We start from the raw sequence: 144,179 nt of genomic DNA, 5'->3' as shown, positions 1-144,179 counted from the left end.
GGTGATATTTGGTGAATTAGTGGAAGGCTCATTGAACTGGTCAATGAAGGAACTGCCCTCTCTAATTCAGCTCGGCCCAGCTAGTTCAAGCATCAGCTCCAGACCCAGAGCAAACAACAGGCTAAGATCTGAAATTGCTCCTTTTATGCCTCTCCCAACATGCCCAACCTCACAGGGTGCAGGGGAGGGATCTTGCACAACATCTCCGCCTGATCCTGCCCTCTATGGCTCATGAAATGTGTTTCTTTTTCCCCTGCTCATTCCCAAGCCTCTCTCGTATACCATCATCTGTCACAGGGATGTTGACAGCTCAGAATAAACCAGCTTTAATTCTATGGGTTATTTTCCTCTGTCAGCTTGAAAAAAGAAAAAAAGGAAAAGAAGTCTGCTCTCCTTGAAGGAAGGTAAAGAACCAGAAGCATAAAGAGACAATGTCAGAGATCTTGGGGCAGTCAGCTTGTCTGAAGGGTTCTGTAAGCTCAGGTTCACATTAGTGTCCAAATGTTAAACAAACAGATGGCTTGTCTCGTGGATGTTTATTAGTTTCACGGCTCTGCACTGGCCGTGTTTTAAAAGCACTGCTGCTGAGAACAGAGTATACATCATGCTTCTACCCTGCAGATGTCTGGAGTCAGTCCATCTAGGTCAGGGACTCCAACCTGGTTCTTCAGAAAGGGGAGTGGGAGTAGGTAGCCTGTTTTCAGTATTTCCAAAGCCTAACAGATACTGCCTATGTATCCACAATAAGACAGAACAAGCCGCCAAAGCATCCAACCTCTTCAGTTCTGGCTGGGATGGTGTTAGCTCAGGCTGGTTGTGTTTGTCACTTCCCACTAACATGACTTGGCCATCAGGGGCCTCTCTGCTTCATACCAAATAGGCAATAAACTCAGTTGTTTGATTAAATAAAGATAATTTGTTGCATAGGTGAAAATCTTTCAAATACTGGATGGAGATGATGAAAGGTGAGGTTGGCAGGGAGACAGATGGGAATAATCTCCCAAGACTTTATTGCTAGAGCATTTCAGCTTTTCTGCATTCAGGCCGTGAAAAGTACCCTCAAGGGGTTCCTGCAGTGGAAACACTCAGACTTTCCTGTAGGGGAAGAGTGAGGTTAATGGTTCATACTCTTACCCTCCGGCCTGTTTTAAAAGGTCAAATCGTAACACCATCGAGGCCGGGCTGGGTCCCAATCAGATTGCTGAAAGGCTGAATCTTTTAAAAGAGGAAAGAGGGTGAAGAATGGAATATTGTCAGTAGGGAAATGTATTCCTGGCAGGCCACGAAGTGTTAAATCCGCTGTTGGATTCTCTGCCTCATATTTGTTTAATGCATCTTGCTGATGGAGCCATCAGGAACCAGGCAGCAACGGCACACAATTACCAGCTGGTCCTGAGGTGGAGGGAGCCTTCCCAACAGTAGATGGCAGCACAAGCCTGTGTTTGAAGCAGAAGCTCCGCTCTAGGGCAGCGGCATCCCACACGCCCCAAGGGGTTTTTATTCCCCTTGAATTTTAACCAATTGTGTTGCATCTTTTGTCTCCAAAAGGACATAAATAGGTTTCCTCTCTCTCTCTCTCTCTAATTGATTTTAAGTTTCCTTTTGTTCTAGCTCTGCTAAAAAGAGGAAAGAGCCCTATTTCAAGGGTTGACCTGCTTGAAACTTCTATTAAGTGGGCCAAATAATTATGCCCCAAAGACAAACCTGTTCTGCGCAAACTACTCAGGAGCAACACCTGTGCTAGTTAACCCACTGACATGCCTCTGGGGAGCAGTCATCTGCCCTGGGGGTGTTTTGGCCTTCTATTCCAAACCCCAATTATTTGTTAAACAAGAATCATCTGCTGTTACCAACCCCCCCCCAAAAGACTGCTTAGCACATTTTAAAAGGGGATAAATTTGCCCTTTGGCTTCAAGGCCCCATTCCTGGATTCTCAATTGCCTATTTTCAAGTGATAATATCACCTATTGAGGACAAATATCCTCAAGTGTGCATTCAGTTATTTGTTCAATAAATAAACAATATTACCATTCTCACAGTCTTCCTTCCATGACTGCCTGTTGCTCATGACAGCAGCCCCCAAAAGCAATGATAAGTCCCCAGCCATGGCTCTCTCCAGCTTCCGGAGAGGATGTGTGCCTGTGACTACACTCTGCTTAAAGCACTCTTCCCCATCCCTTCACTTGGCTAATGTCACTATGTTCTCCACTTCTCAATCTATCACTTTCTTTGGTAGCTCTGTCAATCGTCAAGGTCAAGTCCAGATAAGATACCTTCCATAACACCCTGAACTGGCATCATTATCATCTTTTTAACATCATATAGTAGCTACATGTTGATGAATCAGTATCTATTCCCCTCCCCAAAGAATATAAGCTTCTCAAGTGCAATCAATGGCTTACTTTACCCTATAGTCCGTAGCATGAAGGCACTTAATCAATACTTCTTGTATTAGATAATCGTAGAACTAAAAACATAGTGAAACTTGTAAACTTACTTTTTCTTTCTGCATATATTTTAAGAAATATTTTTATTTTCGTTACCGATTTTCAGCCTTTACATTTATTCTCTTACCTCCTAATTTTGTATTCTTTTATGTAAATTTAATTATATATGCAATGCAATGTGAAGTCTAGCTTGCCTACAATTACTTTAGGAGAATCTGCTGTGACCTTTATCCTTCTGTGGTGAATTAAGAACAATTGTGTTGTGGCACTTGCTTTAAAAGATCCAGTCTCCACGGACATCTAGCTAGGGGGCAGATCTAGATGGTATCACCTAATTTTGCCAGTTTAAAATTACAGTCAGAGTCATCAGACCATTTAAAAAGCAGCAAACTTTAAAATTGATAATAATAAAGTGGCCAACATCTAATTTGGGGACTTAAAAAGTCTCAGCGTCTGTATTTTTTACCCTGCTTTGTCACAAGGGAGGGTCAATAGTTCACCTTCCTAAAATGAGTGCCGTTAAAAAAAAAAAAAAGGCATACATCTTAGGCGAAGCTCTCAGCCTTGGGCTCTGGGCCCTACAAGTCGAGGTGGGATAGATTACTTTGGCCTGGATCCTGAGGCTGTGGACATTAGGATGGGAATGTTCTCCTAGAGCTTTGATGCTTCTGGCCAATACATTGGAGGTAAGAAGATAAATGGGCCTTGAGAATCGAGCAATTAAGGATAAAGGTCCTGACTGCTAGATTTGGTAACTCGGTTTAGCAGATACAGTGTGAACTGGCAAGGGCCAGGGAGGTGGGCGTGGGGGTGAGAGGTGGGGAGGTGATCCTCAGGGTGTTTATGGCTCAGGCCCCTAGTGCCTTGGGCTCCACACTGCAACTCCACACTCAGCAGCTGCCTGCTGAGTGACTCTGAGGAACGAAAGGTGGGTTCTGTTCGTTGTTTGGTGTTTTCTTATTTAAGCTAAGGTCTCCACTGCACGCTGGCCTGAGATACAGAATACCCTCTTGTACGAAGGACCACACGGCGGTGCTGCCAGCTTGCCTTCGGTTGAGTTTGAGTTGTGCTCAGTTTCAAACGCCCCCCTCCCCGCCCCCCCCCCCGGGGCTGTCATGGGAGCCATGAGAATAGAGCCCCAGTTTCCCTGCCCTTGGAATGCAGCTTGAGTGAGCAGGGAGAGGGGAGAAAAAAGATTATTTTGCTAGCTCTGGTGTGCTGCAAGGCATTGTATTTTTCAATTTTAAAATGACGTGGTGAACTCTGAGGTATCTGAGAATCAGTGGGGTGCGGTGGCAGTGTTTGAACCACAGAGGCAGGGACTTAGGTTTGAATATTTCTCTGCCAACTTTGTGAGACCTGGGGCAAAGCATTTAGCCTTTCAATTTCCTTATCAGCAAAACTGATAAATATGCCTCGCTTACAAGATTAGAGGAGGGTTTTAAAAATAATAAACGTCCACCTCCAACATTGGATGAATCTCAAAAGCACCATGTCAAGTCAGTCAACAAAAGGTCACATTTTGTGGCTCTACTAGGTGGCTGAGTCAGTTAAGCCTCCGACTTCAGCTCAGGTCACTATCTCGCGGTTTGTGAGTTCAAGCCCTGAGTCCACAGCTCAGAGCCTGGAGCCTGCTTTGGATTCTGTGTCTCCCTCTCTCTCTGCCCCTCCCCCGCTCACACTGTCTCTCTGTCAAAAATAAATAAACGTTTAAAAAAAAAATTTATAGTGTATATCCAGAATAGGCTATGGCATGGAGACAGAAAGGAGGTGAGTGGCCACCAGAGGTTGAGCAGATGGAGCCAGTGGGAAGGGACTGCTAATGCGTAGGGGTTTCTTTTGGAGGTAATGAAAATGTTCTAAAATGAGATAGTGATGCAGGTTGCACAGTTCTGTGAATATACAAAGTGAATTGTGCACTTCTAAAAAAATCAGCTCTCTTGTATGTGAATTGTATCTCAATAAAACTTTTTATTTTGTTTTTTAATGTTTTATTTATTTTTGAGAGAGAGAGAGCATGAGCAGCGTAGGGGCAGAGAGAGATCAGGGTGGGGGTGGAGGGACAGAGGATCCAAAGCCGGCTCCGTGCTGTCAGCACAGAGCCCAATGTAGGACTCGAACTCATGAACTGAGAGATCATGACCTGAGCCTGTCTGTGTTCAACCAACCGAGCCACCCAGGGGCCCCACAATAAAACTTTAAGAACATTAAGAAAAACTATGTCGAGTATGTGTATGTGGCACATAATAGGTGCCAGTAAATATCCTTAATTCCTCTTTTTTCACTGGGTTTTTCAATTTTTTAATTTTTTTTAATTGAAGTGTAATTGACCTATCACATCATGTGGGTTTCAGGTGTGCAACATAGTGATTCAATACTTGCACGTATTGTAAAATGACTAGTCAAAGCCACCTCCTTGCGTAGTTATAATTCTGTATCCTGAAACTTGACTGAATTTGTTTATTAGTTCTAGCCATTTTGGAGTGGCATCTTTATGGTTTTCTCTGTATGATAACATGTCAGCAAATGGTGGCATTTTTACATTTTCATATCAAATTCAGATGCCTTTCTTTTTTTTTTTTTTTTAACTTCTTTCCTGACTAACTGCTCTGGCTAGGACTTTCACTAGGGTGACTAAAATTGTCGAGAGTGGGTATCCTTGTCATGTTCCTGATTTTATTTAATTTTTTTAATGTTTGTTTCTTTTTGAGAAAGAGACAGAGTGCAAGTGGGGGAGGGGCAGAGAGAGAGGGAGACTTAGAGTCCAAAGCAGGCTCCAGGCTCTGAGCTGTCAGCAGAGCCTGATGAATGGCTCGAACTCATGAACCGCTGGATCATGACCTGAGCCAAAGTCAGACACTCAACCAACCCAGCCACCCAGGTGCCCCCTTGTGTTCCTGATTTTAAAGGAAAAGTTTTCAGCTTTTCACCATTGAGTGTGATGTTAGCTGTGGGTTTGTCATATATGGTCCTTATTATGCCGAGGTATGTTCCCTCTATACCCACCTTGTTGAGTTTTTATCATAAATGGATTTTGAACTGTTATGGAAACAGGCTGGAACGCTGGAGGAAAAACCGAGCAGCACTCAGAGATCTTGGTGGATCGGAGATTTATTTAACACTGGCGGGCTCAGAGGAGACCATTTCTCCAAAGATCTGAGCCCTGAGCACAAGCGTGGGAGGCAATTTATAGTCTGTTACCTCCGCATTCCGCATTAGTAGTAATTTGGCTCACTCAGCAAGCAGGGCAGGAAGAAGAACCTGGAAGAGGGGTCTCTAAGCTAGAAACTAGAGCTTGTTTTAGTCCCATCGGCCATCTAATGGTGCAGAACTTTACTTACTTTCCCAAGAGAACAACTTACTTTTCCATATAATTGTGGATCCAATCTATTATTTTTTGAGAACTCTCATTCACTTGAATTTCAATATATTGTTTTGTTTTCAACGGGAGGATTATAATTAGAAAATATGGAGAATTGTGTAAATCACTAAGTCATTGGAATGTGTCACAGTATCATCTTTATTATGGTTTTCTGTAGGGGAAAATTGCCTGAGTATCACCGCTTACAGGGTCAAGTTTAAATACCCTTGTTGGCATTTGAGTTATTCTAAAACCTGGGCTTATTTTACCTACCACCTGTCCTACCCAGTTAGTACTCTGCTCCCCCATCAGGTATGTCACTCACTTTTCCAGATTTGTGCCAGTCTCCTCTCACTTTTGTGACTTATTCTGACCACCTGACTTAGGATGATGACCCTGGTATCTCTATTCATGCAGTTCCTGCTTAGCCACACAAATGCGCTCAAGTCCCCTCTCTGTTAAGAAGTTTCTCCCCACCATTGAAACCCATGCTGATTCCCCAATTCCAAAATTCTTTTTAATGTTTATTCAGTTTTGAGAGAAAGAGAGAGACTGAGAGAGAAAGAAAGGGAAACAGAGAGTGGGGGGAGAGAAAGAGACAGAAGGGGACACAGAATCTAAAGCAGGCTCCAGGCTCTGAACTTTCAGCTCTCACCACAGAGACCAATGCAGGGCTGGAACCCATGAACTGTGAGATCATGACCTGAGCTGAAGTCGGACGCTTAACAGACTGAGCCACCCAGGAGCCCTCGATTCCCCCATCTCTAAAAGCCTACCCTTGAGCGGATCTGTATCCAGAGACCATGACTTCTGAAATCAAGATCACAACGAGGTTAAAGTGGGCAATGCTAGGAAAACAGGCTTTATGCTAACTGACAGTATAAACTTTACATTCTGTTTTTTCTCTAATTATTTCTAATTTATAAGTATATTCCTTCCAACCAAAACATAAGCTACTCAAAGAAAACTTTATGTTATATGTCTCTGATATCTTGCAAAGTTCCTGATGTGATCCTAGGAATACAGTTAACACTGCATAAATTGGTTTGTATAGAGTGGGTCACTCCATAAGCTACTGATTAATAATACAAAATTAATAATAAAAAATCTATTTCACCTATTCCAAGTCTCAGCCTTATCATAAGAGTTGGACCTAAGAATCCAAGAGATCCCAGGCCGCTGTCACTTCCTAATACGGGGAGGACTTTAGGCTAGACCTTTAACAGGGATTCGGTGTTTCCCTGAGGGCAACACTCAAAGCAGGACTTTATTTTTATGTTTTAATGTTTATTTATTTTTAAGAGAGAGAGAGTGAGCTGGGGAGGGACAGAGGATCTGAAGCAGGCTCTGTGCTGACAGCAGAGAGCCTGACATGAGGCTCAAATTCACCAACCATGAGATCACGACCTGAGCAGAAGTTGGACACTTAACTGACTGAGCCGCCCAGGCGCCCAGAAAGCAGGACTTTAAAAGCAAGGAATGAAACTGCACTGGATTCTGGGGATCCAGACCAGACAGCCACTGAGAATAATTTTCCCCATCCCTGCCCCACATCGTATATACTGCAAAACCGTGTCTGATCTAGGCATTGGCCAAATAACCCTGCCTGTTAGTGGGATAGTCACTTAATTCTGCTCCATTTCCTGAGCATTCAGCCAGAGGAAGATGTAAGTGCTATGCCTGTGTTTCTAGATAGCTCACAAATTAAAAACCAGAAGGTTTTCTGCAGTTTCCAAAGCAAAACCAGAAAAACTGAAAGATGACTGATAGGATTAATACATTTATTGGCATTAGGACATTGTTATTTTATTGCCAGTATCAGAGTGACATCGTTTTTCATAAAGGCACCATAATTGCCTTTGAATGTCATAAAAGGTGAAATTCATTCTCATGGAAATTGAAGAGAACGTCGCGAAGCTTTAGTCAAAAGGAGACTAAATGATACAGATGATAAAATGTACTGGCTTTAAATTTCTGTCCATAAACTGGGAGTGAAACTACAGAGAATTAGGCTTGAGATGAAGACTGTAATATCCCCAAATTAGTTTAGGCATCCCTCTAATCTCATTTTTTCATGGTGTAAAACTATTCATTGGGAAATCTGTTTTCCTTCATTGGCCAGTATTTCAGCTGTCTACTGCCCGCGTGAAAATACTGAAGTGGGGGGGGGGGGGGGGAGATGTTAATGGAAGTAAATCTTATTGGGAATGGCAGAAGCAACCACTTCTCACTAAGGCACAGAAGACCAAAGATATAAAGCAGCCAGTGTGTAAAAGTCCTTGGCTCAAAATATTTAGGCTCCCCTGTCAGAAATTCTTAAAGACAAATCCTAGAATCCATCACATACAAATTCCTTTTCCAACCAGCCGAAGTGATAAAGTCTGAACAAGGCTTTTAAAATGCCTTGCTACTATGTTATACATCAAAGTGTTTTCCTTCCCCGACCCCTCCTCAACGTGAGCCCCACCAGAAATTCCTCCTGCTGCCAAGAGCCTTGGAAAAGCTTTACATTATTAATTTCTCTATGGATTCATCGTGTTTTGGAAACCTCACCAGAAGCTGGGTGCAGAGTTTGAGGGCAATAAAACAGTCAGGACAAATGGCAAACCTTTCAGTTTGGCACCATGGAATGTAGTGTGCATCTGTGCCTTCCTCTCTGTGTGGCTGGAAACTTCTCAAATCTGGTCCTCAGTTTACATTACTCAGGCAAATGGTCCTTTAGTTACTCTATAGGAGAACACCTTTAAGGAGAAAGGCAACATTACAGGCCAGTGATTCTCAATTTTCTTGTGCAGAGATAGTACTTGGGAATCCTGCCAAATGAATATTCTTATTCAGCAGGTCTGTGTCCAGGGCCTAAGACTCTGCATTTCTAATAAGCTCCCGGATACTGCTGATGATGCTGGTTCGTAGACCATACTTTGAAATGAAAGGTGTTAGCTCACCTTCTAAACCAGACCGGGCTTCCTGCAATGTAGCCAGTGTTTGCATTTGGCTTTATTAAAACAAATTTTAAATTAGTCCAGTTCACAATGTTTGTAAAAATAAAATCCAGTCCATTTCCATGGGGGCCGGTATTGACAAGGCACTAAAATAGGTATTAATTAACCCAGGGAATGAGGTGGGTGGGCAAGGAAGAATCCTTTTATCTTTTACTTAAGCATTTTTCATGTTCACTTTCCAACTGTATATTTCGCTTCCTTGTTTAAAGTAGCCGGTGCCAATTTTATCTTGCAGTTTTATTAAAAAGCACATCTTCGCTAAGTAAAAATCAGTCCCAGAGATGTCACTGTAGCCCCATGTGCATCAGGTACAAGGATTAGACTGAGCAAAGCTTTGCATGGCCTGTTTTATTTTGCTCACCCAGAAAGAATCTCATGTTCAGTTCCAACGCAGATGTCATTTGGGGTGATATTTTATAGAAATTCCAGTAATTAAACTCACTAAACTATGACCAGCTGGTGTTAACCCTCCTGTCAGGTCACAAATTGCTTCCTTCTCTTGTATGAGAAGAAATGTAAGAGCCCCTGTGTTCTGAATTAGTTACAAGTGCTCAGGAAAATGACCTCAGAAGGCACAGCTCCACATGCAGAGTGACCAGAGAGGGATTTGTGTGTGTCTGTGTGTGTACTGTCTGTGGGCATATGCATACACCGGCTACATGAGATAGAAAAAACAGTAAAGCCTGAACTTCAGAAATATTAGTATCATTACCTAAGGGAAGCATCTTCCCCCACTCCCCCCAGGGGGCAGGTCAGGGAGGGGAGGGATAACCAAGTAGTTTAACAAAACACTTAGAGAGGTTCAGAGAAGGTCAGAAGAAATCCAGAGTCCATTTTAAAAGGCATTGTAGGGGCACCTCAGTGGCTCAGTCACTTAAGCATCTGACTCTTGATTTCAGCCCAGCTTATGATCTCATGGTTTGTTAGATCAAGCCCCATGTCAGGCTCTGTGCTGACAGTGCAAAGCCTGCCTGGGATTCTCTCTCTCCCTGTCTCTCTGCCCCTCCCCTGCTCACACACTCTCTTTCTCTCTCTCTCTCTCTCTCTCTCTCTCTCAGAATAAACTTAAAAAAAACAACTGGCATTGTAGACACTGCCCTCTGCATCCCAGACAACATTTAAAAATTCTGTTTACTGAGCTCCACCATATATGCATACTAGTCATACACATAAGGAAGAGCCAACAGCTTAGTGAAATGAATGTATTCATTCAGCTACTATTTACTGATGCCTTCCACTAGGAATACCATTACCATCAAGGGACCTCGTGGGTAGGAAAGAAACATTGTTCAAAGCCTCAACAATGTCTTCTTCTGTCCTCAGAGATTAAAGCTTAGAGGATACATGAGTTACAGACCGTTGTATTACAGGTCTGTATGAGACAGTGGTAGACCTTAATGTGACATCAGGCGTCAAAAAAATTCGTGAATACGTTGGAACTTGCATTCCATAGAATGTGTAAAAGAAAGAAGTAGCAGAGTTGATAAATATTTTCCCATTGGGATGTTTTTATTTAATAAAGACAAAAATAAAAATGCATATACATGATATATATATGTATATATATATACATATATATATGTGTGATATATATATATCATATATATATATATCACACACATATACATATATATGTATGAGATACACACACACACACACACACACATATATATATATGTTTCTCACATATTTATTCTTTATTTTTATCTTCACTAGTGGTTTGAGGTCAGGTCAGAGGTGAGATTCTCCATGAGTATTGTATCACTCCCCCAGATCTCTACCACCTTTGCACTTCTGGCATGCCTGTCTGCTATTTAGCTGGCATAATCTTCCCCTTTTCAGTGGCAGTTTCATACTCGACAACCACACATGAAGGTCCTAAAGGCCAGGGATGATGTTTAACCCTTCCTCAGAGACCCCTACAAGCCACCAGGGCAAAGTGCTTGTGGAGTGCTTGCAGTGACCACATACAGTCATCTTTTTAGTGTTATGGGGAAATTGTATCCAAACATACAGAAAATGGGAAAAGAAAATAATTCAGGTCACTTGAGACACAGTAGCTTAAGGTTGGCAAGAGCATCAGGCATTCCCCAAAATGAAGGATCACATAACCTCACCTTTCTGCAATGCAGTCTTAGGAGACTCATTGCAAGTTCATATACCTTTTAATACTTCCACTTCTAGGAATGTTTTATACTTATGGCCGTGTATGCAATGACCTATGGACAAGGATATTCATTGCAGCATTGTTTTGGGTAGCATAATACTGAAAATTTGCATTAGTGTAGGAATGATTAAATGAGTTCTGGCATGTTCATCCAATAAAAGACCATGCAATCAAAAAAAAAAAAAAAGGAAATGAGTTCCAAGACGCACTGTTAAATTGAAAAGAAATCAAGGTACATTGCAGTGGACATCATTGATACATTTCAAAAGGAATGTATATGCACATAACTAGAAGTGCATAGAATCTCTTGTAAAAGATGTACAATAAACTAGAAACAATAATTGCCTCTCAGAAGGGAAACTTAGGAATTAGAGAGCTTTAAATTATTGTGTGGACCTTTCTGAATAGTTTGCATGGTGTTGCCCTTAAAACATGGGTTTTAAGATAAGTTTTATAGAATTATTACTCAGGAGAATAGAACATCCTTAGGGTATTTTGGACACCACAAAAGGAGCCACATCGGTCTGCAAATAGTCCTGCAACACCCTGGTCGCCATTTCTTTGTTCTGCCTCAGGATGGCAGTCTAGTTCTTCCATACTTTCATTACTCCAGTGAAAATTTAATTTGGATTGCCTCTGAATGTTCTCCGACTTCATCTGCAATGTCTGAGTCCACAGCGAATTCAATTATTAAGGAGCTACTTCCCCAGAAGGAAGACTTTGATTTTATTATATTTAATCCACCTGATCGTTTTCTTTTCTTTCTCTCTCTTTTCAACTCTTGCCAGCACAGTTCTGCCTCCCCCACCACAGAATGCACAGCGAAAGTGGGGTTTTCCCCTTCCCAGCTGAATGGGTGGTCAGTTTCCAGAATCTTTCCATGGCTAAGGAATACCATTTAGACACCTACCTTAGATGTATGTGCCTTATTTTCTCATTATTCTAAGTGGTGTTTTTATTTTTATTCTCTTCTTGACCATATTCCTTCAGTTCTGAATATTCTATACCCATTATGGTATTTTTCCCCCAATAGAATACTTTCTTCCAACAAAATTTTGTGTGAATATCCATAGGGTCAGCAAGGGCTTCTCTGGGTTAAGGGACTGGGGGGAGATGCTGACCCACACGTATGGTTTTCTCCCCACTCCACACATGCCCCTTACTCTCCACTCTTTCCCCCACCCTATGGAAAATTTTGAAGTGTCACTAATGGATGCCTAAGTTTCCACTGTAGAATTTGAAAGCCTCTGTCTAGAGCAAGGAAACCCAGCAATAAGGGAAACTCAAGCTCAAGATTTAAAAAAAAAAAAAAAAAAAAAAGGCAAAGAAAGAGAGGCAAAGTATTATGGTGAGCTAGAAAAAAATACAGCTCCAGGATTCAAGTCTTCTTGTCTGAGCTACAGAGAACACTAAAAACATTTTGTGCACCAGCCTTCCAGGAAAACAGCAGCACATTAGTTGAAGGGCAGCTGAACATGTTACTACCTGCCAAAAAAACCTGTTATGTTTTTTAAGTAAAAATAAAAAGGAGTTTTAATTTTTTTATGATTCCAAGAAAATATATTATCAAAGAATTGTTGTCTTGACAGTAAAAAAAATTTTTCTTTCAACTGTGGTACTAGAAGTCTCTGTAACTCTCGACAGGCTGTCCATCTCCAGTCCTAGGCAGGGTTAAGACAGCTATGGGGTTCTATCCTTTCAATGGACAGCCCCTGTCTGAGGTAGAAATATTTAACAAAAAGCACCAGGGCCTTGGGACCTACCTAAACTCATGTGCCCATGAACTTAGCCACATTCAGCCTCAGTTTCCCCCTTACAAAATGAGGCTAATGTTTGCAGGCAGCTTGGTATAATAGGAGGAGAGGGTCTGAAACCCAAATATGTTGTGTAAGTCATAACCACCCTGTGGCTCAATTTCCCCATCTACAAAGTAAGGCAAATACTAGTACCTCCCTCAAAGAGTTGTTAAAAAAATTCAATGAGTTATTTTTGTAAAGGACTTAAATACTACATAAGGATTTGTTAGATATCACTGTATAGTAGCATTATATAGTGATATTTAAGTTATACCAAAAAATAACTAGAAGAGGAAGTGGTAAGTGCTATCAATCAGGTCTGGAGTTAAGATGTATTACAAATGTATGGGTCTCATAATAAGTCCTTCTATCCTCTGTGATATGATAATTTTAGTATTATTCATGTACCTACATTACTTCAATATCTTTGAAATACTTAAAAAAAAATTAATTTCTCAGTACCAGGTACGAGATACTGGTTAAGTTGCTTAATCCTACGGAATGTGTTCTCCCATAAAGTTAGGACAATAACCTCTTTCATTGTTTGCTCCCTTCCTAGCTTTTTATTTCTGGAAGGAAGCACTGTTTCGGAAGCATATAGGACAGCTAGCCATGTGCCCTTGGAAAGTAATGTAATCTTTCTCACCCTATTTTCATCAGGATTGTACTAGATCTCCTGAAGTTCTTTTTCAGCAGCAAAGCCAGAGTCTGATATTTTGTTACCTTTTTTAGCTTAGAAAAATACAATGTATTATCTTACAGGTCGGTGGATTTGAAGTCCAACACAGGTCTCATCAGGCTAAAGCCAAGGTGATGGCAGAGCTGTGTTCATTTCTGGAAGCGCTGGGGGAGAATTCGTTTCTTGCCTTTTCCTGCTTCCAGACGCTGGCCCTCATTTCTTGCTTCTGACCTTCCCACCTCTTCAAAGCCAGCGTCAGCTGACGCAGCGCTTTCACATCATCTCAGTCTGACCTCATCTTCTACTTTCTCTTTTCTTTTTCTTTTTTTTTTCTCTTTTTGTCTTTAAACTCCCCCATCCACCCACTATTTAACGGTGGTGAAATCATACAATAGAAAAATAACCACTTTAAAATGAGCTGTGTAGTGGCATTTGGTGCAATCACAGTTTTGCCATGGCCACTACTGTCTATTACCAGACGTTTCATCCTCCCAAAAGGAAATCCCATGCTAAATAAACAGTTGCTCCCCATATGCTGTTCTCTCTACCCTGTGACAACCATCAGTCTGGTTTCTGTCTCTGTGGATTTACCTATTCTGGATATTTCATATAATCATACAGTATGTGACTGGCTGGCTTTTTGTGTCTGGCTTCTTTGACTTCATGATTTTGAGGTTCATCCATGCTTTCGCATGTATCTGCACTTAATTCCTTTTTATGGTTGAGTAATATTCCATTGCGTGATATACCACAATTTGTTCATTCGTTGGTAGACATTTGGGCTGTTTCACCTTTCAGCTACTGTAAATAGTGCTATTCTGAACATGTTTGTACATATATTTGAATACCTGTTTTTATTTTTATTTTTTTTTTTTGATAGACATCAAGGAGTAGAATTGTTGGGTTGCATGGCAATACTACACTTAATTTTTTTTTTAATTTTTTTAACGTTTTATTTATTTTTGCAACAGGGAGAGACAGAGCATGATCAGGGGAGGGTCAGAGAGAGGGAGACACAGAATCTGAAACAGGCTCCAGGCTCTGAGCTGTCAGCACAGAGCCCGACGCGGGGTTCGAACTCACGGACCGCGAGATAATGACCAGAGCCGAAGTCGGCCGCTTAACCGACTGAGCCACTCAGGCGCCCCTTAATTTTTTAAGGAACCACTAAACCATTTTCCACAGCAGCTGAGCCAAGTTACCCCTGATTTTAATACATCTTCAGAGACCAAGAGTCCCTCCCTTTTGCATAGCCAGCTTCTGATCCTACCTCCCACAATCACAGGAGTTCTTTTGACATGTACTAACACAGAAAGCAATATCCTACATGTGCAAAACTGCCAAAAATTCCTAGGAGATTGACAAGGCTTTCTAAGGAGATTTGGACCTTTAGAAACTTTGATAGAGCTGCTCTACAACAGACACATGCTCAAAATATGTTAGGTGTTTTGAAAGTGTGAGAAATAGTGTAAGGTCAAATGAGCCAGCTGGCTTGTAGAAGTTGAAAAACAAAACAGTGACAATTTCAGTCTTCATAAAGTATTTCTTCACATCAGCCCTTTTATTCATTTAGCAAAAACATATTAACTGCCTGCTATTTACATAGCATTGTGCAGTGATTAAATAGCATGATCCCTGTTACCAGGGAACTCATGATGTAGATAGGAAAACAGATGGTAAGCAGATAATTGTGTGACACTGTGACATGTGCTAAGAACAGAGTGTAGACGAAGTGTTACCAGGGTGCAGAGGGAGGAGTTTATCATGCCAAGAAGCTGAAAAAAAGGCTTGATGGGAAAAGAGATTTTCAGCTTGATCAAAAAAAGCAGGTATAGGAATGTGGTCTTCAGACATAGGCTGAGGTGTAGGTGCTAAGCTCAAAGTTACAGAATTGCCGGACTTAGGGGATCCTTAAATAATCAAGTGGATCTAGAAATAATGGGTGTGTGAAGGGGAGTATGACAGGATGAAAGTGAAAAGTAAATGTTTTTCTTAGTACCAGGCAACAATGAAGTGCCTACCACCAGCATGTGGTTATCCCCTTGGAAAGCAGCCCCCTCCTGACAGTGGGAGTCCTCTGGGCTATCAGTAGCCCACACCGACTTATCACTGCACCTGTGGGAACATATGATCTACTTCTGGGGGCATCATTTAGAAGGTTTCAAGGCCTCGCAATGGTATTTTCTCTGAATTTCTAAATGCATTTGTCCAAATCATAGAAAACTCCATAGTAGAATATAAAAACATATACGTTTTGGAATTAAAGGGGCTGAGGTGACTGCTTTCCTTATCTGTAAAATGGGCCTCATGAAAATATTTGCCTTATAGAGTTTTGACAGGATTCAATGACCACAATGTGCATACAGTTACTCATACAGTACTAAGCACATAGTAGCATTTATAAATGTAGTCTAATATTATTCTTAATAAGCTTTAGGGATTCAAACTGGTTTGTTACCTGGGAAAAACTATATAATTCAACTTTCTCTGGGTCAGTTAGGGCCTCAAAAACTTTATCATTGAAATCCTGAGAAGATCTAGGTTTTTTTTTTTCCTTAGGAAGCTTAAGGAGAAAAATCTATGATTTCTGGGTCTTTGTGGAGCCCGAAATAGATTGCTTCTCTTGAGAGTTCTCTAAGAAGTATTCTCAGCTGAGAAAGCACACATCACTGTGATGATATTTCCTATGTCTCTTGGGCATTTCCCTAAAAAAAAAAAAAAAAAAAAAAGGTCAAGAATGACGAGGGAGAGAACTCAAGCTTTTAATAAGGATACTTTCCTATGTGTTAACAGAATTTCAAATATATTACACTAGTGTTTGCTGTTCAAGGCCTCACAACTTTTTAGACTTTTACATTGCAGGTTACTTAAACAACTTAGCAAAAGTGAAACCTGCCTTCACGGCACCTTATCCTCAGGTGAATTTAAATTTTAAAAAATGGAGATTATCCTGACACGGCTTAAAGGCTTTTCTTCGAAATCGGTCACACGTAACAACTGTGTCCAGGCAGAAGTTTATTCCTTCCAGTATGACAAAGAGGACAGTCCAAAGAGATAGAGTTCACACACTGAGCATGCCTTGGCTTTACTCAAAAAAGACCTGGTAAGAACGGTGGAAATATTACTAAATTTACATGAAGAGAGATATGAGAGGCAACATAAACAGGTCACGGGAGCCATACCTGGGATGTAGGAAATATGCTTGATCGATAATTAACAATCAATTTAGGAAAGCAGAAACTACTGTATGTATTTTTGACACAAAGAACATCTTTTCCTAATGAAAGATTTTTTTTAACAAATCAAGAAATGCCCACCATAATGGCTAATTTGCCCCAAATCTGACAACTTATTAGCCATTAGCTATCTATTGATGTATAACTGCATTTCCTCTGATAAACCAATGAACAACTCAGGATCATTTCTTCATTTGCTCCGTGGCTGTTTCTTAAGACTATAATCTGCAGAAAATGTGCTCTGAAAATGTCTATGGCCTGCCCTTACTGAATGCTACATTTTCATCACACCTACAAATGAGGCATAAGGTCTTTAGTTTAAAAACCAAACAAACCTTGCAACCTTTTGGAACTTCCATACTTTCAATCTTGCCATTATATTTGGAAAATCATCCCTTCCATCGTTTTAATAATTGGTTTCCAAGTGACTGCTCCAAGAATGAATTTTTCTTCAATGTCAAATGCTCTGACATTGGCCCGGGTCATTTTGAATCTGTTCACAGTGTTAGATGACTCCAAACAAACAAGAAAACTTTGTACAGAAGAAAAATTGTGTCTTAAAATTGGCTTTCTGTTCAATTCCAATAATTTGCTTGTTTATAATTATCTTTCTATTGCACTAGCTGTTTGTCTTTATGTGAGAGACACTGATCTTCATTAGCCATCACGGCAAGCAAAGGGAATATTAGAACTATTGATCCACTAGCAAAGCAACTGGGGGATGTGGGGGTGTTATAATTATGGGTTGATGAATTAAAAAGCTTTCGCTTTAGTTTTCAAAGCAAGTCAAAGTGCTCCAAACAAAATAGTTTCTGTGGTTGTCTGTCTTTTTTTTTTTTTTTTTTTTGAGATTTGCTCTGATGTCCTAACCTTGAAGGTTTATCCCTGAAACAAAATTTCTTATTATACTGCAATTCTCTTTTTTAAAAAATAAATAAATCAAACCCTGGGGCACCTGGGTGGCTCCGTCGGTTAAGTGTCCAACTCTTGATTTTGGCTCAGGTCATGATATCACAGTTCATGAGTTCAAGCCCCATGTCAGGCTCTGTGCTGACAGCGCGGAGCCTGCTTGGGCTTTTCTCTCTCCCTCTCTTTCTCTGCCCCTCCCCTGCTGGTGTTCTCTCTCCCCCATCTCTCTCTCAAAATAAACATTAAAAAAAAATAGTTTATTTGCCAGAAGCCACTGAAATCTCACAAGAAGAAGGTGAATAGGTTACCAGAATAGAGTGAGAGAATTTCCAATGGCAATTTCAAGGGCCTGAGTATCAAAAGTTGGTGATATGTGTGCCCTCTGACCAATAGAAAGTTTCACAATTAAGGTAAGTAAATCATTGGAATAGCACTATCTGTGAATAAATGGAGAAAACACTGAGTAATCTTGGCAGAGCCAAAGCACCATACCTTAGGAAATGGAAAATTTCAGCTCTGTGGCCAAAGGACACCAAGCCCATTTATAAAATGTTGGAAGTAGCAATTTTGCCCTTACTTGGCCTTCCTGTGTGTTATCTCTAAATTAATGCATTTTCCACAGCACTTGGGTGGCTCAAGCCCCATGCCAGGCTCTGTGCTAACAGCTCAGAGCCTGGAGCCTGCTTCAGATTCTGTCTCTCTCTCTCTCTCTCTCTCTCTCTCTCTCTCTCTCTGCCCCTCCCCCACTCATGCTCTGTCTCTCAAAAATAAACATTAAAAAAATTTTTTTAATCAGTGCATTTTCCCACCCAATGTTGATTTCTTTTGCAGTAGGTTATGTGGGATAAGATAAAATAATAATGACATTATTTGCTCACTAGAAAGTAATATGTCACTAGCACAAATGAAAACTCGTCCTGATTATCTTTCTGTTAAGTTGAGACTAGCTCAACTTGTCCTTAACAGTGTCCTTCACTGTTATTTTAGACCAAGTTATCAATAATTGGATAACCTCTATGAATTATATTTTTCTATATTATTTACAAACATATATATCATATACAGTTTTCTTTTTTTTTTTTAATTTTTTAATGTTTATTTATTTTGGAGAGAGAGAGAGACAGGGCATGAGTGGGGGAGGGAGACACAGAATCTAAAGCAGGCTCCAGGCTCTGAGCTGTCAGCACAGAACCTGACAAGGGGCTTGAACGCACAAACTGTGAGATCATGACCTGAGCCAAAGTTGGACACTTAACTGACTGAGCCACCCAGGCACCCCTACAGTTTTCTTTATATATGTCTATGACTATACATACTTATATGTACATATTGATCATATTTATATCCTAGGTAATCCTTCTACCTGATGATTTAAGCTAAAAAGAAAGGATGAAGGGGCTCAGTGACTTTAGGTTATTCATAGGTTCAATTTTGGATGAATTGGGTTTTTTGTTGTTTTTTTTTTACTTCAAAAAAAGGACATCTCTCCTTATAATAGTCTTCCTAACTTAGTACTAGTTACAAAAATAAGAAACTGAATGTGTTAGGAAGATGCAGAGATCCATACATGTCAGAAAATCCTAGGAAAGCATTAAAGCTGCTTCCTTTTTTCCTGGTTTTTAGCTTTATCGAGTAATAATTGATATACAAAAGAAAATGCACACATTTCTTACATACATCTTGATGAGGTTGGACATATGCACATACCCATTATTCCCAATTTCAAGGTTCCCAGTACCAGCAACCTTTTGGGATCCAGGGTGGGGGGGATTAGTGTCATGTTTGTACTTCTCAAGGTTTTTCTGAACCAGTTCATCACATTTTTGTTATGTTCAGAGACTTCCAGGCAGTGGCAGAAGTGGTTTCTTACGTAAAAGATGTGAAATTTTCTGAAGTCTTCTTTTTGTATCACTATCTAAACTTTTCATCTTAACTTGTATTTTTGTGCCTACTAATAGTTAAGGAAGTATTAGTGATTGTGATATGAGATCAGATAAAAATCCTTGCCCTCCAGTGGATAACCATCTCCTCTGAAATTAATCTGCTTCCTCTGAGGCACCTTGGTGGCTCAGTTGGTTAAACATCCGACTCTTGATTTCAGCTCAAGTCATGATCTCAGTCATGAGATTGAGTGTGGAGCCTGCCTGGGATTCTCTCTCTCCATCTCCCTCTCCATCTCCCTCTCTCTCTCAAAAATAAATAAGTAAACATTTTTTAAAGTAAAAAATAAGATTAAATTAATCTTCTTCCTCTTTCTTTGCCTTTCTTTTCCTCCAACACCAACATATCAAATGATAGCCAACTCACAGCATCCTTCAAGACCAAAATTTCTTTCTAAGGAAGTTAAATTCCTTGGGGAAAAGGAAAAAAAAACACAACAATTTGCTGGATACTGTTTTAAATTTTTTGTAAATGTCTTATTTAAGCATGGCTAATCCTATCAAGTATTTCATACATGAGCAAACAGGCTCAGAGATCTTGAGTGCCATACCAAAGGCCACACTGTAAAAGGCTCATTCAGGATTTGACCCGTTCTTTGTTAACTCCAAACACCTTACTCTTTCCCATAAATTACCCCTTCTCCAAAGACAGTGGTAAAAGTGGGGTGAAATGGAAGGAGAAACCTATTCAGAAATGAAGTGAGAATTTTATTCTCTTGTTCCTAAACTAGAAATGATTGGTAGAAATCAGTGACATGGAGGAGTGTGATGCAGGACCCTGCCAGGCTTCAGCTGGTCCTCTAAAGTGCTGTCATTGATTTCTTCACTGAAGACTAATTTATTGGGCACCTAGTGAGAGCCCAGCTCTGTGACAGTCACCAATATAGCACAATGAACAAGAGGGCTACTCAGGAAAACCAAACAAGTAACAAACAAAAATATAGACAGAAATTAACAAAAATAGAAACAAAATAGTTGAGTGATCTGGGTTTCTCTGAGATGTTGACACTAAAGAATAGGAAGCAGAAAGCTGTAGGAAGAATTTCCTAGGCAGGGAGAACAGCAAATGCAAAGGCCCTAACACAAGAAAGAGCTTGATTTGGAAGAAATCAAATAGCAGGCGCTAAACCTTACGAGCAGTCATCCTGGTGCTGGAGTGGCAGATAGAGGCTGACCGAGCGGGGTCTTTCAGCAAGTATGAGTGTCATTCCTGTCCCTACATTCTACTTTCTTCCCTCTGTTACTAGCCAAGTACAAAGCTTTTTTTTTTTTTTTTTTTTTTTTTTTTTTTGGACAATGCCCTCAGTCAGGAAACACTGTGCTTTCATTCAACACCTTCTGCAGAACAGAATCCTGAGTAACAATTGTGAGTGCTACTCAGGGATAACGTTGACACACTTTGGGGCATCTTCTCTTTTCCTCACAACCAGAATATTAGTGTAGTCTAGTGGCTAAGTGCCTGGGCCGTGGTACCAATTGTACCTGGGCACAAATCAAAGTTCAGCGGCCTCACTTGGTGTGTGACCTCAGACGACAAGTCGTCTCATCTCTCTAGACCCCAGTTTCTTCATTTCAAAAAAAAGGAACACCTCTCTCGCTGCACTCATGCTGTGAAAATTAAGCAAGGTTTAAGTGTGCAGATTGCGCAGCAGAGGGCCTCACAGGTAATAAGCCCGTAGTGCGGCACATCCTGTAACTGCCCCTGTCCCCACCCCTGCTGAGTCTGCATACAGGGGAAGGGAGAATCGGAGAGATAAAGCAACATGTCTAAGATCACCTATTTAGGAGAGGCTAAACCTCAAATTTTGGATACTTCATCTAAGTGCTTTTATCCCCTCTACCACAGTGGATCAGTGCAAAGAGAAAGGAGGTTAATAAACCTGTTTCTGCCCTACGGGAGATGGTATCCTGTACAGCGAGAGGAAGGTCAATTTCTGGGAGCGTGGGATTAGTTTGGGCATTGATCTAAAAAGTCTTACACAAAAATGTCTTAAGGGCATACTTGCTTTCCATTAAGCATTTCTCTTAGCTGTTTCTGCTGAGCAAAGGAAGGGGGAAAAAAAAACATCCTGCCCCATGCTTTCTTAAAAGGAAAAAAACAAATGGAAGTTTGATGAAATTGTGTGGGTGCTCTTGACTTATCTTTATCCATCACCCTAAAATGTGCCCGTATGGAAGATAAATAGTGTTATTCCATGGAATGCTTAGTACTGAGTTCCAAAAATGCTGACAAGTACTAATCCCAGTAAAATATATGGAAGTTAATTATAACTGAACCACACAGAAGTCAGCCAGGAGATCACAATCAAGAAGATTCACTGAATGAACACTTTGTTCTTCCTGTGAAGGAGACACAGTTATCTCTCCTTGTGCCCTTCTGTGTCTTCCTTCTGCCTTGCCTACGTACCTCCTAAAATGTAACTCCATGCTGTGAACAAGCGTGCTGCAACCCTGAGAAGGCAAGGGAACGTTCTCAGTGGCTCATGCCAGGGGACATTCTGAAAGCCCAGAGGCTGCAGATAGCCTGGTGCTATCTCTGTAACCTTAAGCCTGAGGCCATTCGCTGCCATTTCTTCTCCTAAGAAGAGTATCCATCAGGCATTTGGCATCAAAGCATCTTTCCCTGAAATGTGATTAGCTTACAAGGTCACCAGAAGTTCAGGCAGGTACCCTTGCAAGTAAAACCTTATTAGTCAGATTCTAAGAGCTGTGGTTCTTGTAAAAAGGCAACTTAATTTTCTGCCCTAGAGAGATTGGATCAATCAGCCCTGAAGCAAAGAAAAGTACAGGCGAAGAGAATGTAAACGGAACTGGAAGTAGGTATTTGGGCTTCTGCTGCCCATTCCCTTTGGCTATCTGGGGAGAGAATAGTGATGTCACTGGCCCTAACTCACCATCAATTCATTTGTTCACTCACTCAAAATATATTTTATTATATGATTTTATTATATGATTGAGAGGGACTGTGGAGTCTCTCTCCCTACCTCTGAGCCATGCCAGAACAAGCCATTCTGCAAGATGAGTCTTCTATGTGCAATGGCCCCTCAGCAAATGTTTAGTGCTCTCAGCGTACGCTTACTAGATGTATTTGGGGTCATGAAATTGAACACACTCCCATGGATCCTTCCCTCAGAGAGGTCACAGTCTAGCATGGAGATAATACGTGCACAATAAGGATTATGTTGCGGGATGGCAAATGTAACTGCCATAAGGAAGGGGCAGGTGAAGAGCAATGAGTGATCTGAGGACAAAATTACACCTAACTTGGATAGGAAAGAGATCATAGAAAACCTTGTGAGAAAAAAAAGAAAAAAGTATTTAAGACAAGACCTTGGAAGGTAGGTAAGCATATTTCAAATTCAGAAGGCTTTTGATTTATAAGAGATCAAAGAATTACCTGAAAACTCCAAAAGAAAAATCAAATATATCAGAATAAAAAATGTGTAAAAATATTGTTTCCCAAAGTTAAAAAATTAAAGACATTTAAAAAATTAAGTTAAGAAACATTTTTGTGTTTGCAGACTATTAAGGGAGATGACATGATGTAAAGGTCTTTCTCTTCCAAATAACTAAGCAGTCTTATTGGATGAATAATACCTACCCAATAGCAGAGCAGCTCATTATTTTAAAAACATTAATATAGGGCATCTGACCATGAGGAAAGATTTTGTGCTTGCATTATTAGATAATTGCATGTTTTACTGATAAGTGTACTTTTACCTGATGTTAAGCATAGATGGAAAATGAGAGGCAATCATTTTTTAAATATGCCAGCAGTTGGACCAAACTAGTAGTCTCTATCAAAAAAAAAAAAAAAACTCAAAGCCACCTGGAAGCACTTTGCAAAATTTCCAAGTTAGCCAGAATGAGAATGTTTCTGTTTTCTGTGATAGTAAATGAAACCAGCTCCTTTGGTTAACCGTACAATCCAATAGGGTTCTCTCGTTTAGAAGAGGGACATTAAAAGCTATCTGTTCTAACCGTCTTCTTCCCCTGTGCTGATGTTTGAATCTTGCCTATAACATTCCTTGCACTGCGGCTGATTGCCAATTGAGTTTGGGTCATCTTGTGCCCAGCCTGTCTTCTTATCTGCCTGGCCCTGTTAGTGCTTGAAATCTTAGCCTTCTGAGTAAGACCTGAAAGCGCGGGTATGTCTGGAAGTCCTTTGAAGACATGTACTAGACCTACCCTAAGGACCGCACCTCCTTTATTCGCCCCTGCCAGTCATCTCATAGGCTTTAGCATTTTCTCAAACAATCTACTCAACGTAGAGCATTTTTATATAAATCAATTCAATTTTAAAAGAATATGTTGAGCTTCAACCATTTCCAGGCATTGTGCTGATTATTAGGAAAATAAAATGGAGTAAGATGGATTCTGTCTTCTGGGGCCTCAGAGTCTTTATGGTAATTGTTGTATTTGTCTAGATCAAGGATCTGAAAACTTTTTCTTAAAGGACCAGAAGGAAAATATTTTAAAACAAAACCAATGCTAATATGTAGGTTCTTATATGACCATTTAAAGCTTAACCATGTTAAAATGTAAACACAATGCTTACCTGGTAAGCCATAAAACAAACAAACAAAAAAACAAGTGGCTTTCCAGATTTGGCCCAAAGGCCAAAGTTCCTGAACCTATGGTCTTGACCCGTGCTGCCCAAGACAGTGACCACTAGCCACCTGTGGCTGCTGAGTATTTGAGAAGTGGTAAATCCAAACTTAGTTGTGCTGGAAGGGTTAAATACACACAGGATTTTGATAACTTTGCATGAAAAACAAGAATGTAAAATATCTCCATACTTTTTCATATAATTATGAATTAATGTATATTCAAAAAAATTAACTCAAAAAATAGGTTTTTGGATATATTGTGTTAAAACATATAATTAAAATTAATTTCACCTATTTCTTTTCACTTTTCACAATACGGCTACCAGAAATCTTATAATCATACAAGTGGCTGCTCACATTATGTTTCTATTGGACAGCGCTGATCTAGATAATGTCTCTGTTGGGTGGGAAGCCATAGTCCAAAATGAATTCATTTAAAACAACGACAAAACAAAACAAGCACTTCCTCTCTTCTGTATTCCACCATGCAACCAAGAATGTTTTAGCAAAGTCTTCCTTGGGAAGCCAATCGGATTTAGATTTCTCTCCGTCACTCAGTCACTCATGTATCATGTTGCTTTATTTTCTTCACAAGTATTTCTGAAATTGTAATATTTGTTTATTTCCTTCCTCACTCTCTGCCTCCCTGAGCTAGATGTCATTTCCACCAGAGAAGAGCCTTTTCTCACCCTTTTCACCACAGTCTTGAGTCAAGTTAGCATTAACCTTTGCCTGGTATCTCTTGGGTCTGAAACCACGTCAGGCACAGAGTAGGTGCTAAGTGAATATTTTTTTGAATGAAAGAACTATAAACATGGAAAATTTAAAACAGGAGATGCTTTGAGGAAACTGAGAGAAAAACTAAGTGCCGGGGTGAGGAAGCATTCTAGTGTTTTTGTTTATTCAAGTATAAGTAACATGCAGTGCTCTGTTAGTTTCAGGTGCACAATGTAGTGATTCAACAATTCTATACATGACTCAGTGCTCCTCATAAGTGTACTCTTTAATCCCCATCACCTATTTCACCCATCCCCCTACCCACCTCCCTTCTGGTAACTGCCAGTTTGTTCTCTATAGTAAAGAGCCTTTTTCTGTTTGTCTCCTTTTATCTTTGTTCATTTGTTTTGTTTCTTAAGTTCCACATATGAGTGAAATCATGTGGTATTTTCCTTCTCTTATTTCACTTAGCATTGTGCTCTCTAGATCCATCCATGTTGTTGCAAATGGCAAGATCTCGTTCTATTTTGTGGCTGAGTAATATTCCAGTGTGTGTGTGTGTGTGTGTGTGTGTGTGTGTGTTCTGAATATTCATAATTCACAACAGCCAGCACGTTCGGTTTCATGGAGGAAAACTTTATTAATTATAAGGAAAAGGGAATATAAGGAATTAAACAATTATAGTAAACATAAAGAAGAGAAGTATAGAGAAGGACAAAGAAGACTTAATACATCAAATCGGGTGCTTACATCATCTAGCCTTCTGGCTGGGGAAGCCCCGTGGGGAGCAGCCAGGTTGGAGTCCTAATTCAGGGTCCTGGGTGGATTGTCCACCCCACAGGTGAGATTTCCAACTAGCTATTCTCGCCAAAACAGTATATATGCTACCCACGTATGATTTATTAAGTTTGCCTAAGTGCAGTCCCAAGCAAGCTGTTTTTTCTCTGTTTCTCTTGTCATATGTCACAATCTTGTGGGCCTGGACATCTGGCCCATATTTCTCTTCCCTCCCTGATCCATTCCAGGGGGGCAGATTGGTCTGGTTCAAGGAGGTGAGGCAAGTTAATCCCTCTTGTCATCAGGAGCAGAAGGGGGCAGTTCTGATCCCGAGGCCAGATACAGAGTACAAGCTAACTAAGCCCCCCATGCTTGTGTATGTGCAGCTCTGGGTAGAAATGCATGAACAGCTTCTATAGAGAACAGTGTGTACCACATCTTCTTCATCCATCCATCTATCGATAGATACTTGGGTTCCTTCCATATTTTGGCTATTGTGAATAATGCTGTAATAAACATAGTGCATGCATATAGCTTTTCAAATCAGTGTTTTCATTCTAGTATTATTTAGTAGCTTCAGACACTGAAGCAAAGAGCTTATAAGCAGCTTGATAATAGAACACAAGATAAATCTAGCCCAAGGCACTGGCCCCTATTACTATGTTCTTTAACAACAACAACAATAATAATAATAATAATAATAATAGCATTCTGTTGCATTTACTTCATGCCAGGCAGAATTCTAAGTGCTTTTTGTATATTAACTAATCTCTAAACAACCCTATGAGAGAGACATTATTATTACCTTCATTTTGTTGTAAGTAATGACTCTAATAAATAATTTAACAAAACTAAATAATTGAGGCATAGAAAGTGAAGTGACTTACCCAAGGTCACTCAGTACGTTTCAGAGCCAGAGTATCAACTGAGGCATTCTGATTCTCTTTGTCATGTGACTGTACATTAAACCTCACATTTTTTTCCTGATTTTATTAGTTATTCTATCCTGAACATACTTGAAGAGTATTACATGGCATAGATTAGAAATACCTTTTTAAAATCTATTTTAAAAGTTGATGGGAGTATTATTATAACAATGAGCTATAAAACTTCAGAACAAATGGAGAAAAAAGCCTGTTTCTTATTGTCTTAAGCATCTTTCTTCTTTCTCAGGAAGAAAATGAGACAAATATTTTCTGTTCAGCCTTAAGTGCATGGATACATTTTAATCTCTTGCCTTGTATACTCATCAGAGCAACTTTACCATTGGTTGTAAACTTTCTATGTAAATATATGTGCAACTTGTACTGTCTACATATATTCCCTATTAAAATGATGTATATATCTGTTTTCAGTGACAAAACAGGCCACCAAAAGTGAAAACTAAACTGGCACATTTGAACAGTAGAAACCAGAAACTTGAGAGTCATTCATTTGCACACACCTCAGCCTCAACATTCAGCTGAGAAGGGCCTTGCCCCCTGCCCCTCTCTTCCCCCATTCAGTTGAGATAACCTGATTTTCCTCCCTCTGTGTGGCCCAGCACATCCGCAGTCTGATATCATGTCTGATGGTCAGAAGAAAGCATGTGTGAAACCCCTTAATTCAAAAAGCCTTTGGTTAACTGTCAATTTCCATTTGCTGTTGGTATCCATTCATTCAATGAATACTGACTGAACATTTTGATGTGCATTACACTAGATCAGTTTCCTAGATTCTTATTCCCCAAACTATTTCTTGGGAACCTACCCCTTTTTTTTTCCTTCAATATCCCAGATTGGATTTCTGGGTTCTTCTGCCTGGTCTAGACAGACAGCCTTGTATGGCTTCTCCAGGATTAGTCTGCCTCATTTAAGATGGTCTACACTCCCTTCTCTTGCTAATGTCTGCTCCTGATGCTTCTTATTCAAGTGCATTCATTGCCACTTCTCCTTCTTCTTCTCCAAAATCATTACATAACTAAGCACTTGTACCAGAGGTTGACCTACTAAACAAATACTTCTGCCAACTGATTCAATTAAATGACCCCATGGCTACCCCAAATGTATCTGTTTCTACAACACCAGTGAAATAACATGTAATGCCAATTAGAATCATTTGAAGAGAAGAAAAGAATGAGGCTTAAAGTTATCTTCTTTGTTTATTGTATTTAATGTTCATTTATTTATTGTTGGGGGGGGGAGGGAAGGAGAGCATGAGTGGGGGAGGGACAGAGAGAGAGGGAGAGAGAGAATCCCAAGCAGGCTCCGCAGGGTTCAACTCATGAACCGTGAGATTATGACCTGAGCCAAAGTCAGATGTTTAACCAACTGAGCCACCCAGGTGCCCCTCATCTTCTGTATTTAATACTTCCTACTTAATTCAAATTATTCTACTTTAAGCATGTGTCCCAAGAAACAGTAACCTTAAGAGAGGTACCACAAGAAAAAATGTTCTGCACAGGAAACCCCATAACCCACATTTCCTTCTGGTTTCGCAAACTGGTTTGACACAGGGCCCTTACTTTTTTTTTTTTTATAATACCCATTAATGTCCCACTGAACCCACTTTGGGAAATGAAGCTTTCCCAAAAGGAGACAGAGATGAACCAGGTATATTTTCCACCTTCAAAGGAACTTGACCATGTCATGGAGCGTAAAGATGCACAGCACAAAACAAGCGAAAAAAAAAAGCACAGATGTGTGTATCTGTGTGTCTGTGCAGAGGGAAAGAAATACATACGGGCTTCATTGTGAGTTTCATTGTGAGGTAATTGGCCTTTGTTGGAATGATGATGTTAGAGTCTGTGTCCTGAATCCATACCCGGTCTAGGACATATAAAGTTTGGGGGTGGGAGTTTGTAAGAAATGTTATGGTTGGTAGATCCTCAGTTCTCCTGTTTATGCTCCACCTCACACCTCCTCATTAGCTCTCGTCACTCACTTCTGGTCCCTTCCATCTCCCCTAAGAAGAAGTTCCAGCTTTATCCCAAAATCTAGCTCTACCTCAGGATCTATATGGTCATAATACTAAACATTTATTTTGTAACCCATCCTCTTCTAGACATTCATTTCACATTAAGCCTTAAAGGAACCTAAAAGACCATCTCATACTCATATTTTATAGGTTCAGCATAGTTATGCGACTTGGTCATATGTAAACAGCTAAGTCATGGCAGGTGAGGGAGTAAGACCAAGTACACAAACTCCCAGCCATAGAGCTGTGTTGGTTGCTGGGGGCCCATAAAATGTCCTCTCCCAGTATTTCCCCCCACAAACAGAGTTCCCTCAACAAAGGGAAACGCCTCCCCCAGGGTTATGCCCCCTTGATAAAAGATACCAAGATCCAATCACCTTGCCTTAACTTGGGAGAATGCAAAGAACTGCCCATGGCATTTTCTGACGCTTCTGTTGCAACTGCATCACATTTAAACTTCACACTTTGCCTAATTCCACTTCCCCCACTTCTGTACATGTGTTGTTCCCAAGCACACCCCTGAGAAAACTCATATACGCAACACTCCATCTCAGCTTCTGTTTTCAGAGAAGCGATGTGAAACAAGTTGAAAGCCCGTGCTATTGACCTTTATCGTAAACTACCTCTTCAAGTCAAGTCTGTTGACTTTGCCCTCTTAAGGCCAAAGAGATACTGTGAAATGTATCATGGAGTCTTGAAAAGGGGTAACTTCCAAACAGGGGATGAAAAAAATGTTCCCATGACATCCTCAAAAAGGTAACATAATTTTGCGTGAATTGTGGGCCCTGCCATCAATTTTTCAAGGTAAATATTTTATGTTCTCTATTACAAAGCTGAGCAGAAAGCCTTCATCATGTCGGTTTACTCTTTCCAGCCTTCCTGGCAAATTAAACTGTGTGATGAACAGCCAGTACTTAGCAGCTTCTTCTTTATGGAGTTTTACAACATCCAGTTTGCCTGCACATCAGAAACTATTTAGATACAAATTGTTTCCCTGAAGAGTAACCGTGGAGTCCTGCACTCTCAGGGCACTGGGACTCTGTTAATATTCATTGAATCCTATTATGATAAATAGGCACAAAGTTGCCATTCCCTAACCTTATAAAATCTGAACTGCAACAGAAATCACATAATAAAGACAGGAAAAAAGAGCACTCTGTCCATCTAGCCCTTGAAGGCTACTTCAAGTACATCTACTCTTTCTAAAATTTTCAGAAAATAATCATTTATTTTTTTCCTTCTCTTAGTATTTTTCAATAGGAAAGATTGATGATTTCTGGATTCCAGAAAGAGTCCCATGATCTTCCAAACATCTCCCTCATTGACTTGAGTATATTTGCTGTTTCACCATTAAAAATTATTTTCTCGTGTCAGTCAAAGGTGGCCAAGGCAAGAGCGACCCTTTATACCATCTTACTCCATTGCAGCTCATGATAACTGTGAGTGAGTTTACCAGCAGCTTTTAAACAGGGGATTTTGATTACTTGGGGTAAAGGAAAGGGGTAGGGAACCGGCATTGGTTACAGCAGTTGTTTGTTAAAGATACTTTACAGACATGATCTCATTTGATCCTCAGCTAACCCTGTAGTATCCCTATATTATTCTTTCTTTATTGGTGAGGAAACTAAGTTCTAAAGAAGCAGTAAATTGTCTAATGTTGCATAACAAGAAAGTATCAGACATGGGCTCCAGATGTGGGCCTGCCTAACTTAACTGCACCATCCTCTAAAAACATTTGGCTTATTTATAAGGAGAGAAGGAAAAAATAAGAATCAAAAAAATATATAAGGACAGAAGGACATGTCATCAAAGTAGAAAAGTGAAGAACAAATAGGAACTGAGACATAAACAAACATTTGGCCTCCTAAGCATCATGGTACTAGGCTCTGGGGCTATTACACAATGTATGTCATGAAGTTGAAGGGGTCCTGGGGTAAAGGACTCCTTCCCAACAAACAGATAATTAGTCCCCATGAAGTAGAAAGGCCAGAAACAGCTATAAATTCATTGAAACCTCTGGGTCAGAGCTAGTCTACCCTGGATTATAGGTTCTTGGCCTTCTGATACGTTGGTCTTACCAGTAGTTTCCACAGCCTACACTCAGAGTTGGGCTGCCCTGTTGGGACTTTGGAGACAGGTGCAGAAGGGAGTAATCTAAACATATCTGACATAAGTGCTCCTCTCAGTAGGTCTCAGGATGTGGCTATAGCTTCATTACCAAATATAATAGCATTTTGAGATTATTTACTGCTATAGCTATCCATAGTACCTCTTTCTACAACACCAACAACATTTAAGAGTTTGAAGTAGGAAATTTATTTCAAGGGTCAACTTTAATTCTCCAAGTTCGATAGGGTCTTTATTAGTACTGTTGGATTTAGACAAAGTTGACCCAAGATCAGAAAAAATTTATACAAGGATATATATTCATTAATCACAATTCAAGTACTAACCTTTTCTCACCTTGGAATGACAGACATGGAGCTCACATAGTATCATGCTGATTAAGAACATGGGTTTTGCAATCAGATACCCCTTGATTCAAGTCTCAGTTCTACGATTTACTAGTGTATGGCCTTAGACAAGTTACTTAATCTCTCTATGCCCTTAGTTTTTATAAGGATAAATGGAGATCACTGGGTGGCCACAGGGCTTCCTTGAGAGTCAGGTGTGTAAAATTTAGTGTTTTCTCTTTAATTCTCCCAACAAAACCATGAATTTGAAGGAAGGAATTGAAAGACATTTACCATGAGGTTTTGCTCATCTGCCAAGTAAGCACGTGGCTATTCAGAAGGCAAATACCTTAGTTTGGCTAAAGGAATACTAAAATCACTTGGTTCACCTGCCTTCCAGCAAAAATCCAGGATGTTTAATTAAATGGCATGTTTCCAACTCTGAAATCTCAGTTTACATCTTCCCAAAATAATCTACTTTAAAAAAAAAAAAGGTGAGAGGAATATAGATTTTAACTTTTATGAAGCTAAAAAAATACATGTATAATTTATCAGGAAACAAATGCCTCCAAAACCTATTTCACAACATAAACACAAATCATCTCGTATTCTAGAACATAAAGGGTTTTTAATGGTCTATTTCTCTCTTACTTGTAGCAACATGAGAAGCAAGAATTTATCTACCCCATGAGACATACTGCCTCTGAGACCATGCACTCTAGCATAGACTTTAGAATTCAAATTACTTAACTCAAATCTCAGCTTTACCACTAACTAGCTGTGTGATGTTCCTTAACATCTCTGAGCTCTAAGGTTCTCATCGTTAATCTGGGGATATTAACTCCCAATTACAACAGACATGGCAAACTGTTGAGTCAGCAGACATTCTTCTACACTTCTTCTAAGGCAGAAGTGCCCTCCACCAAATAAAGAGGCCAAATGTGGCAGATGCTGGTTTTGCTGGCTTTTCTCATAATTAAAAGGAAACATGTCTCCTAAAATGTAAGAGGAAGTTCTGAAAATGTCTTCTGAAGAATAGGTTTCCCCTTCACTAAAATGAGAGAAATACACAAGCAGAAAGAAACATCTTCCCTCTCTCCCTATTTTTGGAATAGCAAGGTGAGGGCATGGTGCTTGGAGATGCTGCAGCCATCTTGCAACCACGAGGGAGAAGTGAATAGAATCGCAGTGAGGTAGACTCAGAAGCCCTAGCAATGTTGAACTGCTAAACCAACTCTGGAACTGCCTTCCCTAGGACTTTGAATTAAAAAAAAAAAATTGTAATAATAAGCCACAATGGCTTAAGCCACCTGTGGTTATATTTTCTTTTAATTGCAGCACAAACATCCTAACTTCTATACTACTTTCTTAGAATTCCTGGGGGAAATAAGTAAGGTAGCCTAAGTGGAAGGTCTAAGATTAGTAGCACCTCTTGGTAACACTATCTTTGAAACTATTACTTTTCTTATAAAGCCAATTCCATTCTTCACAATAGTTCACCTAGTGATTCAACTACCTACTAGCTAATTATTTAACTCGCCTGAATCTGTTTGTTCACCCTTAAGTTGCAGTTGATAACGCTCACTTCATAGAGCTGCTTCCAGAAATATGCAAATTGGATGCAGCGTCTATCACTACAAAGTGAAATGGTAAATCCTGATAAAGGCTCAGAATTTCATGAAGTTGGTGACATTATATTGGAAAACTGCTCAGGTTCTTTGCCAGACTATCCATAAATGAGGATTTGGGTGAGTTAGACAAGTTAGCAGTTGAAGAAGAAAAAAAAAATGCTTTTGTTAATAAGTGTTTCAAAAGAGAATGCCTCTAGGTAGAAATGTAAAATGTTGTAGCTGCTTTGGAAACCAGTCTAGGCATTCCTCAAAAGGTTAAACGTAGAATTACCATATGACCCAGCAATTCCACATCTAGGTACATACTCAGGAAACAGGTATTCAAACAAATACTTGTACACGTATATTCATAGCTGCCCTATTCACAATAGCCAAAGGTGGAAACAATATAAATTATCATGAATTGATAAATGGATAAACAACATGTGATATATACATACAACAGAATTTCAAACAATGGCATCAGGTGCTAATGCCTGTTATAATATGGATGAACCTTGAAAATATTATGCTAAGTGAAAGAAGTCAGTCACAAAATACCATATTGTATGATTCTATTTATATGAAATGTCCAGAATAGGCAAATCTATAGAAACAGAATGTAGGTTAATGGTTCCCTGGGGCCAGGGGTCACGGGTAGAATGGGGCATGACAGCTAATGAGTATGGGGTTTACTTTCAAATAATAAAAATGTTCTAAAATTGATTGCAGTAATGGTTACACAGCTACTCTGTGAACATATAAACCTTGAATTGTATGCTTTAAATGGATGAATTGTATGACATGGGAGTGATATATTAATAACAGTTATTTGTACAAAGTGAGGGAGGGTGGCTCACAATACCAGAGGATTGGGAGGCCCTCAGAAGAATAGATCAACCCTGAATATTTTTACAAAAATGCCCATTTATAACCAAGTTGCTAAAGGCAAACGGTTTTTGTGTTATTAACACAATTTACCCAGTAAAATTACAGCAAAAAGAAAACTAAAAACATTTGGTACGTTCTTCATTCTAATTAGGGCAGATTCATAACCTTTACCATATTAAATGCAAAATGGAGCACCCTTATTCACATCAGTTTTGGCTCTCTGTTGAAAGATAACATTCCAACCAAACCTTTTGATGATTGAATGATTAACTATTCTCCATGAAATGCTGGTACCTTGTGAAGGGGATTTGCTTTCAAAGCTCCTTTTCTGGTGCCAATAATCCTTGGATATGAAGGACTTCTGTCCACTGAGATGGGGAATTGCTTGTGGGTGTCGTCCAAAGCCCCTTTACATTTGATGACTCATGTCAGAGAACTCAAAGATCCCAAGAGGAATGACTTTCTAACAAGTGTTATATACCCTCAGCTTAGTATATATTTCTCAGGACTTTCTCAAAGACTAGATATTATAGCAGAGCTATTTTGAAGAGGACTGAAAAAGATCCCCTGAAAATGTATCCTCCAGCCCCTTGTCTAGACAGGCTTATTCGACAATACCTATGTGACATTTTAAATAACATATCCCTTCACTGTGATAGGAATTTCAGCATGAAATCTCTGGAAAACACCACAGAGAACCTGTGCGCAGATTGTAAAGGCAATTTCAAGGGCCACTGTGACCATGCCCTTGAACCGGATACGGGTGTATACACCCAAGATGTATACACCCAAGATGGGAATGGGAATGAAACCCTGCTGAGTTTTGCTGCAGTTTAAATCCCACAAGTCATTTTTAATTTCCAATATTGCCCACCATGTGTCTGACTTAACGTTTATTTATTTCTGAGACAGAGAGAGACAGAGCATGAATGGGGGAGGGTCAGAGAGAGAGGGAGACACAGAATCGGAAGCAGGCTCCAGGCTCTGAGCCATCAGCCCAGAGCCCGACGCGGGGCTCGAACTCATGGACCGCGAGATCGTGACCTGAGCGGAAGTCGGACACTTAACCGACTGAGCCACCCAGGCGCCCCCATGTGTCTGACTTAAACAAGATATCTAGTTGTCTCTTTACACATATCTGTGTAAAACCATGTCGGATAAAGTGGATCTTTTCACATGCAAATTCCAAAACTTTGACTTTAATGGAGGCATTCTTCTAAAATGACCAAAAATTAAGAAAGGAAAGAAAAGACTTGCAGAAAATGGCAAGAAAAGGCAGAGATGCCAAAATTCTTCCATTTGGCCTACTTGAAAGACATCACTCATCAATTGCAGCACGCTGCCATGAATTATTTTAAATAAATTCATGGGGACCTTTTGAGAATTAATAGTTCTCATCACTGCTTATGCTACCAAGATTCTAAAGAGACTGGAGGACAAGTAAAATGCTGGTTATTTTCACTTATCAAAATGCTACTCTTTAAGATGCAGATCAAATGTCATCCTTCCCATGAAGCTCTGAATATCCACTCAGAATGGGTTTTCCCCTGTTCCCAAGTCCCATAGTGCCAACTTTCTCTACAGTACATTTTAAAATCAGCAGAATATAAAGTATATCTCAATAGACCATCCATCAGTGTTTGAGTCCTGGCTCTGCCACTCGTAGCTAACTGACCTAATTTTTCCTTTCAAATTAAATAATGACAACAATAATGACACATATTGAAACCTTAGAAAATACAAAGCCTCCTATGTAATATAGATTTATTAATCCTCACAACACCCTACAAGGTAGTTATGATTATGCTCCATTGTAAAGCTGAGGAAAATGGGTAGTTAAATAATCCATGGTAGCACATTTAATAAGCTAGTCTTCAAGCTTCAGCAAGTATACATATTCCAATTCATTATCCTACCTTTTTCACTTCACTCGCCACTTAAGAGGTATTCAATAAATAGGGGCGCCTGGGAGGCGCAGTCAGTTAAGCCTCCGACTCTTGATTTCAGCTCAGATCATGATCTCACAGTTGATGGGTTTGAGCCCAGCATCAGACTCTGCACTGACAGCACAGAGTCTGCTTGCGATTCTCTCCCTCTCTCTCTCTCTGCCCCTCCCCTCTCGTGCATTGTCTCTCTCTCTCTCTCTCTCTCTCAAAATAAATAAAAATAAACCATTAAAAAAAAGATGTACTCAATAAATAATAGTTCTTATTACCTTTGTGCTGACAATACCGATCTGTTTACTGATTAACCATATAGGCCCTGGTGAGAAATTTCAAAGACGATATTAAACACTGTGATCTTGGAGGGCCTGGGATTTACATATATTTTAGGCAGTCTGGACCTTGAAATTCAGACTCAGCAGCAAAAGAGCTGCAGCACAAAGTATCAAAGGCTATAAAATTCAGTTAAGATTACATATTCGTCATTTCTCTTCTTGATGAAAATAAGTCCACTCTTCACAGACATGAGACACTTTTGATTATCACTTACTGTACGAGATCAAAGTTGATTAAAATGAGCATGACAAAACGTTTCAAAATATTGCAATTTCACCATGCTAAAAAAAATAACATGTGTCAAGGGCAACATTTACTGAAACCTCATTGTAAGTCCCATATTTTTATTCTAAATATTTTTTTTTAATTTAAAGACAAATTGAAAGAACTTCAGTTTTATGGGCATTTCAAAGCTGGTCAAGAATTCCAGAACTTTATTTTGAATAACCACTTAGATCTGGAATACAACTTTTCAGCTCTCTTTTAAAGTCCTTGGGGTAAGGTTTGGATGTCAACTCAGGGCATGTAATTTGTAGCAGAAAGAATTCCTTTGAGGGCTGCAAACCACTTGAGCTTGGCAACCTGGAGTTTATATATCTTATCTTGCTCTTGGCAATGGTCTAAGAAGACTAGCTTCCAAAAAAATAGTAAATGTGATCAAATTAGGAATTGACTCAGATGAAGCTAAACTTTCTCAATTGACAGCGACTTGCCTTAGATAATAATCCAGTAAATTAGACCAGTGGACAGCCTTTTACTAATAATGGGATGGAACATTTGATGCATGGAAGGAATGTAGTATAGTGACAGGAGCCCAGACGTTAGAAGAAAGCAGACAGGAGTCTGTACCCTGGTTTTGTATGTATTTGGGCAGCTAATTAACATGCAACAATTATTTATTGAGAGCTCAGCTAGTCGGGGCACTGTTTTGGGTACAAGGCCCTAAGAAACTACTCTCTAAGCTTCTGTTTCCTCATATAAAATAATTAAAGGAAAATGTAAGCAAAGCGCCTAGCAGAGATCCTGGAATACAGCAAGTGACAGAAAGTAGCTGATATGCTGTTATTGTTTCTATGGCAATAGAGGAATCTGACCTTCACAATTTGATTTTATTGCTTCTCCATCTCCCAAGCAATGTGGCTAATGCTCAATTTTATTATTTCAGAAATATGATCTTAGTCCAATTTTAAAATATAAATGTTCACATGAAAAAGGAAAAATTGATTTAGCTACCTGAATATATTTCACAATGCCATTAATTACCATCCTTTTAGAATGAGGCAGCTATTTGATGTGTTGCAACAATATTGTATCAAGATACTTTTAGTTGCAATTAAGAGAAAAACTTTGTTCATATAGCCTAAGCAAAAAGGAAAATTTATGAGCTCATATAACTAAGAAGTAGAGAGATAGTTCAGGCTTCAGGCACAACTGGATCCAGTTGCTTGATGATTTTACCAATGACTCCGTTTCTTTCCATTTCTACAGTCTGCTTTGAATGAACCTCATGAAACATGCCGCTTTTCATCTCAATATGGTTATCAGCCACACAAAGCTACACACGCCTTCTCCTTCACCCAATGAGCAAAGAGGAAGCTCCTTTACAGAAAGGTCCCAGCAAAATTTCCTCCTACCCTACTGGTTTAAATTGGGTCATCGGTCTAGCCCTAAAATGACACTTGTAACCAAGAATGTGGGAGAACCAGCTGATTGTCTTAGGCCAGTCAGAGACCACATCTGACACAGAAGAGGTGAAATTGCCCTCACACAGATTACATAGCTGAGATACTGAAGATTAAGAAATCTAATAAATTGAAAACGATGAAGGGAAAAATGAATTCTGGAGAAGGAATCCACAAGTGTTCCCACAGTAGCTAAGATTAAATGCTTATTCTATGCCAGGAACAGTATACTAAGCACCATATGTTATCACATATCATTCTCATATTGAGCCTAAAGCCTTACCATGTTCACACAGTGACTGTGGTGGAGTCAGCCACCCAACTCTAAAGTCCATTATACTTTTAAACCACTTGGAACAATTTCTGGCACAGAGCCCCCAACCAATATCAGCTTTGAGCAATAATCACTTGACTATTTCACTTTCTAAAACAATACAGTGATTTTCCCCCATTTTTTCACCTTCAATTGTAACATTAGAGTGTTGTGTAAATAGAGCCAAAGAATTTGGATTAATATGCTACATTATAAATATTGTCATTTCTCAAGTCAACAGATGTTGAGATCTAGGCACAACGCTAAGAGCACTGGAGGAGATAAATATTTGTCCTTCATTTTAAATTTACAGTGTATACATTTCTATAACTCCTCATAATTGACAATGGAGTAATGCGGGGATTAGCTTGATTTGGTCCTTACAACAAACCTGGTCAGAATCCCTATATGCCTGAACCAGACTGTCAAGGGTCAGGGCCCAAGTATGAGTGGACCGGCTAAAAATCTTTACAGGGTTTGAACGTGTGCTCAGCCCGGGTCTACACCACTGGGTCATGGTAGTTTGTGCAGCTTCCCCCACTAATGTGCACCCCACCTCACCGGCTCTACTCCTGACTCTAAGACCAGTGCTAATTTTAAGAAATGACAACTGTTGGGGCACCTGGGTGGCTCAGTCAGTTAAGCATCCGACTTCAGCTCAGGTCACGATCCCACGGTTCGTGAGTTCAAGCCCCGCATCAGGCTCTGTGCTGACAGCTCAGAGCCTGGAGCCTGCTTCAGATTCTGTGTCTGCCTCTCTCTCTTTCCCTCCCCTGCTCATGCCCTGTTTGTCTCTGATCTCTCAAAAATGAATAAAAATGTTGAAAAATAAAAAATAATAATTTTTTTAAAAAAGAAAGAAATGACAACTGCTGTGCATAACACAAACGTCAGAGCCAGCACTGCTTGGGTCTGAGTCATAGTATTTAAAATAGAGCAACAAGTTCAAGCAGCTTGAAATGAATGGAAGGAGATATTCTTGGTGCTTTACTGCTTCTTTCTTCAGTAGGTATAAGCATGCCCCGCAAAGGACCACATTTTCCAAGGATCTTCCAGAGACCAAAGCATCCAGGGCCATCTTAGCTCATAGAGCAGAAATCTTCCCATGAATTACTCTTTCATGGACAGAAAACTTTTGGGAAAATACTTCTGTTGGTATATTCTCTCTGCAGCTAAGAAAGTTCTCTGTAATGATTTTCATATCCATCTATTATTTTTTCATTTCTGCTTGCTTTGTTTCATAATTTATTTTCCTTTTTATGGATATGAAACCTTAATTTATCTCTGAGCATCCTAAACATGCTAATTTTAAAGCCTATATCAATATAAACTATCATAGGATTCATGGTGTAAAATGTGGGAAATTTCATTTATTAATGAGATAAATAAGCGAGGCCTGTATCAGGCACTGCTGTAGAATTAATTGCATCTGAACCAAATTTATGTCCCCATAGTTGATTTTGTTGGCTGTTTCTCATAAAGCTAGTTTTCTTCATATGCTTCTGAATTCATGTTTTCAGGCTTATTTTGAAAGCAAGTCTTTTGGTCTGAGTTTGGATTTGGGGTCTCTTTCTCTATGATCTGCATGTAAACACACTCTCAACTGAGCTTCTGTGTATGTCTCTCTTGCTCTTGCTTTCTGTACTCGTCTCTCTATATGCCCCTACGTACCTCCCTCCATGGTTGTCTCAACATGCCCCCGGTCCAGAACCAGATCTTTCAAGGGTTGGGAGGTTTGGAACGTATCTTAGTTTCCTAGGGCTTCTGTAATAATTACCACAGGCACAGTCCTTCAAACAACAGAAGTTTATTCTCTCACAGTTCTGGACACAAACGCCTGAAGTCAAGGTGTTAGCAGGTCCTTCCTCTTTCTGAATGCTTTAGGAGTGAATCCTTCCTTGCCTCTTGCTAGCGTCTGGTGGCTTTGCTTACTGCCAGTTGAATCACTCCAATTTCTGTCCCTCTCCTCACATGGCCTTCTCTTCTGTGTGTCTCTGTGTGTTCTCCTCTTCTTATAAAACATCTTGGTCGTTGGGGTTAGAAACTACCCTAAATCCGGGATGATTTCATCTCAACATCCTTACCTAATTACATCTGCAAAGACCTTAATTCCCAATAAGGTCATATCCTGAGGTTCTGGATGGTCATATATTTGGAGGAAGAGGGATCTTATTCAACCCACTACAGGTCATGGGCCCTATGACTACATTGAAAAGAACAAAGACACCAAGCTACCAAACTATTGGATGGTTTCATTCAGCTCCCAGTCACAAGGCTGTTTCTAGGTATCATGACCCAGACAGTAATGAACAGCATTTTTTCCAGCCCTTTTTTTTTAATGCTCTGAAAGCAATGTCTGTGTCATGGAGAGGATCCTCAGAGAGAACCCTCTCCCTTAAAGAAGCCAAATTCCTGACCATCACTGCCAGTTAAGAGCACAGTATACATTTACTCAAGTCTTACCACCTGTTCATGTTTCTGTTCCATTTTCAGTTCTTGAAGATGTTAGCCTTGTTTTTGAACCTAGCTATGTTTGTTAAGCTTTCCTTGTTTACATTTTATCTCTCATTGCTATATGTTTGGGTACCTCAAAGCATCAGTTTACTACATCATCTTGATGGGTTTCCCCTTCAACTTTTTTTAGACAACTGTGTAAATCAAACAAAATAAGCATCTCACTTTGCAACCTCTGCTTAGCTCAGGTGTCCCAACTTTGACAAGTCTTCTCAGATACCATGGTCAGACAAAGTGGACCTCTTTGCTGTATATTCAGCTCCTTTGCAGCAGTGGCCTACAGATAGCATCATTTCCAGCTGCTTATCTCATGTTTAGACTATGAACCACTTGAGAGCAGACACCCTATTTTTCATAGTTATATCCCTAATATCTAGCACAATAGTGCCTCTTACATACTCACTGATTGAATGAATGAGCAGAGAGCCACATCAATAATTTCATAAGTCTTGGGTCCCATTTCATTACATTTCTACCTTTTCCTCATTCCAAAGAAATCCCTCCAGTAAATATTCCTCACTTTCAAACCACCACCTGGGGTGTTTTGCTATGTACCCTGACTAAAATAAAATTTCAAAGTCCTATTTTTAGATCAATTTCACTTGGCAATTATGTTTTGGTAAATAAATTTCATTCCCCTGTTCTGGTTTTAATTTGATGTAAAAACAGCTCAGAAACAATTTACCTTTTTTAAACTGCTTTAATTTTCTAATGGCTAAACATTATAACTGTTCATCATGCCCCCTGTAAATAATCTAGCAGCTGTGAACATTCTATACGCCCAACAAAGAAATATTTTTAATAGAGGACAGGGAAAATGTTGTAAATAATGAGAGTTGTTGTAAAAATTAATGTTTTTTGCATTTTATGGTTCATCTGCAATGAACTATAGATTACATTGTAAAGCATGCTCTGGGATCCCATCTCATAAAAACTATCACCGGAATAACAGGCAAATTGTTCAGTTCCTCATCTTGTAACCCACTGTCCTCTGGTTGGTCACACTTCTGGAAGTGGATGGAAGTGTAGGAAGGAACCTTATGAAGCCAATTTCATACCTGTAGACTTCTGTTTCTGGCAGTTCAGTGTGCAAACAGGTTTTCAGAAACTGGGCTCACATATCATTCTGGTCATGAGCACCTTTTGAGACGCAAACACTGTACATATTTTCTTTACTAAATTGGATTTTGAAGGGTGAACTGATGCTTGAGCACACTTCCACCTTGAAGCACTCCAGGCTTTTCTGTTAGATCACTTCCTATTTAGGAAATAGCACAGATACTGGAGTTTTGGAGTTGGGCTGTGTTTCCATTTGTTTTGCACTTTTCTGCTGATGATAATGTGCCTTTCCAGATACCCTTGAGTAGGGGCCATGGTACAGGCAAACTTTCAAGGCTCCATGGCTACCGAATAAACGTACAGCTGCATGGTGTCTCACAAGCCTGTGTCTCATGGAACAGCATGCATGGTGGGGGGGGGGGGTTGCCTGTGCACTCATGTGTAAGGGTGGTGGCCTAAGACCTCCTCAGGGTAAAGGTGCGGTTGCCCTCTCTGACCGAGGAGAGAGAAGAGAGAGAGAAACGGAGAGAGAGACAGAGGGAGTTGGAAGTAGACAGGATCACCATGGCAAGATGTCCAGGACTAAAAGTCTGAGGCATTAAATTCTCACCCAGCTCACTGTCTGAGCCTGTTTCCTCCATGAAATGAGAGCTTTAGACAAGAGAGTTTCGAAGATCCCTTTCAGAACTAACATTTTGTGAGTCTATAAAGTATTTACAATCCATTTTACTTATTAGAAACTATTGTGTTTTGAAGATGTGAAGCCTTGGACACAGTGATGCGCCCCCCCCCCCCGCCCCGCCCCACCACATACCTCCGGTGTTCCCAGTGAGCAGTGTATCAGCCTTCCGTAACCCTAGGCTCTAGTCACAGTGTGAGTCTTAGCCAGAGGAGCACATAACAGTCGCCAGGAAAGGTTTCTAGAGAGACATATTCCATGGCCTGCACTTCCAGATTTAAATTCCATAGCCAGGGAAGAAGAGAGGGCTTTGATATTATTGTGAGTGTGAGTTTGCTATATACTGCCAGTGGACAGTCACATCTAAGTGAAATGAAGTCTTTGCACCTTTGAGATGTCACAATGAATTGATTAAATAGAGGTAGAAATTTGGCCCTTAGTGGCCTATTTGGATACTTATCTGGCTCAAGAGCCCTTCATGTCTAAAACCCATGCTCTTTCTAATGAATTCTTGGCATTTCAGAAGCTCACCATAACCAAGCATCTCCCAACACTTTATAAACATCTATTAAACCTCACGCTGGGGCAGAAAAATTCATCACAGCCATCGCAGAGTAAGGCAGAATCAGTTTAGAGGCCGAGGTTTCTCTCCCAGGCAGCTCTGTGTCTGGTACACTCCTGGGTGTTTTGTCACTAGCATCTGAAGAGGCATTAGCCTGACTTTCCAAGGACTTACTAATTACAGATGGGAGCACACATCCACAAATGAAAGAAAGGAGAGAAAGAGAAAACAATCAGTAGCTTAACATTAGTTGTACTACATTTTTGCAATCTTGCTCCATGATCAGGTTTGTAATTCATTTAAAGAAACCCCTTCTTATAGAAGCTAAGACATATACATGTTATTTTCCATGGTCTCAAATAGGGATTATTCATGTTAAATTTTGAGGATCTACTTTGCTTTGGGGACGGATGGTAAGGGACTTCTTATTGAAGTATGGTATACAAACAAAAGAATTTATAAATCATAAATTTGTCATGTGATTCATTCTTAAAAACTGATCCATCTGTGTAATTAATTCTTATAAAGTGATCCTAGATCAAGGAACAGAATATTTCCAGGAGCCTGGAAGCCTCTCTCTTCATGCTTCCTGGAATCACCCTTCCACATAGCATTAGTTTTTTGCCCGTGTTAACATGAACAAATAGAATCCTGTAGAATTTTAGGCTGTTCTGTGCCTTTCTTTCAGCTGACAATATGTTTATGAGATTCATCCATGTTGAAATGTGTACCTGTGTAGCTGTCATTTCTTTTTCATTGCTGTATAGTATTCCATCATGTGACTAGATCACAATATATCCATTTGACTCTGCCTCAACATCTGGGTTGTTTCTATCCTGAACAATGAGGCTATGAGCATTCCTCTTCATTCCTTTGGATGCACGTATGTACTCATATTTGTTGAGTCTATATCTAAATGTGGTATAAAATGGTCTTGGCACCTACATACGTTCAGACTTGGTAGATAGTACCAACAGTTTCCCAAAGTGGTTACACAAATCAATTTAAATTCCTACAAGCAATTTATGAGAGGGCCTCCTGCTCCACACTCTCTCTGTTTTTTTACCCTTGAATCATTTCTGTGAATTTAGTTATATATATTTTTTTTCTTTAAAAGTTTGGAAAGGGGCGCCTGGGTGGCTCGGTCGGTTGAGCGTCCGACTTCGGCTCAGGTCATGATCTCACGGTCCGTGAGTTCAAGCCCCACGTCAGGCTCTGTGCTGACAGCTCAGAGCCTGGAGCCTGTTTCGGATTCTGTGTCTCCCTCTCTCTCTGCCCCTCCCCTGTTCATGCTCTGTCTCTCTCTGTCTCAAAAATAAATAAACGTTAAAAAAAAAAAAAAAAAAAAGTTTGGAAAATTCACCAGTGAAGCTATCTGGGCCTGAAGTTTGTTTGTTTGCTTGTTTGTTGTTTGTTTGTTTAAGATTTTTTATTACAGATTCCGTTTCTTTAATAGATATAGGAATGTTAAGATTTTCTATTTCTTTTATCAGGTTTGAAAAATGATGACTTTCAAAAAATTTTTCCATTAAGTCTAAAAATTTTAAATTCATTGTTACTATACTTTTATAATATCTTCTTATTATCTTGATATCTTCTGTAGGCCCTCTACTAATGCCTCTTCTTATTCCTGCTATTCTAGTTTTCATTATTTTTAAAATATATATTGTTTTATTGAGATATAATTGACATACGATATTATATTCATTTCAGGTATACAACATAATGATTTGATATTTGTATATATTACAAAGTGCCCATCACAGTACATATAGTTAACATCTGTCACCATACATAGTTACAATTTTTTTCTTATGATAAGAAATTTTAAGATCTACTCTCTTAGCAACTTTCAAATACACAATACAGTGTTGTTAACTATACTTACCATGCTGTGCGTTATATACTATGACTTATTTATTTTATAACTGGAAGTTTCTACCTTTGGACTATCTTCACCCATTTTCCCCAACCCCCACCCTTGCCCCATCTGGGTTCTCTGTATCTATTAGTTCTGGGGTTTTTTAGAGGGTTGGGAAGTTTAGTTTCCACATATAATCGAGATCATATTGTGCTTGTCTTTCTCTGTCTAACTTATTTCCCTTAGCATAATGCCCTCAACAATCCATGTTATCACAAATAAAAAGACTTCATTATTTTTTATGGCTGGATAATATTCCATTATTTATCCATTCATCCATGGATGGACATTTAGGTTGTTTCCATATGTTGGCTATTGTAAATAAAGCTGCGATGAACATGAGTGTACATATATTTTTTTCAAGTTAGTGTTTATGTTTTCTTGGTATAAATACCTAAGAGTGGAATTACTGGACCATAGATTAGTTCCAGTTTTAATTGTTCTAGAAACCTTCAGACTTTTCCACAGTGGCTGGACCAGTTTGCATTCCTACCACCAGTGTACAACAGCTTCCTTTTCTGCACATCCTCCCACTTGTAATTTTTTCTCTTTTTTGACAGTAGCCATTTTGACAGGTGATCTCTCATTGTGATTTTGATTTACATTCCCCTGATGATTAGGCTAATTAATTTTTTCTCATCAGTCAATTATTAACTTAATAAGATTTTCTGATAACTAAATTTTGACTTTGTTTCCTCAGTTGTGTGCCTGTTTTCTATTTCATTTATTTCTGCTCTAATTTATTATATCCCATACTTAATTGTATCTTATTTGTCCTTTGTTTTCTTTCAAAAATTTTTTTTGAAATATTTATTTTTGGGAGACAGAGAGACAGATGCAAGCAGGGGAGGGGCAGAGAGAGAGACAGAGAGAGAGAGAGAGAGAGAGAATCTGAATCAGGCTCCAAGCTCTGAACTGTCAGCACAGAGCCTGACGTGGGGCTCAAACCCACGAAGCACGGGATCATGACCTGGGCTGAAGTCAGACGCTCAACTGACTGAGCCACCCAGGCACCCCTGTTTTCTAATTTCTTGAGTTAGATAATGTATCACTAGTTTTAATCTTTTATCTTTTCTTCTTGTATACATTGAAAGCTATTAATTTCTCTCCATCACTGCTATAGCTGCATTCTACAAGTTTTGATACATTAGTGTGCAAATTATTCAGTTCAAACTATTTTATAATTTTCATTCTGTTGATCCATGAATGGTTTAAAAGTGTGTTTCTTAATTTCTCAACATTTGGATATTTTTATACTTCCTAGTTTTAAAATATAACTTAATTCCAAACTTGACAGAGAACATATGCTGCTGACTTAAATTATTTGAAATATGATGAGGCTTGCTCTATGTCCCAGAATATGATGTTTTTCTAAATAACCCATGTGCACTTGAAAACAATGTATGTACTGAAGTTTTAGCTATAGCGTTGGTTATACCATTTTATGTATTTTGATTTGATCAAGTCTATTAATTATATTGCCCATATCTTCTATATCCTTACTGATTTTCTGTCTGTATATTCCATCAGTGAGAGAGAAACGTATTAAAAACCTGCAACTACAATTATAGAGTTACCTCTCTTTTGGGTAATTCTTTATAGATTTTGAAGCTATGTTATTAGGTGCATTTACACTTAACATTGTTCCACTTTCCTGTTGAGTCAACCCTTTATCACCATGAAATATATTTCATTATCTCCTATATTGCTCTGCCTTAAAGGCTACTTTGATATAGATATAAACATACCAGATTTCTTCTGGTTAGTGTGGTATATGTTTTTCCATGCTTTTAAACTCAACCTATGTCTTGATTTCATATGTGGTTCTTGTAAACTAAATGTTTTTTTTCTTTTCTGTTCCTTTCTTTTACTCAAATAGGATAATTTTCATTTTTAATTGGTGTGTTTTAGTTCATATGCATTTAGCTTTGTTCCTAATATAGTTGAGGTTACTGTCGGTTATTTTGACATTTTCCCTCTGTTCCATCTGCTCTTTGTTTCTTTAGTCCTCCTTTCTGCATTCTCTGTATTAATCACGTCTTTTTAATATTCTGTTGTGTCTCATGTCTCACTTATTAGCCACTTTGTCATACTTTGTAATGTCATTCTCATAGGGGTCACACTAAAAATTATAATACGCCTCCTTAACCTATTATAACATACTTTAAGTTGTTACCTTACCTACTGCCCAAACAACACAAGAAATGTACAGAGCTTACATCCATTTTTCTCTTATGTTCTTTGTGCCATTGCTGTCAAATATTTTACTTGTATTGATGTTATAAATTGCAAAAGACTTTATTGTTTCAGTCAGTCAATATTCATTATAATTACTCACATATTACCTTTTATCATATACTTCATTCCTTCCTATGCTCCCATGATTCCATCTGGGATCATTTTCCTTGAGTAGGAAGAATTCTGTTTCTGGAACTGTGGGTCTGCTGCTGACAGTCTTCCAGCTTCAATTTGTCTGAAATTGTGTGTATTTTGCTTTCATTTTTTCAGTAATATTTTGCTAGGTATGGCAGTGGAGGTTGATTTTTCTAGCACTTACAGATGTCATTCTATTGTTTTCTGGTTTCCATTATTTCCATTAGGAATTCAGCTATTAATTCTATTGTATTTTTTTTCTCTCTGGCTGCTTTTAAGGTTTTCTTTTCAGATACATCATTTGCAAATTTCTTCATTCAATAGATTACCTTTTTGTTTTGTTGATAGTGTCCTTTAGTGTGCAAACCTTTTTTATTTGGTGTAATCCCAGTAGTTTAATTTTGCTTTTGTTTTTCTTGTCAAAGGAAACATATCTAGAAAAACATTTCTACAGTCAATGTCAAAGAAATTACTGCCTGTGTTTTCTCCTAGGAATTTTATGTTTTCAGGTCTCACATTTAGGCCTTTAATCCATTTTGAGTTAATTTTTGTACATGGTGTGAGAAAGTAGTCCAGTTTTATTCTTTTGCAAATAATATATCTGATAAGGAGTTAATATCCAAAATATGTAATGAAATTATACAACTCAACACACAAAAAAACAAATAATCCAATTAGAAATGGGCAGAGGACATCAATAGACATTTTGCCAAAGAAGACATACAAATGGCCAATAGACACATGAAAAATGCTCACCATCACTAATCATCAGGGAAAGATGCTCACCATCACTAATCATCAGGGAAATGCAAATCAAAACCACAATGAAATATCACCTCACATCTGTCAGCGTGGCCTAAAAAGGAAGGAAGGAAGGGAGGGAGGGAGGGAGGGAAAAAAAGAAAGAAGGAAGGAAGGAAGGAAGGAAGGAAGGAAGGAAGGAAGGAAGGAAGGACGAAAGAAAAAGAAATAACAAGTGTCGACAAGGATGTGGAGAAAAAGGAACCCTCATGCACTGTTGGTGGAAATGCAAGCTGGTGCAGCCACCATGAAAAACAGTATAGAGGTTTCTCAAAAAATTAAAAATAGAATTACCATATGATCTAGTAATTCTACTATGGATATTTACCCAAAGAAAATGAAAGTACTAATTCAAAAAGATATATACACCTCTATGTTTATTTACATTATTTACAATAGCCAAGGTTAGAAACAACATAAGTTTTCATCAATAGATGAATGCATGAAGAAAAAGTGATACACATACACATACATGTACACAGTGAAGTATTACTCTGCCATAAAAGGGAATAAGATTTTGCCATTTGCAACAACACATATAGATCTAGAAATTATAATGCTAAATGGAATAAGTTAGACAAAGATAAATGCCATATATTATCTCACTCATATATGGGATTTAAGAAACAAAACAAATGGGGGTGCCTGGGTGGCTCAGTCGGTTGAGCGTCCGACTTCGGCTAGGTCATGATCTCACAGCTCGTGAGTTCGAGCCCCGCATTGGGCTCTGTGCTGACAGCTCAGAGCCTGGAGCCTGCTTCTGCTTCTGTGTCTCCCTCTCTCTCTGCCCCTAACCCACTCACATTCTGTCTCTGTCTTTCTCAAAAATAAATAAACATTAAAGAAGTTTTTTTTAAAAAGAAACGAAACAAATGAACAAAGAAAAACGAGACAAAAAAACAGACTCCTAAATACAGAGAACAAACTGGTAGTTCCTGGGTGGGTGGGTAGCATGAACTAGGTGAAGGGGATTAAAAGTACACTTATCATCATGAGCACTGAGAAATGTATAGGATTGTTGAATCATATTGTACACCTGAAACTAATATAACACCTATATGTTAATTATACTTGGATTAAAAAAAAAGATTTTTCTCTTTGTCTTTGAATTTTAGCAGTTTGACTCTAGTTTGCCAGGTGTGGTTTTCTTTGTTGTTTGTTGTTGTTTGTTTGTTTGTTTTTCTTGGCATTTACTCAGGTTCTTGAATTAGTGGAGTAAAATCTTCTTAATCAGATTTGGGAAGTTCTTGGTCAATATCTCTTCAAGTATTGTTTCCGTTCCATTTTGTCTCCCTCCTCTTTGGGGAACTATCAATTGCTGTGTAGGCCTTTTGATTGTGTTCTCTCATTTCATGTTCTATTTTATTATTATTTCTTACATTGTCTTGCAAACTGAATATTTCCTCTTGGCATGTCTTTGAGTCTACGAGTCTTGTCTTATGTTATATCCAGTCTACTTTAAACTCATTTGATCAGTTCTGATTTCAGATACTGTGCTTTGCAGTTCTGAAAGGTCCATTTGACTCTTTTTTTATAGATGATGAATATCTGTTAATATTCTCCATATTTTCATGTATTTTTCATCTTCTATGTTTTAATATAATAATTGTGGTTATTCTAACATATTTAAATGTGAACTCCAACGTCTGGTTTATCTCTGGGGTCTGACTCTATCTTTTCTCCAAATTATTGATCACCTTGCATGCTTTTTTGCATGTCAGCAATTTGTTTAGGCATGGTACATACTTGAATTACATTTTCTCCATCTCAAGAATGTTAAATTTGTTCTGGTGGACAGTAAAATTACAAATAAATCACCTTGACCTCTTTTAGGTTGTGTAAGTGTGGGTCTTAGGTTTTAGTTTTGCCCACATTCATTGGGCATTGTCCTTACTCCTAACATGTGGCCTTTGTGTTGTGTCAACTGAAGTCCAAGGTGTTTCCAGGATTTCTCCACTCTTCCTGGATTTCGACTCCAAACTGTCTCTCCAGCCCTGTGCAGCCTCTGAAATATTTGCTCAGACCTAAGCCTCACAACTATTCTCTGCTAAGCCTCTAGGAGCAGCACACTGTGCCCGTAGTTTAGGAGTAGGCCAAGGTTTCAAGAGAATTATTTACTCAGATTTGGGGGACTTTTCTCCCTAATAATTTGGTTGCCTTTTCTCTGGGACCATGCTCCCAAGTCCCAGACACCTCGGCTGCCTAAAATTTCTATCTCTGTCTCCATCATGTAGCAAGACCACAATTCTTTGCTTAGGCTCCATTTTCTTGCTCTGAAAATGGGAAACTTGCCATCAGAGAGAAAGCACCAGGAATGTGGGGATCACATCTTATGCTTTCCTTCTCTCAAGGATTAAAGCTCTGTGTGCTGGTTGCTGTCCAATAGCCGCAAATTGTTATTCTAGGTATTTTGTGCATCTCTTACATATGTTTGTAACAATAGGGTAAATCCAATACCAGCTAAGAGAAGTCTCTTCTCCTTAGGTGTATGACTCTTAGCCTCTGCTTGGTTTCTAAGCTTCCGGTCCCACACATGCAGCCCTTTGTAACTAATAGATGCCTCATGGGGAAACTGCATACAAACTCTCAGGCTCACTTTTTTGGGACTGCCTTGGTCATCCTGCTCTCCCAGTTTTGTCTCCCCCATCCATAAGACTGCCCCAGCTCTAGGATACCACCCTTTCTTAGCTTCTAAGCCTCATATTGCATAGAGGCAAATGCTCTGAGGGGTTAAAATCATGACAAATTGAGGGCTTATGATATATGTTCTTTCTCCATTGAATCTTGGCCCCATACTTCTGGTCACAGTCTGGCCACTTCTAGACGTCAACATTTCCTTTGTTTTGTGCTTTAATTCAACTCTGATAGTTGTTCTCAGTGGAAGGCTTAGCCTGATACAAGTGCCTCTGTCGTTGCAAAAATCCTCCGTTTGGATTTTCATTTTAACTTTCTACCAGAACCATTTTTTAGTTCTGGCCCTAGAGTGAAACTAAGCTAAAATCAAATCAAGGGAAGAGATGGCGTGACTGGTTTTTCTAAGTTTTGTCGCCTTGTTATTTTTGAATCCCCTCCTACATAATTTATACCGTGCTTCACCTATAATATAGTTCATTGATGCAAGTAATTTCAATGCATTTTAGTCAAATAAATCTCCCCAGTGAAATATTCTTAGTTAATAACTAACACATAAAAAGCCAGAAGTATTTGCCAGAACTATAAATTTTAAGTTAATTTTACAGCTGTTGAAGAGCAAAATGTCCTCCCAGGTTGTAGACCCCGTACTGCCAGTCTTCAGGGCCACAGGACACTTAACTATGGAATGAAACGGACCTTGATAAGCATCATCAAATGTGGCTCTCATGTTATCCTTTTTTTCACATTAGCAGTAGACCCTCGCATGATTCCCTCTGACTATAAATCAGAGGGAATATATTGTTCTAGTCAGGAAAAGTAATTTAAACTTCAATATTATGAATGTGTACTGACTAATATCAGCAAGAAAATAAAAGATAAACGGGCTGAATTTACATATCTATTGTTAAGCCAAATCTTTTATTTGGTTTAAAGATTAAGATTCACAACTGATGTCATGAATGATAAACGTGTGTCTGAGTTCTGCGAGTAAATTGGAAGAAAACAGAAAGTAAAGTAGTCCGAAATAGCACATGAAAATGCAGGAAGACATCAAAAAGGATAGATTCTTGATAGAAGATAGTGGAATTAGTATTTGAAAGTAGAGGAAGTACGAGGAAAATACTGACTCTTCTGGTACTTCATTTATAAAGAGAAAAAGAGGAAGAAAAATTCTAACTACTGTGAGGTAAGGAAGACTCAAAAGTAGAATGATAAATATTAACTAAACAGGTCACCAGTGGCATCCACCTGAACATTTCCCCTCAGGTGAAATATTCTGAAGGCTAGATTTCAGATCTATAGTATTTGAACAAATTTTTAGTGCACACGCACATAGGCACATACACCATAAAAGAATACACACAGCTCATTAACAAATTTTGTGTAGTTGTTTGGGTTTTAATAAAATTTTTATTGTAGAATGATTATAGATTCATAGCAAAGTTGCAAAGATAACAAAAAGTTCCTCACTTGGGGTATCTGTCACCAAGCTTGCCATATTGTTAACATCTTACATTGTCACAGTACATTTTCCAAAGCCAAGAAGCCAACGTAGTACATTGCTATTAACTAAACTTCAGGCTTTATTTTATTTCCCTGGTTTTCCTGTGACATTCTTTTTCTCTTTCAGGATGCCACACTGCATTTAATTGTGGTGTCACCTTAGGCTCATCTTGGTGTGGACAGTTTCTCAGTCTTTCCTTGTTTTGTGTGACTTTGACAGTTTTGAGAAGTATTGGTCAGATAAGTTGTAGAATGTCCCCTTAATTTGGGTTTGGCTGATGGTTTCTCATGATTAAACTCGGAGTTTTAGGATTCATGGAGGAATACCACAGACACAAAGTGTCCTTATCATGTATCAAAGAGTACATGCCATCAATATGATTTATCATGGGGGACGTTGACCCTGAGCAGTTGGTTAGGAAGGGCTTGCCAGTTTCCTCCACTGGAGAGTTATATATATATTTCCCTCTGTGTATGCTATTCTTTGGAAGCCATCCTCAAGGGCAATGGGAGAAATTAGGCTCTATCTATTTAAAGGGGCAACAAATGACTTCAAAACGTAGATCTTAGGAATAAGCATGAAAGAACAAAAAAAAAAAAAAACAAAAAACAAAAAACAACAACAACAACAAAAAAAAACCCTACCTCGTTCACTCAGGTTTTGTAACAACTCCAAAACGAGTTTATAGTATATCTTATTGCAGAACCCAAGTGAACAAAATCCTAAATGCCATAGTCTTAACTGCAGGAATTAGAAATTAATTTTCAGTTCTTGCTATTCAACTGACTGGGTAGATGGCATAGTCCTAAAATGGTAAATGCATGGGCATGCCATCCCCACTCTCATGGCAGACATCACTGACCAATGAAGGAATCTTTTCCAATTCTATCCAATGTAGCTTTGGAGCTCTTTCATTATTAACTGCGCTGGTAGTAGATGTGTAGGTAGAAGCCTAACATCATTTCTTTTGTTTCCTGCACTGAAGAACATTGCTACAAACTCTACCATCATGTTTTCAGCAAATGTTTTAGTATTATTCAATGGTCTTTCTTGAGGAGCTAGAATTGCATAGGACATTCAGAGTTACTTGAGTATCTTTATTCATCCCCTCTTCTGTGTTTAATTCAGCAAAAATATACAGTAATTCTAGGAAATCAACCAAGGTGATCCTGCTTGTTACCTACTTTTTATGCGTTCAAAAAATTTTTTTTGAATAGCTACTTTCTTCAGTGACTTGTATTAGGCTCTGGAGAAGACACAAAGTTTCCCTCAAAGAATTATATTCTGCAGAAGGAGACATCTGCATAAATCAGGGAATGCAATGAAAATTCTGTATAAATGGCGGAGAGTATTACAAGCACTAGGAAGAAGGGGATCACTTCCCTCTAAGATAATCCAAAGGAAGCAGCACAAAAGGCAAGTATAGTTCCCAGTGCGAGTCTGGGTTTATCCATTCATTCTACAAATATTTATCAAATTCCAAGTATATGCCAGGGGCTTTATTGGAGACTGGGGATTGTAGTGTGATAATAACAATAATATCAATAATTGCTTTTCATCAGAGGTTTCTCTGTGCTGGATGAACAAAATTACAGGCATGGTCTTTGACAAGTGTTCTGAGAGGAGCATGCATAAGATGCTAAGGAAGCAAAGAGGAAAATCATCTAAAAAATTTACGGGCAATGAAGGCAAAAACTCTAGCAGGTTTCCTAGAGGAGTGACTCTTTGGCCAAGTTTTAAAGGATGAATAGGAGGTAACTCTATGAATAGGACCAGAACACCACTTCAGAGAGGGAAGAGCTTGGGGGAAGCCTCCAAAGCCAGAGGCTGCATGGTATACCCTGAAAGAGATTTGGTGTGATAAGAGGAAAGGATGCTGCCCATGCAAAATGGCACTGGAGAGCCAGGCAGTGTATGGAAGGAAGAATGAAGATGAAGACCCACGCTTCATAGTACTTAACCCACCAGCTGACTGTGTAGCATAATGTAACAGTATTAAAAATGGAGGTTACACTCAAATATCTTCTAGTCACCTGTCATGAGTTCCTTTGGATCATGATATTGCCTCCGGAATGCCCCTTGACTATGTTGCCCATCGAGATCACATCTGCATGGATGAGTTTGTCAGAGTAAGAGTATGCAAGGCAGAAAGCTGGTGGGGCCAGACAGGACAGAAAGATCCCAATGATGCAGAACATGGTCCTAGGGTGTAAATCTAAAACATGGACCTCAGCCCTAACTTAATAAAGTACCAAATGGGGGCAGCTCAGTTTAAGTGTGCAGAAACAGAGCACCCACCAAAAAAACAAGGTTTTTTTAAAATTTAAATAAATAAAAATATAGATCAAACTTTATGTAACTCACAGGAAATGTATTTCTTTCTATTTTATTTTATTTTATTTTAATTAATTAATATAATTTATTTATTTATTTATTTATTTATTTATTTATTTATTTATTTTGGTAGATGGTGGTGAGATGCCTGGATATGATGCTAATGAAATAGCTAACGGAACTTCTTATTGGTAATGACTTGAAAGAGGAATTCAAAGATTTCATAGGTGTGGGGTTTAATTTTTCTAAGTCCAGACTAGTAAATGTTTCTTTTAATCCTCTATTATTCACAGAACCCCCTGCCCATTATTAAAAAGACGCATTTCAGAAAGATATTCTACTGAAGAAGTTCTATACCATGACATGAATAGAAACTGGATCCTCTAACTTGGGCAATACTTATCCCATTTCTAACTCTAAGAGTTGATTTTGCTCCTACACCAATGTGCTATTGTTGGTGGGATATCATATTATGTCTTTTACTTAGAGACGTGTTTTCACATACAAGGACCGAACAGTGATAATATAAATCTGTAAAAGACTGGGTAATATATCGCTTTATCATCCTCCTTAGAAAATGTAAGGTGGTGAGGTAAGAGGAATAAAGATATATGGAGTAGAGCAGTTTGATTTTTTCAAGTCTACACTTAGGCTTCATTATAACCAGTCTTTTTAAAACTAGAAAATGCGGGGCGCCTGGGTGGCTCAGTCGGTTGGGCGTCCGACTTCGGCTCAGGTCACGATCTCGTGGTCCGTGAGTTCGAGCCCCGCGTCGGCTCTGGGCTGATGGCTCAGAGCCTGGAGCCTGCTTCTGATTCTGTGTCTCCCTCTCTCTCTGCCCCTCCCCGATTCTGTGTCTCCCTCTCTCTCTGCCCCTCCCCCATTCATGCTCTGTCTCAAAAATAAATAAAACGTTAAAAAAAATTTTTTTTTAAATAAAACTAGAAAATGCTTATTTATAAGGACCTTCCTTACAAATTGTAGTGAAAATCCACCTCACACTATCTGTCTGCTTATAAAATCCCCGTCCACCTGCCTTCCCCCCCCCCCCCCACCCCTCACCCCCGCCAGCTTGCACTGTGTTTGCTGATGGCTGAGTAGGTGATCATTGCTTGTTAGGCAACTTTCTTGACTGGGGTATGACTGATTAATTCTCTTTGAACACCATACAAGATGAGCTGCTAATTTTGTTTGTTTTTAGGCCTATCTTCTGACGTAGTGATTGATTCCCACCACAGATCATCAATGGAAATTGTTTTGATTCAGCTCTTAATTTGAATTTTAATTAAGTTTTCGATCCAGCTTCTGAAGTGTTCAATAAGTAGAATTGCCCTTTGTATCTAATCATCTGCTCATCAGGATGGGGTTTAAGCATGTCCTCCTCTGTCTTGGCCTGACTTCCTGTCCAGGAGTCTTTGGAGGCTCTTCCTGGATGGCAAGGCTTTGTTTACTCTTTTCCCTCCCCACCCACATTTCAGATTGTGGGTCAGTAGACACAGTCCTCCTATCCCTGGTGCCCTAGGCTTATGCCAGTTAGATGGTAAATAAATAGTAGTTAAGCAAACAAATGAGTGGATGGGTGAATGGATGATTAAACCCTGAGATAAATTAAGAAGAAACTATTTATCAGATATTCCTCTGTTTATAGATAATCTTCCCTCACTCTACAACTACTAGATGATACAGTCAGACTTCTGGAACTATATGGTGGATGGGATATTTCCTACTGATGATGTTTTGACAAATCTCATTGGCTCCCTCATAGCACAACAAAGCAGAAAGTTGCTGACTCTCCAGAGTGTAAAACTCATCTCTGTCGGCTTTAGAAGTACATCGTTTCTTTTATTTTATAAAACCTCCACCAGCACACATTCCAAAGAATTTGAATTTTATAGAGTTACATATAAAACTGTGTTCCTTAACAATCACACACACACACACACACACACACACACACACACACACAATCTCTTAAATCTATTTAGAATTCAGAAAAACCTGAGAGCATTTTTTACTTTTCAGATAGATGAAGAATAAAAAATTGATTAATTTCCAGAGTAGGTGAGGATATTGGGAAATTGGCACTTCGATACATCATTAGCAGGAGCATATTTTGATGCTCCATTTTTAAAGGACAGTTTGCCAATACTATCAAAATTGTCAAAGCACATACCCTGTGATTTAAGAATTTTACATACAGGAATTTATTCTTAATAAATACTTGTACAATTATATGTACAAGAAAATTTATTGCAACATTATTTAGCATAGTAAATAAAACTCCTATAAACAATTGTCTATTATTAGGAGAAAGATTATATAAATTATGGTTTATCCCTGCAGCTGTCAAAAATAATGAGAATGATCTTGATGTACTGCTACCAAGAGATATGTCAAGTAGAAAATATTAAGTGTTACAAAACAGTACATACAGTATAATCCCCTTTGGGTTTAAAGAAAGATAGTTGTGTATGTGTGCTTTTATATGTCTAGAGAAATTCTAGGAAGATGCACAAGAAAAAATTAACGGGTACCTCAGGAAATAAAATGAGCAGTGGTAAAGTGCACTTTTTCTTTGAACTTTACCTTTCTGCACTTGAAATTCTTTAATGGGCATGTGTTACTTTTATAAATTAAAAACAAATTAGTAAAGAAAGACTTCTGTCTAAAATAGTACACAGGTTAATTTTATAATTTTGGGGTGGAGAAGGCTTTTCTAAGGTACACATAAACCCAGAAATCATAAATGAAAAGATCAACAGATTTGACCACGTAAGTCTATTTTAAAATTTTAACAGCAAGTAAAACAAACAAACAAACAAACAAAACAACAACAACAAAAAACATTAAAAGGTACTGTCTGGGGCTGGATTAACGGGTTTTAGAGTTAATACCAAGGCTATAATTCATAAAAGAAAAAAAAGATAAATTGGATTATATTGAGACTAAAAACATCCTTTGTGAAAGACTCAAATGAAGAGGATGAAAAGATTAGCTATAGACTTGGAGAAAACATCTGCAAAAAAAAAGAAGAAGAAGAAGAAGAAGAAGAAGAAGAAGAAGAAGAAGAAGAAGAACAACAACAACAACAACAACAACAACAACAACAAACAACACCCTGCTGTCAGACTTGCCCACATTTTATCCTTGGTTTGCAACACTACTGATCATCTCATTTAGGTTAGGAGCCTGCTAAGAAGAGGTCATATCTCTTGTTATATTTATAAAGCATCAATCATAGTGCATGCTGAAAACAATGTTAGTGGTTCATGGCTGATGCTTTTCTATTTGTTGCTTCTGCTTTTTGTTAAATGATGCAGATGCTGTTCAGAAATTCCTCCCGCCCTCCCAAATAAATCTTTAATGGTAACACAGATTTTAAGTGTCTGTTCCCCATTCAGTTGGTCAACAGGCATATTTATTGTGAATAATAGCAAACTCTGAGAACATACAGTATGTAAGCCACAGTGCTGACTTTACATCTGTAAACAGTATGTTGAAAGACTTGGACTTCCATGTGGAGAACTAGTACAGCCTCCACTCGTATAAAAAAGTGACCAAAATAGAGTGGTTTCAATGGAAAGGTTATATTTCTTGTTCAAGACAATGAAGAGGGGAACAGCTCAAAGCTCGCAGGATAGATATGCCATCCTCAACTCACGGACTCCAAGGTTCTTCAAAAAGAAGCCATTTCCCATCAAGCAGAGGAAGACAGGGAAGATTCATGGCAAGCAGCTTATCTTTCAGGATGGCGGATAAAAATACAACCACCAGAGCTAAAAAAAGCTAAGCTGAATTTATTTCTTGTCAGGCAAAAGAGAGCCACAGTACTCAAAACCAAGTTCAGTGAGTTAAAAGTGAAAGGGTAGACCTAATGTATTTTGCCTCAATAAGGCAAGATTTTGAAGGGATCATTTGATTGATTAAGAAGAGGATTGTTAATCTCTTTCAGGATGGGTCCTTTCTCAGATTTAAATCACAAAAGCATGGGAAGAGTTCTCCGAAGTCCAAAATGGCATTGCAAGCCCATTGGCATGCACATTTGTCCTCATGTGCAGTTAAAAACTCAAGGGGGGGGAGGGGGATGGGAGGAGTTATTACTAAAAGGAAGACAGGGAGACTGGCTGCTGAGGAACAATTATCAATGCCTCCGCATTGTGCCTTGCTCACCACCAAAGTATCCATGATCAATCACCCTTCTTCCAATTCACAGAATACCCCTTCCTTCTCCTAAGGAAATAGATCTAAACTCTGCCCAATTACAGCGTCCGGCCCAGTTCCCAGAATCTCAAGCTGACGTATGGTAATCTGCATCAGGTCTGAGGGTGACTTCCATTGGTCCAGTGACTTTAACACCAGTAGACAAGTGACTTCCACCTCCCCATTTTCCAGGCCTCCACATAGCCAGTGGACAATGGTAGGGCAGGAACAGCAGGTGCACAGTAGGAACTCCCATTTAGAAAAGAAAAGAATGGGGAACACTGTGGAGTTGATTTTTGGTTTCTTGTTTTATTTTATATTCTAGGGTCCCTAGCACCGATGACACTCTGCCAAGCAGTAATTGTGAAGACCTCCTGCTCTGTCAAGGAAGTAGGTAACCTGGATTGTGCTCTTTGGAAATGGCTCTCCTGTCTACTGCTGTCTGTGACCCTGGTTTTCCTCTCTGGAAGAGTCTTCCTTAGCCATTACTTTCTGTGGCCCCATCTGTAGATGTTGGAGGGTATGCTCTGCAAGATGACGCATCTTCTGCTTTTACAAAGTTTGGGAGCTCTATGGATTCTTCAGGGATGAGAAAATGCACAGGACTTTGTAAGCCAGTCTTGTGATTTCTTGCTCCCAAAACTCAGAAAGCTACCCGTCTCTTGTTTTCTAGTCAGTTCCATGCAGGGCTGTGCGGGGTCTGGCTCACACCGGCTTGCGAGAACATACTGTGTACATCTCTTCCCAACTCCACACAATCGATCTGTCACATCATATTAGTAGTTTAAAATAGACTGTGGCAGGAGTATTTACCCCATGAAAATCAGCAGACAATAAAAATCAAGGCTTTTTTAAACATAGAAGTGATTATTAAGTATTTATCAGCTGGTTTCCTGTGGAAGTAGTCGTACCCAAATTTCTTCTGAAAAACCTTACTAAACCCGCCCCTCCCCCTTCTGTGTTAAGTTCTAGCTCAGCCTATCTTCCTCTCCCTTATTTCAGCAACTACAGGAAGTCCTGATTCCGGAGGCCATAACTACCTCCCTCTAGCTGAACAGTTTCAATGGGACACCCTCAAAAAAGGCTGTGAATGAATCTTCTCTCCTGGTCTTTCAGGTACAGATAAAGTTGACTTTTCCAATCTTGCAGGCCCAAATTTCTAGACCTTTAATCTGGAGGACAGACAAAAGGCTGAGAAAGCTTCTTTAGCACACGTTCGTTTCCTTTCATCTTCACTAACAAATTGGTGAATTCTCACCTGGGCTCCTTTCTTTCTTCTGAAATCCTTGGTAAAAGCAGCAAGAAGCAGTCAAGACACAGAGCCTACCTCTTTCTAATCACTTCCCTGAAGTTAAATGGTCTTCCCTCCATGTCACTGCAGGTGACAGTTTTACCGAACATGTTCCCAAAGCATTACAGGAGGGTCATGAGGCTTCCAGCCTTAACATGTTTCTTGGTCACCTTCTACCTGACCACTAAGAAAGGACACATATTTTAGGGTTTTGTTATGATAGCAACACAGTTTTGGATGCTAATTTCTATAGTAAGCAGGGTACAGGTTAAGCTTTACAGCAAAGATACTAAGATATACAATGTCTTAAATAAATACGGTTCATTTTTCTTATACTATCCCAGAGCTAAGCAGTCTAATGCTGGTGGCACAGCTCTTCTATCCAAATTGTTTCATTAGTTGCCATTACCCATGCATAGGGTAAAGAAGATTTAAATAAAAAAGACTGTTTTTAAGGCAGTGACCTAGAAGCTGCAGAGAGCACTTGTGCCCATACTCATTTGTCCAAACTTAGTTAAATGGCCACACTGAACTGCAATGAGAGCTGGGGAATGTGGTCACTACTGGGCATCTATCTGATCAGCTCAAAGTTAGGGGGCTTATCACTAGTAAGAAAAACAGTTCGGATGGAAGCCTGTAAACTATTAGTGGTCCCTGTACAGGCCTAAATAGAAAACAAGGTATTGTTTCTAGGTCTAGTTAAGCATCATAATTAAAACTCAAACATCCTTCGAGAGTTAAAGTGTTTCTTCTCCAGGGAGCTCAGGTCCACTGAAAGTGGGAAATCTACATTGAGAAAAGAGTGCATGGTTGCCTTCTCTTTCTTTTCCTGGTGGTCCCAACCATCTTAACCAGCTCAAAAACAGCAGTCCCTGATTCCTCCGTGGTTGAAGTCATTCACCTGTTGACTCACTTCCTTGCCTCAGTTCAACAAAAGGTCACAGACGCTACTTCACTTATTTTGTGGGCAGCCTGCAGAAAGCAGGTCCCAGACCAGACCTCTAATCCAAGCCTGGTGCCTTGGACCGGTTTTTTAGCAAACTTATAAATTGTTCTCCAGTCACCTGAATCACGTGCCACCAGGCGTAGGAAGAATGTTGCATAATATTTCTGATGAGTAGAAGATGAGATATAAAGGTGTAATTTGGCATGTTTCATGGGAAGGAGGAGAAAGTAAAAATTTTTTAGAAAAGTAATTGTGTAAGTGGATCTTTTCTCACTCAGCCATGCTTTTGCAGTGTCTGAAATGAGCAGTTATGGGATTTGAGCTAGTTTTTCACTAGGCTGCTTGCCTTATGGTAGGAAAGATCGTTTTCATTTAAACATTTATTTGCATGAATATCTCAGTTTACAGCTATCTCTCCTTATCTAGTAAATTTCAGAGGAGCTATTCAAAGGAAATCCAGGCTAAGTTTTCAAGCAGAATCTGTGATATAGGGAGAGGTATAAACCACACACAGTTTGCATTATAGAACCATCATTGTTATGGCAATGAGGCCATGTGCATTATTACTGTTAGAGTGATATTTGGGCAATTTGTCTATCTGATTATTCCTCAAAAAAGAGTATTAAGCAGTACAAGAATGCAATGCTCATTGTCTAAGGAAACAAGCCATGGGGGAGAGAAAGACTAATGTTCATTATCAGAAACCAACATCTTTCTGAATTTGATTCTTTGAAAACATAGAAAAATATTCCAGAAAGACAAATTGCTTTGCCTGAAAGCTGTTGAAATAGGGAATATCATCAAAGGTCTCAAAAAAAAGAAACAAAGTTAGTGGCTTATGCCATAATGTGAGCTGTCATATCTTTCTCCTTACCCTATCTTCCAGTCCCTCTCCGAAGACTGATGATTATAGGACAAAAGAAGAAAGTGATATTGAATTTTGTAGAGAAGGTCAGTTGATTGAGAGATGTGGGAAATTTATATACATCCCCCACCACAGCTATTTTAATTTGATTTGTGTTTTCTACAGGGAATACCACTACAAACTTACTATCCTTTCAATATAACCAATGATGATAATAGCTAACACATAAGTACTCACTATATGTGTCAACTTTTGTTCCAAGTAAATATATATACACACACAACCTCATTTCATTTTCTTATTAATCCTGTGAGAGGTGGTAGATAATATTATCCCAATTTTCCAATTGTGCAAACAAGCACAGAAAGGTAAAGTAACTTGCTTAAGCTCTTCTAGCGAGTAACACTGGAGGTAGGATAAAACCCAGGCTCAGAGTCTTATGCTTTTACTGACCATCCAATGCATCCTCTCTGACAATAGCAATAGTTATTATGGTAGATTATATTATTGTTCCTGACTATTCACTCCCTCTTCCTGTAAGAGAATTAAATGTACTCATTCATTGCCTTAAGATTTAGTGCCTTGGGGGAAGAAGTACACCTCCCTTCCCCATTAATGGCAGGGTTGGTCACGTGACTGACTTTGGCCAATGGAATATCGGTCTGCCAAGTTCCCACAGATGCTTAAAGAAGCATCATGTGTTTCCTCCATGTCTCTCAATCTCTCTCTTGCTCTCTCTCTCTCTCTCTGCTATGAATAAGACAGGTCCTACATAGATGCAGAGTCATCTAACTCGTAGCTCTTCACATATAACAGAGACTAGAATAAGTGTTTGTTGTCTCAATCCACTGAAATTTGGGGTTATTTGTTACCGCAACATAGCTGATTAATATAGTTAGCAATTCCTGAGTGCCAATAGGAGTTGAAATGAATTCTCTGGTCTTGCAGGTATAATACATTGTTGTTCAGAGTTCACAAGGCTAATTAGTGTGTATCTGAATAAGCCAAATATCTTCACATGTTTTACTAGGAAAATATCATTATCTTCACTTTATAAAGGGAAAAACTAATCTCAGCTTAAGTGTCTTGACCAAAACCACAGCATTAGTGTTGCAAAGCCATCCCCAACCCTTATCGATCTTTGTGATTTCAAAGCACAAGTCTTTCTCATGATAGCACATCGCATCTCCTTCCAGGAAAGAGAAGATGTCAGAAAACCCATATTGCCTACAGAGAGTGTGTGACACTGGAGTCTGAAAACTCAGAACTTCCAGCCTACAACCAGCCTGAGCTAAGTTGCTGGATGTATCACAGAATTTGTTGTCTTTACTAACTTGAAAACCTCCAATTGTAAGTTATATTATTTAGAAAGAACTATCGCTTCCAGTTCTACCTGGTTATGCTTTGTAAACCTATATGCCACCATGAGAAAACCACTATATATTTTAACAATATTAATCATTTTCATTTATGGACTTCCGCTTATTTAGGTACCTACTTCTTACCCCGTGAATACTGAAAGACAAAGTATTACCTTTTGAAGATTATGAAATCCAATTGAATTTGATGGCTCAAAATTATAGAACTGAAATGTACCTTGAGCAACATAGAAATCAGAAAGTATCACACTCTTGTTAACTACCAATATCCTGAGTGGACAATCTCCATGGCAACATGGAAGAAAATGTATGATTGGACAAACCTGCTTCATGGAGTATAGACTAGTGCAAATTAAATTAATTCCCCAGGCAATTTAAAAATCATACAGGAAAGTTATCTGGCTGTTCTTCAATTTTTTTATGCTAGCTTTTCATTATCTCCTCTCTTTTCTTCCATCTCCTTTTTCAATATAAGCTAAATTGGAACCACCAAGGTTTTAATGGGTTTTGTTTGTGTTTTTAAATTCAGACGACCATTTAAGACTGAGAAATCTTGAAAATGTATTCACTCCACATTTTTAAAAGTCCATTCCTTGACCCTCAGGGATTTTTTGTAAGTCACAATAATCTCTTGGTCCTTTCTATAATGCACACCTTTACTTTTCTCTTGTGACAATGACAAGATGCAGCCATTCATTACTCGTGAAGATACAAAAGTAGCAGGCTGAACAGTTAGAAACATTCAAGGAGTGAGACTAGATTGCTGCTAATTATCCTGAATTTCCCTTTGGTGAATGAGTCAGGGACTCATTTCATTCAAATGTTTGGTCCTTGTAGTTTGGCGTGTGTGTAGGAGATGGGAAGCCAGCAGCAAAGTGTCTTCTGGGACTTAGTTTCATTGTCTTCATGGCCTTTGTTGTCATTGTTTTGTACCCAAGTAACAACATATTCTCCTCTCTTATTTCCTGGCAATTTTCTTCCATAATTGAGCAAGTATTTTACAAGAATCTGACATCAGATTCTTGTAAATATTGATATTCTCATTCTTATTTTATAAAGTAGGTTACCCAAGGCCAAATTCATCAGAATCTATATCTCCTTATAATTAATAGATTCTGGAGAACCTAAAATGTGACAGGCTAAGAGGCTGCTCATGACTGCGAATGCTGGAGAAGGAGGAGGAGGGCCTCATTAAATATATGACAGACTAGTAGCATTGCCTTTAAGGTGAAACATATTCCCAGGGTGATGGCCTCATCCACTGCTTCTGCCCCTGGGGCTAGATGAACTTGGCAGGGGGGTGGGGGGGGGGAAATGGGGCTGGAAGCTCCAACTGTCACCTCAAGGAGGTCTGAAAAAGACACAATCAAGGGTCAGTAGAGAGATATCAATGGTAGCAATGCGGAGTCCAGGAAAAAAAGTCCTATCTATTTAAGTAGCCATTGAACTAGAGCAAACCAGAGCCCACGCTGATCCCCTGTGCTCTCAACTGAAAAGTAAAGATGATAAAATCCCAGACCCTCAGTGTCTTCCTTCTCTTGAGCACACACTCTCCACAGATTCCCAGGGATTCGTACCGAGCCCTCAGCTGCACCCTTAGTTCACTTCACCTTATTAAGAATTGAAACAAACCACAAGAGACTTTTAATGATAGAGAATGAACTGAGGGTTGACGGAGGGAGGTGGGTGAGGGATGGGCTAGATAGGTGATGGGTATTAAGGATGAGAACCGGGTGTTGTATGTAAGTGATGACGCACGGGATTCTACTCCTGAAACCAGTATTGCACTGTGTGCTAACTAAAATTTAAATGAATAAATAAAATCAAAAACATTCCTAAGGAAGAACCTCTAATAAGGAGCTTTCATTGTAGTAGAAAGATGGTTAGTGACAAGAACTATTCAGGGATTTTTCTGCTCAAGTTTCACATAAAAAGAATAAAATGTTATTTAAGTCAAAATTGACTTGAGCCAGTGAACTTTTTTCTTTATTCCTTCTTTATTCCAATAGCAGACACTGCTGGAAGGGGGGTGGGAGTGGGAAGAGAAATGAAAGGGAAAGCTCCAGAAATGACTGTTTCAGAAGAAGCTGTAGCTTGGAGTCAGAGTGAGTCAGCGAAAGATAAGCCCCTCGAAATCCAGGAAGGTGTGAAATTCACAGGGATGAGGAATACAGTCAAATTCATTTAAAGCCCAAAGAACAGAATGACTTCAGCTGACATCTAGGTAGTAGGAAGATAAATCCAATATATCTTTTAAATAATCTAATGTATATCTTGGTTTGGAGGAGCAAATTTAAAATTTTTTTAATATTTTTTATTATGTTTACTTTTTTTCTTATTTGATTAGAAGGTTACCGGAGTATTGGCAAGATCTCAGAGTTTGGAATAAGCCATCCTTCGGTGTGCATTTTAGTTTTGACAATTACTTATCCTTTGGAGACCCTGTTTCTTCATTTCTAAAATAAACATAAAAGTACTATCCACTCGCATGGTTGTCTTAAAGATGTAAAATAAGAAATATAAAATATATAACACATAGTAGAGTGTTGCAAAGAACTTCATGCTTTGGAATCCTGTTCGGTGTTTGCTGAGTTAACATATGTAAAGTATGTGAAGCACCTTACCCAACAAAGTGCTTGAGTAGGTTATAGAAAGATTTTGTGTAGGGGCACCTGGGTGGCTCAATCCGTTAAGCATCCAACACTTGGTTTTGGCTCAGGTCATGATCTCACAGTTCGTGAGTTTGAGCCCCACATTGAACCTCGTGTCCAGCTCTGCACCGACAGGGTGGAGCCTGCTTGGGGTGTTCTCTCTCTGTCTCTCTCTCTCTCTGCCCCTCCTGCTCTCTCTCTGTCTCAAAATAAATAAACTTTAGAAAGAAAAAAAAAAGAAAGATTTCGTGTAGTGTCAGGCAATTTTGAAATTGAGAAAGTAAAATATAGACAGAGGTATTGATATTTTATTTTGGTTTCTGTGCCTGCTGTGTGAGCCTCTCTGACACCTTGCTCCATTATACACATCTTGGATTGATTCAGGTCTAGGAAACAGATTTTTCTCAGACAGTCTGGCATCCAGGAACCCGGACACTCTGGGGGAGAGGTGCTACATACTGAGTGGATGAGCTTCCCGAAAGCACCGTGTGAGTCAAACATGGAATAGGAGCTCTGTGTTCCCCTTCACAAGAGGTTTTAAAACACTTGTCTAAAGCCATAAAAATAGTTCTAATTTGTTTTTCACTTGGTTATCTCTCAAAAACCATTACTAAAATCTGCTAAAATGCAGCAAACATCCTCTACTCAGCCATGCTTTTCTTCTTCTCTGAATTAACAGCAATCTTGGGTTTCAGTTCATTAGAATGTTCTGAATAGAGATAAATTAATTAATGGATTTAACAACCGGAATCAGCGTGCCCATACTTCAAAAGGATTGCACTTTCTTTATGCCTCCAATATCTCATTAGGAAAAACAGGTCAAATGGAGGCAAACTAATTCAACTCAATTTGTCTCCTTTCAGCTTCGGGTCTTCCAAGATTGTAAAAGCTTACACCTATACAGATCGAATTTCATGTAAATTTATTGAACTATCAAACTCCTTGCAAACTACACTGTAATGAATGCCTGAGTACATAATATGTTTAATTTATATAAAGGCTGCTTTCAGAAGGCCTTTAACAGTATCACAAAGATTATTAGTCCTCAGAACAATCTTTTGAAGTTGGGAGAGAGAATAAATTACCAAGACACAGGGTAGCCTTGAAAGAAATACTTTTCTCATTAAAAGTAAGCTCAGTAAATGGTACAGCTACTGTGGCAAGCACTTTGCAATTCCATAATAAGCTAAATATACAATTACCATGTGACTCGGAAATTCCATTCCTGCTTATATGCCTCAAAGACCTGAAAGCAGGTGTTCAAAAAAAAAAAAAAACAAAAAAACTCATACATGGATATTCATAGCAGAACCTTCTCAATAGCCAAAAAGTGGACCCAAATTTCCATCAGCTAATGAATGGATAAACAAAATATGGTATATCCATACAATGGAATATTATTCAGCCATAACGGGAATGAATATAGCATATGTTCATATATCCTATAATATGCAAGAAATCATTATGGAACTTTGAAGTCATTATGCTAAGTGAAAGAAGCCACACACAGAAAGCCATATATTGTATGATTCCATTTATGTGAAATATCCAGAATTGGCAAATCCATAGATACAGAAAGCAGATTAATGGTTTCCAGGGCCTGTGGGGTGGAGGAAATGAAGTGTGACTTCTCAATGGGTATGGGTTTCATTTTGAGGTGATGAAAATGTTCTGGAACTAGATAGGGTGGCTATACAACATTGTGAATGTACTAAACATCACTAATGGTCAGCTTTATGTTTATTCTTCCACAATTTTTCTAAAAGACCCTTTTTTTTTTTAGTAAGTTTGATTCTCATGTTTCCAGAAGGGTAACACCACAAGCCTGCCTGAAATCTTAGGGAGAATTTTAGACAGCCTCATGGCTCCTTTCAGATCTGGTGTTCCAGAGAAATAAATGAGGCTCAATTTAAGTTATTCTAGTTCCATGAAGTGAGCTTTCTCCTTCCAGGCCTGAAGATCTCCTAAGTGTTTTTGTTTTGTTTTGTTTTTTAACGTTTATTTATTTTTGAGAGAGAGAGAGACAGTCACCAGGAGAGGGGCAAAGGGTGGGGGGCGGGTGGGAGACACAGAACCTGAAGCAGGCTCCAGGCTCTGAAATCTCAGCACAGAACCCGACGCGGGGCTCAAACCCACGAACTGCGAGATTATGACCTGAGCCAAAGTCAAACGTTCAACTGACTGAGCCACCCACACACCCCCAAGATCTCCTAAGTTTTTAAATAAACTTCCTGACCTTTCCCATTCCTGATCCAATTTAGATAATTCCTAAATATAGGTATTATACAGAACATATATTAATACTACCACATATGTCATAACCGTTTGCTAGCTCATCTCCCTTCCCCACCGGACTCTACGTTCCTTGAGTCTTATGTCTTTTTCTGTGGTCCTTGCACTCTGCCTGGACACACAGGAGAGGTGTCAGAAATCACTCTACCTCGTGCATTAAAATGACAACCATACACTGCTGCCAAATTATCGACCTGGTAATGCATCAAATAATCCTCCATAGAACAGTATGTCAGTTTCCCTTCCAATGAACTGAAACCAGATCTTTGCAGGGCAGTGTTATACAAGAAAAGCAGTGCCTTTAGACATGGCTGTGGTTATACTATTTCCTACCTGGTGATTAGATATATCAGGAGTGTCTACGGCCATACCACCCTGAACGGCCCGACCTTGTCTGATCTAGATATGTCGGGAGCAACATGAGATTTTTGTGACTTTAGTTGATCTTTCTTTAACTTTTAATTCTTTGAAAATGAATCAACTACTGGCTAAACATCATAAACTCAAACTACTCCCAGGCTATTGATGCTCATAAAATGTCATGACTTTAACGGCATGACTAGAGCAGGCATCAATAAGGACAGTTTTGTGAAAGTTCAGGGAGAATAAATGCTATGATGTGATAAAATCTACATGAATGTCTTGACATCACTGTAGAATGAGAAAGTTAAAACAGAGGTGGGGAAAAGGGAGATTACTGAAAAGAATTATAACTTTTTTTTTCAATATGGAGGAGGCATAGCTTTTATTGGTATAACCAAAGATTAGCCAACACACACAAAAAAAAATTGTCCTTATTTTTAGTTACTGCTCTGTAAGCCCTACTGTTCAACTATCCTAAAGCCAAAAGTCATCATTTCCGGCAGCCTTCATTGATCCTAATTGCTTTATGGTTAATGAGCCAATAAAATGAGTTAACTTATTCAGTTCCCAGACACCTATATTGCAAACAATTTGTCTTCGATGGTACACCAGAAATAGACTAGATTATTTTTTTGTTTTTATTGTTGTTAACTGTTAGAGATCCTGCAACTCAAAATTCAGCCCATTACTTGCAAATACTCAAGATTTAATATTTCAAGTACTGATCTTAACCTTGTCTCAACTGTTCACCCTGTTTTGTTTTTCTTCATTTCACTTTTTCATCTGTATCTTATTTTCTGCCTTTACATTGTATATGTTTTTGGAGGTTGACATAAATCCTCTTAAAACAAGTTGTTTTTTATATATAAATAAAAGCCTCTCAACTATGTCTTAAATGAATGAGTAAACAACTATACTTCATCCTTTTTTCTCCCTTTCTTTTCTCCCTCCCTTTCTTTCCCTTTCTCCCTCCTTTTCTTTCTTTCTTCTTTCTTTCTTTCTTTCTTTCTTTTTCTCTTTCTTTCTTTCTTTCTTTCTTTCTTTCTCTTTTTCCCTTCCTTCTTCCCTTCTTCCTTCCTTCCTTCCTTCTTTCCTCCTTTCCTTTATTCTCTACTAAGGACACTGAGGAAATCTTAGGAATATTCATTATTTAAGATAAGAGACATAAAGAGGAGAAGCATAAAATAAGTCACAACAATATGCAAGTATTAAGATCTTCCACATTCTTTAAGACAAAAATAAAAAAGATTTTCCTAACTTTAAATTTTCTTTAAAGTTGTGGAAACCTGCATTTTCCTCAGTTCCTCAAATATGATTGCTTCAACTTATGTAGAAATTTTCCAGATTCTACCCTCTGAGTTTCCGAAACAAGTAGATAGAAATTATCTCTAATTACTTAGTATCTCAAATTACACACAGTATCTCAAAATACTTAGCTGATTTTTTAATGAACATATAGAGTTGTTTTTATAATAACTGCTACATGACTAAAAGGAATCATTCACTGTCCCTTACTACTATGTTGTGTGTGGATACCTGTCTGTGGCCATCTACAAAAAGGAATCATTTGCCCCTATACTAAAAATGCAAGAATGGAGGGATTTGAAAGAGTGAGTATAAGAGAACTCAAATTTTCCTTTGTTGTACAATGAAAGCTTCATGTCTAAAATCAACAAAAGAAAGAAGCATACTCACATTATTTAGAAGGCCAAAGAACTGAAAGTGGTTTTCTTTGGGGCAGTATGGGGTTGGGATAGGGATACCATTAGGGCACTGACAGTTTTTGTGTAAGACTTTATTATTTTTTAGGTATTATTTACATGTACTACCATAATAAAAGTTAAATTTTAAAGTATCATTAATAGCTACCCTTATTCCTAAAAATAGTCTGAAAGCCAAAGGAGAGCATGAAAGACCTGTCATCTATAGCAACCTCCACTTACTGTTCCAGTCCTGCTCCTTGACCCCTTACCCCTTCCTTCTAACCTCCAACTATACTGAGCTTTTTTCACCTCCTCTTAGTAGATGATGACTTTGCTCACCTCAGGGACTTTCCTTGAGCCATTGTTTCTGCCTAAAACTGTCTGCTCCTCCTCTTCCTTTCCTAGCCTTCTCTTGGCTGTGCTTCTGGAAGCTTTTCCTCCCCCATCACGTCTGGGTTAAACATGCTTCCTATTTACTCACTTCCTTAGCATGCTGAATTTTCCCCTACCACAGCATGTATCTTCTATTATATCTTCCTGACTTATCTGCCCCCTCATCTACAGTGTAAGCACAGTGAGAAGGAGAACCTCATCTTTCGTGTTTATTGTCCTAAATTCAGCACCCAGTGAGATATTTCTTTCAAAATGGGTGCTCAACACATACCTAGAATAATGCCTGACACCTAGTAGACACAATAATAAGTTTGAAAGACAGGAAGAAAGGAAGAGAGGGAGGGAGAGAGAGAAAGAGAAAGAGAGAAACAAAGAACATTTGGACTTTTAGATTCATGTTGTTAATTGAACTTAAGGCAAAATGATAAGGTATAGAGAATTTAAATTTAGTATCCTTTTTTTTTTCCTGTTCCCTTCTCTTATTTAATTGTTCACTATAGACACTCTGAAACCCAGTGTTTTCCCATCACCAACTGTGACAAATGAAAGTGGCTTCTCTGACAGAATTAGGTAGGTGGTAGGTTCCATAGGCATTTGGAGATCCTTGATGGAGTTAAAAATTTTTTAGAGTTTATATGAACAAAAATTGACTTGAATCGGGCAGAATCCAATCTAGCAAATAGAAAGGAGCTCCAAGGAGCTATATAAAATGAAAGGCTTTTATAGGCAGAAGGCAGCGTGAACAAGGAAATCATACTGGGCAAAAACAAGCGGGTTGGTTATTGCAAAATCACTTTCTTTTCGGGGTTGGCAGAGGTCTATCAGGCTGATTACCTAATGGTGCTGATCAGGCGATTGTTGTCTCACTGGTTTAAGATTCCATTTCTGGGGGAACTGAAACCATAAGTCTCAGTTTGGTGACTTTGGGCTTAATATAGTTTTGGGCTTGTTGTCTTGTTTTTCTGTTTTGTTTTTGGTTTTCTTGAGAGAACACGAGAGTGCAAGTGGTGGAGGGGCAGAGAGAGAGAGAAGACAGAATCCCAAGCAGGCTCTACTCAGCACTCAGCGCCAAGCCTGATGCAGGGCTCAGTCTCACAAAGTGAGATCATGGCCCGGGCCAAAATCATGAGTCGGACACTTAACTGACTGAGCCACTCACGCGCCATGTTGTCTTGTTTTTAACAAGTGTGAGAATGAGGAAATGTCTTTGATGGTCAGAACATTCACTGTAGAATTCTAGAGTCTCCACAGGGTTCCAGAGGCTTGTTCCTCTCAGACAAGTCTCCCCCAGTATACTCTAATTGGTCTCCTATTTCAGAAGATGGGTTCTCACTAAAGGCATGTGTGAGGCACTTAAGCACCCAGGTGATGTCTCTGGAGTCCTTTGCCCATAGTTTCTAATGATATGCACGGTTGCAACCAGACCAACACATCATCCTGAACTTTATCCCAGGAGGTTGTTAAGTGTGTCAGGATGCTCCAGGTGCGAGAAACTGAAAGCCCAAATGAAAGTGGCTTAAACAATAGAATCCTATCATTGCTGCTGCCTCACAGGTCAAGACTAACCACAGGTAGGCAATCTGAGGGTTGGCTCAGCAGTTCAATGATGCCATCAGAGACACTGCTTCTTTTCATCTTCCTATCTTCCCATCCTCAAAGTGTCCATATATCTCCCACATTAGTCACAGGGTGGCTGCAGCAGGTACAAGCTTTACACCCTCATGTGACAATGTTCCTAAGCAAGAAAGGAAGAAGGAGGATGAGAGCTTACCTCCTGTCTTTCCTTTTGTAAGAAAAACACGTGTTTCTCAGAAACCCTCCAGCAAACTTCCCCCCTTATGTCTTATTAGACAAAATTGGGTTCCGTAGGCAACCTGAGCCCCCAGGGGGTCTGTGAAAAGTGAAGCTGGCATTCTCAGTCTCTGTCTTGGAATTGGGCTCTTCTAATTGGCAGGAAGGATGAGCAAAACGTCTGTTGGGTAGGCTGTTAGAATAATAGACACTACTTGAGAGTATTCTAATACTTCATGTGTATTAATCCATCAGATCTTCAAAACAAGCCCATGGGGGTAGGTGTAATTATTACCATTTTACAGAGAAGCAGACTCAACTCGGAGATGGTAACAGAGCAAAGCAGTGAAGCCAAGATTCGAACTCCATTGTCTAGCTCCAGAGGCTGCTCTCCACACTACACATAACACTGCTCTCAGCCTACAGTGCCTGCCACAGCAGGCAATCCACCAGGCTGCTTCTAAAATCTAACACATAAAAAGTCTGAGCAGTGCCTGTCTCCCTCTGAAGTGCAAATGTGACATTTCCCCTGGCTGCAGTCATGTATGGGTGAGAAGAGCAGAGAGGCTTCCCAGAGAGACAAGAATTGCTTCCTGTCATCATCAAGGCTGCAATAGCCAGGGCTGTGATCAGGGCAAGGGCTGGGGCCTGGAGAGTCCACTTCGTGGCCAGGGCCACTGATCGAGTCCGTGACCTACTGTGCCACCACAGGTATCAGAAAGCCTGGGCGAGGGAAGGTGAGTGATTGAAGAGTCCACTTCCCACAGGCAGGATTAGAACAGAATAGTTTCTAAAAGTTCGAGTAATGTTTTACAGGCCACCTCCACTCTTTCATTTTCGAATGTGACGGATGAGTCCCGTACAGAGTGGAGTTACTGTCTAAGAGCACCCAGCTAGTTTATGTAGAATGTGAGACCCAAAATAAGGGCTTTTTTATCAGGCAGACACAGACAACTTGCAGGCATGTCCTCAATGAAGCTGTCTTTGACTTACTCTTGCAAAAAGCATCCCTATACTTCATACATGCTTCTGTTATAATTTCTGTTCTACCTGCCTAGAATCATCGTGAGGATTAACTAAGCTAATACGCATGCAGTTCTCGGCATGGGGACTGGTACAGGAGTAGTGGCTCATATCACTGCTAGTTTCCTTATTATCCTTACAATCCATGGTTCCTCCTGCACTGGCCCCAGCAGGGAAAGATGGCGGCGCCCTCACTCCTCAGGAAGAGGCGGAGTCTCCTGACCCTCAGCATTCATCCCAGCCAGGATCAGGAAGCAGCGGGAAGTATGCGGCACTCTGAGAAGAGGTGCCCGTCTCAGAGTGCTATTGCCCAGCACTTGGTTCAGGTGAAACAAGAGGCTGCCAGACCCAGAGGGAGGCAGGGTGGCAAAGGTTCCGCTCCAAACCTATGCGTGTCTCTAATCCTCCCATAACCCTCGTTAATCACGTGACCGAGAGGCAGAGGGAAATGGCTGTGTTGGCGGCAGCAGCACCCAGAGCACCGAGAGAGAAAGCAGCTGGCCCTGGAGGGCCTTGTGCCAGGCTCAGGGCCTGGAGGGACTCCGGCATTGATTGCAGCGGTAAATAAACAGAGCTGATGGCTGCACCGGGGGCCCATACCCTGCCAGGGAAGGGGCTGGGGGAGGCGGGATTCTTGTAATTACACTTGGTGTGGGCTCAGCCATCATGGGTTTACTGTGATCTGTCCCCAGATGGGAGCTCCAGAAACACCTGTTACAGCAGACGTCATTTGGCAAGCCAAACAAAACGTGGGTTCATCCAGGCCACCTGTAAAGGGATTTAATGCCTAACAACCTGTGCGAGGCTTCTAATTGTCATAATTAATTTGGCACCTCTTCACTGGTAGGTGCTAAACAAGTATCATATTGTACTGGGAAAGCCCATTTCCTGCTAACATGGTTTTTCCCTCCATAATTAAAGCTGTGAGAAATTGTGTCATTTGAAAAAACTTAACACCACATTTTCCTCACTGAACTGTTTTGTTTTTAAGTTCCTCTTCTTCTGGCCCTCTCTCCTCACTCTTGGTATGAACATCTTACTTTCTTTGGCTTATCCACTTGCTGCTTCCCTGTTGCATAATTTAGGCTATAATTATTTTCTCATTTTCCCCTCCAGCTGGCATTAGTTTGGTCCCTTCCACCTTGTATTTCCTTAAAATGTCACACTATTGCCCTAGCTTGTTTAAACACTCTGGAAAGCCAGGAAATGTAGCTGTTGTAGGCACATCCACATCCCTCGGAAAAGTGTCCCTGCTGCCTTTCCATGTGCCACAGCGGACAGGACCAGAATCCAGCAAGCTAACAACAAACAGATGAGTGCCACTGTAAAGAAAAAATATTAAAACAATGTGGCTTCTGCTACTTTAAAACAAACAAAAACCAGGTGATGTCATATGAGAGAATTCACTTTGCAAGGGGAAACAAAGCAAAAACCTGGAATAACGGTAGTGTCCCACATATCGGGCTCTCATTAATCTCTGTATGGCCAGCTGATATCCCAGGCCAGTTCCACCGGTTAGGGCTCCCCCAAACCAGAGGCTTTTGAAAAAAGTTTCTTATTCTGTTTCTGCATCTGTCACTCCTAAAAGATACAGTGATCCAAAGCTTATCACTAGAAGACTGGGAGAGGGAGGATGAGGGACAGAGAAGCAGTGACCAAAAACTTTACAATAAACTGATCAGCACCTTTATGTCTGAAAAAGTGGAAGACAGGGATCCATTATTTAGAAGCTCTTCTTTGGGAACCTGTGTGGCTCAGTCAGTTAAGCGTGGCTTCAGCTCAGGTCATGATCTTGTGGTTAGTGAGTTTGAGCCCAGCATGGGGCTCTGTGCTGACAGCTCAGAGCCTGGAGCCTGCTTCACATTCTGTGTCTCCCTCTCTCTCTCTGCCCCTCTTCTGCTCATGCTCGCTCTCTCTCTCTCTCTCTCTCTCTCTCTCAAAGTTAAACAAACATTAAAGAAGTTCTCTTTTAAGTTTCTTTTGATTCCTGATAGAGTACATTATCAGTATAATTGAATTATTCACATGAAAACTAATCAGTATAAGCTTCTCTGTATTCTGTAAGGAACTTAACTCATAAAATGAATCATCTTGAATATTTTCTAAACACAAAATCACAATTTATGAATATTAACCTTAAAAATGTACTTGAGAATGACTGCTCCAATAAATTAGAATTTTTTTCAAAGAACAGATCACAAGGAATTCCACTCTTTCCCCAGAATTTCTGTAACTTTGAGGGAGAGACATATAGAAAATCTATTTTATGAAAATGATTTAAGAAATCAGTGGATATTTATCAGCCAAGAGCTTATATGGAGAATTTCTCAAGAAATCCAGAGATCAGATATCAGGATGCTACCCACTGCTTGCTGACAATGTCCTATAAGTTGAACATAGTAATACCTCAGTTTTACAGAGGGAAGAAATAAAGTACCAAAAGGCTTGAATGATTCACTTCTAGTGGGAAAAAAAAGTTAAGGACAAATGAAATGTGGTCCAGATAATCCTCAAATCCTCACACACATAAAACAATTTGTGTTTGTTTTAAGAGAAAGACCATGTCCATTCTGTTCTCCTTTCTCTTCAACAACTAATTTTTATTTTTAAATAATAAAATTATATGTCTTGTAAATTAATATTTATTTTTACAGATAATGACCACTGTGAATATCACTTAAATCTGCAACTATTTTTTTTTTATTAACTTTATTTTTTTGCATTACAGAGGCAATACTTTTAGGGATAAGATAGATATTCTAATTCAACATGAATCTTCTTAAGTCCTAAAAACTTAACAAAGGAATTGTGTTAGGAATCTTTGGGGTGCAAGACATAAAAATCCAACTCAACTGACTTAGGCCAAAGGAGATTTTATTGGGAGGATATCACAGTATTTTCATGTGGGATTCAGGGCTGGGATTTTATGCAGCTCAACCCCAGGGACAAGGAAAATTGGCTCTTTCCCTCACTTTTGTGCACTCTGGTTCAGTTTCAACCTCCTTCACTAGAGCTGGCACTTTCTCACATGGTGGTCACCAGCAGCCTCCAAGCCCCCCACCCCATGGCCTCTACCATCAGGCAATACTCATCCACTTCTTTTGTTTTACTTCAAAAGCTCCTAGGACAAGCTGATCAATCTGCCTTGATCTGAGTGACTCTATCCAGGGAGGTGGGGCATCTGTATTGACAGACTCTACCCTAAGGGTATGGTTAGAATCTAGGTGGACATAATTATCAAATAAAAAAGAGGCAGGGGAAGATACTGAGAGCTAACTGGACAGACAAACCAAGAATAATCAAGTAAAACAAAAACTTGCATGGATTCTAAAAGTTCAGGTAATGACACAAAGTTGAGGTGGCACAAGACAGAATGCTAGAAATTGGCCTTAGGCATTCTTCAATATATTTTTCTTGCATTTCTATTTCCCAGTCAAAACTATGAATATATAACTTTTAAACTTGATAACACACCATTTTCTCTCTCCTTTCTCTCAAAGCGGCAGAATTGTTTTGAAGTCGTGTTACTTTTCGGGTTCAGACCTTCAAGTGTGCATATTCTTCTTTCAGAGTCACAACGTTCTCCTCAGGGCTTTGAGATTCGGATACAATTTACAGTTCATACCCTTTTTCAACTGCGACATTTTCGTGTTTAAATCCAGGAAAGTTCTGGCCAGCTGGTGGTTTTGGAAATGCATTTCCAGCTAAAAGTTAGAAAAAGAATAAGGATTTTTATTAGCCTGAGATAACGGATCAAATGAAACTGCTTTCTGCACAGGAAAAATAAGGACTTTGTAGGAAAGGAAAATAAGATATCAAGAAAGATGTATTTCTCATCTTATTCTCCATTTCTGACTGTTTGGCCTGGCTATAAAACTGACTTTCTATGCGACAAGGTAAAATCCAGATATACAAATAGCTTTTGAAATGGCCTTGAAATGAAAACAAAAATAGCTGACGCACAAAGCTGTCCATATGAAAAATTCCTGTGCACGGAAGGCTGTTTTCAAGCAATGGCGTGTGATCTGCAATGAAATCATTTATCTTTATGAGCTTTCTGAGCCACAGGATAGCTGCCCAGGGCCACCTGAGCTCTCAGGACCTGGGCCCATTTACTTGGGTACTTGTCATTTCAAGTTTTTAGGATTTTAAATGGTCACCCTGCCGAGCAAAACCATTTAACGACACCTTAGAGGCACATGTGCAGTTATATGTACTTATATAATCTAACAATTTTCACTCTAGAGTGAAATCTGTTATACAGCAAGACTGATTTATACCCTCCTCCAGTGGGGGTTTATGAAGGTCCTCATGTATTAAAAAATAAATCTCTAGGGCAGTTTACCTATAAAACTGCCCAACAAAGCTTAGTCCAACATAATCTTTATTTTGTGGTTAAAAACTAATAATTAAATGTTTGCAAATTTCTTCAATTAGGGCCTTGTTTAATACAGGAGGACCCTGTTCTCGGCTTAAAACCCTCAGCAACTCACCAACAGAACCACCCCAGGACAAACCAGCGTGGTAAAAAGCAAATACTGGTCTCCCCCACCCCAATTTGCAAAGTAAAATCATTGGATAAAAATTTTTTTCAGTTTCCTCTGCCACGGTTTTTTGTTTTGTTTTGTTTTTTTATTCTTCAGCACCTGGAACCACTTTTCTGATAGCGAGAGAATTCGCAAAGGACAAAGTAAATGAACATACAGCACGCTAAGAGTAACACAGTGAGCCACACAGAAAGCCCCTGCCCCTTGTCTCCAGGGAGCCTCAGTTCTCCAGTACCGCACAGGTGCTCTCCAGTCCTGCCCTAGTCTTCTAGCTTCATTTCCCGCACTTGTCTCCACACCAGCCCCCACTGCAGCTGGTCAGAAGTGCACCTTATGCACATACATAATTTGCCTACAATTTTAGGTATATGGAACTCTCAAAATTCAGACCCTAGAAATCAATGCATCCTAAGAAGACCAAACAACAAATAATAGCATAACTGACAAATAGCAACACGTCTCTAAATTAACTGAACCTGTTCACCATTGTTCCTTACACAAATACCACCCTAACACATGACACATGGACATATGCGTATGGTTGTGTGTGGATTCCTACAGAAATCTGGTAACAGCCTTTTATCAGAAACTGCTTCTTCTAGTGGTGATGGTGTTAAGGTAAAGCAACCAGACCCTTTTGCCTCTTCCTCATGACCAGTCATACACCTTGGTGAAATGGTTGATCAAGATGTTGACCACGGTCTAGAACCCAAGAACAGAATATCTGTGTATGTGTGAAAATTGCTGGCTTCTTTCTGGAAAAAAAAAAAAAAAACCTTGATCTTTCATACCTGTGTATTTGTCATTCTGGGTTTTGTTTTTGTTTTTGTTTTCTTGGTACCGTTTCCAAGGTCTATAATAATTATGATAATAAAGAGGCGCCTGGGTGGCTCAGTAGGTTGAGCGTCAGACTTAGGTTCAGGTCATGATCTCGCAGTTCGTGAGTTCGAGCCCTGTGACGGGCTCTGTGCTGACAGCTCAGAGCCTGGAGCCTGCTTCCGATTCTGTGCCTCCCTCTATCTTCCCCTTTCCCGCTCTTACTCTGTGTCTCTCAAAAAATGAATAAACGTTAAAAAATTTTTAAAAATAATAATTATAATAATAAGAGCTGCTGAATAGTGCCTATGTTCTAGATGCTTATATAACATTATCATATAATCCTAATGGCAGTCCTATGAGGTTATTATCTCTATTTTATATACAAGTAAACTGAAACCCAAAGTTGCTCATTACCATTCCTGAAGTCCTAGACCCAGTAGGAACTAGAAGAGCATGTAAATGTTAATGCTGGGATTTGAACCCTCATCTGTTTGGAATTTTATTCTCCACCTCCTCCCCACCCCACAGGGAGCTTTCCATATGGCAGAAAAATATAGAACAAGTTGGAGGGGTTGGTCACTGGGGTCTTGGGTGTGTCTCTAGTAGACTCGGCCCCGGGCAGGTGCCATCACCCCGGGTCCCGAAGGCCCTCCTCGCTCCAGGCTGCCGCTGGGAGGTGGGTGCGTGAGCACCGAGTCCGGACGGGAGCCGGGGGCCGGCGCCAGAAGACCGACGGCCAGTGCCCAGCTCGACCTCGCTGCGCGCTCTCATCTCTTCCTCTCCGGGAAAAGCTCCCCGCGGCCTCTCAAGTCCTCAAATGGACCACAAGGCTCTGGTGCCCGAGGGGAGGAGGAAGGCGACGGTGTCGCCGAGAGCCGGTCGCACACGCGCGCTCTCACCAGCTCGGCTTGCAGCCCGGCCCGGGCGCTCTAGACGCTCGGGTCTCTGCTCCTCCTGCGCCTCCGCTTCCGCCTCCGCCGGGGGGCGCCGGGAGCCCCCTCGCGGCACAGCCAGCTGGAAGGCGCCCGCCAGCCGCCGCCTGAGGTCTTCCGGCAGCCGGCATGGGGGCGACGGAGGCCTCCTCCTGGCCGTCCGTGCGCTTGCTGCCCCCGGGGGAGCCGCGCGTCGGGCAAGGGCCTCGGGGCCAAAGCCCAACACTGACTGGGTCTCCGTGGGGTCCCCGGGAAGTCGCTTCTCTGCGGCTGCCGGAGTCCCCGGGGCCCATTCCAGAGGCGGCTGGGCCCATTCCAGGCATGTATTGCTAACCGTTGGTTTCCAAGTGCGAGAATTAGGGCGGGTGAGGGCGGGGACGGGGGTAACTAACAGAACCGACGGGACCGCTGGCAAGTGGGACGCGGCTGTCGCTCAGCCCCTCGGAGGCGCTTCCTTTCTCCCAGCCTCATCTCTGGCCTTCCTCCCATTTTAGCGGCAATCGGAGGAGGTGGTTCCCCGTAACTCCGCGAAGAGGTTGCAACTGGATCACTTCTTGCTCCTTGGAGTGTCTAAGAGGAAGACTTGTATCTCTCCGGGTAGGTGGAAGTTGAGGTACAGACGGAAGGTTTGGGACCAAACGTAGAATATCTTGCCACAAAGTCTGCCCCAGTTGCCTTGATTACTGAATACTCCATTCCTGTAAAATACGTTTTTCTGACTTTTCTCCGGTCGGTTAGGCACTGTGGCCTGGTGTTGGGGGTTTAAAGTCTAATTAGGCCCGTAACCTCTCCACAGGTGTTGCTCACAGTCTGGGAAGTTGTCTCTCTGAGTTAGTAAGAATAGCCTTTCCACGTGCCCAACAGTGCAGAAAGCACTTGATATTCAGAAACTCTGTGCTCCTTTTTATATTTGACTTTCTGCCGCTTTCATGAAGTTTATGAAGGGGCTGAAATGAACCATGAAAATTCCTCTTACCCCAACATGTGTTGTCTCATAGTTCCCAATTCAATGTAATCATGTGCTAGTATGACTTGTATGTCCTCTTTCAATGAGCATAATCAACTGCCTCATTTTGATCTAATGGAGAATTTCTAAAAAGAAACAATCCAAACCTTTGTGTTTTCACGAACACAGTCCCCCCCACTCCCCTCCAAAAAATGTGGCAGAGATGTTCATACAGTACTCTTATCTTACTCATTTGTTCAGTAAAGATCTACAAGTCCCCTGCAACGATCTGGGTTCGTGGTAGGCATTGAAGGCAATAAGAACTATTTTTTATTAGTGCTTACGATGTGCCAGGCACTTCTCATGTACTCATTTATTCTTCACAACGGTCCTGTGAGGGAGGTACTGTTAGTTTCTGCATTTTACAGATGAGGCATCTAAGGCAGAGGTTAAGCTGTGTGCCAAAGATGGCAATGCTGGTTAAATGGTCTAGTGGGGATTTGCACCTAGGAAGGCTGCTTTGTGCTGTAAACCACCGGACCACACCTAAATATGCACACTGCCTCAAGAGGGAAAAGTAGTTGCTCAATTTATATGTTGCATGAGGTGTTCAAACTGCCTATGCTCATAAAATTCAGCTCTACTAAAATGGTTTAAGGCTTTGACTAGGTAAGGAGGAATTCAGATTACCAAATTAGCCTCTGAGGCTAATTTGCCAAATTCAACATCTTAACAATAGTTTACAATGTAAGCACAAATACCTATCATTGTATGTTGTTTCATAAAGATTCTCTAGAAATATTCGAAGATGGGTTCTAGTGATGGAGATTGTAAAAATCCTTAAGGTTTGTGAGGAACCGACAGAGTATATAAATTTAGGGTATTTTTGTTTGGTGGGTTTTTTGTTTGTTACGGTGATAGGAGGTGGGGCTTGAAAATAAGCACTGGTCAATGTACAGTATAAATGTTTAAAATGAGTTTTCTGCCATGATTTTTCTCTTCTGTTTCCAGATCATTTACTTCAACAAGAACTTCAGGTAAGTTTGACTTACTTCAACAGCAAACGGGGCCTATTTGTTCAGTGTTAAGTATTGTACCATGAATAAGACACAGATTTTACCCTCCAGAAGCTAAAACCTGGAGGAGCAAATTCATTTATTCATTCTGCAATATTTAATCAATGTCTAATTATATACCAGACATTATACAAGGTGCTCAGGCTGGAAAGGTAAACCAGAAAGACAAAATGGTATTTTAAAATAGACTGGAGTTATCAAAAATTAATAATTTCCTTCCATAGATTGATTTTTTCAGCTACAGTGTATCTTGAATTTTACAATTTTTTTTGGTAGAAGTGAATTGAAGCATTGGTGAATTAGAGTGACTATAACATGTAGAGACATTTTAGTTAGGAAATGTAGTTATCCGTTGCTGTATTACAAATCACCCCCAAATTTATTGGCTTAAAACAACAATAAATGTTTATTATGTCTCACATTTTCTGTGAGAAGAATTTGAAAAAAGCTAAGGTTATGATCTGAGATTTTCATAGCATGGTAGTCAAATGTCACCAAAACTGTGGTCATTTGAAGCTGGATGTGATTGGGGTTGGTGGATGATCTACGTGGAAGATGTATCACTCACATGGCAGGCATTGGTGCTGATGGTGAGCAGGTGACCTCATTCCTCTCCTTGGGAACCCTTTCCCAGAACTGCTTGAGTGTCCTCATACTATGGTGCCCACCCTCCCTTAGAACAAGACAGAGAGATCAAGAATAAGCCAGATAGAAGCTCTTTGTTTCCTGAACTACATTTTTATGACTAGTCCTAGAAGTTACACAGATTCACTTCCACCACTGTTTATTCTGTTTATTAGAATAAAGTCTTTAAGTCTGGACTACATTCAAATGGAGGGAAATTAGGCTCCACCTTTTCAAGTGTCTCAAAAACTTTGCAGATATATTTTTAATTTTCCATGGGAAAAATATATGCAAACGATTCAAATGACTGCTGACTGCCTGTTAGAAAAATTGAAAGCTAGAAGATATTAGGACAATATTTTTTAGATTTAGAAAGGAAAAATTTGGGCCACCTGGGTGACTCAGTTGGTTGAGCATCCAACTCTTGATTTCAGCTCAGGTCATGATCCCAGGGTCATGGGATCGAGCCCTGTCTTGGGCTTAATGCTGAGTGTGGAGCCTGCTTAAGATTCTCTCTCTCTCTCTCTCTCTCTCTCTCTCTCTCTCTCTTTCTTTCTTTCTTTCTCTCCCCCCCTCCCCTCCCCCTCCCTCTCTCCCTCCACCCCCCCCACCCCTCTCCCCTGCTCATGCTCTCTCTCTCTCTCTCTCTCAAAAGAAAAAGAAGGGGCACCTGGGTGACTCAGTTGATTAAGCATCCGACTTCGGCTCAGGTCATGATCTTGCAGTTTGTGAGTTCGAGCCCCACATTGGGCTCTGTGCTGTACAGCTCAGAACCTGGAGCCTGGTTCCAATTCTGTGTCTCCCTCTCTCTACCCCTCCCCTGTTCATGCTCTGTCTCTTAATAATAAATGTTAAAAAAAATTTTTTTTAAAGAAAAAAGGAAAGATTTAACAGATATTTTTATATCCAGCAAAAATATCCTTCAAAAGGGGGCGCCTGGGTGGCGCAGTCGGTTAAGCGTCTGACTTCAGCCAGGTCACGATCTCGCGGTCCGTGAGTTCGAGCCCCGCGTCAGGCTCTGGGCTGATGGCTCGGAGCCTGGAGCCTGTTTCCGATTCTGTGTCTCCCTCTCTCTCTCTGCCCCTCCCCCGTTCATGCTCTGTCTCTCTCTGTCCCAAAAATAAATAAAAAACGTTGAAAAAAAAATTAAAAAAAAAAATATCCTTCAAAGGCAAAATAAACATGTTTTGATGTAGCAGAAAACTAAGAAAATTTCTTACCAGTCTAACTGAAGGAAACACCCCAGGCTGAAGTAAAATGATAGGAGAGGAAAACTTAGACCTTTACAAAGGAATGAGAATCATAAGAAATTATAAATGTCTGTGTATATATATAAATGACTTTCATTCCTGTTTTTCAAAAAATATATGACTTTACACCCAACGTGGGGCTCAGACTTATGACCCCAAGATCAAGGGTCACATGTTCCATCAATTGAGCTAGCCAGCCAAATTATGAAAACAGCCCATGTCCATCAATTGCTGAATGGATAAAGAAGATGTGAGATAGATAGATTAGATATAGATATAGATATAGATATAGATATAGATATAGATATAGATATTATGGATATAGATATTATGGATATAGATATGGATATAGATCTCTCTATATGTGTATATGTATGTGTGTCTATATATGTATGTATATATGTATCTATATACATATATATACCTACACACACATATATATGTGTATATATATATATATATACACACACACACACACACACGCACACACACACACAATGGAATATTACTCAGCCATAAAAAAGAATGAAATCTTACCATTTGCAATGAAGTAGACAGAGCTAGAGAGAACTAAGTGAAATAAGTCAGTGAGAGAAAGACAAATACCATATGATTTCACTCGTATGTGGAATTTAAGAAACAAAACAATGGGCAAGGGGAAAACAAGAGGGAAGGGGGCAAACAAAGAAATAGGCTCTTAATTATAAAGAACAAACCGATGGTTACCTCTTGAGGATAAATGGAGCTATATATTTTATGTGAAGTGGTATGGTATTGATCCTATGTGCACTGTAAAACATTAAGAGCATATATTTTATAGTCTAGAGCAACCACCAAAAAATAGTGCCAAGAGTTACAGCTAAAATACTGATAGAATGGGTATCTGTGTAGAAAATTTAAAAAAATCAACAGAAAAACTTCTGGAACTAAGAAGCAGTTACATCAAGTTGGCAGGATACAAGTAGAATATACAAAAGTTAATCACTTTCCTATATACCAGCAGTGAACAAGTGGAATTTGAAATGTAAAGCACACATTACCACTTACATTAGCACCAAAAAAAAAAAAAAGAGAGAGAGAGAGAGAGAAATACTTAGGTATAAATCTAACAAAATATGTACAAGATCTATATCAGAAAAACTACAAAACTGAAAAAATGAAACTTAGCTAAATAAATGGAGAGATATTCCATGTTCCTGGACAGGAATACTCAATATTGACAAGATGCCAGTTCTTCGAACTTTATCTATAGATTCAATGCAATACCAAACAAAATCTCAGCAAATTATTTTGTGCATTCCAACAAACTGGTTCTAAATTTATACAGAATTTCAGAATACCCAGAATAGCCAACATAATATTAAAGGAGAAGAGCATAATTTGAAGACTTATACTACCTGACTATAAGACTTAATATAAAGCTACAGTAATCAAAAGAGTGTGGTATTGACAAAAGAATGGACATATAGATCAGTGGGACAGAACAGAGAGCCCATAAATACATCCACATAAATACAGGCAGCTCATTTTTGACAAAAGAGGAAAGACAACACAATGGAGAAAATGCAGTCTTTTCAATAAATAGTCCTGGAACAACTGGACATCCATATGCCAAAAAGAAGAAAAAAAAGAATCTAGACCTAGACTTACAACCTTCACAAAAATTAATTCAAAATGAATCATAGTCCTAAATGTAAAATGCAAACTATACTACTTTTAGAAGATAAAAGAAAATTTAGATGACTTTGGATATAGTGATGACTTTTTAGATATAATATCAAAGGCACAATCCATAAAAGAAATACTAACCTGAACTTCATTAAAATTAAAGAAACTTCTGCTTTGTGAAACACACTATCAAGAAAATGAGAAGACAAGCCACAGACTGGGAGAAAATATTTGCAAAATATGTATCTGATAAAAGTCTGTGATCCAAAATATGCAAATCACTCTTAAAATTCAACAATAAGAAAATAACCCAGTTAAAAAGTGGGTAAAAGACCTGGACACCTCATCAAAGATACACAGAAAACAAGCATATAAGAAGATGCTCATTGCATGTCATTATGGAATTGCAAATTAAAACAATTGAGATATCAATATCCACTGATTAGAATGGCCAAAATCAAAAACACTGACAACACCAAATGCTGGGAAGCATGTGGTACAATAGGCACCTTCATTCATTGATGCTGGGAATGCAAAATGGTAAAGCCACTTTGGAAAATAGTTTGGCAATTTCTTACAAAACTGAGTGTACTCTTACCAAATAATCCACCAATAATGCTCCTTAGTATTTGTATGAAGAAGTTAAAAATACATCCACACAAAAACCTGAACATAAATGTTTTTAGCAGCTTTCTTCATAATTGCCAATATTTGCAAACAGCCAAGATATCATATAGTAGGTAGATGGACAAATTGTGGTACACTCAGGTAATGGAATTCTAAAAAGAAATGAGCTATCATTTCTTTTTATTCAGCTAAAAAGAAATGAGCTATCAAGCCATGAAAAGACATAGAGGAACCTTAAATGCATATTGCTAATTGAAAGAACCCAATCTGAAAAGGGTGTATACTGTATAATTCCAATTCTATAACATTCTGGAAAAGGCAAAATTATGGAGACAGTAAACAGATCAGTGGTTGCAGGAGTTGGAGGGGGAGGGATGACTAGGCAGGGCATATTGACTTTTAGGGCAGTGAAACTATTCTGTATGATACTTCAATGGTGGATGCATGTCATTATACCTTTGTCAAAATTCATAGAATGTGTAACATCAAGAGTGAACCCTAATGTAAACTATGGGTTTTGGGTGATAATGATGTGTCAGTATAAGTTCATCAGTTGTAACAAATGTACCATTTTGGTGAAAGATGTTGATAGTGGGGAGTTTATGTAGCTGGAGAGAGACAGGAATACTGGACACTCTTTGTACTTTTGGCTTAATTTGTCTGTGAATCTAAAACTGCTCTAAAAATAAAGTCTGTTTTTTTAAGCCATTAGGTAAACTAAAATGGTTTTCTAAAAACATTAAATTAATCCAAAATGAGGTAGGAAATGGGGTACACAGAATCAAAACAGAAAGGGAACAAACATAAAACAAGTAAAATGATCTAAATTAGATCATATCAAAAATTACATTAAATATTAATGTACTAAATATTCCAACTAAAAGGTAGAGATGACAAAAGCAAGAAACAAATATATTCTTCCTAAAAGAGATGCAGTTTGTTTTTAATTACTTTTTTTACAGGGGAGATGCACTTTAGATACAAAGATACAACTTCTGTGTCTTGTAAAGATAGAGTAACATGAACTAGATTTATCCTCAATTCTGAACAACCAAGAAACACAAAATATATGATAGAACAGACTTTATGACACTGGATATCAGGCAAAGAAGGACAGTGGTCCCTGAAGGAAGTTTTTGTGAGCATCCTTCTGAGCCTTGCTTACTGATTCCTCTCATCTTTGAGTTTTTTATATTTAGAATGTTTTCATGTTTTCTCCTTGTACCTCTTCTCTTGTCTTTCTCTCCTCACTGCATAGTGACTTCATCTTGTTTTATGGCTTTTATTACTATCTATGTGGTATGCCAACATCTCAAACTTTTATCTTTAGGTCAGATATCTCTTCTAACTCTATCTTTACCCTTGGGTTTTCAGCTTAATATATCTCACTCTTAAATCTTGATTCCCCACATCCCTTATTTATATTATAATTTCAGTCCCCCATCCCCATAGAATGGAAATTCAATTCTGTCAGTTACTCAGAATACAAAATTTGGAATCACCCACAATTTGCTTCTCCCTCTTTCACCCTACATGCAATTTATCAACATGGCTGTACTTTATGAAAGATCCAAAATCAAAGAGTGTCTAACTGCTACCATTCTAGACTAATCTTCCCACTCCCTGTTATCTAGACTATTGGCATAGGGTCTTACCCTGCATAATTGCCCTTATTTTTCTTCCCTACATTGTTCACCTTGAAGAAGATCATGCCACCTCATTCAAAATCTTCAGTGTGTTCCCATCTTAGAATAAAGTCCAATGTTCTGCCATAGCCTACAAGGTTCTGCCTAATTCATCCCATATGGCATTTCTTCCATTTCTCTGATCTCATCTCCTTCTTCTCTTTCCTTCACTTACTCCACCCCAGCCACCTGGTCTCTATGCTGTTCTCATCTCAGTGCTTTTGAATTTGTTGTTCCTTTTGCCTAGAATTCTCTTTTCCCAGTTATGTGGATGGCTAATTCCCTTACTGTGTTCAGGTCTGTGCTCAAATATTGCCTCATCAGAGAGGCTTTCCCTGATCTAGTGTATATACATGCCTCCATTTTTGTCATTCTTTGTGTCTTTATCCTGCTTTTTCTCTCTTAACACACCAACTGTCATATATTTGTTTCCTATGCTGTTGTTTATTTTCTCCTAATAGAACATAATCTCCATGAGAACAAATATTTTCTTGTTAACTATATCCCCCATGCCTAAAATGGTACCTACAGTTAATAGGCACTACATAAAATTTTGTTACGTGAATGAAAAAGAGAGAAGGAAAGAGAAAGAAAACAGCAGAATAGTGGGAAAGGAGGAAGGGGAAACAGAGAAGGAGGAAGGCACTGACTAGGCTAGCACCTGAAGCAAACATGTGTAAGTTAATGAAATTTTCCACAGTGAGTCCAAAAGGGTAAGTCAGGCTTGCTTGAAAGAGTACAGTATCTTCTAATGAAAAGAAAAAGAACTGGCCTTGAAGCATATTTTATCAGTGTACTTGTATAAAGTGGATCACATGATTCATTGAGAGGTCATGACATCAACTCCAAATGCAACAAGCTGTCAGTCTCTGAACTCAGCAGTCTCAGCCAACTTTCGGAAATCATGTAATATCTGGAATTATGTGGTCTCTATGTCTCTTTTTCATTTTTGCTTCTTAAGGACAGTTTCTGGATCTTCATCACCTTTTCGTCCTCTCTAGAAACTAGCACAATGTTAGCATAAAAGATACACGTAAATATTGATTAAACTGATTGATACAGCAGGGGCAATTAACATTCATAGAGCATTTCTTAAGCATTAGATAGATGTGGACACAGATACAAGTACAGATGCAGATATATATGTGTATACACACACACACACACACACAAATATAGATGTAGTATACAGATGCCCTACAGATATGGCACAGATACAGGTCATTTAATCACAAAAATTCTGTGTTAGATTGTTTTGTTTGTTTTGTTTTGTTTTGTTTTCAGATGGAAACCTGAGGTTCAAAGAAAGTAAGAAACTTGCCGAAGGTCACATAGTAGGCAGGGAAACAGCTGAGGTAGGATTTGACTCCAGATCCAGGTGGCTCCAAGGGTTATGCTCTTTCCCTTATACCACATCAAGCCTTAAAACTCAGCTAGAGGAGGTTGAAAGTTAAATTTTGTTTATTCCTATTACCTAGACCAATCTTCCTTATCTCCCTTCCTAATTCATGCAGAACAGCAGCCAAACAAAAACCTGAAACTCCTTACACAAAAGCCCAATTGTCTCTCTGCATCTTCTTACATAAATTCATCATTTAATATCTACCTTTGTTGCAACTCATTTCTTATCTTTTTTTCCTGCCTGTTCACCTTTCCCTAGGAAACCTAGTCCCCAGTTCTTTTATGTGTTCTTTTTTTTTAAATTTTTTTTTAACGTTTATTTATTTTTGAGACAGAGAGAGATAGAGCATGAACGGGGGAAGGTCAGAGAGAGGGAGACACAGAATCCGAAACAGGCTCCAGGCTCTGAGCTGTCAGCACAGAGCCTGACGTGGGGCTCAAACTCACGGACCGCGAGATCATGACCTGAGCCAAAGTCAGCCGTTCAACCGACTGAGCCACCCAGGCACCCCTTTTATGTGTTCTTTAGCTGTGCCTTAGGAACCTCAGATCTAATTCCACTTCTTTGCCTCGTCTTCAACCATCCCTTGACAATTATTCTTTTGAGCAATGGGCCCTATGTTTTCCAACTGCAAACAGAATGCCTCTGAGTGCTCTGTGCAAAAAGAAAAAAAAAATATTTCTCTAGGCATCAGAGAGAGGAAATTTTCCTTATAAGGCTTAAAACAAATACTTGTAATTTTTTCAGTGAACAGTTTAGTGGCTTGAGCCATTTGAAAGTGTTTGGGGAACACAGTCATATTGTCTTGCGGCTGGCAAAAATTCCTTATTGGTTATGGAATGTCCAAAATGTAGTCATTGTCTTTCTAGGACAGTTTTCCAGAACTCTGAAGTCAAAATGCTGGTTTCAAATCCCAGTTTCACATGTTGCTAGCCACGTGACTTTGTATAAGCTGTCAGGGTTGATTTGTTCACAAGTAAAATGAGAATAATCTTTTCTTTCTCACTTGGTTGCTGAGTAGATTAAAGTACCCAAGAGTGCACTGAACCAAATAGGACCTTTATAAATGTGGTTCTTCCATCTGACATAAGGGATGTGAGTGGGGTTCTTGCCATAGGCACATGTTTCTGAACATTGCATCAATGAACATCACAGTACTATGTGATCTAAAAGATCCAGGAGAATTGGTGTTAGGATTACGAGGGAAACTGAATGAGGTCTGACCTACAACAGTGAAATCGAGTTGGACAATGCCCATTCCAGTGGGTTGGATGACCATTTTAAATTGTCAGTGATCATATAGGACACATTTAATCATGCCCATCGCATCTTGTAACTGTATGGTAAGTTGTGTTACTGTTCAAGATATTCTCTGTGTCTTATGGCAGGAAGATTATATTTCTCCACTCCACTGACCTCAAGCTTGGTCACAGGATTTGCTTAACTCAGTAAACTGTGAGCAGAAGGGACATATGCAGCTTCCCAGTGACATCTTTGGTGCCATCACACAATCCGCCTTTTCTTTTCCTTCAGTGTCTTAAGGCAGGCAGCCCCTTCATCCTGGGTCCTGAAATGAAGATAGCATCAAGCAGAGTGGAAGCTCGCCTGTCATGAATATATAGCTTGATTGAGAAATAAACATATGTAGTAATTCAAGGAGGTTAGGATGTTTGCTTTCTTGAAAGCCCTGGTATCAGTTTCTCTTTTTGATTTATTTCCTTTTCTGAAAGTAGTATGCAAAAGACATCCAGAAGACTGAGTTTTATCTAATAAATAGAAGTTTTACTGAATAGTTTCTGTAGAGATGCACAGAAGCTTATTTGCCTCAAACAAGAAAAATCTAGTTCTTGTAAGGTACAAAGCATTTCTAGTATCTGTCCAAATACATTTGCTCTTTTATTAGATGAATTTAAATGACTTATGAAAGTCATGTATGAAATATAGATAACAGTAACTTTTTTATTGACAGAGAATATATTAAAGCTCATATTCAGGATACTGTATAATTTTAGACTGTCAGTTTATAGTCTGAAAAGAATATCACAACTTCATTTCTATAGCAAGTATAAAAAGAGATATGTTTCTTTTAATATAGCATTGGCTGTTTATCTTCTCTTCATGCTCTGTATCTTGAAGACATTTCAATTACAGCCTTTTTCTAAGATTCAACTAAACATGACACCAGAAAATCATAGAAACTAGAAAACTTATGGCACTTTTCTGTAGGGCCTTTTGTGTACTGTGACATTCAAGAGTTTTGAGACATAGAATAAATGTCAAATTTGTCCAAACAGCTTTAATAAATATATTTTAGAATAAGATATACAAGTTAACTATTTTCTTTGGCAATTTCAATTCTAAGAATAGTTATTAGTACTCAAGAAGCAATATCTGCTGGAAAACATTGCTACCTCATTTTAAGATTTAATTTTCTTTTCAGTAAAATCAAAATATTATGGAATCATCATAAACGTTTGTTGAACTGTACTTAGTGCAATGCACCATTCAAAGAATACCCAAGCAAGGAAGTATGTTAACAAATGTATTCCTTTTGTAACTGATGACACAACTTGATTGAAATGGTGATAACTGACAGAAATGGTTTTAGTATTGGAGGTAGGCAGCCTTTAAAATGGTCTCTTGGAATGGGATGTTATTTCTAAGATTAGATTTACAAAAAGAGTGAATTTTATCTCCTTTCTTGCTTGTTCTGAAGAAAGCCAGCTGTTGTACAGTGAGCTGATCTATGGAGAGGCCCACGTAGCAAGGAATAGAGGGAGGCCCCTGGTCAGGAGCCACTGAGAAACTGAAGTCTTCAATCCAGTAGCCATGAGGGACTGAATCTTGGCACAACCATGTGCATGAGCTTGAACGACAATCCTCCCCCAGTCAAGCCTCCAAATGACACTGTAGCTCCACCCAACACCTTGATTGCATCCTTACAAGAGAATACGAAATCCCTGAACACAGAAATTTCAAGATAATAAATATTTATTATTTTAAGCTTGTAAAGTTTAACTTCTTTAATTAAAAACAAACTTTATTGAGATGTGACTGACATGCAAAAAATTGAACATATTTAATGTGCACAACTTGATGAGTTTGGACTTAAGTATACGCTCATGAGACCATCACCACAATCTATGCCATAAACATATCCATCACCTCCAAAAATTTACTCCTTTCCTCTTTTATTATTTGTGATAATAATGATCTACTCTCATCAAAATTTTAAGTGTTTGGATTAAGTATAGGATTAACTTTGGATTAAGTAAGTATAAGATTGTTAACTATAGGCTGTATGCTGTACAGTGGATCTTGAGGATTTATTCATCTTATATAAAGGAAACTGTGTATGCCATATACCCCATTGCCCACTCCTCTAGCCCCTGAACACCACCATTCTGCTCTCTGTTTTTGAGTTTGACTATTTTAGGTTCCTCATATAAGTGGTATTATGTAGAATATGTCCTTCTATCTCCAGTTTATTTCACTTAGCATGATGTCTTCCAGGTTCATCTGTGGTAGTTTCATCTGTGTTGTCACAAATGGCAGGATTTTCTTCTCATGGCTAAATAATATTCCTGTGTGTGTGTGTGTGTGTGTGTGTGTGTGTGTACACTACATTTTTTTTTTATCCATCTATCTATTAATGGGTGTAAAGGTTGCTACCATGTCTTGGCTATTGTGAATAATTGCTGCAGTAAACATGGGAATGCAGATATCACTTTCAGAGCCTGATTTAACTTCCTTTGTGTACATACCCAGAAGCGGGATTGCCAGATCATAATGTAGTTCTATTTTTAATTTTTTGAGGAACCTCCATTACTGTTTTTCCATAATGGCTATAACAATTTACATACCCACCAACAGTGTACAAGGGTTCCCTTTTTGCCACACTCCTGCCAACACTTGTTATCTTTGTTTTTGTTTTGATAATAGCCATCTTAACATGTGTGAAGTTTTATCTCATTGTGGTTTTGGTTTGTATTTCCCTGAGGATTAGTGATGTTGAGCACCTTTTCATATTCTTGTTGGTCATTTGAATGTCTTCTTTGAAGAAATGTCTATTCACTTCCTTTGTTTATTTTTTAATTAGGCTATTATGGCTTTTGCTGTTGAGTTGTATGAGTTCCTTATATTTTTTCAATATTAATCCTCTGTCAGATGTATAGTTTGCAAATATTTTCTTTGATTCCATAGGCTGTCTTTACATAGTTTTGATTGTTTTCTTTGCTGTGCAGAAGCTTTTCAGTTTGATGTAATCCCTTTGTCTATTTTTGGTTTTCTTGCCAATGTTTCCGGTGTAATATCCAAGAAATCATTGCCAAGACCAATGTCAAGAAGCTTTGCCCCTATGTTTTCTTCTATGAGTTTTGTGGTTTCAGGTCTAACACTTAAGTCTTTAATCTATTTTGAATTAACTCTTGTGTATGGTGTAAAATAAGGGTCCAATTTTATTCTTTCACATGTAGATACCCAGTTTTCCCAACACCATTTATTGAAGAAACTATCCTTTCTCCATTATGCATTCTTGGCACCCTTGTTGAAGACAAGTTGTTAATTATCTACATGTTTATTTATAAGCTCTCTATCTGCTCCATCAATCTATATGTCTGTTTTTATATCAGTACCATGCTGTTTTGATTATGTAGCTTTATAATATGTTTTGATATCAGGAAGTATGCCTCCAGCTTTGTTGTTCTTGCTCAAAATTGCTTTCGCTATTTTGGGTCTGTTGTGATTTAACATGAATGTTAGGATTTTTTTTTTTCTTTTTCTCTAAAAAATGCTGTTGAGATTTTTTTTAATTCTAGTTAGTTAACATACATATAATATTCGTTTCAAGTGTACAATATAGTGACTTCAGCACTTCCATAAAACACCTTGTGCTCTTCACACGGCAAGTGCTCTCCTTAATCCCCATCACCTATCTTAGCCATCCCCCACCCAGCTTCCTTCTGGTAATCATCAGTTTGTTCTCTATAGTTGAGAGTCTGTTTTTTGGTTTGCCTCCCTCTCTTTTTCCCCCGCTTTGTTTTGTTTCTTAAACTCCACATATGAGTGAAATAATATGGAATTTGTTTTTCTCTGACTTATTTCGCTTAGCATAATACTTTCTAGCTCTATCCATGTTGTTGCAAATGGCAAGATTTCATTCTTTTTTATGACTGAATAATATTCCATTATATACACATACATACCACATCTTCTTTATCCATGCATCAGTTGATGGACATTTGGGCTCTGTCCACAATTTGGCTATGGTAGATAATACTGCTATAAACATCAGGATGCATGTATCCCTTTGAATTAGCATTTTTGTATTCTTTTGGTGAATACCTAAGAGTGCAATTGCCAGATGGTAAATTAGCTCTATTTTTAACTTTTTGAGGAAACTCTGTACTGTTTTCCCAGAGCGGCTGTACCAGTTTGCATTCCACCAACAGTACAAGAGGATTCCCTTTCTCCACATCCTCACCAGCACTTATTGTTTCTTGTATTGTTGATTTTATACATTCTGACAGGTGTGAAGTGATATCTCATTGTAGTTTTGATTTGTATTTGCCTGATGATGAGTGATGTTGATCATCTTTTCATGTGTCTGTTAGCCATCTCTATGTCTTCTTTAGAAAAATGTCTATTCATGCCCACTTTTAATTGCATTATTTGTTTTTTGAGTGTTGAGTTTTATAAGTTCTTTATGTATTTTGGATACTAACTTTATTGGATATGTCATCTGCAAATATCTTCTCTCCTTCCATAGACTGCCTTTTAGTTTTATTTATTGTCTCTTTTGCTGTGCAGAAGCTTTTTACCTTAATGAGGTCCCAATAGTTTATTTTTGCTTTTGTTTCCCTTGCCTCCAGAGAGGCACCTAGAAAGAAGCTGCTACAACCAATGTCAAAGAGTTTACTGCCTGTGTTCTCCTCTAAGATTTTTATGGTTTGAATTGAAGTCTCACACTTAGGTCTCTCAACTATTTTGAATTTATTTTTGTGTGTGGTATAAGAAAGTGGTCCAATTTCATTCTTTTGCATGTTGCTTGCTTTCTAGTTTTCCCATAACTGTTTGTTGAAGAGGCTATTTTTTTCCCATTAGAGACTCTTGCTTGCTTTGTTGAAGATTAATTGACCATATACTTGTGGGTGCCATTGGGATTTTGATAAAGATTGCATTGAGTCTATACATCATTTTAGGTTATATGGACTTTTTTAACATACTGATTCTTCCAGTCCATAAATAAAGAATGTCTTCCCATTTATGTCTGTGTTCTTTAATATTTTCATCAGTGTTTTAGACTTTTCAGTATACAGATATTTTACCTCCTTCATTTAGTTTATTGCTAAGTATTTTTTATGCTATTGTAAATGGGAGTGTCTTCCAAATTTCTTTTTCAGATAGATCATTGTTACTGTATAGAAATGCACCCATTGGATATTCAATAATATGTTAATTTATATGTGTTTCTGAGTTTTTCCATTTTCATATTGTTTTTTTAATTCTAGTTTCAATCCATTTTGGTCATAAAAGATGCTTGGAATTATTTCAGTATTCTTAAATTTGTTAAGTCTTGTCTTATAATCTAGCATGTGATCTATTCTAAAGAATGTTCCATGTGAGCTTAAGAAGAATATATATTTAGAATGTTTCCTCTATATCAGTGAGGTCCATTTGGTTTGTTTTGTTCAGTTCTATTGCTATTGTTATATTCCTGTCTATTTCTCCCTTCAGATATGTCAGCATTTGCTTTAAGTATTTAGGTGCTCTAATGTTAGATTTATACATATCTATAAGTGTTACATGTTCCTTTTGAACTGACTCTATTATCATTGACTGATGACCTCTTTGTCTTTTGTGACAGGTTTTGACTTAAAGTCTATTTTATCTGATATAAGTATAACCATTCCTGCTCTATTTTGGTTATCCTTTGTATGGAATATCTTTTTCCATCCCTATACTTTCAGCATGTGTTCTTAAACCTGGAGTGAGTCTTGTAGACTTCATATAATTGAATCTTATTTTTTCATCCCTTCAGCCATTATTTGTCTTTTGATTGGTGACATAGAAAGTAATTATTGATTGGTAAGAACTTACTATTGTGATTTTATCCATTGTTTTTTGTCTGTTTTATAGTTCTTTTGTTCTCTTTCCCTCTTGCTGTCTTCTTTTATGATGTGATTATTTTTATTGTGCTATACTTTGATTTTTTTTTCTCATCTTTTTTACGTCTATATAGGTTTTTTTATTTGTGGTCATCATAAGGCTTGCAAAAAACTTTTGGTTGTTATAACATATCTTAAGCTGATAACAACTTCAGTTGTGTACAAAAAGTCCTACATTTTATTCCCAACCCATGTATGTTATTGATGTCATAATTTACTTTTTGTATTGTGTATCTATTAACAAATTGTTTGTGCTTATAGTTGTTAATATTTTGGTATTTTAACTCTTACATTAATGTTAAAAGTGATTTACACACCACTATTACATTATTCTCTGTTTGCCTATATATTTACCAGTACAATTTATAATTTCATAAGGTGTCATGTTGTTGTTTAACAACCTTGTTTCAACTTGAAGAACTCATTTTATTTCCTCTTCTAAGGCAAGTCTTGTGGTGATGAACCTGTTCAGTTTTTGTTTGCCTAGGAAAGTTTTTACCACTCCTTTAGTTTTAAAAGAGAGTTTTGTTGGATATAACAATTCATTTCTTTCAGCATTTTGAATGTATCATTCCATTTTTTCCTGGCCTGCAAGGTTTCTGCTGAGAAATTTACTTATAGTCTTATGGGGATTCCTTTGTATCTGACTAGTAATTTTCCCCTGGCTGCTTTCAAAATTCTCTTTGTCTTCAACTTCTGACAGTTTTGCTATAATGTTTCTCATTATAGACCTCTTTAGGTTCAACCTATTTGGAACCTTTGTGCTTCATCAATACAAATGACTATTTCCCTCCTCAGATTTTGTGATTTTCAGCCATTACTGTTTAAAATAAGCTTTCTGTCCCTTTCTCTTCACCTCTGGGAATCCCATGATAGGTATCTTTGGTTTTTTTTTGATGTTGTCCTATAAGTTGTATAGGCTTTCTTTACTCTTTTTTATTCTTTTTTCCTTTGTGCTTCTGACTGGATAATTTCAAATAACTTGTTTTGAGTTTGCTGTTTCTTATGATTGATCCAGTTTGCCATTGAAGATATTTATTGCATTTTTTCCATTCAATCTTTGTATTGTTCGGCTCCAGAATTTTGTTTTTTATGCTGTCTGTATCTTTGCTGAACTTCTCATTTTGTTCATGTATTAATTTCCTGTTTTTATTTATCTGTTTTTTCTTGTAGCTTACTGCGCTCCTTTAAGAATTTATTTTGAGAGTCACTTGGGTGTCTCAGTTGATTAAGCATCTGACTCTTAATTTCATTCAAAAGAAATCAATTTTTTAAGTTTATTTATTTTGAGAGAGAGAGCGCACACACGAGTGTAAGTGGAGAGGGTCAGGGAGAGAGGGAGAGAGAGTATCCAAGCAGACTCAGTGCTGTCAGGATAGAGCCAGACATAGGGCTTGATTTCATGACCATGAGATCATGACTTGAGCCAAAGTCCAGTTGGATGCTTAACCAACTAAGCCACACAGGTGCCCTGAGAAATTAATTTTTGAAGTCTTCTCCTGCCTTTATATTTCTTCTTTCCCAGCCAGAACCCCATGGTAAATTTGTTTCTCTAACTCATATCAGCACCATCTAGCGTTCTATACTCTGGGTCTTCTGCCAGCCCGACCCTGTCAGTCCTAACCCTAATTTAATCTATTTGTCCATTGTCTTCACTCCTGTTCCTAAGCAGTCGAGTACTGCCATGTGCCCATGTTCATCATAAATACATGATTCCCAGCCTCAGCTGTCTTTTCCATATTGTTCAATAATCCTTTAATTCACTCCATTTTGGCCATCTCAAATCCCTCACAAAAACTATTCTAGACTCTGAACACCACTCACCTTCTCTTTCTGCCTCCATTCCAATCATCCTACATATAAACTTTTTTTTAATTTTTTTTAACATTTATTTATTTTTTGGGGAAAGAGAGCACAAGTGGGGGAGGGACAGAGAGAGAGGGAGACACAGAATCTGAAGCAGGCTCAAATCAAAAAGATTTGATTGCTAGAGTTCCAATAGACATTTCGGGACCATGATATTCCTTTGAGGGTAGGAACCACACTCAGTATCAGAACACCGAAGGCATCCTATTCCCAAAAACATTGTGGAGTCGTAACATCTGCCCAGGACTGTTCAATTTTAACAACAGATATATGCTACATTACTTGTATTATAAAAATAATAGGGATGAAGAAAAAGAAAGAGAAGCCAATCACAATCCATTCTATAAGTCCCTGGGATTTCTTTACACAGAGTTCTACCTCAGTAATATCGGAGGTAGCTTGTAAAGAATGCTTATGCAGTAGTCTGAATGCATCAGTGTACTGCATTAAAATAGAGTCTAAAAGTTCAGATTCATTGTTTTGACATTTCATTGTCATTTCTCCTTAGGGCTTAAATGTTATATAGAGACATAAAATATAAAATATTAAGCTATTCATTATCCTGTATTTTTCCTTGCTTCTAGAATTGGTCCCAAATTTACATCTTTTAAATAGTTATGTTCCAGAAACTTGGCAGCTATATGCTGCAAGGCTGCCTTTCCATTGAATCACTTCTCTTTGGCATAGACACCAATATAAACAATAGGAGAGGTTTACCTGACTTGGAAAACTCAGCCAAAGTACTGTGAGGTTGGTAGGAAATGTATGTAAATGAATCCTTTGTGGACTATTGGTAAATGCAGGAAGCCAGTAGAAATCTTCAGTCATATCAGTGCCAAGCATACAATAGATCCATTGTTTAATCCAAACACAGACACCCACAATATTTATATGAATTTTTTTAAGAATACCAAGTATACTCTGTATGTCCATCTGTACAAGAATATTTTCATAATGCTCCTTTACCATTAATCAAAAGGAGTTGGGGAACCCCAACACCTGAGATTCTCTTCTTAAACCTCTGAATAGAGAGGGAAACATAACTTCTTCCTTTTTTATTATATTCTTTTTAGAATCTATCCTGATTGATAAATAATATCAAATATACAGACCCTAAACATAAGATTATAACCAAAAAAAGTATTCCTTTTCATCAATATGCTACTAAACATTAAATTAAAATTAAATATCATTAATATTAAGTGTTTAAGAAAACATTACATTTCTTTTTTTTTTCAATATATGAAGTTTATTGTCAAATTGGTTTCCATACAACACCCAATGCTCATCCCAAAAGGTGCCCTCCTCAATACCCATCACCCACCCTCCCCTCCCTCCCACCCCCCATCAACCCTCAGTTTGTTCTCAGTTTTTAACAGTCTCTTATGCTTTGGCTCTCTCTCACTCTAACCTCTTTTTTTTTTTTTTCCTTCCCCTCCCCCATGGGTTTCTGTTAAGTTTCTCAGGATCCACATAAGAGTGAAACCATATGGTATCTGTCTTTCTCTGTATGGCTTATTTCACTTAGCATCACACTCTCCAGTTCCATCCATGTTGCTACAAAAGGCCATATGTCATTCTTTCTCATTGCCATGTAGTATTCCATTGTGTATATAAACCACAATTTCTTTATCCATTCACCAGTTGATGGACATTTAGGCTCTTTCCATAATTTGGCTATTGTTGAGAGTGCTGCTATAAACATTGGGGTACAAGTGCCCCTATGCATCAGTACTCCTGTATCCCTTGGATAAATTCCTAGCAGTGCTATTGCTGGGTCATAGGGTAGGTCTATTTTTAATTTTCTGAGGAACCTCCACACTGCTTTCCAGAGCGGCTGCACCAATTTGCATTCCCACCAACAGTGCAAGAGGGTTCCCGTTTGTCCACATCCTCTCCAGCATCTATAGTCTCCCGATTTGTTCATTTTGGCCACTCTGACTGGCGTGAGGTGATATCTGAGTGTGGTTTTGATTTGTATTTCCCTGATAAGGAGCGACGTTGAACATCTTTTCATGTGCCTGTTGGCCATCCGGATGTCTTCTTTAGAGAAGTGTCTATTCATGTTTTCTGCCCTTTTCTTCACTGGGTTTTTTGTTTTTCGGGTGTGGAGTTTGGTGAGCTCTTGATAGATTTTGGATACTAGCCCTTTGTCCGATATGTCATTTGCAAATATCTTTTCCCATTCCATTGGTTGCCTTTTAGTTTTGTTGTTTGTTTCCTTTGCTGTGCAGAAGCTTTTTATCTTCATAAGGTCCCAGTAATTCATTTTTGCTTTTAATTCCCTTGCCTTTGGGATGTGTTGAGTAAGAGATTGCTACGGCTGAGGTCAGAGAGGTCTTTTCCTGCTTTCTCCTCTAGGGTTTTGATGGTTTCCTGTTTCACATTCAGGTCCTTTATCCATTTTGAATTTATTTTTGTGAATGGTGTGAGAAAGTGGTCTAGTTTCAATCTTCTGCATGTTGCTGTCCAGTTCTCCCAGCACCATTTGTTAAAGAGACTGTCTTTTTTCCATTGGATGTTCTTTCCTGCTTTGTCAAAGATTAGTTGCCCATACGTTTGTGGGTCTAGTTCTGGGGTTTCTATTCTATTCCATTGGTCTATGTGTCTGTTTTTGTGCCAATACCATGCTGTCTTGATGATGACAGCTTTGTAGTAGAGGCTAAAGTCTGGGATTGTGATGCCTCCTGCTTTGGTCTTCTTCAAAATAACTTTGGCTATTCGGGGCCTTTTGTGGTTCCATATGAATTTTAGGATTGCTTGTTCTAGTTTCGAGAAGAATGCTGATGCAATTTTGATTGGGATTGCATTGAATGTGTAGATAGCTTTGGGTAGTATTGACATTTTGACAATATTTATTCTTCCAATCCATGAGCAAGGAATGTCTTTCCATTTCTTTATATCTTCTTCAATTACCGTCATAAGCTTTCTATAGTTTTCAGCATACAGATCTTTGACATCTTTGGTTAGATTTATTCCTAGGTATTTTATGCTTCTTGGTGCAATTGTGAATGGGATAAGTTTCTTTATTTGTCTTTCTGTTGCTTCATTGTTAGTGTATAAGAATGCAACTGATTTCTGTACATTGATTTTGTATCCTGCAACTTTGCTGAATTCATGTATCAGTTCTAGCAGACTTTTGGTGGAGTCTATTGGATTTTCCATGTATAATATCATGTCATCTGCAAAAAGCGAAAGCTTGACTTCATCTTTGCCAATTTTGATGCCTTTGATTTCCTTTTGTTGTCTGATTGCTGATGCTAGAACTTCCAGCACTATGTTAAACAACAGCGGTGAGAGTGGGCATCCCTGTCATGTTCCTGATCTCAGGGAAAAAGCTCTCAGTTTTTCCCCATTGAGGATGATGTTAGCTGTGGACTTTTCATAAATGGCTTTTATGATCTTTAAGTATGTTCCTTCTATCCCGACTTTCTCAAGGGTTTTTATTAAGGAAGGGTGCTGGATTTTGTCAAAGGCCTTTTCTGCATCGATTGACAGGATCATATGGTTCTTCTCTTTTTTTTTTTATTAATGTGATGTATCACGTTGATTGATTTGCGAATGTTGAACCAGCCCTGCATCCCAGGAATGAATCCCACTTGATCATGGTGAATAATTCTTTTTATATGCTGTTGAATTCGATTTGCTAGTATCTTATTGAGAATTTTTGCAACCATATTCATCAGGGATATTGGCCCGTAGTTCTCTTTTTTTACTGGGTCTCTGTCTGGTTTAGGAATCAAAGTAATACTGGCTTCATAGAATGAGTCTGGAAGTTTTCCTTCCCTTTCTATTTCTTGGAATAGCTTGAGAAGGATAGGTATTATCTCTGCTTTAAACGTCTGGTAGAACTCCCCTGGGAAGCCATCTGGTCCTGGACTCTTATTTGTTGGGAGATTTTTGATAACCGATTCAATTTCTTTGCTGCTTATGGGTCTGTTCAAGCTTTCTATTTCCTCCTGATTGAGTTTTGGAAGAGTGTGGGTGTTTAGGAATTTGTCCATTTCTTCCAGGTTGTCCAATTTGTTGGCATATAAGTTTTCATAGTATTCCCTGATAATTGTTTGTATCTCTGAGGGATTGGTTGTAATAATTCCCTTTTCATTCATGATTTTATCTATTTGGGTCATCTCCCTTTTCTTTTTGAGAAGCCTGGCTAGAGGTTTGTCAATTTTGTTTATTTTTTCAAGAAACCAACTCTTGGTTTCGTTGATCTGCTCTACCGTTTTTTTAGATTCTATATTGTTTATTTCTGCTCTGATCTTTATGATTTCTCTTCTTCTGCTGGGTTTAGGCTGCCTTTGCTGTTCTGCTTCTATTTCCTTTAGGTGTGCTGTTAGTGATGTCTGTATGTTTTATGCTTGTAGTGATGTCTCTGGTACTTTGTCTCACAGGATCCCCCTTAGGATCTCTTGTAGGGCTGGTTTCGTGGTGACAAATTCCTTCAGTTTTTGTTTGTTTGGGAAGACCTTTATCTCTCCTTCTATTCTAAATGACAGACTTGCTGGATAAAGGATTCTCGGCTGCATATTTTTTCTGTTTAGCACACTGAAGATCTCGTGCCAGTCCTTTCTTGCCTGCCAAGTTTCAAAAGAGAGATCGGTCACGAGTCTTATAGGTCTCCCTTTATACATGAGGGCACGTTTATCCCTTGCCGCTTTCAGAATTTTCTCTTTATCCTTGTATTTTGCCAGTTTCACTATGATATGTCGTGCAGAAGATCGATTCAAGTTACATCTGAAGGGAGTTCTCTGTGCCTCTTGGGTTTCAATGCCTTTTTCCTTCCCCAGTTCAGGGAAGTTCTCAGCTATTATTTCTTCAAGTACACCTTCAGTACCTTTCCCTCTCTCTTCCTCCTCTGGGATACCAATTATGCGTATATTATTTCTTTTTAGTGTATCACTTAGTTCTCTAATTTTCCCTCATACTCCTGGATTTTTTTGATCTCTCTTTTTCTCAGCTTCCTCTTTTTCCATAACTTTATCTTCTAGTTCACCTATTCTCTCCTCTGCCTCTTCAATCCGAGCCGTTGTCGTTTCCATTTTGTTTTGCATTTCGTTTAAAGCGTTTTTCAGCTCCTCATGACTGTTCCTTAGTCCCTTGATCTCTGTAGCAAGAGATTCTCTGCTGTCTTCTATACTGTTTTCAAGCCCAGCGATTAATTTTATGACTCTTATTCTAAATTCACTTTCTGTTATATTATTTAAATCCTTTTTGATCAGTTCATTAGCTGTTGTTCTTTCCTGGAGATTCTTCTGAGGGGAATTCTTCCGTTTGGTCATTTTGGATAGTCCCTGGAGTGGTGGGGACCTGCAGGGCACTTCCCCCGTGCTGTGGTGTATAACTGGAGTTGGTGGGCGGGGCCGCAGTCCGACCTGATGTCTGCCCCCAGCCCACCGCTGGGGCCACAGTCAGACTGGTGTGTGCCTTCTCTTCCCCTCTCCTAGGGGCGGGATTCACTGTGGGGTGGCGTGGCCCATCTGGGCTACTTGCACACTGCCAGGCTTGTGGTGCTGGGGATCTGGCATATTAGCTGGGGTGGGTAGGCAAGTTGCATGGGGCAGGAGGGGCAGGCTTAGCTCGCTTCTCCTTAGTTAATCCACTTCAGGGGGGGCCCTGTGGCAGCGGGAGGGAGTCAGATCCGCTGCCGGAGGTTTGGCTCTGCAGAAGCACAGAGTGGGTGTTTGCTCGGAGGAGCGAGCAAGTTCCCTGGCAGGAACTGGTTCCCTTTGGGATTTTGGCTGGGGGATGGGCGAGGGAGATGGCGCTGGCAAGCGCCTTTGTTCCCCACCAAACTGAGCTCCGTCATCCGGGGGCTCAGCAGCTCTCCCTCCCTTTGTCCTCCAGCCTTCCCACTTTCTGAGCAGAGCTGTTAACTTATTACCTCCCAGACGCTAAGTCGCGCTTGCTGTCGGAACACAGTCCGTCAGGCCCCTCCGCTTTTGCCAGCCAGACTCGGGAGCTCTGCCTGGCCGGCGAGCCGCCCCTCCGCCCCGGCTCCCTCCGCCCCGGCTCCCTCCCGCCAGTCCTTGGAGCGCGCACCGCCTCTCCGCCCTTCCTACCCTCTTCTGTGGGCCTCTCGTCTGCCCTTGGCTCTGGAGACTCCGTTCTGCTAATCCTCTGGTGGTTTTCTGGGTTATTTAGGCAGGTGTAGGTGGAATCTAAGTGATCAGCAGGACGCGCGGTGAGCCCAGCGTCCTCCTATGCCCCCATCTTCCAACCTGTCTCGAAAACATTACATTTCTAGTAGGAAAAACAAGGTAACATTTAACTACAACTTAACCTAGCAATACTCATAGATCAATAAAACCAAGTGGAGTTTACCGGGAACAGATAAGATTTCTCCATTTCTCCATTGGGCAGAAAAATGCCATTGTTTTCTACCAAGAGACCATTTCCATCTGACCTGTGTCAAGTTAATCAGAAAGAGAATCAGAATTTCTAAAAGAATTCTATTAGTCACTCTTTTCCCTCTTATTGGGTAGAGAAATGAAGGGCATTGCTCCTTACACCTCATTTACACATCGGTATTACTTTTTATGGAATCTCTCTATTAAAGGAACAGTTAATAGAGTCATCACCATCATAACCATACTGACAACTTCTGGCAGACACAGAATAGAAAAACACTTAATAAATGATGATGCATATAACAGAAAAAAAAAAGAGCCTGGCATTTTAGATGGGCATAAGATAAGAAGAAACAATTTGTACTTCAACTTACAGTTTGTTGTTTTGAAAAAAACACCAAGGCTATCAAGTAGAGGCTTGGTTTCTATGCAGTATTGAAATAGCCTAGCATCTGAACTCATGTGCACCAATTCACACTGATTTTAATGTTTTTGGAGGTAAAGGGCAGAGCATCAACATTCATTCAACATTCAAGTATTTTGGAGCACTTATTATTTGCCAGGCACAGTGCTCTAGATGCTAGTGTGGACATTTTTCGTGTCACTGTTGGTTTTGTTTTTGTTTTTGTTTTGTTTTGTTTTTACATTAATTAGGTTGTCCTTACTAACCTTTTATTTCCTTCCATCCCTTCAAATCCACACAGTAAAAATTTCTCAGTCTTGAAAAATAGTAATGCTCAAAATTAACTTACATACCTGAAACTACTCCACTAATAAGACAAAAACAACAGCATCTCTCTTGCTTTAAATTCATCTAATGATTAGACTCTAAAGTTTTCAAAGAGACCTGGCATCTTGGTTTACTTTTAATTTATTTGGCTACATGTACACTCACATTGCTTAGGACAGGTAAGTGCTACATGTGAACTAAGAGAATGAAAAGTGAGTACCTGGAGTGGATTCTAGTTGTTTGCTATTTTGGGTTAAAGTCAGACTATGTAGATACCCACTTTTTTAAAATTTATTTTTTAAATAACAGAAAAATTATTAAAGAAAAAATGTAATATCAAAATTAGAAAAAGAGAGAAAAGTGACTTCTGAGACATGATTCTTTGAATGAGGAAGAAAGGAATTAGTAACTAAAAAATATGCTGATAGAAATACCATGTCTAGAATTACAGAATCTGTGATTTAGTCACCCATAGCTCTGTGACCCACTCTCTATAAAACAGTGAAGTGAAGGAAGTAGGGAACTAGAAATCTACAGACGTGGACTCTTTATTCACTTGAATTTTGACTTCTCTTTATCCTGTGTGTTCCTTTTCTACAAACTACATTTGCTCCTCCTGGAACACTTCTCAGACATTTTCTTTCCTCCACGCCTTCGCACATGTGCTGTTCCTGTGTGTGGAATGCCCTTCTCACCTTACCCAGCTATTATGATGAGTCTTCAAATTCCCTGAGCAGGAATACAACCTCCCTCTTGTGAGTTTCCACTGCTGTATCTGTAACTCCAACTTTTATTCCTTTTTATGCTAGATGCTCTTCCTTTGTTTTCCCCTTTAACCTGTGAGTTTCTGATGAAGGCATCTTGTCTTATTCATGGGGTCTAACGACTGTTCCATAATTGCTGCAGAAAGGATGGATGGATGGATAGATGGATGGATGGATGGATGGTTGGTTGGATGGATGGATGTTAAACTAAAGACTGAGATACGTTCCAGCTCTATAAGGTTCAGTGGATGTCAGGTACCTAATAGAGAAAGTTGTGCATTTATGATTCTAGAATTACATAACTTCTTTTTAACCATGACATCAGATGAGGCCAGCTCGCTTTTGCCAGCAGTAAGAAAGTTAACTGCAAAGTACAGAAAACAGTAGACTTGCTTACTGCTTTCCAGTGCCTTGGAGCCCCCTGCTGTCCAGAAAATAAAAATAAATACTGCAACCTCCCCCCAGGCTAATGGTGTTAGACACTTTAACATAAACCTTAAAAACTTACTTTCACCATCTCTTATACCAGGTCATCATTATCAACTGCTTTTATTAAACATCTTCCTTAAGAATCACCCAAGTCTTCTTTATGAGTTTTCAGTTTTTCTTAATGGTACCACCATGATCCACATCATCCTGGATCAAACCGTCCTTCCTCCTTATCCTCTTTCTCAGCAATCATGGTCATGTATTGAACTTTGCTATGTGTCAGGCACTGTACTAAGCTCCTCACATGCACTAAACATCATTTAATCTCTCAGTAGTCTCAATAGCCCTTATTGAGGACAAGCTATTATGTTTTTGTGAAAGTAAAACTGAGGCTTAAGATGGTTAAGTAACTTGTCTTAAGTTATAGATATGGCAGGGCCCAAAGCTGGGATTTGAACCAGGAATTCTGGCTGTAGAGCTCTTAAGCAGGTGTTCCCTTCCAACCCACTGCTTCTGCATCCAGCCTGAGTCCTCCTTTTAAAGCCCTGTGCTACTACAGTTCAGCTCCTTATTATATCACACCCGAACCATGATAAAAGTCCTGGCTGTGCTCCTCCCCTCTTGCTTCTTTCTGCTGACATCTGATATTTCACCATTAGTTTTATCAATTTGGTTAACTGGTTTCCTAACATTTGAGAAGTATCCACTCTTTCTAGAATTGCTGGACTTTTGACCTTTAAAGTCCTAAAGCCATGTTTCAAGTCTAAGAGACTTACTTGATCTCTCTTTCCCATCTTGTCATGAGTCTGCTCAACAGACTTCTTGTTGTCTTCTAATGCTGACAGCACTACCTCAACTTCTGTGTTCTTCCACCAAAGCTGGGTTACCAATGGCATAATAACTGGAAGAGTTGGTTTTGGAGACATGTGGGTTTGAGCCCCTGCTTAGCTAGCTACCTATTAATTGCATTATGTTGAACAAGACTTACCATCTAGCCTAATGTGGTAATAGAACTGAATATTTAAAATGTTTTCCCCAAGTCATTGTACAGATAATACAAAATGAATTTTAATAATTCCATTGTTTTACACTCTTAATACTCTCTTCCCCAAAAAACTTTGAAATAATAATACCTATAATTAATTGACTACCTAACTTGTAACAATAGCATTTACTAGGTGTTTTGTGAAGGGTAAGATATGAGCATATGAAATAATCATTAGATAAGTGAATGTTGTAAGAGCAAATACAAATTAACATTAATGATAATTTATGTTTTTGAATTATTAAAATGTTTTACTAGTAACATACATTAGTAAATGCATGCTAGTTGAACATAGATTGAGCCGTTGTTCACTTTGCTAATTTTTAACCTAAAATCTTTTAGCAGATAATTTCAAACAAGTGACTGGCACACACATTTGAGCATTTTGATTTGATTTGATTTCTATAGAAGATACATTTCAATGCACTTGAGTATGCAGAATCCATTCTCCTTCCTCCCCCAGTTGTCTCCTCTTTCCCATCATATACACTAAGATGTTTTAAACTTTCTCACCTCTAGCCACGTACATTTGTGGGGGATAGGAAAGAAGAGAATAGGTAGAGGACAAAAGTGGTCTGAACCTCACAGGTTGCAGAGTCCTTTCCTGGTTGCTGATAAAGATTTACTTTAGAGGCAAAAACCAACCTGAGAAGACCTCATTGATTCTAAGGTTGCTCAAACATATTGTAATGAAATGGCTAATACTGAATCTAGCTCTTCCATCTCTGCATGTCTATTTTAAAGTACGTTTGGCTAAAATTTATACCTGACTTTTATTTTCTTACAGAATTACTCCAAAGAAAAAGGTATCGAAGAGAATATTGGACAAAGATCCAATATACATGTGAAAACTGTGTGTGTTTGTTTGATGATTATTTTGCGAAATATCTTCTTGGTGAGCAGGTTGTAGGAATGGGAACTTGAAAAGTAGAGCTGAATGTTCCATAAGTTGGAACTTGCTTGGAAGCTTAAAGTCAAATATCATTTGGTAATTTTTTTCATCAAAAAATATATAAAAAATAATGTGAGCTTTGGATGATGTTTACCACTCAACGCTGATACCTATTCATCACTAATACCCCAACCTGCTTCCAGAAAGAGGCAGCTTATGAAATTGAACATTTCCATTGATGGCACTGTGATAAATTTGTGATGGTAGCTCACTGGCTTCTAGGAAAATACAAAGAGAGGGCTACTAAGGCAGATTGGATGAGGATCGGGAAATTGGAGGAATTGCCAAGAAAAGTCAAGGCCAAAAGAGAAAGACAAGGCCAATCATGAAGGCTTCTCTCTGTTCTATCAGGAGTATAACATAAATAAGTAGGATACAGAAAATACCTGAATTAATAATCAGAAACCAACTATGTCTGCAACTTTGAATAATCCTCAAACAGGCAAGGAGCAACATATGTAAGTTTCCAGTGGTCAGAAATGTCTTTCCTCAACATCAGTATTGTGTCCTAATCATGAAACCTATGCATCTACAGCCCCAAGGAAGCTCCATCCTCAAAGAACAGGAATGCTGTTTTTACTTGTTCGGCCTGTTAATATACTTCACCAAGGAGGGAGACATTGGGTGATCTCTTTTCAAAAGATCTTCAACAGGGATTTTTGATTTTCTAGGTAATTATAAGTTAATTAAAAAAAATGTTTCAAAGTATCTGGGTACCTTGCTTCTCAAGAAGGAGTTCATCAAGGTTTTATTTTAGTGATTCAAGGCTTTAGGTTGAAGCACTAAACATACATCTGAGTAGAATAATGGGGAAGATTCTTCATTACAGCTTTTAGTAATCAAATAAGAAAATGTTATCTAGAAAGAAGTCAAGGTACAGCATGGTGACTATGCTGTATAGTTAACGATTCTGTGTTGCATATTTGAAAATTGCTGAGAGAGTAGATCTTAAAAGTTCTCATCGCAAGAAAATAAGTTGTAATTATGTACAGTAACAAATGTTAACTAGACTTCTGATCCTTTTACATATATGTGAATATTAAATCATTATGTTGTATACCTGAAACTAACATAATATTGTGTGTCAGTTATATCTCAATAAAAAAAGAAAAATTTTTTTAAAGTTAAGGCATAGGAAAAAGACTAAGGATGTAGGTATTAGATGAAACAATCAGAAAGCACTCAGTAAAAGAAAGGTTTATGACTCTGTATCTTTTTTTAAGTTTTCTGATAAAAGGTAATGTTCATTGAGGAAAGCTTGAAAAATACAGAGGGATAAATACCACTCAGTTTCACTACTTGGGCACGACTGCTGTTAATATTATGGTTTTCAAAGTTTCTTAACCTCTATGAGCTTTAGTTGCTTTATCTGTTAAATGAAGTTAATAATAGTACCAACCTCATAAGGTTATTCTGAGAATTAAATAGATAAAACACGCGAAAGCTTAATGTTTGGTCAGAGTATGCACACACACAAAAGATTAGCTGTCATTATATTTCAACGCCTATCTCCATTATTTTTAATTTTGCAAATCAGAGTCATACTTACCTTTTGTTTCATATCATGATTTTTTTATTAAAATATTATGAACATCTTCCTAGGCCCTTAAAATTCTTTACAATGTATATATAATAGCTTTATAGTATAGTATTCCGTGCTGTAGAATACGTGGTTCTCAGTCAGGTGCAATTTCGCCCCCAGTGGACATTTTGAAAGTTTGATTGGCACATTTTGATTGGCACAACTGGGGAAAGTGAGCATCTAGGGTGCCGCTAAAAATCCTACAATGCACAGGAAAATCCCCCACAATTCTCCAGCCCCAAATTTCAAAAGTGCTGCGATTGAGAAAACTGAGAATGTATCATGATTTTTTTTAAACAAGCCATTCTTATTAGACATTTAAATAAAATGCATTCGTATACATAACATTGGGATGAATACCCTAGTAATTACTACTTGCTGAGGCTGTTCTGTGGTGTGCATGATCATTTACTTTAAATTGCATCGACATGGGGCGCCTGGGTGGCGCAGTCGGTTAAGCATCCGACTTCAGCCAGGTCACGATCTCGAGGTCCATGAGTTCGAGCCCCGCGTCAGGCTCTGGGCTGATGGCTCGGAGCCTGGAGCCTGTTTCCGATTCTGTGTCTCCCTCTCTCTCTGCCCCTACCCCGTTCATGCTCTGTCTCTCTCTGTCCCAAAAATAAATTAAAAAACGTTGAAAAAAAAAATTAAAAAAAAAAAATAAATTGCATCAACATAGCATGGGGCAGGGGTGGGGGAGTGGGGAGAGAGGGGGAGGGGGGTTGCAGGCATGCAATTGGCAGTGTAATGCAAATTATCCCTAATCCACATTGTAGGGGCAATTAATTACTACCTCAAATGTGCTAAAAAGGATCGACATTTTAAGAGATTATTTGGTACTTAACGTACTCTTTTCAATAGCTATACCAGGGGGGTGTGTTAGTTAACATAAGCAGTATTAAAAATAATCTTTCGGGGGCGCCTGGGTGGCGCAGTCGGTTAAGCGTCCGACTTCAGCCAGGTCACGATCTCACGGTCCGTGAGTTCGAGCCCCGCGTCAGGCTCTGGGCTGATGGCTCGGAGCCTGGAGCCTGTTTCCGATTCTGTGTCTCCCTCTCTCTGCCCCTCCCCCGTTCATGCTCTGTCTCTCTCTCTGTCCCAAAAATAAATAAAAAACGTTGAAAAAATAATAATAATAATAATCTTTCGTTTGTGTAATGGGTGGTTGCAACAGGTGATTAAGAATTGGTTAATGTGTCCTTGAAATATGCTTATTGATATCTACACCAGAGGGTGTGTTAATTAGCGTAGGTGGTATTAAAAAATAATTTTTATTGGTGTAATGACTGATATTTCCTATAAGTGACTGAGAAGGAATAACTTACAAGACACATCACTCTTGGATGCCTGAGATGTAGGAATAGGACAAGCTCAGGAATCCAATGCCATTGGTAAAGTATTTGAGGACAAGAGTTCTTTTGGTCACTAGTCCCTCCCTCCATAACAGACCCTGAAGCCTATTAGACTCAACACTCATGTCCCTGCCTTTAGGCCATTGTTGTGTTAGCCTTTCAAGCAAGGTGCTCCTAACTGCACACAAACCAGAAAGTCAGTGTCTCTGAGAGAATTGCAGGTAGAATGTGTTCAATCTTGTTTGGGGGAAATATAACTAACACATCAAAAACATAATTTCCCTGAAATTATTGCTTAGGACAAAACTATCCTCGAAACATACACACACACCTGGAGGTAAAACCCAAAAGACTGCTGTTTGGAAAAAAACTGGCCATATTGTCATCAGATAGATTTGAGTTAATCTAGATACTTCATGGATTTATGACTTGAGTCAAGTTACTGCTCTGAGCCTGTTTCCCTCATAAAACAAGGATCATAATACCACCAACTTTAGTGTAGTGTTTTGTGTTTTCATTGTGTTCTCTTTTGGGGGAAAAGGAGGTTAGTGTTTCTTTTGTTCTTTTAGTGGGAGTTAGCTTTTTTATTTGATTTCACTGGTTTACTCGGGGAACCTGATATTCACATTTCTCTCCCACCCACCCTGTATTCAAGTGCAACACTTCTCGAATTCTCCCACCCACCTTCTGGGATAATTCTAGAAAGAGCTCCTCAGACAGAGGGAAATAGATCCTGTTCTTTGCCCTCAGGAAAGATTATTTGCATTTTATAACTAGAAACACAAAAAGTATACAGTTCTCCAAAATCACAAAGGTAGTATGAGTATGTTAATGATGTATATGTATACATATGAAGAAGTATCAATGTAGGTTCATCAGTTAAAACAAATGTACCACTCAGGTAGGGGGATATTCATAGTAGGAGAGGCTTGGAGGTGGGAGTGCAGAGGTAGGGGGTATATGGGAAATCTCTGTTACTTCCTGCTCAATTTGCTGTGAACTTAAAACTGCTCTAAAAATTATAGTCTATTTTTTTTTAATATAACTAATAACAATACTTTCATCATGGGCTTTGGGAAGAATGGAATAAGCTATCTATAGGGAAAGCTCTTAGTACAATGCCAGGCATATTATAACTGCTCAATGTTTATCATTGCTATTGTCATTGGGAAAAACATAAACAAGGCAATTGCTTAATTTGTACATGTATTTCCTTCATAATAATGAAATAATCTAAATACTTGGTTAAAAAAAGGAGAGGGACAAGGAGAAAGCAGGCAAAAACCTCTTTGATCTTGGCCACAGCAACTTCTCATTCAACACGTCTCTGGAGGCAAGGGAAACAAAAGGAAAAATGAACAATTGGAGCCTCATCAAAATAAAAAGCTTCTGCACAGCAAAGGAAACAATCAGCAAAACTAAAAGGCAACCGACCGAATAGGAGAAGATATTTGCAAATGACATATCAGATAAAGGGTTAGTATCCAAAATCTATAAAGAACTTATCAAACTCAACACCCAAAAAACAAATAATCCAGTGAAGAAATGGGCAAATAACATGAATAGCCACTTCTCCTAAGAAGACATCCAGATGGCCAACCGACACATGAAAAAATTCTCAACATCACTCATCATCAGGGAAATACAAATCAAAACCACAATGAGATACCACCTCACACCTGTCAGAATGGCTAACATTAACAACTCAGGCAACAACAGATATTGGCAAGGATGAGGAGAAAGAGGATCTCTTTTGCATTGCTGGTGGGAATGCAAGCTGGTGCAGCCACTCTGGAAAACAGTATGGAGGTTCCTCAAAAAATTAAAAATAGAACTACCCTATGACCCAGGAATTGCACTCCTAGGTATTTATCCAAGGGATACAGGTATGCTGTTTCAAAGAGTCACACCAATGTTTATAGCAGCATTCAACAATAGCCAAAGTATGGAAAGAGCCCAAATGTCCATCGATGGATGAATGGATAAAGAAGATGTGGTATATATATGTGTGTGTGTGTGTGTGTGTGTGTGTGTGTATGCAATATGCATACATACATACATACAATGGAGTATTACTCAGCAGTCAAAAAGAATGTAATCTTGCCATTTGCAACTATGTGGATGGAACTAGAGGGTATTATTGTAAGCAAAATTTGAGAAAGACAAATATCATATGACTTCACTCATATGAGGACTTTAAGACACAGAACAGATGAACATAAGGGAAGGGAAGCAAAAATAATATAAAAACAGGGAGGGGGACAAAACATAAGAGACTCTTAAATATGGAGAACAAACAGGGTTACTGGAGGGGTTATGGGAGAGGGGATGGGCTAAATGGGTAAGGGGAATTAAGGAATCTATTCCTGAAATCATTGTTGCACTATATCCTAATTTGGATGTAAATTTTTTTTTAATTAAAAAAAAAAGGGAGAGGGAAACGACGCACTGTGTGAAGTACTTGGAACTACAATGCAGGCGTCCTATCTCAAACATTTAACAGTTCTTAATCCAGCAGACATTTCTTGCCCATTTGCTATGTATAAGGCACCCTGCTGGGCATGGGGAATACAAAGATGAGTGAGACCCAGCCAGCCCACAAGGCTGGAGAATTGCAAACAAGTATGTGTGGTCAAGAGTCACAGGGAGGGGAGTCTACATCAGATCAATTTCATATTCAAACACTAACCATTTTAAATGTCAAGGGAGAATAGATCTGACTCACAATAATAAGAAATGGAAAGAAGGCTCTGAAACTTTACTGAAGGATATAAAAGAAGGATAAATGGCCATTCACACTCCCTAAATTAATCCATAAAGTCAATGTAATCCAATTATGCCAGTGAATTGAGTTTTTTTTAACTGAACCAGTTTTCAAGCTCAAACGTAATCATAAATTTGTGAAACTATCTAGAAAAAATTAAAGACTAGCCTTACCCAATATGCTGTGTTCCATCTTTTTTTAAAAAAAGGCTGAAGCCACATGGATAGCCACATGGATTTATGCATAGTATGATTTGAGATGGGTAAAAAATGTTTATCTCCTCTTCTGCTTCTTCTATCCTCCTTCGTTTTCTTCTCTTCCTCCTTTTTCCCCTTCTTCTCTTTCTCCTTCACCTCCTCCCCTGCCTCCCTCTCTTTTAATGTAGAAATATTTTTTGAACTTGGGCAGGTGATCCAGCAGACCAGTTTGAGGATCTGAAAACTGACCACCAAAGGTGTATATGTATGTATGTATGTATGTATATATATATATATATATATATATATATATATATATATATATACACACACACCCCATTTGAAGACTAAGTTACTCGAATGAGGCACTGATGTGCCAAGGAAAGGAGTTTGCAATTTCTCCCATAGCCAGGGTTGCTCTACTTCCACACTGTTGACACTGAACAATGTGGAGAAACTGTGTGTTGTTGCAAGGGAGGTTGTCCTCTGTAGTACATGGAAGACTGTGTAGCAGCATCCCTGGCCTTTAACCACTAGATGCACTAGCAGCACTGCCCTCCCAAATGCAACAACCAAAATGCCTCCAAAGATTGCCAGATTTTGGAGAGTATAGTCACCCCTAGCTAAGCACAGTTGCCCTAAACAAAAGATAAGTCATTAAAGAGCTTAAAGCAATAAGACACAATAAAAATTGCAAGGTTGTTTTTACTGCATTTAGAAGCAATTGCAGGGCGCCTAGGTGGCTCAAACAGTTAAGCGTCTGACTTCGGCTCAGGTCATGATCCTATGGTTCGTGAGTTTGAGCTCCACATTAGGCTCTGTGCCCACAGCTCAGAGCCCGGAGCCTGCTTCGGATTCTGTGTCTCCCTCTCTCTCTGCCTCTCCCCCACTCATGCTCTGTCTCTCTCTCTGTCTCTCAAAAATGAATAAACATTTTTAAAAATTTAGAAACAATTGTAATGTTATTATGGGGGAAAGCCTAATACACTTTTTTTTAATGTTTTTATTTATTTTTGAAGGAGAGAGACAGAGCATGAGTGGGGGAGGGGCAGAAAGAGAGGGAGACACAGAATCTGAAGCAGGCTCCAGGCTCCAAGCTGTCAGCACAGAGCCCAATGCGGAGCTCGAACTCACGAACTGTGAGATGGTGACCTGAGCCGAAGTCAGACGCTCAACCGACCGAGCCACCCAGGCGCCCCAAGCCTAATACATTTTTTAAAGACGTGCAAAAGGAGAATCTTTGGGGGCATTTGCCTGTCCAAAACCAAAACACGCTCTAAAGCTTTATTATTTAAACTGTGGTGCTGACCTAAGAATTGATAAAGAGGGGCATCTGGGTGGCTCAATTGGTTAAGCATCCCACTTTGGTTCAGGTCATGATCTCACAGTTTGTAAGTTCCAGCCCCATGTGGGGCTCTGTGCTGACAGTGCGGAGCCTGGAACCTGGAGCCTGCTTTGAGTTCTGTGTCTCCCTCTCTCTGCCCCTCCCCTGCTCACACTCTGTCTGTCTCTCTCTCTCTCTTTCTCTGTCTCAAAAATAAACATAAAAAAATAAAAAGAATTGATAAAGAGATCTAAGAAATGGAACAAACCATCTAAAAACAGATTAATATTTAAAAAAATAGGGAAATACTCCCACATAATATGAAGATCTATTTGTGTAAATTGGTACAATCCTTGGAAAGCTACTGGTCTATATGTATCAGTTTAATAAAATGTTCATGTATTCTGGGACTGTATACTTATCAAAATACTGTGAAATTGTTACAAATGATAACATGGATACATGTTTATGATACATTGATAAATGAATAAAATACAGAATATAATATGTGTGCATATTGAATAAAGAATGCAATATACATTTTGAATGTATATTCAGTATGAACATATTAGGTTAAACTGTTTAGGAGAGTGTACAATATTATTTAGAGTGTTTTTCTTTAAGTAGTAAATATTTCATAGGATATTTTTCTGCTTTTGATTTCTCTTTATTTTGAAACTTTTTCTATAATGGGTGTGTGTCAAGGGGAAATTTTGCAAAAAATTAGAAATTATAATTTAAAAATTGAATGGAAAATTGGCCATATACACATGGGTTTATTTCTGAGCTCTCTATTCTCTTCCACTGATCTGTGTGTCTATTTTTGTGCCAGTAACAACTATCAAAGTATTTTAATTACTACAGCTTTGCCATATGTCTTGAAATCTGGGGTTGTGATACCTCTAGCTTTGTTCTTCCTTTTCAAAACTGCTTTGCCTATTCAGGGTCTTTTGTGGTTCCATACAAGTGTTAGGATTATTGGCTCTAGTTGTATGAAAAATGCTGTTGGTATTTTGATAGGGATTGCTTTGAGTAGTATGGACATTATAATAATATTGGTTTTTCCAACCCATGAGCATGGAATATCTTTCCATTAGTTTGTGTCATCTTCAACTTCTTTTATCAGTGTTTTATAGTTTTCAGAGTATAGGTCTTTCACCTCCTTGGTTAAGTCTATTCCTAGGTATTTTATTCTTTTTGGTACAATTGTAAGTGGGATTATTTTCTTAACTTCTTTTTCTTCTACTTCATTATTAGTGGATAATAATACAACAGATTTCTGTATATTAATTTTGTATCCTGCAACTTTACCAAACTCACTTCTGTATACAGTATCATGTCATCTGCAAGTGGTGAAACTTAACTTTTTCCTTACTTGATGCCTTTTATTTCTTTTTCTTCTCTGATTGCTGTGGGTAGGACTTCCAGTACTATGTTGAATAAAAATGATGAGAGTGGGAAAGCTCCCAGACTTTCACCACTGAGTATGAGGTTAGCTGTGGGTTTTTCATATATGACCTTTATTATTTTGAGTTGTGATAAAGAAGGCAAGAATATATAATGGGGAAAAGATAGTCTTTTCAACAAATGGTGTTGGGAAAACTGGATAGTTACATGCAAAAGAATAAAACTGGATCACTTTCTTACACCATACACAAAAATAGACTCAAAATGGATTAAGGACCTAAATGTGAGACCTAAATCCATAAAACTCCTACAAGAAAACATAGGCAGTAACTTATTTGACATAAGCCAGAGAAACATTTTTCTAGATATGCCTCCTCAGGCAAGGGAAATAAAAGCAAAAATAAATAAGTGGAACTACACCAAATTAAAAAGCTTCTGCATGTTGGAGGAAACCACCAACAAAACAAAAAGGCAACCTATTGAATGGGAGGAGATATTTGTAAATGATATATCCAATAAGGGCTTAATATCCAAAGTATATAAAGAACTTATACAACCCAACATCAAAAAGAACCAAATAATCCAATTAAAAATGGGCAGAGGGCCTGAATAGACATTTTGCCAAAGAAAACATAGGAATAAATGGATGGCCAACAGACACAAGAAAAGATGCTCAACATCACTAATCATCAGGGAAATACAAATAAAAACCACAATGAGATATCACCTCACACCTGTCAGAATGGCTAAAATAAAAAACACAAGAAATAACAAATGTTGGCAAAGATGTGGAGAAAAAGAAACACTCATGGGCTGTTCATGGGGATGCACACTGGTGCAGCCACCGTGGAAAACAGTATGGAGGTTCCTCAAAAAATTAAGAAAGAATTACCATATGATCCAGTAATTCAACTACTGGTATTTCCCCAAAGGAAAAAAAAAAAACACACTAATTTGAAAAGATATATGCACTGCTATATTTATTGCAGCATTATTTATGATAGCCAATATATGGAAACAACCCAAGTATCCATTGATAGAGGAATGGATAGAGATGATGTGGTATGTGTATGCACAAACACACACACACACACACACACACACACACACACACACACTGGAATATTACTCAGACATTAAAAGGATGAGAGCTTGCCATTTGCAACATGGATGGATCTAGAGGATATAATGCTAAGTGAAATCAGTCCAAGAAACATAAATTCCATATGATTTCACTCATGTATGGAATTTTTTTTTTAATTTTTTTTTCAACGTTTTTTATTTATTTTTGGGACAGAGAGAGAGCATGAACGGGGGAGGGGCAGAGAGAGAGAGGGAGACACAGAATCGGAAACAGGCTCCAGGCTCCCAGCCATCGGCCCAGAGCCTGACGCGGGGCTCGAACTCACGGACCGTGAGATCGTGACCTGGCTGAAGTCGGACGCTTAACCGACTGTGCCACCCAGGCGCCCCTCATGTATGGAATTTAAGAAACAAAACAAATGGACAAACAGAGAAAAAAGAGACCAAAAAAAAAAAAAAAAAAAAAGGCCAGACTCTTAACTACAAAGAATAAATTGGTGGTTGCCAAAGGGAAGGTGGGTGGGAGAGGGGTGAGATAGATAAAGGAGATCATGAGTATACTTATCATAATGAGCACTGAGTAATGTATAGAATTATTGAATCCTTATATCGTACACTGTATATTAATTATACTTTGATTTAAAAAAGAAAGGGGCACCTGGGTGGCTCAGTCAGTTGAACATCCAATTATTTATTTTGGCTCAGGTCATGATCTCATAGTTGGTGAGATTGAGCCCCATGTCGGGCTCCAGGCTGACAGCATGGAGCCTGCTTGAAATTCCCTCTCTCTTCCTCTGTCCAACTCACCCACTTACACTCTCTCTCAAATTAAATGTGTGTGTGTGTATACATACATAAAAATTTAAAAATAATAAGAATGTTCTGATTGGCTTGATAGTTGTATTTCTTATGGCAAATTAATAGGTGGCTCTTTTTGTTTGACAAATCAGAAAGCAAAAATGTGGCTCATATTTATGTAACCAGCTTGAGAGTCAAATAAACTTCCTATAGTACATTCTTTCCTCTAAACATAATACATAAACTTATTAATCAAGTGTGAACCTTTCTTCCAATGTCAGCATTATAAATCGGCTCTGTCTTATACCTTAAAAATTTTCACCAGAACGGGAACATTTCTATTTAAATAAAAAAGCTATAAGCCAAAGATCTTATTCTAGGAGTTGTTTAAATTTTTAAACACCTCTCAATGGATATTTATGAGTCTTGGACCAGAGAATCAATTTTTGTCTTTCTAGTAACTACTTGAGATTATGAAATTCAGTAGAAATATTTTATTATATTAATTAAGAAACATTGTAGGCACATGTTTAATAGTAATAGCAATCAAACAGTATTATTAATGAAGGGGGTGGATGTAAAAAAAAATGCTATTCCTCACTAAAACTTATCTTGATTCACTTTCTAAAAATAACTCAATATATTTTATTTCTCTGATACATTTATTACAATTCTCTGTGAATATCATTTAGCCTAGGTAGGATATTTCATTAATTAAGTATAAATTGTACCTTGTCAAAGCAGGAACTAATAAAGTTATGTGTAAGTATTAACATAACTGAGCATAAATGATGAAAATTAATCTAACCAAGATGCCAATCATAAAAATAAATTACATGGGTTGAAGAAAAATGTGAACATCAAATAAAAAAGAGGAATTGCATTCTAAATCTAAGGCAAGGTACATGGGTAGGGTTGACTTCCAGATAAAGACAGTTTTAGGTTCACAACTATAACCAGTCTTAACTTCAAACTAACAAATTTTAATTTAGTTTCTTATCCTGAGCTGCATCCATATGTCTCTATTTCATGATGAATACCATCAAGAATGACAATGCAGGATGAGTTAAACCATCATGAAGCTCCTCCTAGAATAAAACGCCAGCAATGTGAGGGTAAAGAAGACAAATTAAGTCTAAAATTAATGCACAGGGACATCTGGGTGGCTCAGTCGGTTAAGTGTCCAACCAGCTCAGGTCGTGATCTTATAGTTCATGAGTTTGAAACCCGCGTCAGGCTCTGTGCTGACACCTCTGAGCCTGGAGCCTGCTTCAGATTCTATGTCTCTCTCTCTGCCTCTTCCCTGTTCACGCTCTGTCTCTCCCCACCCCACCCCCTTAAAGTAAATAAACATTAAAAAACATTTTTTGATAAAATTAATGCACATTACCAGCATCCCCAAAACACTGACTCATGAACAGGCCAAAGCAAACCCTTTGTTATATATTCTTCAATTTTCAATGTTTCCTGGATAACTCAGTAAGTATGGGATTTTTCCAACAGAAAACAAATGTCTCTCCAAGAAGCTATGAGTAAATAGTAGCAATAGTAGTGCTAATAGTAAATTGTCAGGAGAAACATTCAACGAAGGCAAAAAAAAAAAAAATGCATTAGGTTATTTCTATTTGATTGTTTCCATTCATTTTTTAAATTGAAGAATAATTTCTTATATTAGTTTCAGGTGTGTGATATTCAACAGTTCTATACATTACTACTTATTTTGATAAATGTACTGTTGATTTCCTTCACCTATTTCACCCATCCCCCTACCCACTTCACCAACCACCAATTTATTCTGTGTATTTAAGAGTCTGGGTTTTTTTGTCTCTTTTTTCTCTGTTCATTTTTTTTCTTAAGTTTCATACATGAGTGAAATCATATGGGATTTATCTTTCTCTGACTTACTTTACTTAACATTATTCCCTCTAGATCCATCCATTTTGTTGCAAATGGCAATATCTTATTCTTTTTTATGGCTGAGTAATATTCCATTATGCACACACATGCACACACAGAAACCCACAGTGATCTTTCTTATATTGTACTTTTCAATGCTCACAAACACCCTGTAAAATAGTCACTTTGAACTATTCCCATTTTACAGATGAGGAAACTGAAGCAGAGAGAAGCCAAGTAATCTTATGTTGGAAGATGGACCAGATGGTGGGGCTGGAAATATGAAGCCAGGCAGTCTGACTCTAGAATCTACATTTAAAAGCACTATCTGCCTCACTTCACAATCTTTTCTTTTTTTTTTTTAATAGCATTTCAATAGAATGTCATATAGTTACTGAAACTTCAGGATTTTTTAAGTTTATTTATTTTGAGAGAGAGAGCAGGGGAGGGGCAGAGAGAGGGAGAGAGAGCGAGAGAGAGATTGAGAGAGAGAGAGGGAGAGAGTTTCGAGCAGGCTCCACACTGTCAGAATGGAGCCCAGTGCAGGGCTCGATCCCACAAACCATGAGACCACGACCTGAGCGAAAATCAAGAGTTGGTTGCTCAACCAACTGAGCCACCCAGGCTCCCCACTTCATGATCTTTTCTTTTTTTTTTTTTTTTTTTTTTAAATTTTTTTTTTTCCAACGTTTTTTATTTATTTTTGGGACAGAGAGAGACAGAGCATGAACGGGGGAGGGGCAGAGAGAGAGGGAGACACAGAATCGGAAACAGGCTCCAGGCTCCGAGCCATCAGCCCAGAGCCCGATGCGGGGCTCGAACTCACGGACCGCGAGATCGTGACCTGGCTGAAGTCGGACGCTTAACCGACTGCGCCACCCAGGCGCCCCTCATGATCTTTTCTTGATGTCAAGGGGACTCTAATACTTTGAGAACAGACATATAACCTCTTCTATTGTACTATTGAGTCTTAATCATTTTAACAATTGCCAATTTGTGTGAGTTGCTTCCATTTAGTGGCAACAATGAAAGTGAACCCAGAAATTGTGATGACCACCAATTCTAAATTAACCATGTTACTACCATGGCCATCTGTGACATTGGCTACATGTTTGTACAGGTTCCTTCTTCATTACCAGGACTAAACTTCCTCCCTTGTCTACCTCACAACTCTCAAACCTTCAACACTCAGATTAAAAGGAATCAGTTGCCTATTTTAAAATGTGCTGATACTCCTGGGACAGTGCAATGAGTCACAACATCCTCTGGACTCCATAGCATCCCTGGAATTTTACTCATCTATCACTCACTACTTGAATTGTAGACAGTATGTGTACCTGCCTACATAAAAGCTTCATGGAGATAGGACCAGCATCTTATTTATCTTGGTCTTCCTTATCATACCAGTTATGTGCTTAAAAGAAATATACGCTGTTTGGGGCACCTGAGTGGCACAGTTGGTTAAGTATCCAACTTTGGCACAGGACAGGCACAGCACACTCACGGTTCGTGAGTTCAAGCCCTGCATTGGGTGAGCTCAAGCCCGCTTCAGGCTCTGCACTCTCTCCCTCTCTCTCCCTCCATCTCTCTATCTCTGCCCCTTGTGGGATATTCTCTCTCTCTCTCTCTCTCTCTCTGTACTTCACTCACACTCTCTCTCTCTCAAAAATAAATAATAAATTTTATTTAATGTAGGCTGTTTCATGAATGTTGTAGAAACATAAAATCTAGTCCAATCTTATTTTTGCTGTTTGAATTCCTTGTACTACAATTCTTCTAGTATATCTACTGAGGGCTACGTGAATGTGAGCATAGGGTCCAGTTGTTTTGTGAGTATTTAGCTCTGGGTATGAGGAAACTCAGGAATTGAGAAGAAAGTAAGTAAACATTAGGTATAAGATATTTTTATGTGTTTTTATATAAAAAGTAATACTAGTTGTAGAAAAATATAATCACAAGACAAATCTGTAATGGCATCACATTACTTTAACGTCTATATTCCGTCTAATCTTTTTTAATAGCTGTTCTTAAGCTATTAAAAAATAAAAAGGAATAATAATAAAGCCTCTTGAAAAAGTAAAATATTTTAGTTTAAGTGATATATTAAAAAGACTAAAGGAAATGAGTAGTTACTAAAGACAGATATGGTGATCAATAGTAATTCCATTCATTCATTCATCAAATTTCTGTGACTTGGCATAGTATCCTGCACTGGTTAACCCCTGATAGATTAAACAGAACTGCAGAAAACATTTTCTCTTCTATCCAATAAGTTCACCCATGAAAAATTTCCAACCACCCACTGAGCAAAAACAAATTAGGGATAATCCCTGCCTTAGGTGAATATATATACTAATCTCTTGTCAACCTGTGGGGTCTATCATCCTGGAAAATCGTACTTTTGTCAAGCATTAGGTTGGCACAAATCAGGGTCTCATATAAAATAGGGAGTTATAATGATTGAAATGGCAATTTTAAATATATTCTTAAAAGAAGCAGCTTCCAAAACAAATCAGATCCATGGCATTAAAACCCAGACATATTAGGTAACACTTCTCATTAATCACCTTCTTCTGTTGTTCAGGATACATTGCTATGGTATCATTTTGCTAAGACAAAAATGATTTCTCCACAATTTTAATACCTTGCAGGTTTTTAAGGTCTTCATATGCTTGAACTAGCCCTTACTGGCTTGAAATGTAATGTGGTTAACACTTGCATTCTTGCTATTTGTTTCAACGTGCTCAGCAACATCTGCCTTATCATAAACGATCACAGTGCTTGAGGGCAAGGTTTTCCTGATCTCATATCTGTAGCGATGGAGCTTATACACACACACATACCACACACACACACACACACACACACACACACACACACACACACACACACTTTCTGTCTGTAATATCCTCATTAATTATACACCTGTGATCTCCAAGAGTGAAGAGCTAAATTTGGGTTCATTAACAAGACTGAACTAAACCACATATTTTTTCATTAATGTTGTTTATATATACAAGACCTCATTAGCTTTGTAAAAAAAAAAAAAAAAATCAACGCCTAGTATGAGACAGAGCCCTATTTTGTAATGTTATTCCAAACCTGCCTCTGGGAAGAAATTAGCCCTCCTGAAAAAAATGGATAAGCATTTTCTCATGAGGTCTAATGGGTTTAAGACTTCTGAGAAAGCAATCATTCATCCACCCTCCCAGCTGACTCACTCAGTGACTATTACAAAACATTACTTTCTATGATTCAATATAGATTAGATAATCATCCCCTTTTCCTTTAAGTGTCCTTACCAAGACTGAATCCTTGAATTAAACTTCTAGATGCCTTTTTGCTTGTGTCTTGCTCATAATTAACTCCTCCAAAAACTTTTTTGAACATCTCCATTAGCATTATAGTTTACAAAAGAATCTTCTAGTAAAGAAGACGGTGAAATAAGCTGATAATTACAGTGCAGTGTAATAATGCCACTTTATAAATCTATCCAGTGTGATAGATGGAGATGTATTGAAAGTAGACTGGGACTGGGTTAACACAAGAGAAATTGAAGGTTGGAGAATTTCTGTGAATATTTCATGGACCACTTTTCATTCAATGTGTCTGTTTAATCATTAGTTATAAGATAGGTATCATTTCCTACCTATTTTTGCTAAAAGTACATTGTTTTACCTATGTGACAGCTCACGCAAATCTTTTGGGAATGGCTTGGAATTCAACCACCATGATAATGTCATTATTTATGAAAAAATATGTTACAAATTCTAACCAAAAAAAAAAAAAAATCCCAAGTTGACATTTGAAACAGAGCCAATTGGTAATTCAAGACTTCTTGCTATCTGTGTGAGAGAATATAAAATGATGAAAATAATTCTTAGATAAATTCAACTGGATTATGCTCAGCAAGATCATTCTCAAAAAAGCAACTCTGATTAGTTGAGTTAAAGTCCCAGGTATTTGATAATAGGAAGGAGAATTTCAGCTGATGGACACGATAACATTAGTCACAGTATATAAATCTTCTGTTACAAATCAATCCATTGGCATTCTGGTGTGTGAATTAGTCTTTTGTAAATTAAAAAGTCTGTGTTAGGGGCAGCTGGGTGGCTCAGTCAATTAAGTGTCTGACTTCAGTTCAGGTCATGATCTCATGGTTCATGAGTTCAAGCTCTGTATTGGGCTCTGTGCTGACAGCTCAGAGCCTGGAGCCTGCTTCAGATTTTGTGTCTCCCTCTCTGTCTCTCTGCTCCCCCCCCCCACCTCTCAAAAATAAACATTAAAAAAAAAAGTCTGTGTTAATGCTAAAGTTGAGTCCTTGTATATACACACAAGGTAACAGAATCAGTCCAAAGGCTTTAACTAGATATTGACTCTGTCCTTGGTGCTGTCCAGGTAATATTTCTTATTCGCTTCATTGTTTGCTGTTAATGACTTGGATAAGGTTATAGCCAAAAAATTTCCAGAAAACACTGTTAACAAAATCAAAACTGAAAAAGACCTATATGAACTAAGGTGAACCAAAAATTCACAAATAAGAAGTTAACTAAGAACAAATGTAGGAAACAATTGCACAAATCCAGGGAGATGTGACTTAACAGCAGCAGGTATAATAATTTTAAAAATCAGAGGGGCTTTGATTGACGGCTTATTATGGGTTAAATGTAGGATACAGAAAAAAGGTCATATGAACTTAGCCTATTTTCAAATGCAATTAATATTTAGTAACTTCTTATTTTACACTATGTTTGGGTCTTCCATATTATCATTAAAGGTTTACAATGAGAAAGGAGATCAATCAGTTTTATTCTGTGAAGGTCAGACCCCATTTGAAGAACAGTGCTATGTTTGGATCAAAAGGGGACAGTTTTGTATGTTGAATGGAATTGCATGTTTGGGCTTGCAAGTTTTTAGTGAAATAAATTCTCCATAGAAAATGTCTAACAGTATTTATTATAGAAAGGTGTTTAATACAGAATTTCATGTTTACCATTTGCTGAATTCTAAAAAGTGAAATGGTTAATAGAACAGGGTGAACTTGTATGGAACATTGTTCAATTTTTACCATCTGAAGAGTGCTCCTGAAAAGTATCTCAACCTCAGGTGACTTCAGCTTGACAGTCTAATGGTTGAATCAACAATTTCTGATATTGGCTGATAGCTAATTTTTGTCTGCATCATATCTGTTAAAAAAAATTCACTTAATCCCATAGAGATATCTTCTTAAAGTCAAATAAAATGAGAATCACCTAATTAAATCAATGAGCAGACTTCAATCTTTGGCAAAACCAATCTCAGCATAGCAGCAAAGGTTTTTTTCCATCAGGGAAAAGGACTTTCATTCAACCCTGAATTTAGGACAAACTCTACAGAAGTGGAGTTCCATGAACTATTAATTTAACAGATAAGAACTAACTCCCAGATGTTTCATGCTATTTAAAGTGAAAGATTCATTTGCCTCTGAGCTACACTCAGAAAACTTCAGATAGTAAAAGGCTTTTCAACATAAATGAACTAAGAAAATTACATGAAAGTCAATTTGCTTTCCTACTTGGAAACTTTCAACTTCTGGGATGAAAAAATGAGTACAATTTTCCATAAATTTATGGATCCAACTATGTGAATGCAAACACCAATAATATATCTTAATGGAAACATGGGAAGTTATTGCTGGCATCCTCTACTTCCCCATTAGAAAGCCAAAAGACTGTCTGTTCTCCCATATTTCACGAATTGGACTAGTTGGTCTCTATGGCCTGTATTTGGAACAAGAATAATAAATGCAATCTGGGATGAGTTGTAAAACCACACTAGATGGGCTGGAATGGCACAATTTAAAGGAGACACTGGGTTCTTAATCCCATCTTTAGACTTCAGGCAGAGTTTTTATTTCCTTTTATTGGGAAAGACCTGCAGGATGCAGCAGAGACAACTGGCAAAACTAAATTTCCAAAAGCCAAGTACAACTGAGCACATGGTTATGGAGTCAGACAGACCTCGTTTCAGAGTGTGTCTGCCACTTACTATCAGATATTTAAACCTCCTTCCATCTCAGTTTCTCTAGCTATGATATGGGATAAAAATATTACCTACAGCAGAATAAATAATATATAGATATCATAATATATGCATATAATATTTCTTTCTAGAAACTAAATAGTGCCATGTCTAATTTCACTCCCCACCTATCAAAGTTCCTTTACTATAGAAAATGCTGAAGAAATATCAGTGATTATCAATATCATTATTATAGTTATTGGCAAGAGTTAACATTGGCCCAATGGTTACAATCAGTCTATGAACCTAGACTAAAGGTTTAAATACAACCTCCACTCTTTCCTAGTGACCTTGGATAAGTTACTAAACCTCTCTGCTATCAATTTCCTTGTCTATAAAATGGGTATGGCACTTAATTCATAAGGTTTTCATAAGGGTTAAATAAATTAACACCTAAAATGTGCTTAGATTCTCAACAAATGATATTGGAACAACTGGATATCCACATGCAAAAAAAAAAGGAGGAAGAGGAAGGGGAGGAGAGGGAGAAGGGGGAGGATGAGGAAGACCAGGAAGACCTTACACTCTTCACAAAAATTAACTCAAAATGGGTCACAGACCTAAATGTAAAACACAAAACTATAAGAAAAATTAAATAACTTTAGTTTGTTGATGATTTTTTAGATAAAGCAACAAAGGCACAATCTGTGAAAGGAATAATTGATAAGCTAGACCTCTTTAAAATTAAAATTTTCTGGGGAACCTGTGCGGCTCAGTTGGTTAAGCCTCTGACTCTTGTTAGTCTCAGGTCATGATCTCATGGTTTGTGAGATGGAATCCTGCATGGGGCTCTCTACTGTCAGCACAGGGCCTGCTTGGGATTCTCTGTCCCTCTCCCTGTCTCTCTCTGCCCCTCCTGTCTCGTGCATGCTCTCTCTCTATCTCAAAATAAATAAACTTTTTAAAAAGTTAAAGTTTTCTGATCTTCCAGATATCAAGAAAATAGAAAGACAAACCACATAGTAGAAAATATTCTCAAAATACATATCTATTAAAGGAATGTTATCCAAATTATACAAAGACCTTTTAAACTCAACAATAAGCAAACTACCTTAACACACACCTTACCAAAGAAAATGCATGATGGCAAATAAGCATACAGAGAGATACTCCATATCATATGTCATCAGGAAAATGCAAAGTAAAACAATGAGATACTACTATGCACATATTAAAATGGTCAAATCCATTGACAACACCAAATGCTGATGAGGATGTGGATCAACTTTCATTGCTGATAGGAATGCAAGGTGGTACAGGCATTTTGAAAGATAGCTGTGGCTTCTTACAAAACTAAACATATTCTGACCATAAAATCCAGCAATCATGCTCCTTGGCATTTACCCAAAGGAGTTAAAAACTTATGTCCACACAAAAATCTGTACACAGATGTGTACAGCAGCTTTATTTGCAATTGCCAAAACTTGGAAGCAGCCAAAATTTGCTTCAGTAGATGAATGGATAAATAAACTCTGGTATCTCCAGACAGTAGACTATTATACAACACTTTTTTTAATGTTTGTTTTGAGAGAGAGAAAGAGGGAGCATGAGCAGGGGACAGAGAGAGAGAGAGAGAGAGAGAGAAGGGAAAGAAAATACCAAGCAGTTTCCTGTGCTGTCAGCACAGAGCCTGATGTGGGGCTGGGTCTCAGGAAATGTGAGATCATGACCTGAGCTGAAATCAAGAGTCAGATGCTTAACTGAACCACCCAGATGCCCCTCAACACTTTTCGAAAAAGAGCTATCAAGCCATGAAAAGACATGGAAGAACTTTAAATATATATTACCAAGTGAAAGAAGCCAATCTGAAAAGGCTACATACTGTATGATCCCAACTGTATGACATTCTAGAAAAGGCAAAACTATGGAGACAGCAAAAAGATCAGGGGTTGCCAAGAGTTGAGAGAGGAGGGATGAATAGGCAGAGCACAGAGGATTTTTAAGGCTGTGAAAATAAACCTGTATGTTACTATAATGGTGGATACATGAGAGAAGACATGTTGCTCTAGCTCATTGTAACACTGAGCATGTTTAGAGAACTTTGTTATGATCTGTGTTAGATCTCATTGTCAATTGTACATGTGACACTTGTCCTTCCACACTCACCCTTTTACAGTAATTCCTTTTTTTAAAATTTAATTGTTTTTCTATAAAAATTGTTACCAAGTGTAAACCATCCAATTTGTAACCACAGATAGAAATACAAACTACAGGGTAACTGAATCATCCTCTCATGATGTTTTGTAGCCATGAGAACTGAAGGGTCAAATGGAGCTCTTCATCTTCTTGATAAAATTGCTCAGGTCAGGGGTGCCTGGGTGGCTCTGTCGGTTAAGTGTCCGACTTCAGCTCAGGTCATGATCTTGCGGTTCGTGGGTTCAGGCTCTATGCTGACAGCTCAGAGCCTGGAGCCTGTTGCAGATTCTGTGTTTCCCTCTTTCTCTGCCCCTCCCCTGCGCTCACTCGCTCGTTCTCTCTCTCTCTCTCTCTCTCTCTCTCTCTCTCTCTCTCTCAAAAATAAACATTAAAACTTTTTTTTAATTACTCAGGTCTGATGACTTCAGGGGCTCCCCAAACTGGCTTTGTCTCCCTTGTATTTCACAGAATAGTAGAAAATATTAAAGATTATACATCATTTGCTTTCTAAACATGTTTTGACCTTGTATTTTCCTGGTTCTTCTCCTTCCTTTTTGATTTCTTTCTCTCTTACCCATTTTGCTGCCTTTTAGTCATTGTTCTGTGCTTCAACACCTGGTGTCTTTAAGGCTCTGGCTTCAGCAAGCAATTCTTCTTTTGGTTAATTCCTTTAATAATAGTCTAATCTACTCCCTTAGAAGATGATATCCAAAAATATGCCTTTGCCTGTATCTTCCCATGAAGATTCTGGTGTCAGACAAGATATGTCCTTTTGTTTGTCTGGTTGTTAGATTCATATCTGCCATCAAAGACCTGTTGTAGCCTTAAAATACCCCAAACAAAGTCCTATTATGATAACACAAACTCCTATTACCAATAAACATTGGCCACCTTCCCAACTAAATATTCCATCAAAGGGAGTTTGCTTATGCTGGTCGCCATATCTGGACACTCATTTACTTTTTCTTCCACCCACTTGTGCATCTAACAAGAGGCAGCTCCAGTCCAGTCCTTCTCCCTCCCTGAAAGTCTATTTCATATTCTTTTCACCCTTCTTCCAGCAAGGGTCCTGAGTACTATTGAGTTCATGGCTTATTCTTTCGTTGTTTTATATACAATAGTTCTTTTCTGTGCAACTAGATAAGAAACTATTCTAAGGACTCAAGCCTAAATCCTCAGTTTTATTTCCAAAGCACAATAGCCCATTGCTAAACCTCTAATAGCAATGCAGTAAATAACTGGTGATTGACTTAGTATTATGATATGACTCTGACAGTAAGAGATACAGTCCCTTCCTTCATGTAGCTTACAATCTAGTCTGAAAACTAGATATTAAAATAGCAATTATTACCAATAATTATGTAACTAGAGCTGCAATTAATACTAAAATTGTCTCTAAGATCCAATTTTAAATCACTACGTCTCTCTTCACTGAGTCTTTCTGCTCCCACATTCATGAAGGGAGCTGTCTCTTCCAAATTTCAAGCTCAGATTTATTTTTAAAATTGTTTCACTCCTCTGACTCTTACTCTGTGGTTCTCAAACCTGGGTGATTTTGCCCCCAGGAGACATTTTGGCAATGCCTAGAGACATATTTGGTTGTAATTTAGGGAGGGAGAGGGAGATGTTACTGGCATCTGGTAGGTGGAAGCCAGAGATACTTCTAAAAATCCTAGGCACTGGACAGCTGCCATGACAAATAATTGTACAGCCCAAAATAACAATAATGCCAAGGCTGAGAACCTCTGCTCAAATGCTTTCTCTCTCAGATGTCTTCTGAGTAGTTTTCTTCTCAGCCCACCTTCCATGTGTTTTTCTTAATCTCTAGAGTTATACATGACCACACAATGGTTTTTACAATAAGATCTCTTTTGCCTCAGACAGAAACTAATATTCATAGAATATGTATATTATTTGTGAGGGTGGAGTATTTGTCATAGAAAGATAAGTGTAAGTTGCTGTCTCCTACAGAAATGAGTTTATTTTCTCACTCTTAGCCTTCCATTGGAAATAGGTAGTATGTCAAAGACAGCCTGCTTATTATTCTCCATCCTTAAGACATGTTTCCATGATGCATCTGACAACTTAGATTTTCTTCAGATATAATGACTGTACTATAATAAACCTGAAGCCTATCGTAAAAATCCCCTAAATGGTTGATTTAATCATGTAACCCATCAATTCTTCACACAAAAATGTTACATCAAAGATGCATGTATTTTTAAATTTTTCATTGATAATATCTAAAACAAATAAATTTAAAAAAAACACCAAACTACACATAGCATCTTTAATAGCACAGAATGTTATCTAAAAGCACAATGGCTTCCAATAGATTGGTATCAGTTCTTTCATTTCAAGAAGCATATGTTAGTTTGAATCCTATTTGAATCTTGAATATCCTAGTTCAAAATACAAATAATATAGCAAACCAAGAGATTAATTACTTTAGAAATCTCTGAAGAAATTTCTACTTTGAGATCTCATGTCTTCACTTCATCCAGCCACTCTGGTCTCCATACTGTTCCTTGAAACTTGCAGGGAAGCTTCTGTCTCAGAGATTTTCACCTTGTTCGCTCTCCCCAAAACTCACACGTCTCATCCTCTTACTCCCTTCACGTCTTCACATGTCACTTTCTTGGGGGGCCTTCCCTCACCCCCTCGATACTCTCCACATTTCCTGCACTACTTTTCTCCACTGCGCTCATCACTGTCTAACATGCCAAATATTTTACTTGTTTGTTATAGTAAGTATTCAATAAATGTGTGCTGCGTTCGTTTAGTAAATAAAAAGGAAGGAAAGATGGGGATGCCAGCAACATCCGTCCTGCTGGAGTGGATTTAGTAGGCATGGTCTGCTCTGGAGCGCTATTTCTAGTGGCAGTTTGAACTCCAATCCAAAGCCAAGGTGGTGTGATCATGGAACCAAGTGTCCCAACAATGCCTTCCTGATTTTTCAGCTTCCTGACAGTGGTAGAAGTTACTCTTCCTCAGTTGATATTCTGAGAGTCACTCTTGGAGACACAGCTAGAGCCAGCCCTTCTCCACAATCTACCTCATTCACCTTAGATTATCCAGATGCTGCCTATTAGACACAACAGTATATCCCCATTTTACAACTAGGAAGCTGAACATCAGGAACACTAAAGAACAATAAGTCAAGCTTAAGTTTATATGATCACACAAACGAAATGAACACTTCTAGATTCCTCTTTCAGTGACTCAGAATAGTTAAGATTTACTTGGTACCAGATATTCCTCCTCCTAATCCCTCAGAAACATCGATTTCTGGAACTGAGGAATACATATATTCTTTCCAGCCGCCCTTTGCCTGGAATAGTTTGCACCTGCTACTGATGCCTGTTAAGACTGCTCCCAAGAGGCAAGAAAATCTTGTATCTCAGTATTTGAGTGTTTTTACACAATGATCCTGTATGGTATTTTTGTGGAATTTTCAGTGTATGTTGTACTGGGAAACTCCAATTAAGTCACAAAAATCATTTGGTATGGTTATGAAACATCCGTTGTGGGTTTACAGTGCATATTACGGATTCAAATCTTCTTGCAACTAAAAGTGGCTTGTTTTCCTTCTGTGATTACTCAGTTGATGACTTCTGTGATTTGGGACAATGAAAGACTGAGAATCTAGCTGTTGCTTCCTGTCTTTTGCACATTCTGTTGAACCAGCTAAACTGTTTTTGTGTCTACTTATCTTTCGTGGATCTGTGGAGTTTGCTTTTGAAACTGAAAACGTTTTTGGAGAAAAAAACCATCTCAGAAAAATATCACGGGGGGAAATCCTCTCCATTATTTATATAATGTTTATACAAACAAGCCAAGGACAGGCTACTTCTCTGAAGAGACAAACTTGGTAAGAGAGGATTCCATAATATAGGAAGCAAATGAAGGAGAAGATATCAGAGGATGAATTTTTTCATAGATACTTGAAACTTAGTAATACAAGGTTGTCAAATAACATGTGTTAACTATGTTATGGGGGTTTTTTGTGGGGGAGGGGGTGTGGGAGAAAGAAGGAGAGAGAGAATCTTAAGCAGTCTCCATACCCAGCATGGAGACTGACACAGGGCTCAATCTTACCACTGTGAGAGCATGACCTGAGCCAAAATCAAAAGTTGAACATTTAACCAACTGAATCACCCAGGTGCCCACCTATATTGAATTTTTAATAAATTGTTTTTTTCTGTTCACTTAAAGAGTTATTCTATGAGTGTTAAGAATTAGTCCAAGAAATTACAGAAGGAATGAACAGTCTTTCTAAAGTTGTAAGATAATAAGAAGTTGTCATTATTAGTAAAAGTTATTAAAAGAAAAGAAATATTCTTTCTGCCATCAAAATCAACCATAAATCATCCCCTACTTAAATAGAAATCAGACTCTCATAACAAAGAATGTGCCTGAAAGATGGCACTTTCATATTATTTAGCATAATAGTTTATTAGGTTTAAAAGAGAAGAGATAGAGAGGGGAGAGAGAAAGAATAAATTTTTTGCTACCATCAGGGGCACCTGGATGGCTCAATTGGATAAGCATCCGACTTTGGCTCAGGTCACAATCTCGTGTTTGTGGGTTCAAGCCCCATGTCGGGCTCTGTGCTGACAGCTCAGAGCCTGGAGCCTGCTTTGGATTCTGTGTCCCCTTCTCTCTCAGCCCCTCCCCCTGCTCATGTTCTGTCTCTCACTCTCTCTGTCAAAAATAAATGTTAAGAAAAAAATTTTTTTAATCTTTCATACCATCAGTATAAATTATATTTTTTAAAATGATTTTATATTAATTCTATCACAAAAAAAATTAGAAAAAGTTATCCTAAAAACATTTTATAGCAAAAATAAATAATAGGATAATTCTTAAAATGTACCAGGAAGGCTCAAAGCAGAGGAATTACCTTAAGTATATAGGGATTGGAGAAAGACCCTGCTACGCAAGGTCAGGCATGCATAGAGTGGAAAAGGAATCCCTAGGAAGGACAAGTTTCATATTTGGATATGTAGGAAAGACCCAGAATATAAAGCATTAAATTTCACAGCCTGACACATTGCCACGCACATGATAGCTCATTAAAATATTTGTCAAACGCAGTTTGATACCAATGATGTCTGCTGAGCATTGGTGCATATGACAACTCCTTTCTTCCTTCTTCTTGTCTTAAATGGTGAAGTGATACCTAGAGCAACAGATACCATGTTCCAACCATGAAGCCACAATATTTTAAGGATGAAAGAGCAGAACTGTGAGGCTATCAAGGAACTTCTTCCACCAGATGTTTTGTCAAGTGAGATAATTAAATGTCTTATTCTTTATTCCTGAAACCACTGTTTTTTATTCCTTGTGGGGGAGGGGGTCATTTACTACTTTCAGAAAAAAAAAAATGCATTCTTAATTGATACACACCTAAAAGGAAAATTTTATCTTTTATCCTCAAAAATAGGCCTGGTCTGATTTCAAGACCCCTTTACCACAACACTCCCAGACAAAGAAACAAACAAAAAAGTCATCTGCTTGTTGATATCTGCAATTCTTCATTTAATGGAATACTTTATCTAGAACATGTGATATTGACTCATAATTGATTGTATAGCACCTGCTTTGGGCATTATCTTTGGGTCTGCTCCAAAAGAGAACTTCCTGTTTTGGGAACTTTTGGCTCACATATTCAGATAATCCTCAACATATCTATTTTTTAATTATTACAGGTTTCCTGGTTCAGCTATTGCTAAGCTTTCGTACTCAAATTAATCGCAATGCTACCATGCATTGCACACATAACACCTCTGAGGATTTTTCCTCATCAACCATATTTTTTCTGCATTCTTCCCTCAAATAGTCACAAAACACCCTTTGTGCCAGTTATCAATTTATTGTCTGTCAGCTCCAAATCCACCTTTCTTTGTCTTGCTTTGTGATACAGGGGCTGGACTAAGTGAACTTTTCCCTGTTGGCAGCTGGTGCAATGTTAGGCTTTGTCAGTAGGGGGCGTTGAAGAGACATTACTGGAGGAAGGGGCTGCACTTCCCGGTTCCTCTGTGCAGTTTTTGCTCCCCCACCCCCTAAAAGCAAGAAACCTAGGGGACGTCCAGGGGAGTTCACACTCCAGCAAGTAATGCCAGAACCACTGCAAAGTGTCTAGCACCGCAGAGGGTGGCTTCCCAGTGAGTTTCCCCAACATTCCAGAACACTGATTACCACCTAGTTTCATTGGGGCCCCAGCAGGTGGTGGCAGGTGGTTTTCAGCTGGCCCTGACTGGTGGCACTGCAGCAGATTTCTCTGCCATTAAGTAGGGCACAGCCACACCCTCTCCATCAGGGTCTGGATGTCAGTGTTTGCTTCCTTTCAAGTTTTTTCCTTTCATAGGTACTGATCCTGAGCTGTAGAAGTTATTCCCTCTACCTACTATTCTTGTAATCTGAGTTCTCTTTATTGCTTAGTTGTTAATCCTCTGTTATTAGTTAACTATTTAATCCCTTAGTAGTTAATTCCATGGGATAAGTTTATTAGTTCATTATTAAATAGTAACACTTTATGTTAAAATGTTCCACTCAAACTACTGAGCGATTTCTATCTCCTGGATAGATCCTGACTGACACATCATCTCTAGGTCACTCATAGGAATTCTGCATGGCATATCTTTATTTCACACAAAGGTCAGGAGTCTACTAACTTCCAAATATCAGTTGTAATGTCAGGCCAAATTTCCAAACCTGGAAATCCAGTACATTAAATTTAATCAATATATATTATTTTGCAAAGGTCCAGGAAAAGGAAAGACTCAAAAACATTGAATTTCAGTTGTGGTGATCTTCCTTAAACTCATTAAGATTCATTTTAATTGTGGTCCAAGACAACATTTCAAATATCAGTCTGAGAATTAAATTGCACATCTCGGGGCACCTGGGTGGCTCAATTGGTTAAGCGTCTGGCTCTTTGTTTCCAGCTCAAGTCATGATTGCAAGATTCATAGGATAAGCCCTGTGCCTGGTTCCACACTGCCAGTGTGGAGCCTGCTTGGAGTTCTCTCCCTCTCCCTTTATCTCTGCCCCTCCCACTCCCAAAATAAATTTTTTAAAAATTGCACATCTACATATTTCAAGTTTGGGGGTGTGTTTGGGTATCAGAAATGGACTACTATTGCCTACAACTCAAGAATTTGAAATATTTTTTATTCCTGCTAATAGTGAGACTATAGGCAAACTACATTTTTTAATCTACACTTGCAATCCATCCTACTGAATATCAGAACATTTGAGATCCTTAGGCTCTTCACTATCCTTTGTCAAAAATGACCAATTATAGAGAAAATATTTACAAATCACATATCTAATAAGAATCTATTATTCAGAATATGTTAAGAATTCATACAACTCAACAAAGAGACAAAAATAACCAATTAAAAATGGACAAAGTATTAGAATAGACATCCTTCAGAGAAGATATATAAATGGCCAACAAGGACATGAAAAAATGCCTAATGTCATTAGTCAGAAAAATGTCAATTAAAATCATAAGGAGATACCATTTCATATCGACTCAGAATTTTTTAAATGCAACATAAAATAACTAGTGTTGGTAAGGATATTGAGAAACTGGAACTCTGATACATTGCTGGTAGGAATCTAAAATAGTACAGACACTGGAAAAGAGTTATGCTGTTCAGTAATTACCATGTGACTTAGCAATTCCACTCCTAGGCATATACCCAAAAGAATTGAAAACAAGCATTCAAACAAATGTACACAAATGATCATAGCAACACTATTCACAATAGACAAAAGATAGAACCAGTACAAATGTTCATCAACTTATGAATGGATAAACAAAATCTGGTATATCTGGAACATTGTTCAGCCATAAAAATGAGTGAAGTACAGACAACAATGTGAATGAGCCTAGAAAACATTATGCTAAGTTAAAGAATCAGGCAAAAAAAGTCACATATTGTGTAATTCCATGTATATGAAATATCCAGAATAGGAAAATCCATAGATTAGTGGTTTCCAGGGGCTGGAGAGAAGAGGAAATAGGAAATAACTGCTGAATGGGTATGGGGTTCCCTTTTGGGGTGATGAGAATATTCTAGATAGTAGTGATGGCTATACAACATTGTGAATGCACTACACTAAACGCCACTGAATTGTACACTACAAAATGGTTAAATGGTGAATTTTATATGTATTTTACCACAGTAAAAAGATAAATTATGAAAGGAGAGGAATTGGAGGTGGAAAACATAAACAATTCTTTCAAGAAGTTTTGTTCTAAAGGGAAAATGAGAGATGGTACAGTAGTTGAAAGGGGATGTGGAGGGACGAGTAAGTTTTTTAAACATTGCAAATCTTGCTGCTATGTAACAGTTATCAAATAGATGCTTATTGAATGGATGATTAGATGTAGGCAGAGCTTACCTGGGAATGAAAAGATGAAGACTGCCATTGATCTTCCAGATCCTTGACAGATGACATCATGATCCACCTTTGCCTCTGATACTCATAGCCTCACTTTGCTAAAGAAATGAATCATGGCAGGAGAGAAGCAACATAAGGCATGGAAAACCATAGAGCCTAACTAATGCATTGCTTAAAATATCAAGTAGATTTCACCCCAGTTGATCTTCCTATAGTGAGACAGTGGATAAAGGCTCTCTGCTTAACAACAAGGTATGTAAATGAGAAATCTTTTCAGTTTCCAATTGATGGTGAAAAAATTTGTTGAACTGAGTGTTTATACCTAAGTGTACTTTAATAAATTCCAAGTGGTCAACAGCAAATGACAGTTGAAAACCATTCTGTGAATCTTTGGAAATTTGCTTATTTAAGGTTAAAATTATTCACTTCTCAATCTCATTTTTTTTTAATTTTTTTAAAATGTTCAGTATTCTAAACATATGCAAAGATAAAGAATTTAAAGTGATCCTTTATATGCACTTCACCCAAATTTGACAACTGTCAGCTCAGAGCCAATCCTGTTTTATTTATAGCCTTACCCACTCCTCTTCCTCCTTCTTGGGGATTATTTTGTAATACATGCCAAACATCCTACCATTTAACATATAAATATTTTAGTATGAATCTCTAAAGGATAAGAATGCTCTTTAAAAATATAACTACAAGTGGAACAAGATGGCAACAGAGTAGGAGGACACTAGGCTCATCTCGTGTCATGAACACAATTAGATGACTATCAAATTATCCTAAATACCCCGGAAATTGACCTTAATACAGAACAAATTCCACAACTAAAGGGAGAGAAGAGGCCACATCGAAGATGGCAGGAAGGCAGGATGTGGTTTAGGGAGAAATGGATCATAGGTGCTGCAAAGGGAAGGGAGCCATGGTCACAGAAAAGGGTGAGAGAGAGAGAGGAGCACACAGGAGAACACACAAGGAGGATGCTTCCCCAAAGCCATTGGCTTGGAAAACAAGAGGGGCTGAATTTTGTGAGTTCATGAAACCATCAGGGCTTAAAGCCTGGAGTGTTAAAAGTCAGTGAGCTTGGCTGGGATAGACCCCTGAGGGCACTGTCCTGCTCCAGGAGAGAAGGCAGGCAAACAACAGGGGGAGGGGCTGGGACAGACAGTGTGAAAACAGCAATCTGAAGAATGCCTGGGGCACACAGTACGGATATTATTCACTAGTCTAGGAGCTTCCCTGTGAGGCAGTTTTCACAGTGATTCCTCTCCAGGAACAAAAGACCATCTGGTGCCATTTCACTCTCCTACCCCTCAGCATAAACACAGAGCCACCCGCAGGAAGCAGCGCAGCTCCAACACAGGCTACCTAACTTGCTTACACCAAGTCCCACCCCACTGCGGTCTGGAGGGATGGCTCTTCTCAGTCAACCTTGCCTCAGTACCAGCATGGCAGACCCTTTCCCAAGAACACTAGTGATGTGGAAACCTAACACAGGCTAAGGGCAAAGCACAAGCTAGCACATGACCACCACCACCACCCCAGGTGGGATATGTGTGATATTCCTCAGGCACTCCTGGCTGCCCAAGAACAAAGGAAAGGAAAGAAAACAAATGGTTAGCTGATAGAGATCACAGTCATACAATACATGGGTCTCCATCAGTTTACAAATATCTTAGTAAATTACAACAAAAAGGCAATCTTATCAATAGCCTAATCTCCAGAAACCTGTAGACTCAGTTTCTTGGAGCCCCAACATCGCCCCTCCATAGTGATATGGGGAACAAAGGCAAGAAGGAAAATAGCAGGTAAAATTAAATTTCCTTATAACCTGCAGCCCATTGACAAATACTTGGGACTGGCAGAGCAGAACATTTCTCCACGAACTCCCTACTCTCTTAATGTTAATGCTCTGCTAGAGGGAAAAACAACCTTACTTTGACAATAGCTAGACCTCTAATATCCTGTGAATCTTCTTTAGCATATGAAAATCTCTTTGAAAACTTTCCCTTGACTTTACCTTCTCCAACTCCATAGTATATAACCTGTCACTCTTCACAACCCCAGTGCAGCTCTTTCTGCCTATGGGTCCTTTCCCATGCTTTAACAAAATCACCTTTTTGCACCAAAGATGTCTTCAAGAATTCTTTCTTGGCTGTCCCCACCATCACCCCAAACCTCATCGCCAGCACAAACCCCTATCCACACCATGTCTCCTGACCAGAGAGTTCTACAGGGCCTCAGTTCTGGTGGAGTTGGTGTTGGATCTCATTTTACAAGCAGACCAGAGCACACCTAGTTAAAGTTGCCACATTTAGGCCAAGGACCAAACAATGCCCACTGCAGGCAAGAAGAGCCTCTGCAAATGAATGGCCTAAAGGATATAGAGCAGCCAAACGCAACAGCAGAGCACATACAGTACACACTGGAGACACTCCATGAAGCACAGACCGTGGGTGCTATGTGACCTCTTCTTCATAAAGCCATTACTTTTAGGAGCAGGAGGCAAAAAAGGCTTTTCTAGAAAACACACAGAAGAAGGCAGAGACTTAGCAAAATGCCAAGATGGGGGAATGTGTCCCACATGAGAGAACAAGATAAGGTCACAGTCAGATATATAAGTGAAACAGATATAAGTAACATGCGTGATGAAGACTTTAAAGCAAAAATCATACGGATATTCATTGGGCTTGAGAAAAGAATGAAAGACAAGCATCCAACTCTTGATTTTGGCTCAGGTCATGATCTCACAGTTTCATGAGTTCTAGCCCCACATCAGGCTCTGTGTGCTAAACTAGCTGAGCCTGCTTGGGATTATCTGCCTCCCTCTCTCTCTGCCCCTCCCCCACTCATGCTTTCTCTGTCTCTCTCAAAGAAATTTTAAAAAAGAATCAATCAAAGATAAAGAATGCAATAAACAAGATTGGAAACAGCTTGATGCAATGAACAGCAGGCTGGAAAAAATAGAGGAATGAATTAATGACCTAGAAGACAAAGTAATGGAAAATAATGAAGCTGAACAAAAGAGAGAAAGAAAAATTATGCAACATAAGAATAGACTTGACGAACTCAGTGACTCCATTAGAATATAATAACATTTGTATTATAGGAGACCCAGAAGAAGAAGAGAGAAAATGGGGCAGAAAATTTATCTCAAGAAATAACAGCAGAAAACATCTCAAATCTGGGGGAAGAAATAGCTATCCAGATCCTTGAGGCACAGAGAACTCCCATTAAGATCAACAAAAGCAGGCCAACATGAATTAAATTTACAAAATGCAGTGATAAAGGAAAACCTTAAAAGCAGGAAGACAAAAGAAGGGCTTAACTTATAAGGGAAAACCCATAAGACTAGCTGGAGATTTCTCGACAGAAACTTGGCAAGCCAGAAGGTAGTGGCATGATATATTCAATGTGCTGAATGGGGAAAATCTGCAGGCAACAATACTCTATCCAGCAAGGCCATCATTCAGAATAGAAGAAGAGATAAAGAGTTTACCAGACAAACAAAAATTAAAGGATTTCGTGAACCAGCCATGTAAGAAATATGAAAGGGGACTCTTTGAGTGCAAAGGAGAGACCAAAAGTAATAAAGACAAGAAAGAATCAGTGAAAATCTCCAGAAACAATAACAAATCAAGTAATAAAATGGCACACAAAAACGTATCTATCAATAATTACGTTGAATGTAAATGGACTAAACACTCCAATCAAAAGACATAGGGTGCCAGAATGGGTTAAAAAAAATAAAATTAAAATTAAATAAATAAATAAAATAAAATAAACCCATCCATATGCTGCCTATAACAGACTCACTTTAGACCTAAAGACACCTGCAGATTGAAAGTGAGGGGGTAGAGAAACATTTATCATGCAAATGGATGTAAAAAGAAAGATGTAAAAATTGGACAAACCAGGTTTTTTGTTCTTGTTTTTAATCCTTCTTTGGTATCAGGGTAGTACTGGCCTCATGGAATTATTTTGAATGTGTTCTCTATTCCATTATATGTAAGATTTTGATAAAGATTACCATTAATTAAATGTTTATTAGAATTCACCAATGAACCCATGTAGTCTTGGGCTGTTCTTTGCTGGGAGATTTTTGATTCCTAATACAACATTCGTTCTTGTTATTGATCTAAGATAATTTCCCACATCTTGGATTCAAGATTCATGATTCAATCTTGATAAATTATGTATTTTTAGGAATTGTCTGGGTTTTTTCCTAAGTATCTGATTTGTTATTATATAATTATTTACAGTAATGTTATCATACTATGTTATTTCTGTGGTTATCTGTTGTATTGTTTTCTCTTCCATTTCTCATTTTGGTTTTTGAATCTTTTCTCTTTTTTTCTTAGTTAATGTAGGTAAAGCATTACCAATTTTATTTTTTTTTAAACTGGTGATTACTTTCAATATTATGTTATTGTTTATTCTGGTCCCTATTTATTTCTGATTCTTCTTTGTTATTCTTTTTCCCTGATAAATTTCAGCTAAGTTCCTTCTTTTTCTAGGTCCTTATGATGTAATGTTGTTTATATTAAATTTTTATCTTAATATAAGCATTTATAGCATAAATTTCTAACATTTGCTTCTGCTGCATCCCATAGATTTGAGAATAATGTGTTTTCTTTTTCTCTTATTTTGAGGCATTTTTTGATTTGCCATTTTATTTCTTATCCGGCTCATTGCTGGTGCAGTAGTGTACTGTTTAATATTTACAAATTAAATATTTAATATTTATTTACATTGTTGATTGTTCAGTATGTTTTTGTTGATCTTTAGTTTTGTACGATTGTGGTTGGAAAATACAATTGGTATGATTTCAGTCTTCTTAAATTTGTAATATCTGTTATTTCTCTTTGTATGTGATTTAACCAGAGGATTCTTCTTTGTGTACATGAAGAAAATGCATATTCTTTCTATTTTTCTTGGATAGAATGTTTTATATTTATCTTTTAGAACCATCTATTCTGAAGTATGCCTCAAGTAAAAAATGTTCTTGTTGAAAAAAATTACTTTAACTGAGGGTACTCACTCAAAACATATCCGAGGGGAGGTGGGTAGGGGGATAAGTGAAATAAGTGAAGGAGATTAAGAGTACACTCATCATGATGATCACTGAATAATGATGTATAGAATTATTGAATCACTATATTGTATGCCTGAAACTTACATAACACTGTATGTTAACTATACTGAAATTAAAATAAAAAACTTAATAAAAAAGTGTTTTTAATTTTTAAAAAAGTAAATGGACAGAAAATATATATACCATACAAATAGTAACCATAAGAAGAGTGGAGTGGAATTACTTGCAGATAAAACAGAATTCAAGACAAAGATCATTATCAATGATAAAGACATTTTATAATGATAAAGGAATTTGTTGTTAGGAAGTTAAGTCTTATAACAGAGTTTTAAAATATATTAATTAAAAATTGATAGAAATAAAGGGAGAGATATTCAATTCCATAATTATAGCTTGAGATTTTAACATGCCTTATTGATAGAACAACTAGACAAAAAAAAAAAAAATCAGTAAAGACATAAAGCATCAGAACATTTAAAAAATGATAAAATAAAAATATAACCACAATACCATTCCATATCTAAAATAAATAATTCTTTACTATCATCCTTTTGAACCTGACCTTCCATGAGCTAGTGGACAAAGAGTTTGTCCAGTTTTAAATGTATTTTTTTAATTTTTTTTTTTTTTTTTTTTTTAAGACAGAGCATGAGCTGGGGAGGTACAGAGACGGAGGGAGACAGAGTATCTGAAGCTGACTCTACCGACAGCAGAGAGCTCAATGTGGGGCCCAAACTCTTGAACTGTGAAATCATGACCTGAGCTGAAGTCGGACTCTCAGACGACTGAGCCACCCAGATGCCCTGAGATTGCCCAGTTTTATTCTGCAACTTAAAATCCTATCAGTGGTTGAAGTAAAACTTAAATTAAATCCAACTGATTCCAGACAAGAAGTACAGTGCATAAGAAAAGAGTTTTATATCAGATGCACCTTTGCCAATAAACGGTGATCAATTGTGGACCATCAAAAGAAGCAGTTATTGTTACCTATACTCGTATAATGCTAAGGAGGAAAAGGTGCTAGTGAGAAAACATCTCCCAGGAATAATCCATGACTGCTACACCTTCATAATTCTACAGTATGTGCAGAGATTTCCCATATGGACTTGACATGCGAAAGAAAAATGCTGCTTGGTTTGGGAGATAGTATCTTGGAGAGAAATGTAATAGAGAGCTTTCTGGGGCTCAACAAATTCATCATGTACTAACAATTTCAGATAACATGAAATGCTGCCTTCCAAGGAAAACCATGAAGTATTGCCAGTGAACTTAAAGTCTAAAATAGGGAATTGCCAAGTCTTGGGATGAAACATGTAAATTTATTTCTTCACCATGAAGGTGGTTACTGGGAAAGCTAAAGGAAGATGCTGGAGAAACTGACCATGACTTTTGATTGATGGGTCCTGATTTTCTCCCTCATGATTTAAAATGGGTTGTTTTGTTTTGTTTTGTTTTTGTTTATAAAATTTTTAATGTTTATTTTTCAGAGACAGAGCATGAGCAGGGGAGGGGAAGAGAGAGACGGAGACACAGAATCCAAAGCAGGCTCCAGGCTCTGAGCTGTCAGCACAGAGCCTGACATGGAGCTCAGACTTACGAACTGTGAGATCATGACCTGAGCCGAAGTCAGACACTAATCCAACTGAGCCACTCAGGCACCCCTAAAATGGGTTTTTTAAAGAAAAATGGAATATATGACAAAGACTTGGAAGAACATATTTGGTGGAAGATTTATTATTTGCATGGCCAAAAAAATAATGAGGGGACAGGGTGCTTGAAAGTGAAGTTTATAGGTGACAAAATTCTTTCAATGAAATTATAAAACAGTACTCTATGAAAGACAACTAAATGATGTAACATATAAGACTGAGCTACTTGAAGTTAAAGACCAGACATTCATTTTTATATCCCTTGTATCTTATAAAGCACTTGAACCAGGTGTGTTTGTATCAGTGAGGATTAGATACCGCTGCAAATAACAGAAAAAACAAAAATATCAAGACATGACTTTATTTCTAAGTTATAAGAAAGAAGCCTGAAGATGGACACTTGAGAGGTCACATGAGAGCTCTGTAAAGTTATCA

General features: G+C 38.5%; 1 protein-coding gene and 1 long non-coding RNA gene across 2 annotated transcripts; one reads left to right on the top strand and one right to left on the bottom strand.

The window, feature by feature from the left end:
• Positions 1 to 75,920: 75,920 nt before the first annotated feature.
• On the bottom strand, positions 75,921 to 79,713 carry AARD (alanine and arginine rich domain containing protein). Its single transcript, XM_042973474.1, is given in 5 exon segments — positions 75,921 to 76,728; positions 76,731 to 76,806; positions 79,368 to 79,410; positions 79,412 to 79,524; positions 79,526 to 79,713. Coding segments are annotated over 5 exon segments (489 nt in total). The 5' UTR covers positions 79,694 to 79,713; the 3' UTR covers positions 75,921 to 76,639.
• A 187-nt stretch (positions 79,714 to 79,900) lies between these two features.
• Positions 79,901 to 133,834, top strand: LOC122235015. Its single transcript, XR_006213087.1, has 3 exons — positions 79,901 to 79,997; positions 81,358 to 81,383; positions 133,756 to 133,834. It is a non-coding gene; the product is annotated as an uncharacterized LOC122235015 (long non-coding RNA).
• Positions 133,835 to 144,179: the final 10,345 nt, after the last annotated feature.

Source organism: Panthera tigris, chromosome F2, assembly GCF_018350195.1.
Source record: "Panthera tigris isolate Pti1 chromosome F2, P.tigris_Pti1_mat1.1, whole genome shotgun sequence".
Taxonomy (NCBI): Eukaryota; Metazoa; Chordata; class Mammalia; order Carnivora; family Felidae; genus Panthera; species Panthera tigris.
The sequence above is the reverse complement of the archived record's forward strand: the minus strand, read 5'-3'. Positions and strand labels throughout refer to the sequence as shown.